Source organism: Arvicola amphibius, chromosome 1, assembly GCF_903992535.2.
Source record: "Arvicola amphibius chromosome 1, mArvAmp1.2, whole genome shotgun sequence".
Taxonomy (NCBI): domain Eukaryota; kingdom Metazoa; phylum Chordata; class Mammalia; order Rodentia; family Cricetidae; genus Arvicola; species Arvicola amphibius.
The window spans coordinates 179,696,805-179,839,937 of record NC_052047.1 but is presented as its reverse complement, the minus strand read 5'-3'; the positions used below and the strand labels follow the sequence as shown (position 1 = coordinate 179,839,937).

The following is a 143,133-nucleotide window of genomic DNA, read 5'->3' as shown; positions in this document are numbered from 1 at the left end:
TCAGACCAGAGTCAGTGAGCTCCCATTAGCTCAGGTAAGCTGTTTCAGTGGGTATCCCATCATGGTCTTGACCCCTTTGCCATATTATCGCTCCTCCCTCTCTTCAACTGGACTTTGGGAGCTCAGCCCAGTGCTCCACATCTGTTTTCATCAGTTGCTGGATGAAGATTCTATGATGTGACAACTGAGGTAGTAATCAATCTGACTACAGGGCAAGGCCAGTTCAGGCACCCTCTCCACACTTGCTTAAGGTCTTAGCTGTGGTCATCCTTGTGGATTCCTCAGAATCTCCCTGTGCCAGGTTTCTTGCTATCCTCATAATGGCTCCCTCAATCAAGATATCTCTTTCTTTGCTCTCCATCTCTGTCCTTTCCCCATTTCGACCTTCCTAGCCCCTCAAGTTCTTCTCCTCCTCCCCCTTTTCCCTCCTCCTCTTCCACCGTCCCTTCTTTCCCTGCCTTCCTGATCTCAATTTTCTCAGGAGATCTTGTCTATTTCCCCTTCCCAGGGAATTCATTTATGTTTTTCTTAGGGTTCTCCCTGTTACTTAGCTTCTCTGGGGTTGTGGACCATAGGCTCATTATTCATTTCCTTATGTCTAATATCCACTTATGAGTGAGTACATATGATGTTTGTCTTCCTGGGTCTGGGTTACTTTATTCAGAATGTTTTGTTTTTTCTACTTCCATCCATTTGCCTGCAAATTTCAAGATGTCATTGTTTTTTTTACTGTCAAGTAGTACCCTGTGTAAATGTACCATATTTTCTGTATCCATTCTTTGGCTGAGGGAAATTTAGGTTGTTTCCAGGTTCTGGCTTGCCTGCTACCTGACTAGTGAAGATAAATTAGGATAAGTTAGGTGGGGGAGGAGCCTGCAGTTGTGCCCCAGGACCTAGGGCCTAGTGACTGGACTGCCCTGCTCCAGAGCTGATCACTCAGCTCTTGGTCTGGTGTGTGCTGTCACAACCTGTACTTCAGAGTTCCTCTGAGGTTGCAGGTGATGGGTGGTTTTGGGGGTGGAGTGGAACTTGTAGCTTACAGGGTCCAATTGATAGGGGTGAGTGGAACAGCCTACCTGCCAAAGACTTGCTTGCTGGCTGGCTAGCTAGGGAACCAGAGGCAAGTGGGTGGTGCCCAAGGTTTTTACCCAGGACCTAGGGCCTAGAGATTGGGTTGTCCAGTTGGGGAGTTGGTCACTCTCCTCTTGGTCTGTGCTGTGCTACCACATTTTCTTCATCCATTTTTTGGTTGAGGGGCATCTAGGTTGTTTCCATGTTCTGGCTTTATGAATAAAGCTACTATGAACACAGTTGAGCAAGGGTCTCTGTGGTATGATTGGGCATGTTTTGAGTCTATTCTATGCCCAAGAGTGGTTGGTAATGCTGGGTCTTGAGGTAGATTGATTTTCAATTTTCTTAGAAACCACTATATTGATTTCCAAAATGATTGTACAAGCTTGCACTCCCACTAACAGTGGAGGATTGTCCCTTTATGACACATCTTCTCCAGCATTGGCTGTCATCAGTGTCTTTTTTTTTTTATTTTTTTTTATTTTTTTTTATTTTTTTTCCCCTCATGGTTTATTTTTTTCACATTTAAAAATTTCCATCTCCTTCCCTCCTCCTCCCCCTTCCCTCCCCTCCTCCTCCCCCTTCCCTCCCCCCCTTCTCCCCCTTCCCTCCCCTCCCCTCCACCCATACCTCCCCTCCCTCCCTCTCAAGGCCAAGGAGCCATCAGAGTTCCCCACTCTATGCTAAGACCAAGGTTCTCCCAACTCCCCCCCGGTCCAGGAAGGTGATCGACCAAGCTGAGAAGGCTCCCACAGAGCCCGTCCATGCAGAAGAACCAGAGCCCAGCACCATTGTCTTTTGCTTCTCAGTCAGCCCCCATTGTTGGCCACATTCAGAGAGACGGGTTTGGTCGCATGATCCATCAGTCCAATTCCAACTGGGGTTGGTGATCTCCCATTAGTTCTGTCCCACCGTCTCCATGAGTGAACGCACCCCTCTAGTTCCTGACTTTCTCCTTCATGTTCTCGCTCCTTCTGCTGCTCATCAGGTCCTTGGGAGCTCAGTCCAGTGCTCCAATGTGGGGCTCAGTCACCTTCCCCATCTGTCGCCAGATGGAGGTTCCCTCACGGTCCTGACTTTCTTTCTCATGTTCTCTCTCCTTCTGCTCCTCATCAGGACCTTGGGAGCTCAATCCGGTGCTCCAATGTGGGGCTCTGTCATTTTCTTCATCTATCGTCAGGTGGAGGTTCTATGGTGATATGCAAGAAATTCATCAGTATGGCTATAGGAACTGGCCTTTTCAGGCTCCCTCTCCTCAGCTGCCCAAGGAACTAACTGGGGGCGTCTCCCTGAAAACCTGGGAACCCCTCTAGGGTCAAGTCTCTTGACAACCCTCAGGTAGCTCCTTAAATTAAGATATATGCTTCCCTGCTCCCATATCCACCCTTCCTATATCCCAAGCACCCCATTCTTCCGAGCTCCCCCCATTCTCCCCTTCACACTTTTCTTTCCCCATCTTCCCTTGGCCCAGTCTCGCCCAACCCTCAAGTTCCCAATTTTGCCTGGCGATCGTGTCTACTTCCAATATCCAGGAGGATTACTATATCTTTTTTTGGGTGTTCACCTTCTTATTATCTTCTCAAGGATCCCAAATTTATAGGTTCGATGTTCTTTAATTATGGCTAGAAACCGATTATGAGTGAGTACATCCCATGTTCATCTTTTTGGGTCTGGGTTATCTCACTCAGAATAGTGTTTTCTATTTCCATCCATTTGCCTGCAAAATTCAAGATGTCATTGTTTTTTACCGCTGAGTAGTATTCTAGCATGTATATATTCCACAGTTTCTTCATCCATTCTTCCACTGAAGGGCATCTAGGTTGTTTCCAGGATCTGGCTATTACAAATAATGCTGCTATGAACATAGATGAGCATATGCTTTTGTTGTATGATTGGGCATCTCTTGGGTAGATTCCCAATAGTGGAATTGCTGGGTCCTGGGGTAGGTTGATCCCGAATTTCCTGAGAAACCGCCACACTGCTTTCCAAAGTGGTTGCACAAGTGTGCATTCCCACCAGCAATGGATGAGTGTACCCCTTACCCCACAACCTCTCCAGCAAAGGTTATTATTGGTGTTTTGGATTTTAGCCAATCTGACAGGTGTAAGATGATATCTCAAAGTTGTTTTGATTTGCATTTCCCTGATAGCTAGGGAGGTTGAGCATGACCTTAAGTGTCTTTTGGCCATTCGAACTTCTTCTGTTGAGAATTCTCTGTTCAGTTCAGCGCCCCATTTTTTAATTGGGTTAATTGGCATTTTACCGTCTAGTCTCTTGAGTTCCTTATATATTTTAGAGATCAGACCTTTGTCAGTTGCAGGGTTGGTAAAGATCTTTTCCCAGTCAGTAGGCTGCCTTTGTGTCTTAGTGACAATGTCCTTTGCTTTACAGAAGCTGCTCAACTTCAGGAGGTCCCATTTATTCAATGTTGCCCTTAATGTCTGTGCAGCTGGGGTTATGCGCAGGAAACGATTCCCTGTGCCCATTTGTTGTAGAGTACTTCCCACTTTCTCCTCTATCAAGCTCAATGTATTCAAATTAATATTGAGGTCTTTAATCCATTTGGACTTGAGTTTTGTGCATGGTGATAGATATGGATCCACTTTCATTCTTCTACAGGTTGACATCCAGTTATGCCAGCACCATTTGTTGAAGATGCCCTCTTTCTTCCATTGTGTACTTTTGGCTCCTTTATCAAAGATCAGGTGTTCATAGGTTTGTGGTTTAAGATCCGGGTCTTCTATACGATTCCATTGGTCAACTTCTCTGTTTTTATGCCAGTACCAAGCTGTTTTCAATACTGTAGCTTTGTAATAGAGTTTTAAGTCAGGGATGGTAATGCCTCCAGAAGAACCTTTATTGTATAAGATTTTTTTGGCTATCCTGGGTTTCTTGTTTTTCCATATAAAGTTGATTATTGTCCTCTCAATCTCTGTGAAGAATTTTAATAGGACCTTGATTGGGATTGCATTGAATCTATAGATTGCTTTTGGTAGAATTGCCATTTTTACTATGTTGATCCTCCCAATCCACGAGCAGGGGAGATCCTTCCATTTTCTGGTATCCTCTTCAATTTCTTTCTTCAAAGACTTAAAGTTCTTGTCAAATAAATCCTTCACTTCCTTGGTTAGAGATACTCCCAGATATCTTATGCTATTTGTGGCTATTGTGAAAGGTGATACTTCTCTGATTTCCCTCTCTGCTTCCTTATCCTTTGTGTATAGGAGGGCAACTGATTTTTTGGAGTTGATCTTGTAACCTGCCACGTTACTGAAGGAGTTTATCAGCTGTAGGAGTTCTTTGGTGGAGTTTTTGGGGTCGCTTATGTATACTATCATATCATCTGCAAATAATGAAAGTTTAACTTCTTCCTTTCCAAATTGAATCCCCTTGATTCCCTTATGTTGTCTTATTGCTATTGCTAGAACTTCAAGCACTATATTGAAGAGATAAGGAGAGAGTGGACAGCCTTGTCGTGTTCCTGAATTTAGTGGGATAGCCTTGAGTTTCTCTCCGTTTAATTTGATGTTAGCTGTCGGCTTGCTGTAAATAGCTTTTATTATATTTAGGAATGACCCTTGTATCCCTAATCTCTCCAAGACCTTTATCATAAAAGGGTGCTGAATTTTAGCCATTTTGACAGGTGTAAGATGGTATCTCAGAGTCATTTTGATTTGCATTTCCCTGATGACCTGGGATGTTAAGCAGTTCCTTAAGTGTCTTTCAGCCATTTGAGATTCTTTTGTTGAGAATTCTGTTTAGATCTGTAACCTATCTTCTAATTGGATTATTTGGTATTTTGATGTCTAGTTTTTTGAATTCTTGATATATTTTGGAGATCAATCCTCTGTGAGATGTGGGGTTTGTGAGGATCTTTTCTGATTCTGTAGGCTAGTGTTTTGTCTTTTTGACCATGTCTTTTACCTTATGGGAGCTTTTCAGTTTCAGGAGGTCTCATTTATTAATAATCACTCTTAGTGTCTGTGCTACTGGTGCTATATTTAGCACTGGAGAGAGAGAGAGCTGAACTGTTAAAGGCTAGGCTCACAACCAAAAATAAACTTTTAACCTTGACCGTTATAACCTGCCTAAGCCAGGGCTCAGTGAGGCATCATGTTGGTTGGGTACCATAGAACCTTAAATTCCTGTTTCCCCGAGTAAATAGAATCTGTCCAAGGGCTCTACTCCTTTTATAGCTATTGTTGCCTCTTGACAACCCTGAGACCTCTTACTTGAAGATAATACATGTCCACTTGGGTTTGGTCTCCACCCTATTAGGACAACATATAAGAACAAATTAATATAATAGCCCAGCCAGGGACACATTAGACTTGATCGGAGAAACAGCCTATACCCGTAAGTTATTATAGGATCAAACAACATACACTGGTTACAAAGGAAACATGGATCTGAATCTGAAGTTGCTGTATTAATGAGAACCAAACAAAAATGTTGGGCTCTTAGGAGATAGTACAGACATGGAGATAAGCATGGCTCTTAGGACAATGGAAAGAGAAATGACCCAGACCATATAAGACAGATAGAAATCCATATTTGACGTGGCAGAAGTAGAAGCAGGGATTACATGTTTCAGAGATTAGGTGTACTGAGAGGGATGTGGTAGGTAGGAGAAACTCCCTAATGACTGTTCTGTGGGAGGGATGGGAGGATGTGCCACTTCTCATAATGGCACACTGTGGTGCAATATCAGGGCAAGTATTTTTATGGCTTTTGTTTTGCTTATTTTTCTGTCCTCTGAATACAATTGGCCTAAGCATCCCAGGTGACGGACACAGCATCTACTTAATCTCTTGGCCAATGTGGCTTACTGCTTCTTGGCAAGAAGGACGAGTAAAGAAACTGTTCAGAGTTGACCTTCCTCTGCAGCTTGAGCTGATGGTTTAAGCTGCAAATACAGAAGCAGGCTCTCTGATGGCATCAGGCATGTTGATGCCTGGAATAATAAAGGACCAGGGATGCTTTGGGTACCAGAAGAAGGTTTGTGCAGTAGTTAGAAGAAAGGGAAAGGTTAGATTGACTGTTGGAGCCACCTGTGCTGGTTGAGAAGCTATGGATGGCTAACAAGACAAGGCAAAACTCTCAGCAAATGGATGAAACCCACAAAGGTACTGTGCAAAGCGAATAGCCAATGAAAGCAAGAGTGAGTCATTAGGGAAGCAAGGACTCTCCACAGCAAAAACTGTGGACCAAAAACAAAGGTCCACTGTCCAGTCTCCATATCTCTCAGTTATTAGAACTGAAACTCAGCACTGAACAACAGTTCAAATTTCTTATTTATTTATTTGAAATTTTTTTTATTATTTTTTATAATTATTTTTATTTATTTTATTTATAATTATTTTTATTATTTTTTATAATAATTATTTTTTATTTTGCTTCAATATCAGGTAAGTGGTTTTGTTTTGTTTCCTTTGTCATATGTGTGTGCATGTTTTGTCTGTATGTACATGCGCCAAAGAACATACAGTGACTGCAGAGGTTAGAAGAGGGCATCAGATCTCCTGGGGCTGGAGCTGCAGATGGTTGTGAGCAGCCATGTGGATTCTGGGAACTGAACCCAGGTCCTCTGGAAGAACAGCAAGTGCTTATAGCTGCTGAGCCACCTCTTCAAGCCCAAGGCAAGTGTTTATATCAAGAAGTCCCCTGCCTTTCTCCAAAGAGATCTGCGTTAGTTAGGGTTTCTCTTGCTGTGATAAAACACCATGGTGAAAATTGGCTTGGGGAAGAAAGAGTTTATTTCACTTCCACTTCCACATCACAGTTCATCATGGAAGGCAGTGGGACAGGAATTTCAACAAGGCAGGAACCTGGAGGCAGGTGCCGATGTAGGGGTCACGGAGGAGTGCTGCTTACAGGATTGCTTGCTGTCTTGTTGTTACCAGGACTTGTAGCCAAGGTTGTCTCCACCCTTATGGGCTGATTACTTCTACATTAATCAACAACTAATAAAGAAATACAGTGAAGACTTGCCATGAGGTTAATTTTATGGAGGCATAGTCTCCATTGTGATTCCCTCTTCCCGTATAATTCTAGCTTGTGTTGAGTTGACAAGACTAGCACTAGCCAGTACAGGATCCTTAGCCATTTTCTCAGACAATCATATAGTTGAGGCAGGGGGAGTCAGAAAGACATTTCTGAAGACTGTTGTTGGATTCAGGTTGACAGATGTTCATATTCATTGATTCAAAACATCAGCATGGCTTCTGTGTTATACTGAGGGAGAACAGGGACCAGTATAATTGGCATTTGCATACTTGGTGAGGGACACAGAATCTACTCAGTTCTTTGACCAATGAGGCAAGTACTGTGCTGTTAGTAAGCAAGTTTTAAATTTCTCATCTTCCCTTGTATAATAAAATGTCCCCCCCCAGCCAATCCCTTCAAATAAAGAAATGGTCTCCAAAATCCTTAAGGATCACAGTTTCCAAAACGCCTTGCATCTCAGGGAAGGGGTTGGATTGGAATGCCATAATTATTACCACTCTTAGAAAATTCAAGGTTCTGGAGGTAATAGTCTTCAATAATAAATTTATTTATTTTTAGTGTTTGGGTTAAACTCAGGGCTTCGTGCTTGTTAGGCAAGTGCACAATCACTAGTCTCTACTCCCAGACAACATTTCCTTCTAATTCATTTAATTAGTCTGATCCATGTGACTGTCCCAGACAGGTCCTGGAAAATGACAGTGAACTCCTGAGAAATCCACCGAGAGCTTGCAGCAGTTGTAGCTTCGGGATCAGATGTTGTGTCCCTGCAGACAGATGATCAAGATAATCTCAGAGTATGTGAGTACTTGGTTTGAGAAATGAAGAGGATCCCTAAAGGGAAAAATAATTGCATCTTTTAATTATTGCATCTTATCCCACAGGGAAGGCCTTATTGGGTTGTGGGCTTGTAATATTCCTACCTTGGAACACTGTCAATATTCACACACTGGGGTGTTGTAGAACATTCTAGGCAAAGATGTGTTACATTTGTGTGTGCTGCAGAAAATTACTTTAACTGTGTAAAGATGTGTTACATTTGTTTAACAGTGTAAGGATGCTGACTTTAATTATTTAAAGATGTGTTGCCTCTCTTTCACCTGGGCTTTCTAAGGCACCCAATTACCATAATAAAAAGCTAAACAGACAGCAACTACGAGAGGAATAGGTGGGGCTGTCAGGAAGATGTAGTAAACAGGAGGAGAAATCTGGCCTTGAGAAGGAGAAGAGAGAAGAGAATTAGGAACACACCTGGGGTTAGCCCCAGGCCACTGCCAGCCTGCCAGACACAGATGGAAAGAAAGAAAAAGTAAAGGGAACCGAGGTAAAACATAGACAAAGAGAAACAGTTTACGTTAAAAGAGCTAGGCAGAAATGATCCTAAGCTAGGATGAATATTCAAAACTAATAATAATAGTTCTCTGTGACTTGATCTGGGAGCTGGTCGATGGTCCTAAAAGAGAAAACCCTGGTACACTGGGGTGACAACTTGGATGAGACCCAGTGTGGGAAAGTATGCTTAAGCAGGTTCAGGCTGTGCTGCTACTGCCCAGCTGCTTGTGACACATGCCCTCACATACCCTCCTGCCTCAGAGTTTCGAGGATAGGATAACAATGGGAGAATCGAAAGGCAGCTTCCTTGGATCCCTGACCAAGGAAATTCAATACTTTATACTTTTTGTAAGACAGCTCCTGGCAAGACTCAACACAGTGACTGGAGACACAGACCCTGACTGAGATACGGCAAATGTCAGAATGGTCAGTTATGACCTGGATTCTGTTATCTCTTCAGTCAAGCCAGGCATCTACAAGATCAATCCTTCATGAGGTGGAAGGGCTGAGGATATATGCAACTAACTTAGCCCAAGCCCTTCTGTCACTACGGATCTGTGCCTTCATCTTGGCTCTTTTCCGTGTCTGCTAAGCATCTTTTGTGACCTTATGGAGTTGAAGAAAGCAGAACAAACTTGACTCATGGATGACACTTAGTTTGGTATTTGGGTACGTGGTGTAACGGTGGCTGCTTGCAAGTCAGTCGGGTTAACCCTGAAGGGTAAATCTTCCTACTTGCCAGAGCTTTCAGTGGTGCACTAATGTGACTGCTCTACCTTGTGTGGGAACAGGAACAGCTCTCATTTAACTGTGTCTGGACTTGTAGATGTTGGTAAACACATTTTCTATTAAATGTCTAAAAAGTTCAAAGTAATAGAAGTGTGCAGTAGAGAAATAGGAGTAGACATTTGGTAATACTCTTTTTGAGGGAATCAGTGGACAAGAGGGTTGAATGACCAGGTTGACCAGATGAACCCGGTATCAACCTTATCTATAATGACAAAGAGTTTGCAGTGTTGAAATCCCGGTAAATGAAAGTTCTAGGAATGCAAAATCATTTGGTGGTATTTTCAGGGAAACGGCTGCGAATACAAAGCCACTTACTCACTGTTTGCAAACAACAAACCAAAGTTCAGCTTTAGACTATAGCAGAAAGTTTGTCAGGATAAAATTTGATCCCATAAGCCATTTAAAATCACATCTGTGTATTTCTCTTTCTTGCGTATACCCCCGGGAAAGCACAAATGCCTGCCATGCAGGGAACCACAAGCAACAGGAGAGTGATTACATCCTTCTGCTTTTAGCACAACAGGCAGAACCCAAGGCAGCGAACTGAGGATGAGGAGCAATGAGCTGAGGTGGTGTTTCTTGTTGGAGGAGAGAGTTGCTTTTTCTTCCTGGCTGACTGGCTAGCTTAGCCCTGAAATAATCACACAGAAACTGTATTAGTTAAATCACTGCTTTGTAGAAGGAAGCGGCGGGGCTGCGTCCCGCCACCCAGCCGCCGGCTAGCTTTACACCCAAAATAATTACACGGAAACTGTATTCTTTTAAAACACTGCCTGGCCCATAGTTTTAGCCTCTTATTGGCTAATTCTCACATCTTCCTTTAGCCCATATTTAGTAATCTGTGTAGCACCATGAGGTGTGGCTTACCAGGAGAGATCTTAACCTGCGTCCATCTCGGAGAGGAGAAGCATGGAGACTCACTATGGCGACTGCCTGAAGCATCTCCCCAACTCCTGCTTCCCAGCATTCTGTTCTGTCTACTCCGCCTACCTAATTTTCTGTTCTCTTAAAGGGCCAAGGCAGTTTTCTTTATTAATAATGAAAGTAACACATAGACACTCCTCCATCACTGCTTGCTTGGCCCATTAGCTCTAACTTCTTATTGGCTAACTCTTACATCTTAGTTTAACCCATTTCTAGTAATCTGTATGTCACCATGAGGTTGTGGCCTACCAGCAAAGCATGGCTATCTTAGGCGGCTCCATGGCATTCCTCTGACTCCATCCTTCTTCCTCCCAGCATTCAGCCTAACTTTTCCTGCCTACCTAAGTTCTGCCTTGCTATATGTCCAAAGCAGTTTCTTTATTCATTAATGGTAATCACAGCACACAGAGGGGACTCACACATCAGTTTCTGGGATCTTTTTCTTTGTTTTGTTTTATATTTTTTGAGACATGTTCTTACTATATAGTTCTGTCTCAGAACTAATTACGTAGAGAAGGCTGGTATGAAACTCAGAAAGATTCACCTGCCTTTGCCTCCCTAGAGCAGGGACTAAAGTCATGTGCCTCTACAAATCAAAACCAATGTAGACCATTGCCATTGCCTTGGATACCTCTTAATTTTGAAGGTAAGATTCTTTTGAAGACACTACTCGCCTTGGATGCAGGACTTAGAGGAATCATGATGGGCCTGACCTGGAAGCCTCATCCTTGAGGACCAGCTCCTTTCCAGAGGGTGTAGGCTTGTAAGGGCATTTGTCTTTGGACTCCATTCACTCGAACATGTCTATGACTGGAGCTGTGACAGCAACTGCCACAGTTCCTAGTGCCCTTCAAGAAAGTGATACCAATGGTCATGTGAGGAAGAAATTCCCCACAATTCTCAGAATGGGCATGTGAGATAACTGGGCCTATGGTACCAGAACACACAGTCTGGAACCACAGATCTGTCTAGGATACTTTCCAAGCCCCATTATATAATGACAGATACTTTTGGCATCTGTGGCACCAATAACTGATGACTTGAAATTTTGGGATGAAAAGGATGCATTCCCTACATCTATTAGGGACTGGTTATAGTGGTTCCTAAGGCTTGCAGAATAGAGAATTGCTTTTGTGGACCCTAAGGACTCAGAAGGTACATATTCTAGGTGCCAGGGAAAGAGACAATGGCGCAAGGTTTTTGGAATTGGTATCTGTAGTCCAAAATTGTTAAGCTATGTGGATATTGTGCAGGTCATTCAGGGGATGTGAAAGTAATGTTTGGGCTTGTGCCTGGATACAACCGTGAGGGGTAGAAGAGGGAGACAGACCTTCACTAGGTCAGCCACACTGAGCATAGGTGATTCTGGGGAATATGAGATTGCTATCTGAGTGCCAGGGTTTAAGGACTTGAGAAGGGGTGTCCTTAGGTTAGTAGAGAAATGCTTTGGTGACATGAGGCCCTAGTCATTCTGGGCCTGAGGAATATGAAGGGACTTCCCTCTGATTCCAGGGAGAAGCCTGGGTGGTCCTAGGCTTTTGGCACCAGCAGCTGTAGTCACAAAGTTGTGGGCAGAGAAAAATTTTGCTGTGTGTCATGGAATATTCCTTATGCTTTGTGAAGATGTGTCACTGTGATTGGTTTAATAAAGGGCTAAATGGCTAACAACCAGACAGATGAGGTTAGTTTGAACAACTGGGGACAGAGAGCTCTCGGGGAAGAAGAAAGGGGGAGTCTCTAGCTGGATACAGAGGGAGGAAGTCGTGCAGGAGGAGAGGTAAAAGCCACAAGTCATGTGGCAATTCAAGTGGGTTAATTTAAGTAATAGGAATTAGTGGAATAAACCTAAGCTACATGCTAAGCTTTATAACTAATAATAAGTCTGTGTTGTTTTTGTGATCTGTCAGTCCAAAGGAAAATCCACCTACAGCTAGATCTTGCTGTTCACATGAGAGTGCTTTGCTGTGGGGCTGGGGAGTGGGTCAAATGCATTCCTGGAGCTAGAGGACTCAGCTGAAACACAGAATTGGTTGAAACTGGAATTTTGTGAGTGTAGAATCCTAAGGTGGGAAGCTGGAAAAGGGATCTCTTGATCTTTCTGCATCAATGTAGGTGTTTGCTAGAGTTGGGGCTACTGAAGGCATTTCTGGTGACACAAGGCTCAAGTGGGAGCTTTCTCAGCTCTTGATCAGAACCAGGAGTGAAAGTAGGGTTTTGTCACTGTGGTTCATGATTCCAGGGTTTGTGAGCAAGGAGAGAGCCTCCTTTAGACTAGGGGAAAGTGCAAGTGTTAACAGAGGCTGGGAGAATTTGAGCTGCTTCCTGGAGGTGGGGAGAGGGGCTTGGTTTAGTCTTCCCAGTTCTTGAAGCACAGCCACATGAAGCTGGCTTTTCCAACAGAGGCTGCAATAGGAAAGCTGTGGTTCAGAGAGGAGCTCCTTCCCATTTCTTCAGGTGAGGGTAAGGGTGAGGGCAGTCCTTAGACTTGCAGCTATGGCAGCTTTGGATTCTACAGATGCAGGATGCTAGGTGGTTGTCTTCTGCCCAATAGGTTGTGCACCTTCTAAGTCTCCTGGCATGGTTGTCAATTCAGCTGCCCTCTCTATGCCAAGAGGGCATAGAACAGGGCTTTTGTGGTAATATAAATTTTGGGGGTTGTGGGAATTCCAAAGCAAGCCTCCCTCCTGCAACTGAATTTAAAGCTTGGGAGCTTTCCACACTCAGGAGCGCTGCTCTGCTGCTGTAATGTGGACTGCTTGCTTCTTTTATGCCCTCAGTGTGTGCTTCCCTGCTCTGGCAAGAGAGTGGATGCTGAAGTTGTTAATGGCTTTCTTTTCTCTAAGCTTAGTTTCTAGACTCTCCAGTTCTGTGTACTGTTTAGTGCTTCTGTCATATCTCAGGAAATTTGAATTGTTATCCCCACCTTTTATTATATTACTGTTTTTTTTCTTAAGGTCCCAACTCCTTTCTGTGTTCGGAGTTGTCCAAAGAGTTCTACTCAGCCTTTTGACTTCTTCCACATCTTTTCCAGTTTTGGAGTTTTATTCATCTTAGAGAGTTTCTAGACAGTTTTACACATCCACAGTGTTTCATGCTGGCTGTGAAGGGGCAGCACAGGACCCTCACCGGAACCATGTGCAAGAGGGGCAGCAAGCACAAAGCCAAGGGATTTATTCTTTTGGGTCTCACTAGAGTTTTTGACATGGTGGGATCCTGTCAGTTGTCCATTGGCCTTGAATTCCCTTTGGGAACATTTATTTATTTTTTATTTCCTTTTGATGTAATGAGGCCCTTTGAAGAGAGTTGGGACACTTCTAAGACAAGTCAGACTCCTATCCCTAGTCCTTTTGTCCTGGTCTTTTCCCTGGTACCTGCTTATGTGATAGTCAATCCCCCATGCCCCACCCCCCAAGGAATGTTCTTTCTAATCAGTTGTTAAGATCATGGAGCTCAGCTATCCCATTGAAAACTGGATAGTTTTCAACTTTACTGTTCAAATATTGTCTCACTGTCTCTGAAGAAGAGACAATCACATGTTAACTCCCGCTCCAGCTAAGAGAATTTATTGGTAAAAAGACACAACATTTGTTCAGCAGACCAAAGTGTACTGATGATAAATATTTGTTTTTTTAACTCAAAGTTCCTAGACTTTGTACTTCTTTGAGGCTGCATGTATAGACTTTTGGAGTGTAAGCTTCACAGTTCACTTGCACAACATGGATGGCTTTTTTCATCATCCTGGGGATTTGTTTTTCTTGTTTGATTCTTCTTTCCTTATGAAATCAGTGCCATGACAAATAAAAGCTCTCACCTGGACCACTCCCTTACCAATTGTTGGAAATACAGATACTAAGCAAATACTATGTATCCACTAGCAAGTTGTTATGAGAATATCACCAAGTGTTTGGGCAATTGTTTTTGGTGAATGAATAAGACAACCCTAGAGTTGTATAAAATATACTTTTGGATATTACATCTTAAAGATAAGTGTTCTTAGGCCACTGAAACTTGATGGTAAAATATAACAATATGAACGGAATGTGACTTCTAAGATGATTGTTGAAATGATCAAAAGCAGAAATTCTCTCTCCACCTTATAGCATTTTATAGGGTATTAATTATTCTTGATAATCTCTAATGGACATGAAACCTTTAGTAAAAACAATTATTGTTTAACATGTCATGACACTAATTTTTATGAAGCACACATTGTTGTGATGTCAAGGACAAAACAATATTTAGGATTTTATTTTTTAGTTCTTATATTTTCTGAATGAATGAATCAGTATCCGTTCTTCTCTATTTATGCACATGACAGTCATTCTCTGTGTCCTGAAGGAATGACCAGAAATCTCTCTTTTTCCTGGGACAGTCAGTCAGTCTGTCACCAGAGCTTTCACTAACCCTAGGAGCCTCTTTTCTCTGATCATCGAGCTCTGAGCTAACCCACAGCTACCAGTAAGCTCCAAAGTCTCCCCAGGCTTCAATTTCTGTTTTTTTTTTTTTCATGCTGTTAAGATTGTCCACAGGTTGTTTGAATGTGTTTACATTTCAATAGCATGAATGGCTGCTTGGCATCAGTGCACACAGCCATTTTTTTTTTTTTTTTTGGTTTTTCGAGACAGGGTTTCTCTGTAGCTTTGGAGCCTGTCCTGGAACTAGCTCTTGTAGACCAGGCTGGTCTCGGTGGTGGCACACAGCCAATTTTAACAGTGATTGGATTGTGTAAAGACAGTAGACTTATAAAAGATACACCTTGTAAGCATGTAAGAGTAAGCATGTACTGTGTCCGTCCTGCTGTGTTCTCAGTACTGCTAGGTCAGAGTCCTCAGTGTGAAGGACAATATGGAGAATGGGCAATGGGTGATGACTCTTAGGGTACAGGTGGTGTGACTGGGAGAAATATCCCTTAATTAAGAGGAGAAACACACTGCAAGAATAGGAAGGGGAAATCTGATACAATTACAAGTTTGATAAGACCGGTTCCTTAATCCCTAGATTTCCTGTTAACGTTAATAAAAGCATGTGTAAAAATACACAATATAATTCACTATAACTTAAGAGCAGAATAAAAATGCTAGTGATGGCAACTTACTAATGTTTTAATTATAATTACCATTTAAATGTAGTTTCTTAAAATTACTGGTTCTAAATGTTGTTTTTTTTTTATAATTAATGGCTAAGTACTAAAATATCTCTTCAGAATAAATGAAAATCTTCCCCTCCTTTACCACCATCTGAGTTTTGATGTTCAAACTTTTTTTTTTCCATTTTCTGTTCCATTTCCAGCTATCAAGATAGTACGTTCTTGTGTTTACTTTGTATTTTGGCATGAAGCCTACTGTGGTGCTACGTGGATATGAATGTAGGAGGAGGGCCACTTGTTTAACCTGGCTGCCCAGAGCCAAAATAACCACACAGAAACTGTATTAATTAAAGCATTGCTTGACCCATTAGCTCTAGCTTCTTATCGGCTAACTCTTACATCTTAATTTAACCCATTTCTATTAATCTGCATATCGCCACTTGGCTGTGGTTTACCAGCTAAAGCTTCAGCACATCTATCTCTGGTGGCGGCTCCATGGCATCTCTCTCTATGCCTCCCTTCTTCTAGCATTTAGTCCAGTTTTCCCCGCCTACCTAAGTTCTGCCCTATCAACAGGACAAGGCAATTTCTTTATTCATTAACCAATTAAAGCAACACATAGACAGAAAGTCCTCCCACACCATATGAAACAGTGTAAGAAGCTCTGACTGACCTGGGAGAAGAGTTTCCTGGCAGAGAGATATGCTCTGTAATGAATGAAGTAATCCGAGGCTTAGTTTTGGCTCTGGTTTGAGGAAATAGCCATTGATTTACAGGATGCAAAGAATATGATAGGCCCAGAAATTGAGAAAGATCTAGAGAATCAAATCAAACACACTAGAATAAGCCCAAAAACTTATTGAAAAACTAACAAAGAAACTTTTAATGTCTTAAAGAAAAAATGGTTGGGTTACTGGTCTATTCTGGAACCATTTGGCAGACTTTTGATATCAACCCAAGGCCGTTCACTCTCTAAATGTTGTCCAGTTATGAGTCTCTGTGTTAATTTCTGATGGAGGATTCTCATTGGCTAATAAACAAACTGCCTTGGCCAGCCCTTAGGTGGGTGGAGTAGACAGAACAGGAAAAAGGAAGTGAGGTAGATGGCTCAGACAATTGCCCTGCCTTCCTCTCTGAGCCAGTGCTATGAAGCCAGCCACCAGGTCAGACATGCTGAATCTTTCCTGGTAAGACACCACTTTGTGGTGTTACACAGATTATTCGATATGGGTTAGTCAAGATGTGAGTAAGAGGCTGAAAATAATGGGCCTGGCAGTGTTTAAAAGAATACAGTTTCTGTGTAATTATTTTGGGGCCTAAGCTAGCCCATGGCCGGGCGGCGGGAAGCTGGCCCGCAGCTCATCACTACAAATTTCCATCTATTTCAAAAAGAAGCTTCACTGACAAGAGTTCAGAGATATACTGATCTATAGATATAGCAATATGTCCCTAGGAGTAATTTTATCTCTATATTAACTTAGCATAGTTATAGGAGGTTTTCCCTTATGGTCCACAACCTTTCTAGTTTCAGGTTCTTGGCCTTCACTAATTGTGTCAGATAGGGTTTCACCACACAGAATCAGCCTTAAATACACTGAAAATGTGGTTGGTTACTCCAATAACATTTGTGTCACTTCAAAGCAAGTTGTTATTGTAGGTCTCAGGGTTTGTAGATGGGTGAGATTAATGATTACTCTTTCTTTTTAAAATTTCTTCTTTTTCCTCTTATTCTTATCTTATACATTATATCCTGAAGGTAGTCCTTTCCTCCTCAAAGTCCCCACATCCCAACACCCCTCTTCCCCAGATCCACTCCTCCTACTTTCACTTTCAAATAAAAGAGCAACTCTCCCAGGGATACCCACTGAACATGGCCTAACAAGTTACAAAAAGACTACGCACAACCACTCATATAAAGGCTGAATAAGGCAATCCAGAAGGAGGAAAAGGGTCCCAAATCCAGGCAAAGCAGTTAGAGACACCCATTGTTGGGAGTCCCACAAGAATACCAAGCTACATAATAAAAGATATATGCAAGTAGTCCTGGAAGATATATATATATATATCTCAAACTGAGAGAGCCATGGGGAACAAACCAGGAAGCAGCATTGCTCCATGGCCTGTGTTTTAGTTCCTGCTTCCAGGTTCCTGTCTTGGCTCCCTTCTCTAACTTCTTTAAGAGATGGAATGTGACTTGAGAATTGTGAGATATGATAAACTATTTTCTTCCCAAGTTGTTTTTGGTCAGTTTTTTTTTTATCATAGCAGTAGAAAACAAACTAATTCAGTTATCTACTATAAAAAGAAACTTCTCAGATGAGGCTTGGCAGGTGTATTAATCTATCCTTGGGCAGCTGAGGAGAGGGAGCCTGAAATGGCCCGATCCTATAGCCATACTGATGAATATCTTGCATATCACCATAGAACCTTCATCTGGCGATGGATGGAGATAGAGACAGAGCTCCATATTAGAGCATTGGACTGAGCTCCCAAGGTCCAAATGAGGAACAGAAGGAGGGAGAACATGAGCAAGGAAGTCAGGACCACAAGGAGTGCACCCACCCACTGAGATGGTGGGGCTGATCTAATGGGAACTCACCAAGGCCAGCTGGACTGGGACTGAAAAAGCATGGGATAAAACTGGACTCCCAGAACATGGTGGACAATGAGGGCTGCTGAGAAGCCAAGGACAATGGCACTGGGTTTTGATCCTACTGTATGTACTGGCTTTGGAGGGGCCTAGTCTGTTTGGATCCTCACCTTCCTAGACCTGGATGGAGAGGGGAGGACCTTGGACTTCCCACAGGGCAGGGAACCCTTACTGCTCTTCGGACTGGAGAGGGAGGGGAAGGGGAGTGGGGGGTGTGGGTGGAGGGGGAGGGAAATGGGAGGCGGGGATGAGGCGGGGATGAGGCAGAAATTTTTAATAATAATAATAATAATAATAATGATAAGAACTTAGGGAAAAGTTTATTATTACATCCAGTTAGCAGCATAGTAATAACAAATTTTCACATAGGGCTTATGGCATTGTCACTCATAGGTTTTATGTCCATTCAGAAGGTGGTTCATACTCGTATAACATTTATACCAGTATTGTGCCAGTAGGCATATCTTGCCAGGCACATTGTTAGTATAGCTTTCAGAATTTGTTAGTATAGCTTGTAGAATTCACAACTGTGTTGCCGGGGTTTTCTGTCCAGCATGGTTCCTGCAGTAGTTAAGTCCCAAAGAAATCACACAGAAGTATACATTTGTTATAAACTGATTGGCCCATTAGCTCAGGCTTCTCATTTACTAATTCTTTTAACTTATATTAGTCCATGATTCTTGTCTGAGTTAGCCACGTGGTTCAGTACCTTTTTCAACAAGGCAGTCACATCTTGCTTCTTCTGTGACTGGGGCAGGACTGCAGACTAGGATGTCCTTCCCAGAATTCTCCTGTTCTCATTGACCTGCCTCTACTTCCTGTCTGGTTGTCCCACCTATACTTTCTGCCTTGCTACTGGCCAATCAGTGTATTAATAAAATACAGGGTACAAACCATTGTCCCACAGCACAGCTGGATAAAACTGCTGATGATTTTTCTCTTTCAGTAGCTTGTTCTGTAGAACCTTCTAGAACTCTGAAAACTAGTCACTAAAGATGAAGCTTTTAGGTCAGTATCAGCTTCATTTCTTCAATGTTTTATGACTCAATTGTTTGGTCATAATTCAATTCAACAATAGGGCTTACAGTCAAGTTCTTGAGGGTAAGCAAGAGCAATGGAAATAACCTGCAATGTGTGTGATCTAGGGTCATGGGCTTATCTTTTAAAAACTGTTCAAGAGTCTCATATTACAATGTACATTTCTACCTCTGATTAAGATACTTATACATTGTTTACATTTTGATGTCATTGTCCTCATTTGTTGCACAGTTATTTATTGTATAATCTTCTAATATGAAGTCTTAGTCTTTATATAGGTATTAAGAATTATAGATCAATAGCCATCTATGTTTGTCATACTTATAGTTAAACTAATCAGGTTCTTTAGATACACAGAGATTATATTCTGCATAGATAGGTAGTCTTCAATCACTTAAAAGAGCTGTAGAACATGGCATTTAAATAACTTAGGGTTCTGTTGAAGTGAGACACGATTGCTCCTGGCATCACCAATCTATTCCCAAGAGAATCTTGAGCACCAAAGACACTACACTTGGATCTTGTTTTCTTCTTGGCAAAACTGGCCTTTGAGCAAAGAAATGCCCATTCCTCAACCACTGACAAGATACATGGTATCTGAAAATGAATACACAGGACTATCAAATCTTGCCAAGACAGGGTAAGATGGTTCTGAAAAAATTTCCTGCCTCTGAAAATAATCTGTCAGTTATTCTTAACCAAAGTTGGTCGCTTCAATGTTGCAAATGAGACTAGTTGATTGCCCAGGTAGCCAGTTGTCTCTGTCATTTGTTGCACATTTTGGAAGTTGCTTGATTGCACTTCCTACTTAATATTATTTCCCTTCTCAGATCTTCAATGGTGTTGAAATCTAGATAGTTATATTTACTTTGTTCTCATGACTTGGCCAAGTTATTCATTATACAAGACTTAAACTAGTTAGGATAGGATAATTATTAAATATATTTGTTCTTATTATATATAATTTTGTATTAGGCTTAGAACTCTCTTATTTAAACAAAAGGGGAGGTGCTGTAGGAAGTCTTACAGCCAGTGGTTACCCACCCACTGTGGTGTGGCCTCTTATACTATATAAGCCGAGCATGCGTCTGCTCTCTTTTTCCGGCTGCAGAACTCAGCTTCTGGTCTCCGTTCAATCAGAGGATTCTGATTTGTGAGTCTACCCCTAAATAAATAACCATCTATTTCTCAATTCTGAGCTAGTATGGGATTTCTTTTAAGTACCTTTCTTCATTCTTCAATTCCTTTCTTCAAAGACTTATTTGTTATACAAATCTTTCACTTGGTTAAAGTTACTTCAAGGTATTTTATATTATTTGTGGCTATTGTGAAGGGTGCTATTTTTTGATTTCTTTATCAGCCTGTTTGTCATTTGTGTATAAGAGGGTTACTTTTGCCGGGCGGTGGTGGCGCACGCCTTTAATCCCAGCACTCGGGAGGCAGAGGCAGGCGGATCTCTGTGAGTTCGAGGCCAGCCTGGTCTACAAGAGCTAGTTCCAGGACAGGCTCCAAAGCCACAGAGAAACCCTGTCTCGAAAAACCAAAAAAAAAAAAAAAAAAAAAAAAAAAAAAGAGGGTTACTTTTTAAAATTTATTTTTTCTTACATGAAATTCCTTTTTTAAGTTTCTTGTTTTTTTTTTTAAAGGAAACAAACTACCTTTTTTTTTTTTTATCATTTTACACACCAATCCCAGCTCCCATTCCCTCTCCTCTTCTCATCCCCTCCAACTAGCCACCCCACTCCCCATTCACTCCTCAGAGAGGTTAAGGCACATAATTCTGGGGAAGGTCCAAGGCACTCCCTACTATATGTGGGCCGAGCAAGGTATCCATCCAAAGAGAATAGGTTCCCAAAAAGCCAGTATATGAAATAGCCTCTTGGGGCCATTCTCATTCAAATCACCACTTGGAGTGTGCCTCAATAATCCATTTCCAATCAAGTAGAAAGTCAGAGATCCAGCCTGCTAAAAGATTAAAAAAAAGCAGAGAGTGAGGTTTTAAGCCACTGAATTATAAGGATAACACCTAAAATGGTCTAATTCAGTGTTTATTCTAACAGTATTGAGATGAATTTTTCCACACATGTTTAGACCTTTAAACCAGATCTGTTTTTTTTAAGGTTTGTAAAAGGCAAGGAACTATAAAATGTTGTAGTTCTAGGAAGTCTATATAAGAAATACTGAATTTGATTCATTTATAAACATGGAAACATGTCACCTGAGTTAATGATTAGAAGGGGGAATCAATGAAGTTTCTCTTTTTTATTTTATTTTTATTTTTAAATAAGAAAAAACTATCTTTTTCAAAATTTTTAACTACCTTTTAAATTTATTTTACATACCAACCACAGTTACCCCTCCCTCCCCTCCTCCTATTCCTTCCTGCACCCACTTCCCCCATCAAACTTACCCCCATCCACTCCTCAGAAATGATAAGGCTTCCCAAACAAACAAAGCCTGGCACATAAAGTTGAGGCAGGACCAAGACCCTCTTCATTGCATCAAGGCTGAGCAAGGCATCCCACCATAGGGAATGGGCTCCAAAAAGTATGCTGATGCATCAAGGATAGAGCCTGGTCCCACTGCCAGGAGTCCTACAAACAGACCAAGCTATACAACTATCCCCACATGCTGAGGCCTATTTAGGTCCTATGCAGGCTCTCCAGCAGTTGGTCTATAGTCCCTGAGCTCCCAGGAGCTGTGGTCAACTCTCTGTGGATTTTCCCATCATAAACTTGACCCCTTGCTCATATTATGTATATTATTGTGTTTTCTTTAATTTTTTTGACTGTGAAGGAGCTAAACACAGAGAGACATTTCATTGTATGGGCTGCTAAGCTAAACTGACATGTTTATTTTAAAGATATCTTGACTTCAAAATTTGGGTCTAAGGATATGTTGCTTTGGAAAAGAGGTTCTGCTTTTGTTTCCACAGAAGATGAGAACCTGTGGATTAATTCCAGACTAATGTGATTTGATAAGCCATGACCTCCTGAAAGGTCACTGAAAAATTACTTTGCCCAACAAAAAGCAGGAAGCAATTTGAAGAGAACTATGTCCATATTTGTAAATGTTGTTTATAGATGTTTGTTTACATTTAAAGGGGGGATATGCTATAGAGATTTGCATTGGTATGGACCTTGGTTTATACAAACTTAAGGCCAATTTTATTATATTTATATTTTTGCTCTTGAGTAAGATATTGTGTTTGTGTAGCTCATTTAAAAATGTATTGTATAATTAAGAAATATTAGTTAATAGATAACCATCTATAATAGTCAAGTTTGTAGTCATGTTAGTTAGGTTTTCTAGATATATAGAGATATATTTCAGTTCGATAGATATTCTTCAAATCTTTCAGAGACCTTCAGAATATGGCATTTAAAATGTTTTAAGAGCTTAGGATTTTTCATGAAGTGAGACATATCTGCTCCTGGCAGCACCAATCTGAAATAGGAAACAACCTAGATGTCCCTCAACAGAGGAATGGATAAAGATAATCTGGTACATTTAAACAGTGGAGTATTACTCAGCCATTAAAAATTACATCATGAAAAGCATTTGTTCAACTATGTTTATAACAGCATTATTTGTAATAGCCAGAACCTGGACACAACCTAGATGCCCTTCAGTGGAAGAATGGATGAAGAAAGTGTGGAATATATACATATTAGAGTACTACTCGGCAGTAAAAAACAATGACATCTTGAATTTTGCATGCAAATGGATGGAAATAGAAAACACCATCCTGAGTGAGGTAACCCAGGCCCAAAAAGATGAACATGGGATGTACTCACTCATAATTGGGTTCTAGCCATAAATAAAGGACATCGAGCCTATAATTCGTAAAAAATCCTAGAGAAGCTAAATAAGAAGGTGAATCCAAAGAAAAACATATAGTTATCCTCCTGGATACTGGAAGTAGACAAGATTGCCGGACAAAAAATGGGAACTTGGGAGTGGGGTGGAATGGGGGGATGGGGGAATGGGGAGAGAAAAGTGTGAAGTGGAGGATGGGAAGAGCTTGGGGGAAGAGGATGGTTGGGATATAGGAAGGGTGGATATGGGAACAAGGAATTATATATCTTAGTTAAGGGAGCCATTCTAGGGTTGGCAGAGACTTGACTCTAGAGGGGTTCCCAGGTGTCCAGGAAGACGCCTCCAGCTAGTTCCTTGGGCAGCTGAGGAGAGGGTGCCAGAAATGTCTAGATCCTATTGCCATACTCATGAATATCTTGCATATCACCATAGAACCTTCACCTGGCGTTAGATGGAGAAAATGACAGAGCCCCACATAGGAGCACCGGACTGAGCTCCCAAGGCCCTGATGAGGAGCAAAAGGAGGGAGATCATGAGCAAGAAAGTCAGGACCGTGAGGGGTGCGTTCACCCATTGAGACTGTGGGACAGATCTAACGGGAGACCACCAAGTCCAGTTGGAATGGGACTGATGGAACATGGGACCAAACGGAACTCTCTGAATGTGGCTGACGGTGGAGACTGACTGAGAAACCAAGGACAACGGCGATGGGCTTGAACTCTACAGCATGGACGGGCTCACTGTGAGCCTTGTCAGTTTGGTTGCTCACCTTCCTGGACTTAGGGGGAGTTGGGAGGACCTTGGACTTAACATAGTGAAGGGAACCCTGATGGCTCTTTGGCTTGGAGAGGGGCGGAGTGGGGGTATGGGTGGAAGGGATGGGAGGGAAGGGGGAGGAGGAGGGGAGGAGATGGAAATGTTTAATAAAAAAATGAGAAAAAATTACATCATGAAATTTGTAGGCAATTGATGTAGTTAGAAAAAAATCATCCTAAGTTCAGTCTCCCTGGCCCAAAAAACAAATATGGTATGTATTTGTTTATATGTGAATATTAGTTCTTAAGTCTATAATAATAAAGCTATAATACCTAGAACCATAGAACGTAGGTACAGAGCAAGGGACTAGAGGGTACCTATAGATTTCGCTAGAAAAGGGAAATAAAATAAATGATTGTGGTATGTTGGTGAGTGCTGTAACAGGAGGATAAAGTGGGAGAGGGGAGAGGGTTGAGGAAGAGAATAGGGGGATAAACAGCTAAACTTGTAGGGTATTTGAATGGTAGTATGGAAACCTAATACAGCAGAAACTTCCTAAAACATATACATTTATGATGGCAATCTAAATGAAATCACCTAATAGTGGGGGAGTCAGAGTTTCAATTGGTAATTTCTTGTCACCAAATGAAGTTTCTAGTACTGGGATTGGGTTGTTGACCAAAGGAGTGGAGAGAGATAAATGCACAGAGAGTTTGAGAAAGGTCAATTTCTGAAGTCTAATTTTAGTTTTCACATAATTGCTAATATTTTATACTAATTTATCCCTCAATATCTTTCTTTAATTGTGATACTTATTCAAAACTGATTTTGAGTTAGGAATTGTGAGTTAGGAATTTTATCACTTCTTTTTCTGAGATGCCTCTAAATTCCACTTAAAATAGGATGCCCACTTGCTTTTATTTGCTTTATTCTATAGGACTTCCAGGCTTGCAAACAAAAATATCAATTTTGGAACATCAAATATTCCTCACAGAGGGAACAGTAAGGCCATTATCTTTGGTTACAACTTTCTATTTTTATATACTTATAAGATGAAAATCCATAGTCATGACACATGCCACAGGTTGGAGTTCCTGATGGTGGTTATATGTAAACACTCTTTCTTCTTCAAATATGTGTCTCCCATTTTCTCCTAGAAAACTTCAAGCTTTTCTATGCCAAATAGGAAATGCGTATTATGGATCAGGCTAATGTGATTGGCCTTTGGGACTGACTGTCTCAGGTATTATGCCAAGATCATTCCCCCCTGTAGTGCCGTTGGTTATCCTACCTGTTTTGCAGGGACATGAGCATGACCAAACTTTTCTATGCTCTGGGACAAAACATTGAAGTTCTTTCTAGGCTAAGAACAGGGTCTGCTTTGTTGGATTCACTATCAGGATTTTGTACATCTGAAGTTTGCCCTGCTGCTATTACCCTGTTGGATTGGTACCTCTTATTTTAGGGGTGCTTCTCATCAGATGCTTAAGAAATTCCTAAGTGGAAAAGAACACGGTTTCAAGAAGTCATGGACAGGAATACAGAAATAATTATTTGAAGAGTGTCTGGAGACAAAGGGCAATGACCAAATCAAACACTCTGAACACACGAAACCAAGACAAACCAAACAAAAACCAAAATGTCTTCAAAATTCCAATGACACTGAAAACAAACAGAACACTCAGACACCAAAATGTCCCTGGCGCACACAAAGCAGATGCTTTAAAACAATCACGCTGAAAGTACAGCAAGCATCCCAATCAATAGTATTCTGGAAAATCACAGTTCAAAAACACAATGATCAAATCTAAGGAGGAACCAGATCCCAGAAAGTACTCACAAACTTCTTTTTTTTTTCATGGTTTATTTTTTTATATTTAAAAATTTCCATCTCCTCCCCTCTTCCTCTCCCTTCCCAGAAGATAAGACTACATAACTGGCAACAGGGGATCCCTTGTAATGGTGTCTGGTGCCAGTGCAGTTGAGTCCTTTGGGGAAGAATGGGCCATTCTTTTTGGGTCTCACATTGATCACCAGGAAAGATACAGCTCTTTACTCTTAATCTTCCAAGGAAAAAAAAAGATATATTATTCTAGTATCAAGTATGAGTGACAGTGACCTGGGAAAAGATTTAAGTTTATCAAAACAGCAAGTCCCAGTGTGGTTCTAGTTCCAAGAAATTTTTAAAGTAACAGAACAAAGAAAATCATGAATCAAGACATTTTTCAAGTACATTGCTGAGTGCATCAAATAGATGAGCTGCAGAAAAATGGGGAAATCTTAACCTAAATAGGTTTCAGACACAGTTTGATGACATTCTTGACCCAATGAGTAGTAGAAGTTAGAGTATATGTTTTTACATCCAAAGGATTTACCTAATAATCACAAAATACAGGTCTCATATAGAGGAAGGGAGAAAATGTCTATTAAAGGGGTTATAGGAGTCCCAAGGTAATATGGTTCTGATTTGCAACATCGTTATATCCCCACACCATTAAAGTTCTAATCTGTTGATCAGCTTTTATAATTCAATAATCTTTATAAGAGTTTTTATTCATCTAGACAAGCTCTTGGAAGACAAATTTTGCATTCAGAACTTCATCTTTTCCCTTCCCCAAAGCTGAAGTTCCTTGTGATATTCAAATACTTTGCAGATCATGGCTTTGATAGTTTGTTGGCCAAAGGGAGGGCAACATACATCTCTGTTTAGAATATCTTCACTCTTGCCCAGAAAGTAACAAATAGTATTTAACTTTATTTTTTTAAAGCCATCTATACGGTTAGGTGGGGGAGGGAAGGATGGGGGAGAGTATGAGGAGATATGACTGGAGTTGGGGGTTATTTAAGGGGTGATATGGAACCCTAGTAAGTGGAGAGTTTCTAAAATCTATGAGGTGACTATAGCAAGGACTCCTAGTAGTGGAGGATATGGACCAGCCATCTTCAAGGCAAGGCTTCAAGTGGTGGGATTGGAACATTAACCCAGCCTCACAATCTTCAACCTACAATCTGTCTTACCTGCAAGATACCCTGGAGCAATGGTGGCTCAAAGTTTGTGTGAATGGCCAACCACTGACTAGTTTAACTAGATACCCACACCAGGAGAGGGAGTCCTTGTCTGACACTGCTTGGATGGTCAGGAACTGGAAGCTGGACAGCCCAGAGTCTTAGGTAAGAAACAAATACAACTGGCCAAAAAAATAGTCAATGAAATGATTCTTGATGATACTCATAGATTGGTGCCTAGCCCAATAATCATCCGAGGGGCTTTCTCCAGCTAATAGTTGGAGCAAAGGTGTAGACCCACAGTCAAACCTTAGGTGGAGTTTTGGGAAACCTGAGGGAAAATGGGAAGGAAGTATTGTAGGAGAACAGGGGTCAAAGACACAGGGAGAACAAGGCTTACAGAACCAACTAAGCAGGACTCATAGGGACTGAAGTATGATTGCTTTGCCTGCTCGTAGGACCCTTTTTCTCCTGCTGGGCTGCCCTTTCCAGTGTTGATATGAGGGTTTGTGCCTAGTCTTATTGCATCTTGTTACTCCATATAAGGTTGCTATCCCTGGGAGGCCTGTTCTGTTCTGACAGGAAAAGGAGGAGCAGTGAATCTGGGGGCAAGTGTACTAGGAGAAGTGGAGGGAGGGGACGTTGTGGTCAGAATGTATTGCATGAGAATTGAATGGATAAAAAGAAAAAAGAAAAAAAAAACCCAACCATTTCTACGATACTTTAAAGAAGGTATTGTTGTGTTAAAATGAAATGGTAAACACAGAAAAGTGTTAGGAAATGGGCGGTTTTATTTATACAGACCAAAGTGTACTAAAGAGAGAGGCCCCACCCCCAGTGCAAATCCTGTGTACTTTTTGGAGCTGCATTTATAGACTCTTGGAGAGCAAACTTTCCTGTGCATTTGTTCAAAGTGAGTCAATGGCTTTCTTTGTCATTTGGGGAATCTGCCTGTCTTGTTTGATCTTGTTTTCCTTATGGAATCAGCACCACAGCAAAGGGAAGCTTCCACCTGGACCCACTCCTCTTCCATTTGTTGGAAATATTTTGCAGGTGGATGTTAAAAATATCAACGAATCTCTGAGCATGGTAAGTGTGATTAGTCTCCTTTCAGTAGTTTTTAATGAGCGAATTATACATCCTCAGCACAAATAAAATGTGATCCTAGACTCCATGGAGATGCTGCCAGGGTTAAAGAAGAAAACCCTGACACTTGAGGTCCCAACTTAGTAGTCTTAGCCACTTGTCTTAACAGAAGTTAACTGCACAGCAAGGAAAGGTATTTTACTATTACTGCGGCCACTCTGAAAGAGAGAAATCCAGAGGCTTTCTTTGTGTTGACAATCCTGAGGTTGTTTACATGTGATAAAGCAAAGACAAGACTTGAGGAGTTTGCATACCACAGTCTTATTTGTCAGTGTTGAAGAATTTTCTGGTTCTTGAGGGTAGAGGACAATGCTCATTTGGTGCCGAGGAAGCTGATTTCATTTTTGTGTTCAGGAGGTTGCTAAAGTGGTCACGGGCAATCTCCTGGGATTCTGGAAGAAGTACTATAGTTCCCATGACATAACTGCCCCTTTGGGGGTATCTCCTTCAGAGTGAGCTGCCTACAGAGCTCTGCTGCTTTTAGTGGTTTAGGGTTATTATGGATGGCTTCTAGGGCACTATAGAGGCTCTGTAACGGAATCTGTGAGGTTGAAAAGACTTCAGTCGTTCAGACACTGAAACAGAAGGATTAGTCACTTCATATAAACACTTGAGTGCTTACCTAGCCTACACTCAGAATCCAACAGGAATTGAACCACAATTTAAGGTCATGGAAACAGGTATGAGCTGAAGGCAGAGATGTTAAGATTTATCTTGGTTTTAGTTACCCATCAGGTACCTGAAAGCCCAAGTGAATAGTGAATGTGTGTATGATGTGTATACATGTATATGTGTGTGTGCATATGTGTGTTTGAGTGTGAGCACATATGTACCACAGTGATCATGTGGCAGTCAGAGGACAATCTTGAGTGTCTGCCCTGCTTGCCACGTTATTTGAGACAGTGCCTTTGCCAGTCACTACTATGGATCTCAGGCTGGAAATCTAATGCAAATACAGATTTGACAGGAAAGCACAAAAATAAATTTTGAGCAAATACGTATCACAATCTCTATTGTATAGAAGATGATTAGTAACAGCAATAGCGATAATGGCTATTAAATGTCATTTGTTATTAAATTATTGGGTCTAAAGTCAATGAATATGTGAATATTAAAACGTCTCTTCAGTATGAATGAAAATATTTCCCTCACTGACCACCTATGCTCTGTTTCCAGCTAGCAAAAGAATATGGCTCTGTGTTCACCGTGTATCTGGGCATGAAACCCACGGTGGTGCTGTATGGATACGAACCACTGAAGGAAGCTCTGATCGACCGGGGAGATGAGTTTTCTGGCAAAACACAATCGTCATTACTCAGTCAAGTCAACCAAGGGTTAGGTATGTCTCTGTGTTGGGGAACATTCAGAGCTACACATGTGTCAATGAAGTTACATAGGCAAGGAAACCGAGAAGCCAGAAGTATTTATAAGTTCATGAGTTATTTGTAAAAATTGAAAACAATTTAAATATAGCATAGGAAAAGCATTTCCTTATGTCATATTTGTGAAACCTCTGTTTTTTTCTAATTTGTCATCTGCCCACTGCTCTCCCCCTTCTTCTCTGTGTCACTGATTCGGCCCTTTTCCTCCCCAATAGCCCATCTCTGCTTTCACACATTAGCCTCTCTTTTTATCCCCTCCCCCCTCTCTCTCACACACACGTGTGCACACATGCACCCTCTAGATTCTCTACAACAGAAAACTTTGTTTTCTTAGAGTTTGGTTTCCTTTATTAAAACAAATAATTTATAGTTTCATTCATTTCCTCATGTCTTAGCGTTTCTATTGCTACAATATGACCAAAAGCAAGTTACAGAGGAAAGGATTTATCTGACTTACACTTCCAATTTCCTATTCATTATTGAATAAAGTCAGGATATAAACTCAAATAGGGCAGGATCCTTGAAGCAGGATGCAGACACTATGGCAGGGAATTGGGGATGGTGGTGCTGCTTACTGGCTTGCTTTTTATGGCTTGCTCATCCTGCTTTCTTATATAACCCAGAACCACCAGCCCAGGGACGACACCACCCACCATGGACTGGGCCTTCCTGCACTGATTGCTAATTGAGAAAATGCCTTACAGCTGGATCTCATTGAGACATTTCCTCAAATGAGTTTCCTCCTCTGATAACTCTAGCTTGTGTCAAGCTGACACACTAAACAACTGACTACACCCTGTAAATGTGTTTAGTATTTGAATCACTGCTTGGCCAATCACTTAAGCATATTGCTAGCTATCTGTTATAACTATGGTTAACCCATTTTTATTATTTTATATTTTACCATGAGCCTTGTGGCCTATTGGCAAGGTTCCAGCTGGCAGCTTGCATCCTTTTACTCTGGTGGCTCCATGGCATCTCCTTGACTCCACCTTCTTTCTCCCAGAATTCAGTTTAATTTTCCCTGCCTAGCTCAGTTCTGCCCTGCTATAGCCGTAAAAACAGTTTATTTATTAATCAATGGTAATCACAGCATACAGAGCAGAATCCCATATCAATAGTTAACCTAACAAACACCATGACCTCACATGGACAATTATTGAATATGGGTTACTGTTTTCCATGGTTGTGTGGTTGATTAGGAGGTCTAGCTTGCAGCAGATTAGGGGAGCATATTATAATAGAATATAATAACCAAAGAAAGAGAGCAATCTATCTTCACATTACAGTTTACACTGATCATGTAACTATTTTCTATTAATTCAGAGGTTGAAACTGATATTTGAAAACCAGATGTATATCAGTTATTGATTTTGAGTCCGGCATAAAGCTGTCCAGTCTTCTGTTGGAGCATTGAGTGCTGGCAAAAGTGACAAGGGATCTTTGGCTCCTCTGTAGTGTTGTCTAAAACTTCCTTGACAATTTTCTTTTTATGGGCTTACCTTTTGCCTTGATCACGTTTTGAATTAAGAGAATTTATGTTGAACTTCTAGATGCACAGATCACACAATACATGCAAGAATTTAAGCAAGCTCAAGAATCAATATCATTTCCTGTGATGAATACTCTTCACTAGAATTCATGATGATTTTTCCCAACAGGCATCACTTTTAGCAATGGAGAAATATGGAAGCAAACGCGGCGTTTCTCCCTCATGGTCTTACGGTCAATGGGAATGGGAAAGAAAACTATTGAAGACCGAATTCAGGAGGAAGTCTCTTATCTATTGGAAGCACTGAGAAAAACCAATGGTATGTATCTATTTCTAGAATTACTAGATGAGCAAGGCTTTTTATAAATGTCATGGAGTCAGAAGTATAACTGAAGGTTACTCTGATCACATAAGAACAGTAAGAAATGATGCTGCCTGCCTTCCTAAGACCCAGACTTACCAGCTTTTGCCCAATTAACTTTCAGTATTATCCATGGTTCCTGGTTTCATGTGATTTTGGAAGGAGAGAAAGTTACAGGAACAGGAAATACTTTCTAGATTAAATATGAAAGCAGCACTGAGAATTCCCCTTACATTGGCAGGCTCAGTCTAGCACAGGGCCACACTGACCTGAGCTAGGAGGGCAAAAACATGACTAGTTGTGCACCTGGAAGGAAAAGAAGTAAGAAAGGTGGTCAACAACTTTTTGAGAAATGTTACAGGGTGACCAAATCATCTAGTGTGTCAGGAACAATGATTCACATGGGAAAATATGAAAAGATGGCGCTGCCTCAGAAGAAATCTCAGTGCGTAAGTGGGTGTGCACATGTAGGTGTTGGGCATGGGGCAGGAGAGCAGGTAGAAGGGGATGGAGTCAGGGTCGCAAGATATATATGGCTTTAGAACTTCAGTATCTAAATGTTTTGAAGAAAACCACTAACACTGGATGGTGATGGACCATGCCTTTAATCCCAGCACTGGGGAGCCAAAAGCAGGCAGATCTCTGTGAGTTTGAAGTTAGCCTGGTCTACAAAATGAGTTTCAGAACAGGCAGGGCTACACATAAAAACCCTGGCTTAAAACAAAACAAAACAAAACAAAAAAAAAAACAAAACCCCACATCATCAACACAATGTTACTTCATTTTCTGTGGTGAATTATTATGTTTTGAACCAATATTCTATAATTTTTAAATGCATACTTAGCATTTTGAGGAGTGCATATAGTGCAATTATTACAGACAGTGTTTGTATAATCTGGTTTATCTGAGGACACATATGTGGAAATGAAGGAAGTGTGTCAATGAAACTAATTTGGATGATACTTAGAAACATGTTATGCACCAGACATGTGAAACAATGACAAATGAAATACTGTTTGCATGGTGTATATTATTTTTGTGAGTTCATTTTCAAATGGAATGTGTTGATTATCCTCATGTGTTTAATTTTTGATGGATTCTGGAGTGTTAGTAGCTATAGAATACAGCACTGTGCTGATTTAGATGCAGTATAGTTTATTTAATTGCTCTACTTCTGGTTAATGGATTTATTTCAGCTTTCGATGTTAGTAACATAAAATTTACAGGGCCTGAAAGTTATTGCAGATCTTAAAGTTTTCTGTCAATATCTTAGAGTTGTATGAGGTACATATTTAACATATCAAAGCAGACCTGACTGCCAGCTTCTCCCAGCACACTTCAACCTCTACCTGTTGAATCGTATAACTGGCATATGCTTGAACTTACCCTAAATTTCTCCAGTCCATGGGCTAGGATGCTCTTGCTCTAGACGTCCTTTCCTATATAATTCATCCATTTTGATTACCTGGCTCCTGTTTTGCCTATTTCTTACTCTTCTGTCTCTCCGATTTCTCTTCATCACTGTCCTCACATGACCTGTCTCAGGGTCTTCCCAGCCTTGGCAAGCATCCCTGCTTTCTTGGGTCCCCAGCAAAGAAACACCAATGTCAGCAGGAAGTAGTCACAGAAAAAAATTATATCTTCCCTTATCTCTTAGGTTGTAGGATGGTTGATATCACACAGGGGCACTGTGCAGGTGCCACAGACTTGACAGCATATAAATGGTTTCGTTAGTCATGTAATAGTACTTTCCGGAGATCCGGGTGATGCTCTTTCGAACGAGGACTTTAGAATTAGGCGCCTGGTGAAAAGAAGAGAATATTTGTAAACTGCAAATTAGATGAAGCACATCAGACAGTTTCTTTGGGGGACAGAGAATAAAATGTCTCTCAGGTTTACAGAAGTCACAGTGATGATTACTCTCTAGTAGCTTACACTCACAACTATTTTAATTTCAAAGTTCTAGGTCTGTCTGAGGATTGCATATTAACTTCTAACTTCCTTTGTTCTAGGATCCCCCTGTGACCCCAGCTACCTTCTGGCCTGTGTTCCCTGCAATGTGATCTCTGCTGTCATTTTTCAGCATCGTTTTGACTACAGTGATGAGATATTCCGAGAGTTCATGGAACATTTTTATAAAACTCTTAAAATTTTAGCCTCACCTTGGGTTCAGGTGAGATCCAGTTGTATTTATATGTGAAAACGTTATGTGACCCAAATCTGTACCATCACCATCTAAAAGCTATCACTCCAGTTATTAGTTTTTTGTGTCTGTTATCAGGTTCATTGGAGAGCTGTTATTCTGAGAAGATGTGGGTAGTTTTCAGCTTCAAAAAGAGGCCCTATGTGTGAATCTGGGAAAATGAAAGGCTTTTGCAGGTGTAGAGTGCAATAAGAAGGGCTGCCCTGAATTTTGCACTCTGCTTTCTTGCTGTACTGATTTCTTGGGAATCTTTTCTTCTCTTCATTGAGTCTTTTCTTCCATTGCTCCTTCCTTTCTTTCTTTTCCTTCCTTCCTTCCTTCCTCTCTCTCTCTCTCTCTCTCTCTCTCTCTCTCTCTCTCTCTCTCTCTCTCTCTCTCTCATTATATAAGACAGGCTAACATTATAGATCCCAAGTAACATGTTATTGAAACCTGCCAATTACTAACAGTGTGAAGCAAACAATTTACCTGCATTTAATTTCATGGAAAAATATTTTTTGTAGGCTCTTTATCAGTAAGAGATCATTTTTATGAGCTCTCACCTTAGAATATTTAACTGAGAGTTCCCAGAAAGTAACTATAAGAACAGAGCCAGATCCTCAGTATGATGAACAGAGGGAACATACCTAATGATATAGTTCAAAATTATGAATTGTTCTCTTTCATTTTATCTACTACGGTGATTACCCATTTATTTAGGCATTAATTAGATGAGCCAGAGAAATGAGCCTCCATATAATGAATGGCTAATACTACTGAAAATTTAAACAGCATTGGCTTAGAACTTTATGCCCTAATTCCAATTGTTTTTGTACTAGAAGTTGAACTTATCTTACATTTTTCTCCCATGAAGGGACCATAGTTATTGAGTTAGCCATGCTATTAGAGAAAAACAAAAAATACTTCCTATGAAGGAATCTTTAATATTGAGTTATTCCCTTAGAATAAAAAAAATGAAAAAATTTATTAAACAATAATCAAGCAAACAAAAAGAAAATTCTAAGTTCTGGGCTGGCTGTGTTGGCTTCAACTACAGCAGTAGAGCCCATCCTGCCATTCTTTGGAATTCTTGTGTTGCTCGTCTGCACTGGTGAGCCCTTGCCTGGTAGAGCTGATAGGCAGAGTCCAGCCACGGAGCTCTGAGTTCCAGGTGATGTTAATTACTTCCAATCTTTTAGAATAATTCTCTTCTCAGTAGCCCAGTTATTTAAAATCTGTCTCACACAGGGTGAATGCATTTCATATGCTACCACTAGTTCTTTAAACTGCTTTAGATCTGTCATCTCTGTAGGATTCCAACTAATAACTACTTTATTTTTTTTTCAGGAAGGCCCTTTTTTCTTCCTTGAATTTTTGTCTCTTGAGTCTTTGTATTTGCATGCCTTGAATAAGCATTTCCCCTTCTTCTATTGGGAAAATCATCTTTCTTAATTAAACACTTCCTCCTTTTCCCCCAAGAAGGGTCTTTTCCTTGACTTATTCTTTGTCTCAAGAGCCATTCTATTTGTATCTGTAATGTTTGCAAATGTGCAGTAAATGGCTCTCCTTTCAATAACTGTACATATTGCCACTTCTGAGATGGGGGAATTCCCCAAATCCCTGCCAAATCCTGGAGTCCCTCTTATCTGAGCATAGGGCACCTCCAGTCCTGAGTGTCCAGAAGGCTCTTTCCTCCCTGTCCCACAACGTTGGGTGTCATATGTATGTGTTCTTATGACTTGAATAGGTCAAAGAAAGGGACTCACTCCAAATTGTAATTCAGCTTTGCTAGCAACAGGGGAATCAGCTTCTCATGAACTGAAGGCCTAGCAGCTTCACATAGCCTCTTTATTGTTACATAAAGGCACTTTTAGCACACAATTCCCCATTCTAAAACTGCTTATCTGGTCCAGGAGTTGTCTGAAGGAACCATTGCCTAAGAAATTACAGTCATACAAGACTTCCTGGTTTTCCAGGCATGTCTGGAGGCTAAGCTATGCACAGGCTCTGAAATTCCTTCAGGAAGAGCAACTCAGATAACCACTGACTATTTAAAAAATGTTATTCGAAGCCTAGGTTCCATCACTCTGGAATTTATGTCAGATACAAAGGATTGCTATAACTCTCATTTATAATAAGATAGTAGTTGAATATAGAACATCCCTATGTCATACTTTTCCCCAAAAATAAAAAAATAAAAAAGTAATAGATTTTAAACAGCTAACCACAAGTTATACTTTATATTTTTTACATAAATATATACATACTTATATATAATAATATATATTCACATCATTTGAAAATTAGGCATTCATTTTAATATTAATTATGTGATCAAGAGAAGAAATCATATCATATCATTTCCCCTTTCCCTTTCTCCTCTCCAGCTCCTCCCATGTACCTGTTCTCTCTTGCTGTCATTCAAATTCAATGTGTCTTTTTCTTTAAGAACACACACACACACACACACACACGCACATCAATATATAAGTATAGACCCTTGATTTACTTAGTGTTGCTTGTATAGATATAATTTCAGGCTAACAACTTGGTATTAGGAGACATCCCCAGAGACCACATGTTCTCCCTCTCCCAGCAGTCCTGACTCATCCCTGAGTTGAACCTCATGAGATGTCCCCGTTCCACTTTCTCATGTCTGTTGGAGTTGCAGTTCTCAGGTGACTGGAGAAACATGTGGAGGATAAACTGGGAAAAAGACTGCTTCTATTCTGCTATCCCTGATATGTGGTCTCATAATTTTTTGAGTCATTGTGCATCTCAGTGTTCTCAGCAGAACAGAGAGGATATTGGGATTAGCTTACACATTACATTGGTGATCTGCTGTAGTAACATTTTATTTGTATTTAAATAAATTAAGTGTGCCTGAAGATCAGAGAGCAAAGCTAAGCCACTAAAGGCCAGGCAGTGATGGTGCACATCTTTAATCCCATGACTTAGGAGACAGAGGCAGACACATCTCTGTGAGTTTAAGGCCACCCTAGGCTGCACAAAATCGATCCAGAAACTGATCTAGGTGGCTCACACCATTAATATCAGTGTATGGGAGTCACACACTTTTAATTCCAGCACTAGGGAGGTGGAGACAGGAGCGATATGGTTGGGAGGAGAGAGGAATGTAAAGGGGAAGAGACAGGAACTCACCATAGAGTGGAGTATTAGGATTCATGGAGATATATGATCTCACCCTTTCAGTCTGAAGATTTAATAGAGTTAACACGTCATAGCTGTATTTCCAGGCAGTGGATGCCACTTTTATAAAGTGTTGGAAATGTAACTATGACCTGGAAGGTGTGTTGTTTACACTAATGTAAGTTTCTTTCTCTTCCAGCTGTGCAATGCCTACCCTGTTTTATACTCTCTCCCAGGAAGCCATAAAACATTCTTTAATCATGTGACTGAACAGAAAGAGTTTATTTTGAAGGAAATAAAAAGGCATCAAGAGTCTCTGAACCTCAGTAGCCCTCAAGACTTTATTGACCATTTTCTGATTAGAATGGAAAAGGTACAAGGGATCCTGACTTGCTACATCATATTTGTGGGAGTTCTGACTCAGTTTTCTTTTTCTTTGTAAAAGCGGGATGTTCAAACCAATTTTTCTTCTAGTGATACATTCACTGCCTGCTGAATCAATTTCTTAAGGTAACTCATTCAGAATATATTGGGATCATTAAGATTCTCAGTTATTTAGAATTAGGAAGCCTACCTTTACCGTGTTCTAGGTTTGTTCTTTACTCTGAAGCAAATGAAAACACGTACACACCCATTCAAAAGTGATGAGAACTTGCCCGATATATGTAAACAAACCTTCATGAGCAGCAGGTGTGAAGACTTAGGGAACATAGGACCTTCTTTAAAGAGACTCTAGGAAACCTTTGCAGTGGTGCTCGGCTTTGAGGAAGCTCCAGTTTAGTCTAACGGGAGGATAAGCTAGAGGGTGGTAACTGTAGTCTTCAGCTGAGCTATCTTTGAGAAGGTGACATTGATTTGAATTATGATGGTAGGTGTAGGGGCCGAATTGGTTAAAAATAGTAGTGGAGATTGTATATGTATAGTACCAGAGACTTTAAATGTAATAGAGTTTCATGGGGACTAGAACTGATGGTAGACACATTTTCCTTGGGCAGAATTAAACAAGCCCCTCAGGGTACAAAAGAGATTGTACAATAAGTGAAGGAAAAGAATTCTCTACTATATATTTTTCTGCTTTCTTTATTCTTCTGCCCTCCTCCAAAGTTTCCAGTTTATATACATATATAGACACAATCAACAGTTCTCTGGCAATAGCAAGGATACCAGGCATGCATTTCTTGGGGCCATGAAAACAGATACGGGCTAGCAATGTGGTACCTGTATCTTACTTATTGGCTCAGGGGTGCATGACTTATAAAATGCTGGGCATATCTGAAAAAGGTCAATGAAGGAAGCGCCTATGATTTCATTTTTTTTCCAAGACAAGGTTTCTCTTTGTATCTCTGGCACTCTGTATATCAGGTTAGCCTTGAATTCACAGAGATCTTCCTGCCTCTGCTTCCCTGAGTGCTGGAATTAAAGGCATGCACCACTAAATCCCAGCTGGTGTTATGAATTTGAAGAGGGAAGAAGGGGTATTTATGTGTAATTACATTTGTGTGGATAGTTAATCTAGAAGTTTATGCTTCAATAAATTTAGAGAAAGGGAAGAAAATGCAGCAGTGCTGTGCACTTTCATTTCCAAGGTGGGTGGGAACACAACAATGTGGTAACTATGGTAACCAGGTGTAAACAGCGGGAGGAAGGAGGATGGCCTTTGGTTCACATTAACATTTTCATCACATTATGGCTGATTAAAGTGGACTTCTCAGTCCTAGAGATTACATCTACAGTGGCTAGATAAAAGGGAAAAATTTATGGTTATGTAGTGTAAAATCCAGAGGCTCATGCTTCCAGCCTTTGGCTAGGTGGCACAGGTGCTTGTTCCAATAGATGCTGGAGTGAGAAGGGATTCTTTTATCTGGGACTGGTTAATTGATCCACAGCTTTCCCCTGTATCTTTAGGAGTAAAGGCACAAACAGTTAATTTCCTAGACTAAGATCTTGTATCAATAAAACTGAGGTGAAGGTAAGTACAGACTATTAATAGCTTGGTAGGTTAGAGCAGGGCTAGTAGGTTGTGCTCTCCTAAGTCGACTGTTAGAGAACTCAGGGTGTGCAGATGAACTGTATCCTTATCAGTGCCTGTTCTTTGAGCTCCAGCTAATCACAAGGCTCCTCTCTTGGTTGGATGTCCTGCCATAAAAGATAATTGTGGGAAGCTAATTTCTAAGTTTGTATCAGGGAATGGGCATAGAGTTAACTGTGAAAACAAAGGTTTCTAGACTGTGTGAATACTATTACACCGGTACTACCATGGTATGAATGAAGGTCATCCAATATAGCCATACACAAGGGAGTTATGCCCAATAACTCATTAACACATTGCTGTTTTTTTTAAAAATTGGGACGTGTCCCAATATGTAAAAGGGAGTGCTATGACTTTACAGAAGTTTTACAGAAATGGCAGTGACTATTCAAAAGTCAAATATTGGCAGTACCCTGCAATTTAGGTGTTCCCCATTGAAATGTGTGGTCCCTGTGGGTCAGCCTAGTGATTCTGTCAGTTGTATTCTCACTGTATAATCCTACGGACCACAGCACGCGCTATATTTGATAAAAGTCACTGCAGAAGTGATTTTTTCCTCTGTGGGTGAGAAGTGAGGAACAAGAAAAACTTGGAATTTTGTATCTTCAATTATGTTTTAACGTTGTGAAGGAATTCTAAGGGTCACTTTATTTTTTCATCTTTAGGTAGAACACTTTCTATTGTCTAGTTTACAAACAAAATGCTTTTTTCATAATGAATTATTTTATTGCCTGTAAGCCTTTAAAGCACACAAACATACAAACAAGCAAAAACTAATTCCTATAACATATTGTTAGGAAAAAGAGAATAAAAAGTCAGAATTTACCATGGAAAACCTGGTCATCACCATATCGGATCTTTTTGGTGCGGGCACAGAGACAACAAGTTCCACAGTGAAATATGGGCTTTTACTCCTGCTGAAGCACCCAGAGGTCACAGGTATGATCATAGACGGGCAGGTGATTGTCCAGGTAGATAGCACTAGACACTGCCTCACTATTTCCTACAATAGACATTATTTTAGCAACATTTGTATAATTACTGCATTTACCTCCCATTGAATGAATTGAATTCAACTAGGCCATAATAAATAAAAAATATAATATTTAAGCTACAGCAGGGAATGGAAGGGCAGTGACCACAATTCTCCCTGCTATGATTCAGAATTCTTGATTGGGTTGGGACAAATACATAGCAGCTTTCTTAGCATTCAAATAGAACTAGCCTTTCCTCACAATTTCCCTACATCATAATAAATAGTTTATTTTCCCAAAAGTATATATCATTTAAACTAATGATGTGTTTCATTACAACATTTTCATACATATATAATTATTTGATTGTATCCCCCTGCTTTCTCTTTCTCCCCCTCTCTTCCAGTAATTCCATTCCTTTTCCCAACCAGTCTCAGTTTTACTTTCATGTCTGACTGTTTCCTTTTTCAATAAACCAATTAAGTTTATTAACCTGATCATTGGTGAGATGTTATTTTCTGGATTATCAACAATTGACCAATGGCTACATTACTCAAGAGAATCTTTCTTTATATTCCAGGAAATATCACCTCCCCATAGATCCTCAGGAAGGTTTTAGGTCTTGTGAACCCTTCGTCTCGCAATGAGGGACCAGTCTTGTATAGATATTTTGTGGGTTATTGTATCTGTTGAAAGTTCAAAGGTGAAATGGCCGTGTGTCAAGGGTTTCTATCGCTGTGAAAAGACACCATGACCACAGCAACTCTTATAAAGGAAAACATTTAATGGGGGTTGGCTTACAGTTCTGCAGATTAGCCCATTATCATCATTGCAGAAAATATGGTGGCACACAGGCAGACATGGTCCTGGAGAGGTTTCTGAGATCTATATCTGGATGTCAGGCAACAGGAAAAAAATAACGATCCACTGACCCTGGCTTGAGTCTCTGAATCTTCCAAGCCCACCCACTACGGCAAACTTCCCCCAGTAAGACCATACCTTCTTCAACAAGGTTACACCTCCAATAATGCCACTCCATATGAGTCTGTGGGAGCCATTTTCATACAAATCACTGTACCATACTTTTTAAAATGTTAACAAGCCACTTGTGCTTCATTTTTTTCAGAACTGTTTTCAGAACTCTAGCCTATGTTTTGATTTTGTTACTTGTTTCCTGTTTAGAGTTTCATGTTCATTGTGTTTTCTAGATGTCAATCTTGCATCAGATGTGTAGGTGAAAGGGATTTTCTCTTATCCTGTCAACTTCCTCTTCATTTGATTGACCACTTCCTTTGCTATAAAGAGTTTTTTGGGGTTTTATGATGTTCTTATCAATTGCTGACTTTATTTCATTAGCAACTAGAGTCCTATGTATTAAGTCATTTGTTCCCTCATTGTAGCCTTATCCAAGCCTCTTTTCTTCCCTCATGCTCATGTGTTCTTTTTACCAATATTCCATTTTCTTCATCACCTAATAATATCTGTTTTGTCTCCACATGTCACAACTGTTTACATGCATACACATAGACACAATAGGTTAGTGTCCTCCTGTGAGGGAGAATATGCAGTTTCTCATTTCTGAGTTTAGTCTACTTCAATATTATATTCTCCTTATCCATTTATTTTACTGAACAATTTTATGTTGTCTTTTTTTATAGCTGAAAAACTTCCATTCTGTATATGTAGACATTTTCATCATCCATTCATTGATTGATGGGCATCTAGGCTATCTCCATTTTTTTGTTATCAATAAACAAGGATGTAAAGTGTGTCTGTGGTAACATATGGGGTTCTTGAATAAATTTCTGGGAGCATTTATGTAATAGATTTCTCTTTAGCTTATTGAGGAACTGCCATAATATTTTCCATAATGGCTGTACTAATTTGCATTTCTGTCAGGAGCACAAAGAGTCCCTTTTCCCACATCCAGAACTGCATTGTTGTCAGATTCCTTAATGATAGCCATTCTGACTTGGGTAAGATGTTATCTCAAAGCAATTTTAATTTGCATTTTTCTGGTGACTAGGAATGTTGATCATCTGAACAAATACTTTTAGCCAGTTGTGTTTCCTCTCATGATATTATACTTTATATTATTCATTTCATCTGTCCTTTTACTGATGGGCAGAATTTTTTTTTTGTGTGTGTGATATTTATAGTTCTTTGTAATTTCTGAATTTTTGAATGTTGGTCTGAAAGTCATTTGGCTATGAGTTGTTACTATTCTGAGAATTCTGTCTAAAACCTCCTGATAGTTTTTTTTAATTTTTTTTTTGCTATGCAAAATCTTTTGATTTCTTTTGGTCCCATCTGTTAATTCTTGAGGTCAATGCCTTGCTTTCAGAACTCTGTTCACAGAGTTCTTTCCTATACCTCTTTCTTTAAGTTCGTCTTTGATGTTCTCCCTAGAAGTCTCAACATTTCAGGCTTTAATTAAAGGCTTTGATCTACTTTGAATTGATTTTTGCATAGTGTAAAAGATATGAATGTAATTTTATTCTTCTACATATAGATATCCATTTTAACCAATATTTATAGGAAAGACTGTCTTATTTTTCCCACAGCATGTCTTTGTGTGTGTGTGTGTGTGTGTGTGTGTATGAGGCTACTGTGAATGTGTTTATTATGCTAATTATTTCTCAGTATTTTTTTTACTGTTATATGGGAAAGATATTGATTTTATACTTTAATTTTATACTCTGATGCTTTACTGAAAGTGTTTATAGTCTTAAGCATTTTATGTTATATACACTAGCGTCTCATACGTAGAATCTTGTCATCTGTGTATTAAGTTTTCTACTGTGTAGAAATGGTGGAATTTGTTTTCCTTAACTCTCAACTTTCTACTACAACTTGAAAATGATCAAGAATTATATAAAAGATAATTCTTTTCCATTTTATAAAAAACTATGATTTCTGCCCTGGTAGCTAAAATGCAGGAAGAAATTACACATGTGATTGGCAGACATCGAAGGCCCTGCATGCAGGACAGGAACCACATGCCCTACACAGATGCTGTGCTGCATGAGATCCAGAGATACATTGATTTTGTTCCCATTCCCTTGCCTCGTAAAACAACACAGGACGTGAAATTCAGAGGATACCACATTCCCAAGGTGAGATCTGTTTCATCTGTGTCCCTTACCATGCATCTTTCCCTGTCAACAATTAAATAATGTGATTACATAAAGCCTGGCCTTCCACAAAGATGCCAGAAGCACACACTGTTATCTCAGCCTCCTCGTGATTTGCTCTTTTGTTTGTTGATTTGATTTCTAAAATGATTGGGTTCTCACAAGCTTTTCAGTCCATTGATATGCCCACATGCTTCCCGTCAGTTAAGCCAATCTGCTGTCCACATTATTGCTTTCCAGTGGGTTTTACTATTCTTGTCACAATTCTATAGTCCCTCCTCCCTCCATGCTTTCTGTTTGACTGACTTAGAAGAAACCCAGTCGAACAATGTCTTTACTTTTGCTTGGTTTAGTGGAACTCATCTATGTAGTTCAGTAAATTGGTATCATACCAAACACATTGGTCTTGTTTTTATATACATAATTTTTTGAGACTTCATTTTATTCTGGAATTAAAAATAACCTCCTGAGCACTGGCATTTGTAGGGTTAAGCCACCATTTCCTACTTAGTTTTAAACAACACTGAGTGTTTTGTTTATCAATAAATTCATTTTATTTCCATTAACTCACAAATTAGAAATATCATATAGCTAGTTTAAGAAATCCATTCAAACATATGCCCTGTCTTTACACTTGCTTGGCAATTACCTTCTCCACTGTGCCATCTCCCTGATCTCTATATTATATTATTGGTTATTAATTAATATTAGTTAGTATTAAGTTTGCTGTAGATAAAAACACAATTTCCCTCTATCTGGGACTGTTTTTTCTATTAGCTAGAAGTATCAGTGTATGTTTTGAATAACTCATTACAGGTTTTAATATTTGGCCCAAATATGCTTATTTCATGAAGTCTCCAGATACATTATTGATCTCATCCTCAAAATTTAGGGCTCTCCTACTCTGACCTTTTTGTTTCTGTACTCTTTTTCTTTTTTTGTTTTTCTGTGGGCTTATAGGAAAATCTTGACACTGTTTATTTAAACAGGGAAAATAAAGCTGGATACCTGAGATAAAGTCATTAAATCCTTTCCCCTGGAACCTGCCCTCTGGATAATACCAACAGAGTTGAAAGCATACTCTGTATCATTTTCATTTTTCAAAAACCTATCATGTTTTTCCCAGTTCCACTCTTAGCACATGTGTGTGTGTATTTAGAATGTGGACAGTCATGTGTAATGTCTCACCTGACTCCCCATTTACATATTTATAAGTTTACTAATATTTTTAATTTCTGTCTTCTCATGCTTTCAATTTTATCTAGGAAATTTTCAAATATGCTCATCCTAATTCTAGAATTTATGTCTTTATAGCTTCTATTTACAATGTTTGATACTTTATAATACTTGGGTATACTAATGACAGTTTCTTTCAGTTGGAAATGTAGTGCCTCCCATTATTCTTTCTAGTGCTCAAATATATTCATAATAGCTGTATTGCAAAGTTTTGTATGACCACTCTAAATTTAGGCAATCATACTGATATGTATGTAGTACGAGGCTGCTTGTTTGTTCCCAATTGCTCAGCCCTGAAATAATTGCACAGAAATCATATTATTTGCAATACCATTTGGCCAATAGCTTAAGCATATTTCTGGCTAACTCATATCTTAAATTAACCCATCTCCATTAGTCTGTGTATTGTCATAAGGTTGTGGCTTACCGGATAAAGTTCTGACATCTGTCTCAGGTGAGGGTTCCATGGTTTCTCCTGACCCTGCCTTCTTTCTCCCAGCATTCAGTTTAGTTTTCCCCACCTAGTTCTACTCTGCCCTACCAACTGGCCAAGGCTGTTTCTTTATTCATTAATCAATAAAAGCAACACATATACAGAAGGACCTCACACACTAATAGTTTTTGACTTGTTATGACTTGCATTTCTCTTTCCCATGCTTAAAAATGGGACGTTCTTAATACTTCCTTGGCTTATGTAAAATTCAAAGCTGTTGAAGAAAATATAGATAAGATTTTGAAAAATGACTCTCATTTCATTCTAGAGTCAATGAGATGAATTTACTATTTTAAAATTAGAATCATTTTTTCTTATAATGTATTTTAATTATGTTTTACCCTCCCTTAACTCCTCACAGATATCTCCACCTCCCTACCCACCTAAATCTATATCCGTTCTTTTTCTCTCTCATTAGAAAGCAAACTTATTAGATAAAAACAAAAACAAAACAAAACAAAACAAAACAACTACAAAAATCCAAACAGTAATGACAAAAATAAACAAACCAGAATAGAACAAAACAGGAAAAAGTGCCAAAGAAAAAGCACTTGAATGACATAGATTTGGAGAGACACACAAATTCACTTACATAGAAATTACTTAAAAACAAAATTAGAAACCATAGCATATAAGCCAAAGACCTGAAAGAAAAAAAAATTCCCAGAGAAAGCACCAAGAAACAAACAAAAAAAAATCTTCAAACAATTGAGTTCTTTTTGTATTGGGCATCTACTGTTTGACATTGTTCCTGCCTGAAGTGTGGTTTGTTTCCCTACTGACACTATCAGGAGAAAAGTGATTTTTCCTAAGTTAGTTTTGTTGATTTGAGATAGTTTCTAGGTTAGGGAATGGGGCTTATGTCTATTTAGCCTCTCAGCACTGAGAATTCATTTGGCTTAGACCTGTTAAGGTCCATGCTGCTATGGTCTCGTGACTTCATATAACATGCCAGCCCTGTTGTGTCTAGAAGGCCTTGCTTCCTCGGTGTCCTCCGTCACTGCTGACTTTTACAATCTTTATATCTCCTCTTTCACCATGTTGAGATGAAATTTTGATGGCATTGTCCTGTGGGATGACACTATTGAAGGTGTATCAAGACTGATCCACTCTAGGGATCGTCTTCAATTCTGTAAGATCCTGGCATCAGACCACAAAATAGCGGTGGTGACTGTGAGGCCAATGCACAGAGATCCTGAATGAGATTATAGGATATAAAACCTGTGAGATCTGGTATGGATGTGTTTACATGGAACAAATGACATTTCTTTCTTTCTTCTTCCTCTCCCTCCCTTTTTTTGCTTCAATCTGGTCATCCACAGAGCAAAGAGATCAAAAATGAAAGACAACTAATTTTTTTTCAGGTTTCATGACCTCCTTTATAAATGGCTTTTGTTTATTTTCTTTCAGGGCACAAGTGTAATGACATGTCTGACTTCTGTCCTACATGATGACAAAGAATTTCCCCACCCGGAGAAGTTTGACCCTAGTCACTTTCTGGATGAGAGAGGCAACTTCAAGAAGAGTGACTACTTCATGGCTTTCTCAGCAGGCAAGCGAGCTTTGTTTCCATGTGTGTTAGGACCCATGTGAGGGGAGAAGGGTTAGGCATGGAGGCTCCCATGGGTGACATGACGAGCCATTTCCATGAGGTCAGAGGCAGCAACCCCAAGACCAAGGTTGCTTTCCATTGGATTAGAGGCTTCACCATTGTTCCTGCTTTCTGACCGGGAGCTGAGCTTCTCAAGAGCTCTTTCTGAAAGAAATCCTATTCTTCTGAGGCATTTCTCTCTACCCAGAGGAGTCAGGCCACTGTGGACCGAAGAAACACTTTACATGTAGCAACTCAGTGCTCAGATCTAGGGGTACAGTGTGTGAAAGAAACAAAGAGGATAAACAAATAGGAGAAGTGAAAATGTGCTTTTCTCAAGGCCTCCAGGGGAGTCCAGGGAGGGTAGTTTGGGTGTTTTTGAAGGACACCATGCTGAATGGTCAGACTGCAGAAGTTGTTCACAGGAAGTACCATTTAAGTGTCTTCTCAATTTGAAAGGGTCTAAAAAAAAAGAAAAATTGATCCACTCTAAGGTATGATTAAAATGTTAAAATGATGATTAAAGTTATTAAAAAGGAAGAGACTGTTCCCTTGGGAACAGAGAAAGTGACAAATTCCTTAAGTCTGACAGAAGCAAGGAGGCTGCAGTGGACTAGGAACCAGGTGGGACTGGAACCTGTCTTGCTGAGGCAGAATTTCCTCCATTGGAAATTCATGCTTCAGGAGAGCAAGGGCTATTACATAGAGACATTGTCTCAGAAAAAAAAGGAATAATTAAAGTAGTCATGGGTTTGAGAGTGGGTGGGGTATGGCACAGAAAAATTTGGAGTGGGGAGAGGGAGGGTTAAAAATGATATGAATATATTACTAATATATGAAAAATAAGAATGTAAAATACCCCTCCTCCAAATGGTTGAAAAGAAATTTGTCCCGAGGAATGGAAGGACAGGAAGGAAATCAGGACAGCACAAAAATACAGTCAGTTGTTGGGTAATTAGTCTGGGTTAATTAGTCATTCATTAATAACTATTCTATGTGTGTTAACTCAGAATTAAATGACTTAGCAGTTGCAATGTCTTTTTTAGGAAAAAGAGCTTGTATTGGAGAAGGTCTGGCCCGCATGGAGATGTTTTTAATCCTGACTAGCATTTTACAGAATTTTACTTTAAAATCTCTCCTCAATCCAGAGGACATCGACACCACCCCAGTTCAAACTGGCTTATTGTCTTTGCCTCCATCTTACGAGCTCTGTTTTATTCCAATCTGAAGTGGGTGGTCTTTGTCATTGATGACTGAGACCCTGCTTTTACTTGTCAGCAAACAGGGGTTTTTGTGTCCTATGTGCCTGCCTCCTGAACTAAGCTAAAATTTCCTCAAGTCTTTACGAACCAGTTCCAACTTCCACATATGAAAAACGTCTCACTGTTTCAGCACAAATAAAATTTTTGTTGTACTGTGTGTCAGATCATTAGTTACATTTTCATTTGAGTATATTCCAGACAGAAAGTGTATTCTCAAATCATGTCTTGTTTTAGTAAGAGTTAGTAAGCAGACTTATTCTGTGATTTTCAAGAAAACTAATCAACAATGAAACTGAACCATCATTCATTCCTGTGTTATTATCTAAGAGAATAATCTCTTGACAGTGTGTTCTGTATACATTTTGTCTTTTTTGACAAATATTAAAAGTATGATTATTTGTAAATATGTTCATAAGTGACATGCATGCTTATGTATGCAAATGCACAGGCAGATGTACGTGTATGTGTTCAGGGAGATAACAATGGAAGATCATGCCTACCATGGGGAATAACAAGAGGTAAACTTGAATTTTCCAGTTTCCAAGGATACCCTTTCCATATCTTCTTCAAGGGCTACCTCTACACAGTCCACATATGATACCATATAATCTCATATACACAAACAGAAATATCTGCATATGTGGGTTTACAGTTAACTATGATTTGGAAGTGATATTTATATAACAACATACCATAGACCTTTTTAATAAACACATAAACATAACTTATAATTCTTTTATTTGACTGTTACATAACTTTCAAATTTATTTCCTATTTAAATACATATGCCTATTTAATGATTTTTAGATCAGTTTTGAAATATTACCTTCATATGTTACAATAGCCACATATCTTTAATGACTCCATACTGTTTCCTTAAGTGGCTTGCTAGCTTTGCAATGGCCACTCATCAGTAAATATAAACTGTTACATGTGCATGTACACACATCCTTCTCCTCATACATCCCTATATACCTCCACCCCACACCATTGCTTATGCATATTTATCAATGATAAATGCTTTAAGTCCTTGAGAAGACAAAGAGAACAGTGTAATTGGGAAATTCTTTTGGGGAAGCCTAATTTTTGATCTATTTTTTTTTTTGGTTTTTCGAGACAGGGTTTCTCTGTAGCTTTGGAGCCTGTCCTGGAACTAGCTCTTGTAGACCAGGCTGGTCTCAAACTCACAGAGATCCGCCTGCCTCTGCCTCCCGAGTGCTGGGATTAAAGGCATGTGCCACCACCACCCAGCCTAATTTTAGTCATGAAATGACTAATAATTTGAAATCAGGAGCTGAGAAGCTGAAAAGATGATTGCAAAATGTCATTTTGGAGTGTTAAGACAGAAATAATGTTTATCAATGTGGTAGTTTGAATGTAATTAGCCCTCATCATCTCATGGGGATTAGGAGTTGTGGCTTTGTAATTTTATGGCTCTATAGAAGGAAGTGTGTCACTGCTGGGGTGGGCTTTGAAATTTCTTGTGCTCAGGATACCACCTAGTGCCAGTTGTCATCCTGTTGCCTACAAGATGTAAGGCTCTAACCTATAATTCCGGCACCAAGTGTGTCTGCATGCTGCCCTGCTCCTCACCATGATGACAAGGGACTGAACCTCTGAAACTATAAAACAGCCATCCCAATTAGAAGAGTTGCATTAGTCATGATGTTTTTTTCCCAGGAGTAGAAACCTTAACTAAGACAGAAGTTAGTACCAGGAACCGTGTTATTGCTGTAATAGGCCTGACCATGCTTTTTTTTGAAGGATTATGAACTTTGGGACTATGTATTAGAAATGTAGTTGAACACTTTAAGTGCTGCTTAGTGGGGCATACTAGTAGGAGCATGGAAATCAGCTGAGTTGAATGTGGTTTGATAAACTGTGGGGGCTTATTCAAGAGGTTGCAGAGAGGGGAAGAATTTGAGTACATTGCTTAGAGATCATTCTTGTGATATTTTGATGAATGCCGTGTTGTGGAATAGATTATTTGTTTAACTATATAAAGCTTTGTTGCTTTTGTTTATGCTGCACTTTGTTTAACTCTGTAAATATGTGTTGCTGTGCCTGCCTAAGGCTCCCAGTTGGTCTTAATCAAAAGCTGAACAGCCAATATCTAGGCAGAGGAGAGATAGGCAGGGCTGGCAGGCAGAAGGAAAAGAGAAGGGGAGAAAGAGTGAGATCGATGCCAGGGGCCAGCCAGCCAGACATGGAAGAAGCAGGAAAGTAGGACATACGGAATGAAAGGCAGGTGGAAAGCACTGAAGCAAAGCACAGATGAAGAGAAACATGTTAAATTAAGTTGTAAGAGCTAGTGGGAGATGCGTAACACAAGGCTAAGCATTCACAACTAATAATAATTTGGGATAATAATAATAATAATAATAATTTGGGTATTATTTATTGGGTAATGGTGGTCTTAAAAAGCCTGCTCCATTTTGTAACATGGTGAATACATTTCTACACAGGGACTGAGAAAGCTGGATGAAACCCAACAGGGCTTCCTAGTATGCTTTCTGTATGCTCATAGCATACAGAGGCACAGCTCTGCAATACGGTGAGCGTCTGAGCAGCTGGCACTGTTAAGTAGAAACAACAAGCCAGGTAAAAATACCTGCTGTAGTGGGGACACCAATTTCCTAGAGCTGAGAAAGTTAAGTGCAGCTCCCAATTAAAGCAGTTCCCAGTTAAATGCAGTTCTCAGCCATGCCTGCAGGGTGTAAAGCTCAGCTCTCTTGGACCTGGGTGGGGTTGAGTCAGCCACAAGTGCAAAGCCACATGGCAAGTTTAAGGCTTGACTCATGCAATCAGAGAATGAATGCTACAGATGCACAGTAAAACAGGTCCAGATCAAAAAACACTTCTAAAGAGGTCACAGTTTGTTTAAAAATGTGCATAGGTGCTTAAGAAAGAAAAGAAAATAGGTATAGATAGTCATAGAAAAATATCAATAGGTAAAAAATAACAGCCTCTAAAGAGAGATTAAAGTGATATAAATGGAAAAGCTATATAAAGATGAGAAATACGCATGGAGTTTGGATCTTTTGTGGGTTTGTGTTGACTTTGAATTTTTCGGATGCTGATGAGTGGACAAGAGCTGCAGAGAGATATTGGGTTGTAAAAGAGACGGCTGAATAAAACCATCCAAGAAAATGAGGGATTTTTAAATTTTAAAATGGAAATCAGAAAATGTATTGTGTTAGGTTGGGGGCAGAAGTTAGGTTTTGTTTCCTGTGGAAACAAAAGGTTGTGGATTCCTTCAAGTTGAATAGAAATCAGGTTTGATCAGGGGAGACCTCCTGAAAGTCTTGGCTATAGACATAAAGAAATAAACCAAGAAAAACTACAAGACAAGTGATGAACATTCTGATCCTTCTGCATGGGAACAGTTCTAAGACTGGACAGCAAAAGTTACAACTAGTTTTCCCAAGACTTGACCATTGTCTGAGTTTTCTCAGGGTTCCCTGCAGATGTCACTTCAAGACAACAAGAATCAACATAAAGAACACAATGCCAAAATTCCTAAGAAGTGGAGTGGTTCATTTGTGTTCATTAAGTGGGCAATAGATGGTTGCCATTTTAAAGGGGGGTTATATGAATGTAGGATAAAAAGACAACTATTAAACTCAAATGTTTTACATTGGTCTATCTTTTGGGATGTGGATACAAATAAAAGTTATTTTTGTTATACTTTATGTGTATTTCTATTCATATTTGGTGTATTTTCCTTAGGCAATTCATTAAAAATGTAATGTATAAATAAGAAATGCAAGTTAGTAGTTAGTAGTCTATAATAATAAAACTTCTAGTCATATTTGGTATGTTTTCAAGGTTAAGCAGATATATTTTAGATAGATAGGTGATCTTCAAATTCTTCAGAGGCCTATAGAATATAGGATTTAAAATGTTTAGTAACCTAAGATTTTTCATGTCAGTGAGACACATCTGCTCTTGGCAGCACCAAGCTATTTCCTAAATGTATGATGGGAATCAAAGCACCTCCATATGATTTTTGCTTCCATTTTGGCAAAGCTAACAATTTGGGCAAGAAATTGCCCTTGTCTTGACTGCTGACAGTATACTACTATCCAAACTTGATATGCAGGACACAAAGAAACATGACTTCTAAACTTTGCCAAGACAAGACAGCATAGTACTTCAAAATTCTCTTGCTAGAAAACAATACAAAGAATCAAAGAGACAAAGAGTGGGTTCTTTGAAAAAATCAACAAAATAGACAAACCTTTATCTAAACTATCCAAAAGGCAGAGAAAAAAATATCCAAATTAACAAAATCAGAAATGAAAAGGGGTACATAACAACAGACATGGAGGAAATACACAGAATCATCAGGTCATATTTCAAAAACCTGTATTCCACAAAATTGGAAAACTTAAAGGAAATGGACAACTTTCTGGATAAATATCACTTACCAAAATTAAATCAAGACCAGATAAACAAATTAAACAGACTTATAACTGCTGAAGAAGTAGAAACAGTCATCAAAAGTCTCCTAATCAAAAATGCTCAGGACCAGATGGTTTAAGCTCAGAATTCTACAAGATTTTCAAAGAAGAACTAACAGCAATACTCCTCAAATTATTTCACACAGTAGAAACAGAAGGAACAATGCTAAACTCTTTTTGTAAGGCTAAAATGACCCTGATACCCAAACCATAGAAAGACATTACTAAGAAAGAGAATTACAGACCAATCTCACTCATGGACATTGATGCAAAAATACTCAATAAAATACTGGCAAATCAAATTCAAGAACATATCAGAACCATCATCCACCATGACCAAGTTGGCTTCATCCCACAGATGCAGGGATGGTTCAACATCCGAAAATCGGTCAATGTAATCCTCCATATCAACAAACTGAAAAATAAAAATGATATAATCATCTCATTAGATGCCAAATTTTTTTTTGACAAAATAAAACATTCCTTCATGGTAAAGGTCTTGGAGAGAGCAGGGATACAAGGAACATACCTAAACATAGTAAAGGCAATATACAGCAAGCCAACAGCCAACATCAAAATAAATGGAGAGAAACTCTCAGCGATTCCACTGAAATCAGGAACAAGACAAGGTTGTTCACTGTTGCCATATCTATTCAATATAGTTCCTGAGGTCTTAGCTAGAGCAATAAGACACCAAAGGAGATCAAGGGATACAAATCAGAAAAGAAGAAGTCAAACTCTCACTATTTGCTGATGACATGATAGTTTACATGAGCGACCCCAAAAATTCTACCAAGGAACTTCTACAACTCATAAACACTTTCAGTAATGTAGCAGGATACAAGACTAACTAAAAAAAAGATCAGTAGCCCTCCGGCACGCATATGATAAAAGGGCTGAGAAAGAAATCAGAAAAACATCACTCTTCACAGTAGCCACAAATAGGATAAAGTGTCTCAGAGTAACTCTTACCAAACAAGTGGAAGATTTATATGACAAGAACTTTAAATCTTTAAGAAAGAAATTGAAGAAAACACCAAAAAGTGAAAAGATCTCCCATGCTTTTGGGTAGGTAGAATTAACATAGTGATAATGTCAATCTTACCAAAAGCAATCCACAGACTCAATGTAATGCCTACCAAAATCCTAGCAAAATGCTTCACAGACCTTGAAAGAATGGTACTCTACTTCACATGGAAAAGCAAAAAATTCAGAATAGCCAAAACAATCCTGTACAATAAAAGAACTTCTGGAGGCATCGCAATTCCTGACTTCAAACTCTACTACAGAGCTACAGTACTGAAAACAGCCTGGTATTGGTATAAGAACAGAGAGGAGGACCAATGGAACCTAATCGAGGACCTGGATAGTAATTCTCACTCCTGGTCTGTAAAGCTGATCAATGTAGCTGTTTTACTTTCTGAACTTCAGGCAATCTTTATTTATTAAAATACAAATGAAATATCCCAATAGGGTGCTTGAATTTGCTATCTCCTGTAATCAGATTGATGACTACCATATTTGCCATCAGAGAATCTTCAGACTGTTGGAAACGAATACAGCGATCCATAGTCAAGTATTGGGCTAAGCTCCAGAAATCCTGTTAAAGAGAGGGAGGAAGAACTGTATAAGCCCTGGGGGGGGGGGTGGTGTTCAATGTGGGCTCATAAGAGATAATAGAATCTGGACTGATAACTAGGAAGCCTGAATGAACCTACCTAGACTCTTTACATATGTGTGACAGTTGCATGGCTTGGTCTATTTGTGGGACTCCTAGCAGTGAGATTAGGACATGTCTCTAACACTTGAACTGGCTTCTCAGAACTATTTTTCACACTGGACTTCCTTGCTCAGCCGTAATACAATGGAGGATCTTAATCCTTCCTCAACTTGATATGCCATGATTTGTTGACACCCATGGGAGGCCTGCCCCTTTCTGAACAGAAACAGAGAAGGAGTTTATGTGTGTCAGGGAGAATGGGGGAGAAGAAAATCAGAGGGAGGGAAAGGGAGGAGATGAGGGAGGAGAAACTGCCATTGGGATGCATAATAAATAAAAAAAGAAAAAATCACTATCAATGAGCAAGGACTACAGACTTGTTATTGCTTTTGTCCTTATGAACAGAATCATCTGTTAGCTTCAATATGTGAAGTCATTTAGGTTTGTGCTTCCATAGTGACTGATAATGATGAGAACCTTATATGGGTTGGCATAGGCATCTCTTCCTGGAGAAACTTGGGTTCATGATCTTTTCCCACTTTTTCTAATATTTGTTTTTTGTTATAGATTGGTTCTCTTAATATCTGAATGTTAAAGTCTTATCATCTATAAGTACTTATTATTCTGGAGATTGTCTTTTGTGTTTTTTGATAATACCTTTAAATACAAATAATGGTGTAATTAAAAATTTTTGTTTTTTTGACACAAGGTCTTTCTATGTAACTTGTCTGGCCTGAAACTTCCTATATATACCTTGCTGGCTTCAAACTCGCAGAGATCCCTTGCCTTTGTCTCTGGAATGATGAGATTAAGGTGTGTGGCACCACATCAAGTGAAATAGTGATTTAAATTTTATAAAGTCCAATTTTCTTTATTCATTTTTGCTGTTGTTATTAAGTCTAAGAAAGTTCCTGACAAATACAAAAGAACTAGCATAGGAATGATGCCTTCTTCTAATATCTTTATAGTTTTTGATTTTATATTTAAGCTCTTGTGCCAATAAATTTACCTTTATACAAAAAAGTAGGAAAAACAGTCTCTTGATGTGTATTCAAGTGTTCCTGAACCAATGGTAAAGAACTGTACCCACTACAACTGTGGTGGTCAACCTGTGGGTCATAACCTTTCTGGGTTGCAAATCAGATTTTAACAGTAGAAAAATCACAATTATAAATGAGATACAAAATAATTTTATTATTGCAGTTACCACAGATGAGAAACTCTGTTAAAGGGTCACAGCATTAGGAAGATTGACAACCTCTGCAACTGATTATCTTGGGGTGTTTGTGGAGAAATCAATTGTTCATTGGATTTTTGCATTATTTCTTGACCTTGATTGAATTCTGTCCCACTGGTCTATAATTGTATGTGTAGGTCAATTCTATAATATATAAAATATGTATTATGTATATCATATGTACATATTGTACTGCTTAAGTTTTTTTGGTCACTTTGACTCAAGCTGAGTTATCTGGGAATAGGGAATCTCAGTTGAGGGATTCTGTCTATCCGATGGCCGGTAGGCAAGTCTGTGGGGCATTTTCTCAATTAATGATTGATATAAGTGGACCCAGGTAGTACCATGCCCCAACAGGTGATTCTGGTGTGTATAAGAAAGCAATCTGAGCAAGCCTTTGGGAGCAAGCTAGCAATAAGCATTCCTCCATGGCTTCCACTTCAGTTCCTGCCTTCTTTTAAATGAAAAGAAAATTTGTTTAGCTCACAGTTTGAGAAGCTAGGAATCCAAACAGTATGCCAAAGTGTCATACCTTAATGGGATGCCTTGCCTCTCTGCACATAGACTCTTTTCCCTCCCCTAACAATGTCACTAGATTACATTATTAGGGATCCACTCTAATGATCTTAATCACTTCCAAAAGGTCCATTTCTATGTTTCTACCCTTTTACTACCATTAGTGCAAACTTTAGAGAAAGAAAGGCCTGCATGAGTTTAGGGAACAAACAGCAGTTTTCCATGCTTGGTTCTTACTGGCTCCTGAAACTCGTGCCCTTTTCACAGAGAAAGAAAAAACCATTAAGTAGTCCCAAAGTCTTAACTCATCCCGCATTAGTTTACAGGCTCATCAGAGGCAACTGTAAACCTCTTTGAGCAGAGTATCAAAGTTTGAAGTATCAAAGCAAGTTATGATACAGAACGTGTCGAATGGGTTTTTCTGATGTTCTTCTTTGGAGTTCTGGCCAGCACATTGTAAGAAGGTACAGCATTTCAGCCAGCCTCATTGGAACCACCTTGAGCAGCTGGTGCCCCAGTCTTATAGTAGTGCTGTCAGCATCATGATGTCATATCTACCAGGTGGAGGTTGTTGTTGTGGGGCCCCATCGTCTTACTGGAAACTTCAAAGATTACTACAGGAAAAATCTATTGGTCAATGTGGAAAACTTAAGCATTATTCATATAGACAAATATTCAATGAAAGATACAATAAAAAAGATATGGAGAAAAAGTAAAACTTTTCCTAAATTCTTTCTTCTGTCCCATACCCCATGGCTCCTGACATGAGACAGGAACCGTGAATTTTTCTTTTAACAATATTCTTGAATTTAAGGAATGGCAGCTGTTGTCCAGCTCCAAAGCCAGCTTTGGTTTTTAAGTGGTTTCATAACTCTGTAGGCTTTGTTCTGCCTTACTTAATTCCTCTGTTTTGTAACCTGATTTATGTGCAACAGTATAAAATAAACGGGCTCCAGTTATTGGTACTTCACGCACAATTTGGGGAAGAATCCAAGTAGTTCTCTTTATAAGGTTAATTCTATTGGTTTTGGTATAATTGCTATCAATTTCTCCCCCCACCCCAAATTAGCACAAGCTCCCTAACAAATGGTGAATTCAGGTCAGAAGATATTATTTATTGCTTATTTTTTAAAATTGTTCATATCTATAGGTTGCCATGGGTATTGTTGACTACCTTAGGGAATTTTGTGCCAGATGGCTTCTCAGAGAAAATTACCTAATAGGCAGCTAAAACTCTGGGTAAGTCATCCTGGAGTCTGGGCACGTACTGGCGAGGCTAAATCCTGTCCTTGAATCTTCTGTCCCTGCTCATCAGTTTTGATAATTTCCTCAATCTTTTCAAATCTTTCACCACTGCCTTTTGTAAAGTCTGAATCTCCTGTCGAGTGTTCCATTCTAATGTCCTCATTGATGATTCCAGTGTATGAAATTTGTTCAGTAAAGATAATTTCTCATCCTTGGACATAATATTGATAGTGTGCATATGCATATTACCTTCCTTATTTGTTAACCTATCATAACTTTTCAACAGATTTTGATTATTAAATTCAGCAGTGTGAATTTTTTCAGGTAAGAATTCAATATTGATTGGATTTTGTCTGTCAAATAATGTTTTCCTGTTCCATAATATTAATTTCTTCAACTAGCTATTCATTATTAGTCTGTAAAGACTGTATCATTTATAAAAATTCTTCATTCTTGGCTCTGTTATCAAACCATTTTCTTATGATAAAATATGAAAAAAAAACCCAATTCCCAAAATCAAATAAATGGATGTATAAAGAAAATCACAAAAGCCTTGCAGAATACCATCTATTGCATAAGCAAAATGGCTATTAAATTCGTGAATGGTAATATTATTAGTCATCATCTATTTTTTTTTCAAATCTTATCTGTTATAAGGCAATTACAATTAGTTGGAATCTGTGTAATAATATGTATTGGCCAGCAGGTGTCATGGTTGCTCTGCATGGCGGAGAGATGCAAGCAGTGGCGAAGTCCTGGTTTGGTTTTGTGTGTGGAACCTACTTAGATACTGACAAATATACTTTGTTTAGCAAATTAAAAGCAGTTGTTAAGGACAATTAAAACGATTATGTACAGGGAGGAAGTTTTATGTTGGCTTTCCCTCAGTTGTGAGCCACCGTGAAATGGTGGACTGCAGGGAAAATTGGAGTCCTAGGCAGCAGCTGGAGCCATGGGCCGGGAGAGTCAGAGTCCTAAGCAGCTGCAGGTGAGCTGTGTGTGGGCAAGAAATGTGCCCCGGCTGGCAAACCAGGAATGCCGCAGGGGGTGGGAGGTTCTGATAAGCATGGACCTTTCCCCACATTGGGTGGCCGGATGATGCAAAATGTGCCAAATTGGGAGGGGGGGCGGGACGGGACATGAGTCAAATAATACCAAGCTAACTCCGAATAGAGTATTCTCAGGTTTTTTTCTTTATTAAAAGGGAACTCACACATCACAACGAGGAAATCGGAATGGGGTCTGACATCCAGGTGTGGCTCATGGGAAGAAGAGACTGAGCAGAATGGACCTCAGCTTTTTGGTACCTAAAGTCACACTCCAACCTGATCCAGCCTCTTAAAGGCCATTGGTGGAAGGAAGTTCTCCATCAAAGTTTCATTCTTCTAAGATAGAGGTGGGGTTGTAGGGGTCGAACTAACACAGTATAAACAAAGTTACTAAAGGAAGGAATGGACTAACAATGAATAATAAGCTCAAGTCAGAAGCAAAGTCAATGGGGCAAACATCTAATTCCAAACCTCCAAGTCTGAAGATCTGAGAGTAAAACAGTCCCACTGGCCAGCCTTACAGACTGGATTATGGCAACACACACCTTTAATCCCACTAGTCAGACTTATTGCCATAGAAATCGGGTGGTGCATGCCTTTAATCCCAGTGGTGCATGCCTTTAACCCCAGCCTTAGAGAAGGCATAGTAGATGGCGGAAGACAGCTCTCAGACACAGCCTCATTCTGAGATTCCTGAAGGTAGGACCGCCGTTTCAGACTGAGGTTGAGGTAAGAGCCAGTGGCTGGCTGTTTTGCTTTTCAGATCTTACGGTTGAGCCCCAATTTCTGACTCTGAGTTTTTATTAATTGTCCTTCACACTTCTCTTTCTCTTTCATGTCTACACAACACACTTGCTCATCATAGTGGTATACCTACATTGGGACAGGTCTGTGGGTTCTGGCTATCTGTCTTCTGCCCACCATGCCCAGAAAGCGTTTTCAACAAAATCATAGAAGAAAATTTTCTAACCTAAAGATAAAAGAAGGGTAAAGGATAGCATATTGATTGGACCAGAAAAGAAAAATCCCCTAGCCATATAATAATCAAACACTAACAATACAGAACAAAGAAAGAACAGTTTTTCTCTTTTATGATGGATTTATTTGCTCAGTAAAACATGTGGCACACACCAGAATGCATTTCCTTAAAATTTTTTTTATCACATTTATTTCTTTGTTACTTTACCCACTTATTTATTGTGTGTGTGTGTGTGTGTGTGTGTGTGTGTGTGTGTCTATGTGCCACAGTGGGTACATGGAAGTTAGATGACAACTTCTGAGAGTTGTTTCTCCCCTTCCACCATGTGGGTCCTGGGGTTGTTCTCAGGCTTGCTCCCTGAACCATCATGTTGGCTCCTTCTTGTCCTTAAAAATAAAATCACATTCCATTGTCTGTGTGTATCTTGTTTTGTTTGTTCATTCCTCTGCCAGTGGGATATCATTAAGGAGTGGAGGTATGGAAGGAGATAACACACACTGAGGAAGTAGTGGTGGCTGCAGGCTCCTTCAGATGAAGCTGGAGATGCAGTCAGCAGACTCCTAGGTTCATGCTGGCTGCTGCCAGAGCTTCCTGGACCCTCAGGTGACCTGGAGTCAAGTTCTAGAGAACTGACATTGTTAGGATCATGGACTTTATTCTGTAAGGATTGTGGAACCATGGAAGATTATTCGTAGCATGCAGAAGGGTTTTCCTACAGCATTGTACAGACTCTCATCACAGGACAAGAAGACAGTGAGCAGGGACAACTATTTCGCCCGGTATAAAATGAGACTGCTTTTAAAAGACATATTGAACTTATTTTGCCCTTAAGACACTTTGTGAATTTGTGGAGTTTCAAAGCAATGTGAGTCAGCCAACAAATTACTGTTGACTTTGCAGTAGATAATGGAGCTCTCTAAGAATCTGAGTCATTAAGGTTTACAGATTTCAGAAGCAAAATTTCCTAAGCTCTATATAATAATTATCTATGGCAATATTATTGGCTAGATCTATGCTTATTTATTGCCACTGATTATGGTGCATATTGAACTATAAGGCAGAGTTGGTAAGTATTGGTGAATATAATTGAATGCAATATTTTTATCCAGGGCAAGAGGTGAGACACAAGTGGTGTGACCTCCAGCCCTTCTCCATACCTTGCAATCTCTCTTTTTGTCGTCAAGTCCTGAATTTACAAGGCCCACCTTCTCATCTCCAAATAGAATTAATTTGTCCTCAGACATATCAAGTGAAACAAACGTAAAGAAAGGAGAAGGTCAAACTGTATAGAGCCCCTTTAAGCATAAATAATAAACTGTGACATGACTGAGTATTTTGAGAGTTTTGCATATACCATAGACTATGGAGAACCAGTTCCTAAACAGTGCCCACAGCATTGAAAGAAATCCACGGGGTTGGTGGAAGCAAAACTTTTCTGAGGGTATTTAGTAAAAAGAAAGGCACGTGCCCACTTTCCTGATGGTTTCTCCCTTTATCCTCTCATGTTGAATTCTCTCAAGATATTTCTCTGTATCTTTTCTGCTATCTCTATTTTATCTCTCATTCTGAATCTATTTTTACTCTTGATGATTCACTTCTGATTCTCTAGCCATTCTAGCCCATTCTGACTCTCTCTTTCATGATATTTTCTTGTGATAGTCTGAAGTTTCTCTGTTCTTTATAACTTAAATAATTATTCAACATTTAAGCAACATAGAAGATACATTTGAAGGACATTTTCCACTTCTAAGTAAATGATAAGGGACAGAGTCTTCCTAACAGCTCTCCTGCAATAAATCTAAATGACTTTTTTACAGAACAAGAGAAAAGAGCACTTTCTCTCAGTCAACTCACTTGGTGGTGTATAGCCTACAGATGTAAAGAAAGTATTTTAATGGAGTTATAAAACTAAACTACTAAGGTATCTAAGGAAATAAGGAAATTGTGTGCTATGTGTTATACTTCTAAGTATATAGACTTTTAAAACTAACCTTTTGTGGTATTGGTCATAAAAGCTGGACTTTGTCAACTCAGAGATTGTTTGTTTACAAAGAGCAAATGTGTCATGAATTGAGCCTGATTACTATACATTTTTAAATATCTGTTCAAACAGGCACTTCCCAAGACAAGGTACTTTAGATCTCAGAAAGTACTTCTTCCCTGTGTGTAACCATTGACCATAAAGAAGAAAACTTGTAACTCTTTCTCGAGGCTATGAAGTCTGATTAATTTTGTAGCCCTGGACAGTTTTAGAATCTTCTCCCATGGTGTACCTGAACAAAAGCCATAAAACTGAGGTTAGGAATTCGTGGAAAGCATTAATCATTACCATATGTTGTCACCTGGCAAAGCAATTAAGTTGCTTCACACTTGCTACCTTGGTTCAACAGAACAGTTTGTTGTATGTCCTTGTAAATAAGATTATTTTTTTCTGTAAATAGTTTATTTTAGAAACGACTAACAAGGCACCTGCTCTGATCTAAAGCTACCTTGAAGGTTTATATCAGTTGATAGTATAGGGCTATTTTGGCAGTTGGGGTAATACAGCTGATGTGGAGGGTCTTCTGTTTGAGTTGATTTCATTGGTTAATAAAGAAACTGCCTGGCTCATTTGATAGGCCAGCCCTTAGGTGGGTGGAGTAGGCAGAACAGAATGCTGGGAAGGGAAGTTAATAAATCGCCACGCCTCACCTCTCTGAGGCAGATGCCATGCCTCTCCTCTCTGAGCCAGACGCGATGAAGCTCCGGCCCAAGATGGACGTACGCTAGAATCTTCCCGGTAAGGCACCACATTGTGGTGCTACACAGATTATTAGATATGGGTTAATCAAGATGTGAGTAAGAGGCTGGAACTAATGGGCCAGGCAGTGTTTAAATGAATACAGTTTATGTGTTCTTATTTCAGGTCATAAGCTAGCCAAGTGGCTGGGAACCGGGCGGGACGAAAAGCAGACCTGCTCGCCTCCCCACTGCATACAGCTATTTTCTTAAGCTGAATTCGAAGACAACTCTTCAGGGGAACTTATAATTCCTGACTTGAGTAGCCTCTCTTTGTATTCATTTTAGTCATCAAAAGTCTGTATAGTCTAACATTATTAATGACAATTGGACAATACAACTAAGGAGGATCCATCTTCTCGACAATCCACAGATAAAAATGATCAGGAAATCAGGATGTGTTCATGAGATACACACATACTGTATACAGGCAGTGGAGGATTTCCCATAGCTTCTAAGGAAAGAATGCAATAGCATACCTGAAGTTACAGTCAGAAGCAAAAGGTATTCCTGGGTCTGTATTCTCATAACCTTAGTTACATGAGATTTCTACATCAGAGAGTTTGTTTTCAGTGGGTTGACACCTGAATATTAATTACCATCTGCTATATTAAGTGATACTGGGCTGTGGCATTCAGACTAATGAATTTTATGAGTCTCTGCTAAGTCAAAATAGAACAAAGATAAGGACATATTTATAGAAGTAGCCTATGCTTGAGAAATCTCATTAACACTCAAATAGTGCCATTCTTCTGATATTCAATTCTCTTTGATATCTGTTTTCACCTATTCAGGTCTTCACACTTTAGTCACTTTATAGTAAGATTTTAATATCCATAACTGAAGAACTGCCAGTCTCTAGAACTCTATTATTTTATGGCTATTCAGGCCATAAAATAATGAAGGAAACAGAAAAATAAAAGAACAAAACACCCATCTAACAGAGATAAATATAGTAATAAACACGCAGACCTATAATCATCTCAAGTTCAGAGTCATAAATGCCAGTGTAAGCATACTTTAAATAACTGAACGGGGAATATGGCACCACTAGAACCCAGTGATTCTACGACAAGACCTGAACATTCCAATGCAGATGAAGCACAAGAAGTCAATCTTAAAAAGTAACATTATGGGCTGGAGAGATAGCTCAGTGGTTAAGAGCATTGACTGTTCTTCCAGAGGACCTGAGTTCAATTCCCAGCAACCACATGGTGGCTCACAACCATCTGTAATGAGATCTGGCGCCCTCTTCTGGCTTGCAGGCATACATGGAGGCAGAATGTTGTATACATTAATAAATAAATAAAATCTTAAAAAAAACATTTAAAAAAAAGTAACATTATGAAGATGATAGAGGCTCTTAAAAAGGAAACAAAAAATCCCTTAAAGAAATTGAGGAAAAAACAAACAACAAAATGGAAGAAATAAATAAAACCCTGGATTTGGACCCTACTACATATACTGGCTTTGGGGGTCCTGGCCTGTTTGGATGCTCACCTTCCTAGACCTGGATCGATTGGGGAGGAACTTTGACTTCCCACAGGGCAGGGAACCCTTACTGCTCATTTGTGAGGGAATCAATGCACATGGGGTTTGAATGACCAGGTTGACCAATTGAGCCCAGTGCCAGCCTTATCTGTAATGACGAAGAATCTGCAGTGTTGAAATCCTGGTAGCTAAAAGTTCCAGGAATGCAAAATCATGGAAATCACAATGTTGGAAGGTTTAAATCTCAAATGTTGAAATTTTGAAAGTCTGCATCTCCCAACTCTAATTTGTAGGTGTATCAAAGATTGTTTGAAAGGAATAGAAAGCTGAGTTTTGACGAATAGATTAGCCACGCTGAAGTTCACAAAACTTCTGATTCAGGGTGTTGGAGAGATGGCTCAGTTGCTATGAGCATTTGATATACTTCTAGAGGACCTGGGTTCAGTTCCTCACACCCATATGGCAGCTAAGAACAATCTGTAAGTCTAGTTCTAGAGCATCTGTTGCTCAATTTGGCCTTCACTGGCACTGCATTAATATGGTTCAGAGGTATGGATGCAGGAACAACACATACACATGGAAAATATGTCTTTAAAATAAAGTAGTAGTAGGATAAGGAGAAGGAAAAGATGAGGATGGTGATGATGAAGAAGTAGAAGACCAAAACAATTTAGTTTCAAAATGTGTCATATGCTTTCACATTATTACCAGCTAGTGAAATTCAAAAAGCTTCTAATAAGTTAACTGTGTGTTTGTATGAAGGGACCAGCAGGGTTACTGATTGCTTTAGAAGTAATTATGGGACAGACATAGCAGGATGATGAAGCACATGAAGGTGTTGCTGTGATATTGATAACTGGAATAATAATGATCTGGGGATGCTTTAAATACCAGAAGAAGGTAGTGCAATAATCAGAAGGAATGGAAAGGTTAGATCAGACTGATTGTTAGAGGCACCTATGCTGGAGAGGTAATGCATATTGCAAATACAAGGAAAAGCTAACAGCAAATAGGTGGAACTAGAAAGTGTACTGTCCAACATAAATAGTCAATTAAAGCAAGAGTGAATCATTAGGAAAGTGGTGTAGGAAGTCATTCTGTATATGTGTTGCTTTTATTGGCTAATGAATAAAGTAGCTGTTTGGGCCTATGACAGGGCAGAATCCTGAATGATCATAGTCCTCAAAGAAATACATAAATAAATAAAGCCTTGCATCTCAGGGAAGGGGATAGGATTGGAATGGCATAATTATTGTCATTTTTAGGAGAGTCAAAGTTCTGGAGGTAATAATTTTCAATAATATGTTTATTTATTTCCAAGTGTTTGGGTTAAACTTAGGGTTTTGTGCCTGTCAGGTAAATGCACTACCACTAACCTCTACACCAAGTCAACATCTTCATTTAATTCATGAATCTGATCCATGTGACTATCCAAGACAGGTCCTGGAGAATGACAGTGAACTCCTAAGAACTCCATCAAGAGCTTACAGCAATTGTAGCTTCTGTACTAGACATGGTGACAGTGCAGATAGCTGATCAAGATCATTTCATGTACAGAGTATGCGAGTACTTGGTTTGAGAAATAAAGAGGATCCCTAAAAGAGAAATGATTGCATCTTTTAACTATTGCATCTTATCACGGGGAAGGCGTCATTGAGTGGTGGGCATGACATATTCCCACCTTGGAATACTGTCAATATTCACATAATGGGGTGTTGTAGAACCTTCTAGGTGAAGATATATTACATTTGCGTATGCTGCAGAATATTACTTTAACTGTGTGTTCCTTTTGTTTATGCTGCATTTGTTTAATGATATAAGGATGTGTGTTTCATTATGTGAAGATATGTTGCATCTGTGACACCTTGACTTTCTAAAGCACCCAGTTGGTCTAATAACAAATTAAAGATCTAATAGATAATCAGGAGAGGTAAGGATCCCAGGGAGAGATAATAAATAGGAAGAGAAATCTAGGCTTGAGAAGAGAACAGGTGAAAGAGAAGAGAGGAGAGAGTGAGGGACACTCCTGAGGCCAGAAGTCAGTCAGACACTAATCTGCCAGACAAAGACAAAAGAAAGAAAAAGTAAAAGGGATGATCCCCTTTAAGATCCTAAGCAGTAGTGGAGAGGGGGCCCAAACTGGCTCTGCCCTGTAGTGAGATTGATGACTATATTAAATGTCATCATAGAACCTTCTTCCAGCAACTGATGCAAACAGAGGCAGAGACCTGCAACAGAACACTGGGCTGAGCTAACAAACTCCAGTTGAAGAAGGGGAGGAGTGCGAACATGAGCAAGGAGGTCAAGACTATGAAGGGGACAGCCACTGAAACAACTTACCTGAGATGACAAGAGCTCACTAACTCAAGCTGGACGAGGAAGATACCAGCATAGGACCAAACTACACCCTCTGAATGTGGGTGACAGTTGTATAGCTGGGGAAGACTGTGGGGCCTCTGGTAGTTGCACCAGGTTTTATCCCTACTGCCTGTAATGGCTTTTTGGAATCCATTTTCTTTGGATGGATATCTTGCTCCATATATATATAGTAGTGAGGGCCTAGGTCCTTCCTCAAAACAATGTGCCTTACTCTTCCTGAAGAGTGGATGGGGGGGAGTCTGAGTGGGGAGGATGGAGGAAGGAGTGGAAGGAGGGGAATGAGTGGGAACTGGCATTGGAATGTAAAATGAGAAAAGATAGCTTGTTTTCTTTTTTTCCTCATTTTTTTAATTAAAGATTTCCATCTCCTTCCCTCCTCCTCCCCCTTCCATCCCCTCCCTTCCACCCATACCCCCACTCCACCCCTCTCCAAGACAAAGAGCCGTCAGGGTTCCCTTCACTATGTTAAGTCCAAGGTCCTCCCAGCTCTCCCTAAGTCCAGGAAGGTGAGCAACCAAACTGACAAGGCTCACAGTGAGCCCGTCCATGTTGTAGAGTTCATGTTCATTGCCATTGTCCTTGGTTTCTCAGTCCTCCTCCACCGTCAGCCACATTCAGAGAGTCCGGTTTGGTCCTCTGTTCCATCAGTCCCATTCCAACTGGACTTGGTGGTCTCCCGTTAGATCTGTCCCACCGTCTCAATGGGTAAATGCACTCCTCACAGTCCTGACTTCCTTGCTCATGATCTCCCTCCTTTTGCTCCACATCGGGATCTTGGGAGCTCAGTCCGGTGCTCCTATGTGGGGCTCTGTCATTTTCTCCATCCAATGCCAGGTGAAGGTTCTATGGTGATATGCAAGATATTCATGAGTATGGCAATAGGATCTGTACATTTCTGGCACCCTCTCCTCAGCTGCCCAAGGACCTAGCTGGGGGCGTCTTCCTGGACACCTGGGAACCCCTCTAGAGTCAAGTCTCTGCCAACCCTAGAATGGCTCCCTTAATTAAGATATATAATTCCTTGTTCCCATATCCCCCTTTCCTATATCCCAACCATCCTATTCCCCCAAGCTCTTCCCATCCTCCACTTCACACTTTTCTCACCCCATCACCCCCTCCCCTCATCCCACTCTATCCCCATGTTCCCATTTTTTGTCCGGCAATCTTGTCTACTTCCAGTATCCAGGAGGATAACTATATGTTTTTCTTTGGGTTCACCTTCTTATATAGCTTCTCTAGGATTTTTTTATGAATTATAGGCTCGATGTCCTTTATTTATGGCTAGAACCCAATTATGAGTGAGTACATCCCATGTTCATCTTTTTGGGCCTGGGTTACCTCACTCAGGATGGTGTTTTCTATTTCCTTCCACTTGCATGCAAAATTCAAGATGTCATTGTTTTTTACTGCCGAGTAGTACTCTAATATGTATATATTCCACACTTTCTTCATCCATTCTTCCACTGAAAATAATACAAAGGTAAGAAGAACAGAGATGAAATGTAGATAAAGAAAAATAGGTTAAGTTAAAAGGGATAGGCAGATATGATCCTGAGCTAGGATGAGCATTCAAAACTAATAACTCTCTGTGTCATGATTTGAGAGCTGGTTTGTGGCCCTAAGAGAAAAAAACCAGGTCCACTGGGGTGAGAAAAAGACTACCAACCGAGTGAGGTCCACTGTGGGAAAGTCTGCCTCAGTAGGTTTCAGGCTGTGTTGCAACTGCCCAGCTGCTTTTGCCACATGACTTACCATACACTCCGACCTCACATACTCTTTGACCTCAAAATGTTGAGGATAAGATACCAATGACGAATCAGAAGGCAGCTTCCTTGCCTTCCTGACCAAGGTGATTCAAAGAATTTTATACCTTTGTAAAACAACTCCTGGCATACCTCTACAATGTGTCTGGGGACATAGGCCCTGGGTGAGATACAATAAATGTCAGAACTGACGATTATGACCTGGATTCTGTTATCTCACCAGTTAAGCTAGGCACCTGCAAGATCAATTGTTCATGAGGTGGAAAGGCTGAGGGTATATGCAGCCTGCCATAGCCTAAGCCTGTCTGCCACCTACTCCTACTGGACCCATGCCCACTCCTTGGCACTTTCCTGTGTCTGCTAAGCATCTATTGTGACTTTAAGGAGATGAAGAATCAGACCAAACTTGACTCATGGATGAGTTAGTTTGGTATTTGGGAGCATGGTGTAACAGTGGCTGCTTGCATCTCAATTGGGTTGACACTGTAAAGACAAATCTTCCCACTTTACAGAGCTTCTAGTGGTGTACACTGTGAATGTTCTACCTTGTGTGGGAAGAGGAACAGTTCAAGTTTAATTGTGCCTGGACTTGCAGACACTGGCAAATACATTGCCTATTAAATGTCTAAAAAGTTCAAAGTAATAAATGAAATGTGAGGTAAAGAAATATGAGTAGACATTTGGTAACACTTATTTGTGAGGGAATCAATGGACAGGTGTAGTGAGGAGCTACAGGCCGGCTTCCTTCCACCCGGCTTCCAGCCACCCGGCTAGCTTTACCCGAAATAACATCACACAAATTGTATTCTTTTAAACACTGCCTGGCCCACTTTCTGCCTCTTATCACATCTTGACTAACCCATATCTAATAATCTATGTAACACCATGAATGGTGTCCTATTGCCGGAAAGATTCAGCATGTCTGACCTGGTGGCTCGCTTCATCGCAACTCTCTCCCTGAGCAGAGGCATGGTGGTCTGACTAACTTAGGAGAGGCGTGGCATCTGACTGAGCCATCTACCTCACTTCCTTCTTCCTGTTCTGTCTACTGCACCCACCTAAGGGCTGGCCAAGGCAGTTTCTTTATTAGCGGATGAAATCAACACAAACAGAACACTGTCCCACATCAGACAGGGACATTGAATAACCAGGCTGACCAAATGAACCCAACTTTATCTGTAATGACAAACAATCTGCAGTGTTGAAATCCTGGTAGATAAAAGTTCCAGGAATTCAAAATCATGGAAATCACAATGTTGGAAGGTTTAAATCTCAAATGTTGAAATTTTGAAAGTCTGCATCTCCCAGATAGAATTTATATGTGTATCAAAGGCTACCTGAAAGGGATAGGTATCTCAGTTTCGAAGAATAAATTAGCAATGCTACAGTATGCAAAACTTCAGTTTCAAGGGGCTTGAGAGATGGCTCAGTGGCTAAGAACATTTTATGTACTTTCAGAGGACCTGGGTTCAGTTCCTGGAAGCCTTATGGTGTCTAATAACAATATGAAAGCCCAGTTACAGAAGACCTGAAGCCCACTTTTGCCTTCTTTGGCACTGTATTAATATGGTTCAGAGACATGTTGGCAGGCCTAACACTTACATATTGAAAAATATGTCTTTAAAATGAAGTAATAGTAGAAGAAGAAAAAGAATAAGAAGACCAAAAACAGTTTAGTTTCAAAATGTGTCATTTGCTTTTACATTTTTACCAGCTAATGAAATTCAACAAACTTCTAATAAGTTAAATGTGTGTTTCTGTGAAGAAGCCAGCAGGGTTACTGATTGCTTTCAAAGTAATTATGGATGGACATTACATGATAAGCAAGCATGTGAAGGTGTTGCTGTGAAATCACCAGTATTGTGTGTGTCATCTCTGCTGAACGTGTAGATCAAGGACATTCAGAATGTGTTGCAGGAGGGCTGCTTGTTTGTCCCAGCTGCCCAGAACCAAAATAATCATACAGAAACTATATTAAATATCTGCTTGGCCTATTAGTTCTAACTTCTTATTGGTCAACATTTACATCTAAATTTAACCCATTATTTTATATTTTACCAAAAGGCTCGTGACCTATTGGCAATGTTCCGGCATCTGTCTCCGACAGGGCTATGTGGCTTCTCCCTGACTCCTCCTTCTTTCTTCCAGCATTCGGTTAATTTCCCCCACCTACCTAAGTTCTGCCCTATCAACAGGCCAAGGCAGTTTCTTTACTCACCAATGCTATTCACAGCATACTGAGGGAAAGCTCACATCATGAATGGGTTCCCAAACTCCATTTCATTTTGTTGTACATTTTAACAGCATTTTTTTTTTGCTATTTTTCAATCATGTAGTTAATTTTCATAACATTTCCATTACTAGGGCCACAAATTGTATGGATTCCAATTATTTATTTTTTATTATTTTTTATTGATTTTGCCAATTTGACCCACCAAAAGTGTGTTATTACTGCGGAATAGTTCTGGAATACATAAAACACCAGAGTTGAGTTCTATAGTTATCATAGTCACAATCTCAAGATTTTAAATTTCCTTTAATTATTTGCTAAGGTTAGACTTAAAATTGATTTTCATGGCTCTTAAAGCATCTTTATCTCATCTATATGTCTGTCCCTCTGGAATGAGTGTTAATGCTTTTAACCCAGAATCATTTTTTTTGTCACCCAAAACCTTCAAAATGAATCAAGAGACTCATGAGCATGAGTCGCCTTTTTTATAATGTGTATTCATTACAGATTACAAACAGTGGTAATAATAACATAACTAAAAATTTTAACTTTTTTGTAAACTTAAAAAAATTCTTGCAAGCTTCAGGGAATCAACTTTAATCCATCTCTCACAGGTCAAATGGCCTTCAGATAAAAATTCCTGAAAACCAACAGCCTAGCTTTCCACAGTTATTGTCTATTCTTGAGAGTGGGCTCTGAAGGTGCGTGGTTGATCGGCAGTTATGATTCACCAGACAAGCTTTAATATATATATAAGTCAGTTTTAATAAAGGAAAGGAAAGGGAACTTACAAATCCAAGGTTCCAGCGAGGAGGGCAGGAAAACAAAGAGCCGGCAGGCCGCAGGCCCGCAAGATTTTATAAGTCAATATTAGCCTAAGGGGGACACGCCTAAGAGGGACACGCCTTTAGACCAAGGGGGACACGCCTTTAAACCAAGGGGGACACGCCTTACAAAACAAGGTTTTGGGCTAGGCTTCCCCTTCAGGGCTCTCTCCCTCTTCCTCTGGTTTTGGAATTACCCTTCTCTAAGTACTAAAACCCTGAGCTTAGAAATTTCAAATGTACATCTAAAATAAAAATTTTCTTTCATCTATGCTTGGTTTGCCAAGCAACCATTTCCCAACTTCATCCCTTCTGTCCCAGGAGGAGCCTGCACTCTAAGCCAGTTCTGTGTCTCCACAAGTCACCCTTCCTATATACTTTCCTTTTATAATAAAAAAGAAATGAATGTGTTTCAACCAAGAACTACCCACATTCCAGAACCATGTGCTCCCCATCACTCACCGGGCCTCCAATCATTGTCAGCACTAAAGGCCAATGTGACATGTCATTACCAAAGTCCAATGGTACACGAAATACCTAAAGGCCAATGTGACATGTCATTACCAAAGTCCAATGGGACACGAAATACCTAAAGGCCAATGGGACCCAAAATAAATATATGCCAAATTTACAAGATTCCACCCACACCAGTGTTTTGTATTTTCTTCTGTGTGTGTTCCATATTGTTCTTTAAAGCATGTGCTACCACAGCCTGCTCTCTCTCCATCGCTCTCTAGATAGATAACAAAATGCTGCTTCTTTCCTTGCATCTGTAAGGTACAGCTCACCAATTAGGGAGTTGACTGAGAAAAAAAATGTTCCTTCCTTGCTATGTGACAAGTTTTTTTTTGATATTTATTTCATGTGAGTTTTGGGATGGCTCTCTTTTTATCACTTACTTAAGAATTCAAATGATGCTCCTGGATTACCTGAAAGATTCTGTTGAGTAAATATGGCTGTGAAGAAAAACGAACTGAGGAACTGAACATGAGAGAGGAAAAGAAATGATCCTCATACATCAAGAGAATTAATGAGTATCTTCCCCCAAACGCTCAGATAAAGTCTTAGTGGATTTCATTCATACCCTGGGCAGTCTAGAGTTGGCTCTCTCTAGGTTTTGGTAGTTATTCTCATTTAATAACTTCCAGTGCTGTGGAGAGAGAATATAGCAACTAACGTAATTGAGAACCGATGCTTCCTCTGACTTACTCTTGTTGGAGAGAAGAGAGTAGCATAGAGATATGGTAAGCAATGTGAAATTGAAATATATGCCCGAGATTAAGCATGAAGAAATAAGTCAAAGGCAATTTTAAAATGTTTACATTTTGTTTACTCTCCCTGTATATTCCACCTATTTCTCTACAGCTGGCTGCTGCTCCTGTTACTGTGTATCTCTTTAAAATGCAAGTGCTTGCAGTAACTTTAAGGGATCCCTAGCCAAAGAGTGTTCTCATACCATCCTCTTCAATAACTTCTTTTGCGTTTGTGTGTTCCAGGAAAGAGTATAGGCCTGTGTGTGACAAACTACTTGTATAATAGTGAGTATCTGCCACTTTGTGTGTTGTGTGTGTAAGTGTGTGTATCTGCATGATCATATGGAGCTCCGAGTTCAGTTTGGTGTTGTTCCTTTGGAGCTCCCTACCTTGGTTTTGGAACAGAGTATCCCAGTGGGACTCAGAGCTTGGCAGTTTTACTGGATGAGTTGGCTCCATCCAGGGATGCTATTGGCTCAGACTCCCACTGAGGTGTAAATAGTAATTATCACCAGGTGTGACCTTTAAGCTGTGCTTTAAATATAGACTTATGTACTTAAGCCCTATATGGCAAGAACACTGCTCTCTGAGCTGTCTCAACAGTATTCCTACTTTACATTCAGTAAGCTTCTTGTTATACAGTACAGCAGGACCTTTGGGAACTTCTTTTTCTTTCATTCCTTATGAAAATTGATGGAAATCAGAAATACAAATTTAATATGTTATTGTCAAGGACATACAGGAGACACAAACATGACTGTGAATTATTATATAGTTGGACATTTTCCATTTTATGTGGGAGCCATGTTAACTACAGGTTTAGCTACATGTGAGCACAAGGGATAGTAACAGTGCAATGGAGAATGGCAAATGTCTTTGGCGATGACTTCAGAGACTGTAAAATGGAGAACTGATGATGTCCGTGGGAAATTAGAGAACAGAAGCTGTGAGAATGTGGAAGGACACTGTATGCCTTCTGGGAAAGTGTTAAATACAAGCTTTGAGGGTGATTTCAGAGAAGAACCCAGCAGGAACCAGGCATCTGATCTTCATTAGATGGGAATGAAGCAGAGCTGGAAAGGGGGAGGTGATACAACAAATCCATTGACCAGTGGGGCATCATTGATATCATTCGGGGGAACCAGAGATTTCAGCTTGAAGTTCTGTAAAATGGTGGTCAGGAACAGAAACAGCTCCATGCGGGCCAGACCTTCTCCTAAACACACTCGTTTTCCTGTGGGGGAAAAAGTGCGGAAGAAGGTAACTATGCCTTGTATGTGAGTGAGTGTGGGATGCACTATGTTTATAACTAGTACAAGAGAATAAGGTAAGTGCTGAGTTATTGGATGTGTGGTTAGTTGTATTGGTGGGTTAGAGAACAATTGCTTAAGCAAATAAATAAAGGTGGGGTGTCAGGAGCTGTGTAATCCAGACTCAGATCAGTCTATAAAAGCAAGTCCTATGGGTCTCTGCAAGGGAAGTCCAGTGGAGATTGTATGTCACTTGTCAGGAAACAGTAGATCTGGGCACACAGAAGGATAGTGACGTATTTGCTAAGCTTGTGTGCACTGTTCTCTTTCATTATATTGGTGAATCTTTTGGTGATTTTTAGTTTTACTTTGGCAGTCACATGTGCCACAGCTCCAATGTTCCCAGGAAACTCCATTCTTTCTCAAATGCTTTCCCCTAAGATTCAGCAGGGGGCTATTTGCTTCTCAAATTTCTTATCTGTAAGTATTAACTGAAATGCCTAATTTGGAAACTTTTCTGACTTAGTAGAGGCATTTAAAATTAACTTGACATGCTTTCTTAATTGTTTTCAGGAAAGGTAGATAGCAGTACCTTGTGGAGAAAGGGACTTCAAATGGTAGTGGCAGGAAACAATTAGTTCATGTGAGGAAACAATACCTGGAACATTAACCATATCTCACAGTTCTGGGAAGGAGATTGAGGTAAACAATACACAGAAAAGGGGAAAAGTATCAAGGGAAGACACAGTAGCAACAGTTGAGAGTAAGTTCCTTGGATACCAAGCATTAATGGTAGGATACGGTATACTACAAGAGGACAAAATGCAATGCAAAGTCTGGGATGGATAAATAATTTTTTTTACCACACACAGGAGCAATTAGTTGGTGGAAGAAGAAAGGTACAGTGGAATGGGAGAAGAGTGTGTTGACAAAGTTTGTCTTTTATAGAGTGAATGAGAGCAACATCACCGCCTTGAAGGCCAGGAAATATATAAAAGCGTCTCCTACAGACACAAAAGAATTGCCCAGGTTCAAATATTGCTGTCCTTAGAGCAATGTACCCATGTCTACAACCTTTAACTTTTAAACTGCAAGTAGCTGCCAGCTTACATATGTGCAGCAAGAACAGGATGCTGGCTAGATAGTTAAAGTTACAAAAATGCCAGACTCTATGCCTAGACTGAGGTTGTGTAAGGGATGGGAAAAAATGTTTGGGGAAGCAGATAAGGGATAAAGGAGGTTTTTATGATGGCTATGATGTAATTCTTAGAAGTTAATCATAGAAACCAATAATAAAACTATTAATGGAATCCTGGTAGAACAAGCTCTGTTAATGTATAAATAAAGATGGCTCATGTTATTTGGTGCTAATTGTGTGCAACTATGAGGTAGTCATTAGATGGCCCTGCAGGATGCTGGCATTGGAGTATATATTTTTCTCAGATAACATATGATCTTAAGAAATATATTGTTAAAGACAAGTTATCCTGAAAAAATCAGAGAAATGCTTGAGCTATATAATTATATAGCAACATAAATCAAATTGGCCTAGCAGATATTTATTGACCATTTCACTTAAATCAGTGTTGATCTACCTAATTCTGAGCAGTTCATGAAACTTTCTCTTAAACTGAATACATACTTGGACACAAGGTGTTTCTCAACAGAAGCAAGAAAATTGAAACAAGACCTTGCAAAAAATCTGATTGCTATGGATAAATATAGATACTACTACCAACAGAAACTATAGAAGGTTTAAAAATTCAAGAAACTGAACACAACACTACTGAATGAAAAATTGGTTAAAAGAGAAATCAAAAGGTTTTTAAGTTGAATAAAAGTGAACACTGAAAACTATGGCACACAGTAAGTTCTTCCTAAGAGGCAAGGTCATAGACTTAAAAATTATCTAACAAAACCAAAGCAAGGGAGGGAATGAAAGGGTGTGAAAGAGAAAGAGGAACAGAGATACAGAGAGAACTCACATTACTAAATGGCACACCTGAAAGCTCTAGAAGAAAATGAAAAAAAATAATACCCAGAAGTTGAAGATGGCAAGAAATAATCAAACCGAAGGCTAAAATCAATAAATATAAACAAAACAACAAGACAGTACAAAGAATCAATGAAAGTTAGAGTTGACTCTTTGGGAAAAAACAATACAGTTGATAAACCTTTAACAAATATATGAAAAAGTGAAGAGAATCAACCTAATTTATTAAAAGTCGATTTGAAAATGTTATAAGAGAAAAGAGACTGAGGAAGCCAGACAACAATAAGGGAACAGTACAAAAATATGTACCCAACGAAATTGGAAAACCTGAAAGACAGATAAATTTTTGATATATACAAGTTATGAAAGTTAAATCCTATTTAAGATAAGAAATTTAAATAAACTTATGACCCACAGTGAGCTCAGTGAAGAAATTTACTTCAAAGAACAATAAATACAATAAAAACTTCAAAGAATGTTTCAAAGAACAGTAAATACAATTGACTCCAAACTATTCAGCAAAATAGAAACAAAAGGAACATTGCCTATTTTTATGAGGTCACAATTACCCTGAAGTGGAAACACATAAAGACCTAACTGCAAAAGGGAATTAAAGCCAGATAGGGGTGGTGAGGGCTTTTTCTCAGCACTGTCAGTCAGAGGCAGCAGTATTTCTATACATTCAAGGCCAGTCTGGTCTACAGAGAAAGTTCCAGTACAACCAGTGTCTTTACACAGAGAAACCCTGTCTCAAAAACAAAAGTAAACAAACCAAGTCAAAATGAGGAGGGAGGGTGATATAGAGAAAGTATTACAGAATTATTTACCTTATGAATATACATACCATATGAAAGTACATGTAAAAATTCTCAATAAAATACTGGAAAACCAAATACAGGAACACTTCAAAAAGATTATATACAATGTTAAAATAGGCTTCATTTCAGAGATGAAGGAATGGTTCAATATTCATATATAAATAATTTGATTCACCATATAAACAAACTAAAAGATAATAACACAATGATCTTTTCATTAGTAAACACAGTATTCCTTCCTATGAAATGTCCTGAAAGAGACTAGGAATATTAGGAACTGAGGACAACATAATAAAAGTGACTTAGAGTTAGCCCATAGACAAAGTCAACCTAAAAGAAAATCTCAAACCATTTCTACTAAAATCAGGAACAAAATAGGAATGTCCATTTTCTCCATATAGCATTTGAAGTATTAGTTAAGGTTCTAAGACAACTGAAAGAAGTCAAGGTAATGAAAATAGGAAAGGAAGAATTAAAAATAATCCTTATTTGTGGATGATATGATTACATCTATAAAACACTAAAAAACTACACCACTACCATAAAAGCTGAAACACTCTTTTAGCAAAGTGTCAGAATACAAAATTAACACACAAAAATCAGCAGGTTTTCTGTGTAGAGTTGAGAACTGTACTTAGAGAGAAATCAAAGAAAAAATGCTTTTTACAACATTATAAAACAGCAAGAACAAGAATAACAAAAATAAAAAACTCAAACTAACCAAACAAAAAACCCAAATAACCAAGCAAACATATCTTAGGGTATTTTTAACAAATAAAAGTGAAAGATTTTTAAGATAAAAACCTCAAAAAATTGAAGAAACAGACGGAGATATCAGAAGATGGAAAGTTCCCCTGTGCTCATGGATCAGTAGGAGTAATATAGTGAATTGGTCACCATGTCAAAACAGTCCAGGATTCAATGCCATCTGCATAAAAATTCCAACATAATTGTTCATGAAAATTGAGAGGAGAATTTTCAGCTTCACATAGAAACACAAAAGAGCCAGGATAACTAAAAGTATCCTGAATGATCAAAGAATGACTACAGGTAACAGTATCTCTGATTTCAAATTATACTACAGAGCTATAGCAATAAAAATCAGCATGATATTGGCACAAAAAGAAAGAGGTTGAAGGGATCATGTTATGAGTTTGTTGTCAAATTCACTTGATCAATAAAGGAACATCCATGCCAAACACCATATGAGAACAGACTCTCTAGCTGTGAAGATGTGACCAGCATCCTGACTGGCAGAGGAGCAGGGACCCTTAAGATTCCATTATGGTCTGCCACAACTACAAGGATTCCATGACCTCATGGTGACTTGTAAGTTTCTTACATTTAGACCTAGAAAACATCATATATATGTGATTCAATATTTTCTTCTAAACAATTAAACACGAGAATAGTGTTTGAATGTGTGGGTGAATAAATATGTCAAAGTTACTTGTTTAGGTAGTTCAAAGGATGGCTTCAGGTCTCCTAGAGTAGGGAATACAGGTGGTTTTGAGCTACCCAAGATTAGTGCTGGGCATTTGATTCAGGTTTATGGCAAGTTCTCTTAACTGCTGATTCATCTAGCCAGCCCTTTATCACCTTTGCAAAAATGGCTAACATGAGCCAAAATTCCAGCCAGGACTGGAAATAATCTCAAAAAGTCTCTCCTCTAATGAAGAGATATGGGCAGCTAAAGGCAACTCAAAGAGTAGATCCAGTTTTCAATCATGAATTTGGCCAATTGTAGGTTATTCATGCTTCAGAGCATGTCACTAAACTTGAAGCACACTAGCAGGACATAGTGCACTCGGTGATTTAAGAACATTTATGAAGTTGTAACATAGAATTGTGCAGTGCGAGAATTAAAGGTGTTTGACGATTAGGTTGAAATATAGGTGTGGTTTTGACGAGAAGTCATTGTATACATATATAAAACTCATCAATAAGAATGAGATTTAAAAATGACATTCATTTTTTGTTTTGTCTTTCATTTATGTCCTTTGTGCCTGATAGAAAGTCATAAATAAAAATATTGATTCACATTTGTGTTTATATTTGAAGTATTAGAGAGAAAAAATTGTGCATATTTCTCCCTAGCAACTGTCTTGGTCAGGGATGGGTGATTCTCTCTAATCACAAGTCCAAGCACATCAACCTCTTTTTCATCTGCTTCCCTGAGTGGGCTTCATGGCATTGGAAATTTACTGTATTTTTGGATGTGTTTCTGTATAGCTGAGCATGGAGAAGTATGAAACAACAAAGAAATAAAGTCAAATTATGGCAGTCTTTATTTAATGGTGATTGTTCAAAGGCTAAGTGACGTTTATTCTCTATGATGATGTCTTTTGCATCCCTGAGAGGTACATGTAATAGAAGCCTACAAATGGTATAACCACTAGCATTTACATACTTGATTGAAATATGTAAAGTAAGTATAATCTCCAAATTTGATTCCAGCATGGAAGTGTCAAGGACAATGTATAAGTACTAATCATGCACAAAATGCAAGTCTATGAGTTCCTTAGGTGTCACTGTAAAAGTCCCCACACATCCTCACATCCCCAAAGTCATGACAATGAGGTTATATTACCTGTTGAGAAAGGTATAAAGTAGTCACTTTTCTTAAAGTTTCCATTTGCATCCAGAAAATGACCAGGATCAAACGTTTCTGGATTGGGGAATTCGTTGCTGTTATACAACGCTGATGATAATGATGTTAATATGGTCGTTCCCTGCAAACAACTCACACAAAAGCACCAAGTTATAAAGATATCATGGTTCTAAAAGACATAAGGGAGACAACATTTTCATCTTTTCTCTGTAAAGTAGGTACAAAGAAGATCAGGGACATTTCAACAGACAGAACATGCAGGGAACAGGGAAGAGACTGAGTCAAGCCACAGTGCTATGGCTAATGTGCCTCTACTGAATTTGATGTCAGCACTTAGGTTTTGGTAGTAATCCTTCTGAGACTGTTCCCTTTCCCTGCACACTTGGACATGGGTGTTTCAACACCTGCTGCTCTAGTTTATCAGTTGCTTTATATAAGTCACATGGGTCAGATATCATGTGGAGAGCTGTACTGTATGTAAATAGCATAGGAACTCATTCATGATGGAACACAAACAGAGTCTAAACACACAAACAGCACTTGGTTTCTCTCATGGACAGAATTCAGATATAGATGCATTCCTACAAGTCAATGAAGGAATGGCCTCTTCTCACATATACTGTCTATGTATATAAACACACATATGCAAGCAGGAGGGATGCTGTTTTAAAGGGGACCAGAACTAATGGAACACAAAAAGAAGCAATGATATTCTCATTTTAAATTTATTCTTCTCTCATATTCTGCATTGTCCTCTCCTTCCAATCCTTTTAGTCTCCCAAACTACCCTCTCTTTCAGATACACTGCCACTCTGTTCCCCTTCAGAAAAGTCAGGCCTCCCAGGGATGTCAACTAAGCAAAGAATAAAATATGCAATACAGCTACCCAAAAATCCCCATATCAAGACATAAAGATAAAACATAATAGGAGGAAAAGTGTACAACGAACAAGAAAAAGTGCCAGAGATAACTGCACTGCCAATGTTTGGAGCTCCACTAGAAACCCAAGATGAACAACCAAAGCATAGTTTCATAGAACATATTGCAGATCCATGCAGGCATCATGATGGCTGCTTCAGTCTCTGTGAGCCCCTTTGAGCCCTCTTTAGTTAATTCTGTGGGCTGTGTTCTTCTGGCATCTGTGACTCCTCGGACTCCTACCATCCTCACTCCTTGTCTTCCACAAGATTTGCAAAACTCTGCCTAAGGTTTCACTGTCAGTCTGCATCTGTTCACATCACCTGCTAGAGGAAGCCTCTCTGACGACAACTGATCTATGTAGCAGAATATCATTAAAAATAATCTCTTATTATTTTTATTTTTTGCCAGTTCTTTTTCATTCTTCCTTAGGTCTCTGGGTCATTTGACTGTTGTTTCCTGTGCATTCATCCAGGCAGTATTTGACTTGGTTCTCCTATCCTGGCATGGGCCTCAATTAGACAAGTCATTGGTTGGCCACTCCCACAAGTTCAGAGCTATCATTACCCGAGAACATCTTGTAGGCAGGACAAATGGTTGGTCAAAGGATTTGTAGCCAAATTAGTATTCTAGTCCCTCACTGGAAGCTTTGTCTGCTAACAGAAGATGCTTGCTTTAGGCTCCTTAGCCCCTATGATTAGGGCTCCTAAAAATACACCTATAGATTCCAGGGATTTTCCCATGTACTAGGTTTTCACTATGATCCCCAAAATACCACAAAATTTCAGCCATCTTGCCCCATACACTCTCCTTCCATTACCCTCACACACATGATCCCTCCTTTCCCCATTCCAATGGCCTTCTGTACCCACCAAATCTATTCTACCTCTCTTCCCAGTCTGATCCGTGTATTCCCCCTTAACCCCTCCTTGTTATTTGCCTCTCTGGGTCTGTGGATTAACAGTTACCCATTAATTAATAGCTAATATCAATTTATAAGTGTGTAAATATCATGTTTGTCTTTTCTGAGACTGGGAATGATTTTTTTCTAGTTGCATCCATTTGCCTGCAAATTTTATGCTATAATATTCAGAGACCACAATTTTTCTTAGGGGCAATCTATTGTTTCCTGCTCATGGATCTTATAAACAAAACTGCTATGAACATAGTTGTGCAAATGTGGTTTTGGTAGGATGAATCATCTTTTTGAATATATGCCCATCAGAGGAAAATTAGATTCTTGAGGTAGATTGATTAACAATATTCACAGCAATGTGCATATTAATTTCTATAGTGGATTTAAAAGTTTGTACTCCCACCAGCAATGTTGGAGCGTCCAGCTTGCTCAAATTCTTGCCAACATGAACTGTCACTTGTGTTATTGATCAGACATTCTAACAGGTATAGGATGGAATCTCAAAATACTTATGGTTTATATTTCCCTGATGGTGAAGGATCTTGAAAATTTAAGGTTTGCTCAGTCACTGTGATTCCTCTATTGAGAATTCTATTTTACATATGTACCCTATTTTTAAGTGGGTTATTTTTGCTGATTTCTAGCTTTTAAAATTATATATATATATATATATATATATATGATTTTAGCTATATCAGATATTGAATTGGTAAAAATCTTTTTTCCATTCTGTAAGCTTCTGTTTTTTCCTATTGAGCGTGTCCTTTGCCTTACAGAAGTTTTTCAGTTTCATAAGGTCCCATTTACTAATTCCTCTTAGTGCCTGTGCTATTGTGTTCTGTTTAGGAAATTGTCTCTTGCGCCAATATGTTCAAGGCTATTACTTATTTTCTCTTGTATCAGTTTTAGTGTGTCTGCTTTTCTCTTGAAGTCTGATCCACTTGTTTTGGTAGTTAGCCATTCCTGTCACATTTTCAGTCTATTTACCTTTTAGTTATATATAAATTATAAGTAAAGTGTTGTTATACTGTGCTAGACCTCAGTACTAAAAACCACAATTCATATCTCAGGAATATCCTTTTGCCACAACTTAATTAGTTAAAAATACTTCCCAAATTATCCAAAGACATTGGTTTGACAGGTGGCTATTGCAGTTCCATTGATCAGAAATGAAATGTTTGCACCCATTCACCAATTCAACTTTATCACATATTTATGTCAACTTCATCTGTGATCTAAATGAATCATGAATTGAAAGCATAATTTACATTTTGAGTTTTCCTTAACGCCCTTCTACTCTCTGATTGCTCACACATTCTAAGTGTACTGATAAAACTTTAAAAACATTTTATTTCAGTGAGGTTAGAAATTAAAACCCAGTTTTATTTCATGCTATCTGAAATTCATCAATTACTTCAATAATAACATAAGCCACAGTGAAGCAAAACGGATAACAGTAAGAGTATTTATAAAATATTACATGGAAAAATAAGTAGAATTTAAATTCTATATACATTTCCAGATAAAACATTTGCTGAAGCTAATAAAATATATAAATTCAAGTAAATTAAGATCAATATAATGATTAAATCATTTTTTTCTTTCAACCTTATCTAAAATACAATATCAAGAATATTCATTATTTATTGAAACTCAAAGAAAGTATTTTCAAACTACATCAGTGAAAACAAATCATTATGGAGAAAAACAAAGCACAGGTAAATGTATAATATATTCTTTTTTATTAATTGAATAATGAAGGATGTAACCTCCTTCAAAGTATTTAGTAATTTTTTTCTCTATGATAAAAATCACAAAATGTCCTTAGATGAATTTGATAAAAAATTGGAAAATACACATGGAAATATAAAGTCCAAGTCTTCTTCCAAGCAAAATGTGGAAGGCTGAGCAAAGTGGATTTATTACTATTGTGTCCCTGCCTGCTGTAGGACTGCCTTCTTGATTATGAAGCATCATAAGGAACCCAAAAAACAGCGTGACTCAGAGGACTGGAACCACACTGTGAACCTAGGAGCATCATTAGCACAGAAGTAGAGTAGAGAAGAAACAAGCTTACCTTGGGGATGAGGTAGTTCCTGAATTTAACATCGCAGGTCACTTCATGGGGTAGGTTGTTGGGGGCTATATCAATGAATCTCTGAACCTCATGAATCACGGCATCTGTGTAGGGCATTTGCTTCCTGTCCTGCAAGCAGGGGCTGCGTTGTCTGCCAACCACACAGTCAATCTCTTCCTGGATTTTAGCTGGTTAGGAGCAATGACAAATGTTGAAATAGGAGAAAAGTAGCAGGGTATGTGTGGGTCTTTGTTTGTACAATTTTACTCCAGTTATCTTATTAACCATCAGTGGGCAGGTTCAATACCAAACACTACTTGGAAATATATTTGTATTTTAACAACTGTTTTTTATATGCATAATATTGAGTTATTGGTATGGAAAAAGAAAACGTCAATTAAACCCACATCCTATTTATAAATGCATATCTGTTAGTAATGAACACAAACACATATCACACACATGTCAGTTCACATGTACACATGCATCCTTTCATTTCTCTATAATAAACTTAGATTACCATACTTAGCAATATGAATACTCGTTGTGAAAAGAATTTCAGATACATAAATCTCATTTCCTATGACAAATATCAGAGTTAGGTTTCATTTTTGATACATATTTTGATTAATGCATGTCTTTTCACTTTAATTTGTACTTTCCCCCTTTGTCAGTTACAATTACTTAAAGGCATGTGCCAGCACCACCAGACAGGAAAATCTTTGTTATGTTTGAAAAAATATTGCTCAACAGAACTTTAATGGACTCAAAGAATTCTAAATATTGATTTGAAATCATAATTTCAATGTCAATGAAATATATTTCTAAAGGACCAAACAGTGTTGAATTCTTCATAGGATGGAAACTTTCACAGGATAAAGCATTAATACTAGGGTTATTTATCAACTTTTGTGAGGTGAGTTCTCTTTTATCCTCCCTACCACATAACTAAATTTATCAGAATGAAGAAAGTGACCACAAGAATTCTTTTCAAAAAGCCTGAATTTGGGGAAGAAGTCAATAGGCAGCCATGGCACTGTATATATGTTAGGTGCCTAGAACAGTACACCTGCCAGGGAGCTCAGATAAAGGACAATCGTTGATGGATACTCTTCAGCTATGGTTTCTTCATTTTTCTCAGTTATGCTCCCCATCGTAGCCAGTAAGCTTCAAGTTAAATATTGAGATTTTGAATAATAACAGCACACAGGGTACTGGCAGCCTCTTCCCACCACCTTTCCAGAATGCTATGATTTACCACATGTGAACTCACCTGTGACATGTGGGTGCTTCAGTAGGAGCAGAAGAGCAAATCTCAGTGTTGACCTTATTGTATCTGTTCCACCAACAAACATATCAGTCAACAATCCTATCAGGTTTTCACGTGTATATATCGATTGTGGATTGCGATTTTCCTAGAGATGATTTGATACCGTTATCTTATAAATTTTCTCCTGCCACATCTAAGCTACAATTGAATATACAATATTGTACAATTCTAGATTGTTGATAGTACAGAATCTAGAAGGTACATCAGTGGATGAAACTATTATAGCATTTCAGAGACTGTGGTATAGATGCCTAAACTTCATTTTTCATACTTATATTTCCTGTTTGCCAAAATTGCACTCCTAAGATTATTTACCCCCTCACCCCTCTCTCTCTCTCTCTCTCTCTCTCTCTCTCTCTCTCTCTCTCTCTCTCTCTGTCTGTCTCTCTCTGTGTGTGTGTGTATGTGTGTTTTTCTGGTGTGTGTACAATGATTAACTGTAAGACTGTAGAATAAGACTGTAGAAAATATGAATAGAATATATGATTTCATTTGTTGTCTATTTTCTCTTATTAAAACACTTGTGTTTGAAGAATTTATGTTTACTCTTATATGGACATAAGAAGACTCATTAGTAAAAGGAAAGCCTATATGCTAAACATAGTAAGAACCTTGACAGGCACTTGACTCTAATGCTTCATGTCTACTGTATGACAGCAACACGAGGGTTACAAGTCTCTTCATACCTGAGTTTAGTAGACACTTGATTTGAGGAACTCATAACTAGTTTTTCCCTTAAATAAGGAAGCACAATTAGAATTAGAATAAATAGGAAAATCGGGGACATAATGCTCTATCAAGAACTTTAAAAATATTCTCAAGGAATTTTATGGACTAAGTATAGCTGTACACTTATTATTGAGTTCAAATTGTTTAAAAGAGATGAAGCACAGCTAGCAAGATTAGGTTCCCAGTCAAGATGACTTATCTCCATTCCATTAGGGAGTCAAATAGCATCATGATCTATGAATTAAGGAAGAGTGAATAACATGTACACATGACATACTAAGTCATGAAGATGGAACATGACCCACTCATGGCCTATATGGGATAAAGCAGAAAGGATGAATAATGCATTTGACCAAGCTGTAAAGATGCTGTGCTACAGGATTGTCAACAATGTTACATCTTGAAATGTTGAGGCAAGTTCAGAAATAAACCATCATTATTTTATAATTAGCAAACTGATAACATTTTCATGACTACTAGATAGTCTCCTGTTTATTAATATTGCATTACTAACAATATTAAAGTTATTTACTTTTCCTTTAATGAAACCTGCCAGATAAAGAAGCTCATCTATTTCCCTTTGTATTACCACTTCATGCGATTTTCTAACCATAAACTTGACATTGCTTGTGTCCAAATTTAACTTAATTAACTCTAAAGAATTACACTTTACGCCTTTCCCAAAGGACTGATCTCTGCCAGCTGATTGCATGGTCACGTAAGGCTGTGTGAGGATGCTGCAGTGGTCAGCAGGTTGGCCAAATAGTCCAGGTCTGCAGGGAGAAATGTGCTGTCTAAGAGTGCAGCGGGGAAAGGTTAAAGGCTGCACACGTGGGCGCTCACCCCAGCAAGGTGACTCTCATCCAGCTGAGACTGGACAAGGATCAGAGGAAGAACCTGGGGAGATCTCAGGTCACCAGGGAGAGGGGAAGCTATGAGGAAGGAAGAGCTGAGAAGATGCAGGAACAGAATTGTCTCATATACAACGGTAAGTGATATTAGGGTCTTTGAAAGAAGAAATGCACACACAAAGAAAAATACATAATCTCCCTGCCGATGCCGGCAGGTGGTTTGGGATGGTTCTGAGACTCCTGGTTTTGGTCAGCAAGGCAACAGATGTCACTGCGGATGCTGCTACCTCATTAGTAGTCACAAAAGAGAGGGAAGGTCTATACCAGGTTTCCAGTTCTGAAAAAAAAAGAATTTCTTCAAAAAGAATGATTTGTGTGTGTGTGCACATGTGCATGCCTATACATGCATACCAGTGTGTGCATGCTACAGCACACACATGGATGTCAGAGGTGAGGTTTCAGGAGTTGGCTCTCAACTTTCATCATGTGAGTTCTGCAGATTGAACATGTCATCAGACCCGGTCCTCTGCACTTGAACTGAGAACCGTCTCACCAGCAACAAACTCAAGGATCTTTTATACCCTTTAAGCAAAATAGATAAATCCATCAATAAAATCATGATATAGCAAAAAAAAGAATTACACTTTAAAAACTACCAATTATATCTTTATATACATATGTGCATTTGGATACACATCAACGCAATTTTGGCTCATATCTTGTCAGTAAACACTACTTGTTGAGCATAAGAATTGCTCAACAGGGAACACATGCATACTATGCAACCCTAGCCTCTCTTCTAGTGAGGTACTAGCTGTAAGAGAAAACTCCCTACTTGCAGTTTAACAAACTGGTAAATTTCTTAACTGTATTAAAAGTATTTGTCCTAATACCCACATAGTAGTGATATGAAATGCCCTTCTGTATATTTGTTGGTTTTATTGGTTAATAAATAAAGCTGCTTTGGACTATGGCAGGGCAGAATTCTCTAGGTTGGAAGAGATACATACAGAGCCAGAGAGTAGGCAGAGTCAGGGAGACACCATGTAGCTGCCTAAGGAGAGGATGTCAGGACCTTACTGGTAGATCACAACCTCATGATTAATAGACATGGGTTAATTAAGATGTAAGAGTTAGTTAATTAGAATCCTGAGCTAACAGGCCAAACAGTGTTGTAATTAATATAGTTTCTGAATGATTATTTGGGTGTGTGTGGCTGAAAAATAAATGTGTAGTCCCTGTTTACAAAACGGTGCCCACTATCTGGGCATGGATCCACATAAGACCTACAAGAGCTTTAAAAAATAGGGTTTCTAGACCCACATAAATGGGAGCCAAGAACAGTTTCTTGGTAGCCACATTTTTTTTTTCAGATTTTCTCTGCTTTCTGTTTGTAAGCATAGGCAGGGCTCTTTTAAGAAAAGACTTCCTGGAGGCTGAGGCAGGCTGATCTCTTTGAGTTCAAGGCCAGCCTGGTATACATAAGCTAATTCTAGGACAGGCTCCAAAGCTACAGAGAAACCCTGTCAAAAAAAAAACCCCACCAAAAACAAAAGAAAAGGCATGGCTTTCTTTTAAGAGCCAGCTTTCTGTTTCATGCTGGCAGCAAAAATGGCTCTGGCTTTTTGGGGAGGTCTTCTTATAGAGCATATAAATGGGGTTTGTGATCAGAGTGCTTAAAATTGCTTAATGGTGACTTAGACCCACTGTTTCCCTGGAGCTGGGTCAGTGAGCATGACTTGCAGAGGCCATGAACATGCCTCTGTCATGTTAGACTGGACAGAACACACAGGCAGGGCTGTGGAGTTGGACCTCGCCATGCCCACTTAGCATTTTTTAAAAAAGCACTTCTGATCAGCAAATGATTACAGATACACACTAAAGACAGATTCAGACCAAAATAAGCCTCTGAATGGGTCATAATATATTTAAAAATATACAGAGGCTTGGGAGAGAGAAGAAAAAAGAGTATAGAGAGTTACAAAAAGAAATAGTTTTATAAATAAAAGTCTTTAAAGAGACAACAAGAGTAATATAAAAGAGTATGGAGAGCTGTAGATTAAAGGAGTAAAGTAAAATAAGACATATAAAGATGGAATATACACATTCTGGATTATGTATATTATTGTGTTTTCTTTGATTCTGGGGGCTTCTAAGTTAAACCAACATAAAGATATCTTGACTTGAAAATTTGTGTCTTAAGGATATGTTGCTTTAGAAAGAGGTTCTGCTTTTGTTTCCACAGAATATGACAACCTTCATATTCTTTTTAGGCTAATGTGTTTTGATGGGACAAGCCCCCAGCTAGTTCCTTGGGCAGCTGAGGAGAGGGAGCCTGAAAAGGCCAGTTCCTATAGCCATACTGATGAATTTCTTGCATATCACCATAGAACCTCCACCTGGCGATAGATGAAGAAAATGACTGAGCCCCACATTGGAGCACCGGACTGAGCTCCCAAGGTCCTGATGAGGAGCAGAAGGAGGGAGAACATGAGAAAGAAAGTCAGGACCGTGAGGGGTGCGTTCACCCATGGAGACGGTGGGACAGAACTAACGGGAGATCACCAACTCCAGTTGGAATGGGACTGAAGGAACGTGAGACCAAACTGGACTCTCTGAATGTGGCCGACGGTGGAGGCTGACTGAGAAGCCAAGGACAATGGTGCTGGGCTCTGTGGAAGCCTTCTCAGCTTGGTTGATCACCTTCCTGGACCTGGGGGGAGTTGGGAGGACCTTGGTCTTAACATAGATTAGGGAACCCCGATGGCTCCTTGGCCTGGAGAGGGAGGGAGGAGGGTATGGGTGGAGGGGAGGGGAGGGAAGAGGGAGGAGGAGGGGAGAAGATGGAAATTTTTAAATATAAAAAATAAACCATTAAAAAAAAGATTCCCTGAAAGATTTCTGTGAATCCAAAAATACTTTGCCCAGTCAACCTTAAGAAGAAGTTTGGAGAAAACTATGCCCAAATTCCCAAAAATGTTTATTTATAAATGTTTATTTTCATTTAAAGGTGGATATAATATAAGGGTGAATACTTTGCATTGGTAGTCTATAGATACAAATTTAAGGTTGATTTTGTTACACTTTGTATATGTATTTCAGCTCTTGTTTAATTTATTGTGTATTGTATAATTAAGAAATACAGGTTAATAGATTGTCATCTATAATAATCAAACTTTCAATTTGTTAGTTAAGTTTTCTAGATATATAGAAATATATTTCAGTTAGATAAATAGTCTTCATTATTTAAAGTATCTATAGATTATAGAATTTAAAATGTTTTAAGAACTTAGAATTTTCTTGACAATGAGACATTTCTGCTTGGGGTGGCACCAATCTACTTAAAGAGGTTGAAGAAACTTGTTATGAAATTTGCCTTCAATGTGACAAGGCTGGGGATTTGGGCAAGAAACTGCACTTGCCTGGACTTCTTGATGGTAGCTATATGAACTGTACATGCAGTACCCACTAAAAAAATGACTGCTAAACTTGCTAAAAGGAGAGACAGCACTTCAGTGTTCCTGCTCCACCAAAGAAAATGCCAGACATTCTGAAGGTCACAGAAGAAAGTGACTGACAAACTACCAATATAGACTAAACAGCCTTTCAAATTTTTTGCTTCATGGAAAAGTTTGCTAGATACAATGAACCTGTGGACTGAAGATGGATGCCTCAACATTACAGAGAAACTTTGGGTGACTGTCCAGGCACCAAGATGTCTGTGTAAATTCTAGAACTTTGGAAGTGGTTTACAATGCACTTTCTATTTACTTAGGTACATTATATCCTTCTAGAGTCTTTGAGGAGTTGAAGACAGATAGTTACAGTTATAGTTTTCCTTAGTTATGATAAAGGATAAATTAGATACTAAAATTTTGGACTCAGAAAGATAGGATAGATGATAAAGTATTTTCCTTAATTTGCCAAATGTAAATTAACTAAATATCATTAACTGTAATTCTTGCTTGATAACTGTTTTGTTTTTTGTTTTACTATGTTAAAATTAAAACCGTCCTTTTTATTTAGACGGAAAAGGGGAGATGATGTTGGATGTTCTCTTGTATATGTGTTTCTTTTATTGGTTAATGAAAAAGTTGCTTTGGCCTCTGGCAAGGCAGAATATAACCAGGCTGGAAGAGACATATAGAGAAAATAGGCAGAGTCAGGGAGACACCACGTAGTTGCTGAAGGAGAAGAATGCCAGATCCTTAGTAATAGGCCACGACCTTGTGCTGACACACAGATTAATAGAAATGTGTTAATTTAAGATGTAAAACATAGTTAATAAGAAGCCTGAGCTAATAGGCCAATCTGTGTTGTAATTAATAAAGTTCCTGTTTGATTATTTGGGTCTGGGCAACCAGGAAACAAATGAGCAGTCTCCATATACATAGTACTATAGGATTCACATCTAACCAGTGATGTTTCTTTTTACAGCAGAAGGAGAAATCATCACCTTTTAAATTGTGTAGAGCAATTGTCTATGGGATGTTCAGCCCCAGTTATAACATTCATGATACATCTATTATACTTGAGGCTCAGGGTACATCTTAGAATATGAGGAAGAAAGATAATGATAATCAGATGTCAAGGAACTATGCTGCAAGATGACTTTTTAAAGATACGACAGGGAAGCTACTCTCATGAAATTGCTAAAATATGGCTGCTGAATATGACCTAAATAATTATAACATCAAGTGTATGATGTTGTTTCTGAGAAGAGTTACATTAGAGTACAAGCCTACGTGATGAGTTGCAGGCAATCAGAAACTGTGGAGAAAGAGAGATGCAGTCTTTCTCAGAGTTGAGCACTAGAAAAGGTTATCAGTTGTCAAGTGGTCAGTCCTAAAATATACAGATAGTCAATATTAAATGTGATCACACTGTTGAATTTATATACTTATCCTTATGCACTTACACATGTAGCAATAATTATTAAAGGACAACAGACATTGAATATCAAAAGAAAGCTTTGTGCATGATAGGTGTAGGTAGAAGGAAAGGGCTGGAAGAAGTGGTGTAATTATATGATATTTAAACATACTAAAAATAACACTGACATTCTTTAGATAGTTCAGTTAAAAATAAAGAACAAAAAGGAGTAGAGGAGTTAGATATCTCTGTAAAGGTCTATGATAATCTTAAGAAAATATATAAAGAGAAATTAGGAGAGCACTTGAGCAATGGAAAAAGACCCAACCTTCATAAAGTGTATATAGAAAGAGACTAACACAGCATAGATCATGTTCTTTAGAATATCTTGGTAGAAAATTTCAAAAAACTAGAGAAGGAGATTAATATCTAGGTATAAGATGTGTACAGATATAGAAATACACGGACCACAACAAGATCTGGTATAATAATATACTCAAAATATTATCATAAAAATATCATAAACAAAATCAGAAAATAAAGGAAACTAAAAGTTGTAAGAGAGAAAGATAAAATTACTCTTAAAGGCAGGGCTATCAGAATTACACCAGGGTTTTCAACACAAACATTTAAAACCAGAGGGGTCCAGAATGATGTGTTTCAGATTCTGAATGACAGTTCTCAACCCAGAATAATATTCCCAGCAACATGTTTCATTAATATTAAGGAAACATATATATGAAACTTTGGTGAAAGATGTGAACCCCCTAAATGGAAACCTACAGCAATGCATGCAGTGTGGGTTTGGCACACACAGATCAACATCAAGATCCAAAACACTTTGATATCCAAATGTACCCAGAATAATACGTAGGTAAGGATAAAAGCAAAAATGCCTTACACATAAAAGAAAACTTTAAAAAAAGGGTTCTGGAAGCTATGAATCCTAAACTGTTGGTTGAAATTTTTGTGTGTTCTTCACAAAGGTAAATATGAAATGAGTTCAAATAAGAAATTCCACACCAGGGGTATGTCCAAAGAAAATGAAAACCTGCCATCAATAAACACATGTACACGTGTTTCTAAATGAATATCTCAGAAGAGTCAGAGGTAGAAATAATGCAAAGACAAAGAATGATGAATGAATGTGTTGTTCTCATGCTTGTAAATGAAGGTTGCAATAACAGGTGACCACAGTACAGAAATAAGCTGAAATTTTAGGAGCATCCAAGATTTTATGCACGTGCAAGAAGAGAGAAAATAAAGCCCCTTCTACTGAGAACTGGTTTAGATGTCAGTATACTCTGTCAGAGAGATAGAGGAAAGTACATAAAGCGAAAAATTACACTCACAGTTACCAATAATGCCATGAAGTTTGGAGAGAAATTGTTAATGGCTTGGTGTGTTTGGTAGAGTGACGCAACATTTTGAAACTAGAAGATCGTCAGTGTTCCAAACTGGTGACTGCAACATATGTTAATAGTACCTCTGTTTTGTAAATTGCTCAGCCCCCTTAATGATAGACATTTTAAGTCTCTGTGAATTTCCACTGGCCTCTTTGCAAATATTGACAACATATCTTAAATTCATATGGAAATTTAAAGGATTCAGAATGGTAAAGCAGTCTGGCAGAAGCAAGTAGCAAAGTTGAGAGACTCACAATTCTGGATTTTAAATACTGAAAAAATGTTTCAATAATAAAGACTTCAGACACTGAACCACTAATAAAATATACAAACCAAGATAATGGTAGCACAACTGACTCCCATTACACCAGAATATTTATCATTACTTTTGTTTAAAACAAGATTGCCAAATAAATTGTGAGGGAAACTCTTTCTGAAATTGCACAATATCAGCAGTTAATCCTGACAGTACACCCACTTCTAACCTCACTGGTATTAACTCATTAATTCATTAGAAATTATATTCAAAGCTTTACTTTTTCATCCACCTAATTTTTCCCATGGTACACATCATTCATCCTTTAGAAGTCATATGTAATGTGTCTATCAGTGCAAATATGTACAGATCTCTTTTAATATATGATATGCAAGTGATAAAAACACAATCATTGATGGTATTCATGCTCAAGATAAGACAGAAAGTTTGTGACTTATGACTATATTGAAATTTGTTTCTTTTTGTTTGCCTTTTGTGCTGTCTTTCTACTAAGCTAGATTTTTTTTTTTTTTTTGGTTTTTTGAGACAGGGTTTCTCTGTAGCTTTGGAGCCTGTCCTGGAATTAGCTCTTGTAGACCAGGCTGGTCTCGAACTCACAGAGATCCGCCTGCCTCTGCCTCCCGAGTGCTGGGATTAAAGGCGTGCGCCACCACCGCCCGGCTTAAGCTAGATTTTTTGAGCTTTTCTTTTTTTTAGTTTTAATTAAAAGAACAGGGTCAATGGGCTCTTATTAACAAATTCAACCATATTCCCAGGCTGACAGTCACTTAAAAATACTAAATTGCAGGCAGATCTCTGAGTTTGAGGCCAGCCTGGTCTACAAGAGCTAGTTCCAGGACAGGCTCTAGAAACTACAGGGAAACCCTGTCTCGAAAAAAACCAAAAAGAAATACTAAATTGCTTATCAAATGATACTAACATGTCTTTAAACATCACTTCAATGAAGAATAAAATACTTGAACAATTCAATAATTGAACAAATGGATATTAAAAATTTACCTGCATTTCTTTAATTAGAAAATAATCAATAAAGTCCCGTGGGTTGGTAACATCCAAGGATTCCTCGTGTTCTTTTATTTTTGTCAAAAGGTAACTCTGAATATAAGTAAAATTTTTATACCATGTGTTATGATTTCCTGGACAATAATCAATCAGAACAGGGAAAATATTGCAAACCTGCAAGGAAATGCAAGAATTTAATAAAAATAGAGACTATATTAACCTAAGTAAGATATATTCATAATGTGTCACATGACTAATTTGAATTGATAGATAGAGAAATGATTCATATTCATCATAAGAAGGTACATTATTTACATTCTTTATTCTAATAGAAAGATTTGAAGAAGAAATTTCTCCCCAAATAGTAAATGATCTTAGTAAAATTTTCATATTTGCCTATCTTTTAGAATAAATCATGTTCATATAAATTCATTGAAGGTTCAAATAAATTTTATCCTACACTTTGAAATACATGTGATTTAAATACTCACACACTTTCAATGTGACAACAGAAGTTAAAATTTTGGGGTGACATTTACAGAAAAATCTAGTACCCAAGATCCAATTTCTATCAACCATTTTCTGAAATGCAATGACTATTTAGTGGTGGGTGTGACTCCAAAAAGAAGTGGTTGGGTGGTGAAATCAATTGCACCACTTTAGAGGTTTCTCTTTGATCACACAATCATTTTGTACCAGAGAGCAAGAAATTCCAGTTTATACTAGTACAATTCTGTGAGGATATTTATGGTCCACACAGCATTAAAACATACATCTTTCCATTTTTAACTGACACCCTATAAACTAGAATCCAAATGACCCATTAAATGACTGAAATACTCAGTGTTTACTGACAGCTTTCTTTACCTTTAGTATTCTTCCTCCATTGAGAGAATATTCTGTCTATACTGCAATAAAGCTCCCTAGTAATATTCTCGGAAAGTGTTTAATGAAAAGTAGATACAGCATTTGATTAGTAAAATATTCTGTGAATGACTGATCATTCTTACTTATAGAAATGAATGCAGTATTTTAAGAAATAATTCTTAGTAGTCAACAGGAAGATTCATAGATAAGAAGTGATCAGGCTTGAGTCATTTGACATCTGCCTCTAATTTTTGCTATTTGTACAGTTATAGGTTTAGTCCTCCATTACAAGTATTATTTCCATAATACATTAGCCCTTGTCAGCTGGTCACCTCCTTCTTTCATGATCCATATTGAATTTGAGCTATAAGAAAGAAAGACCATAAGTATGTTCTCAGAAGGAAATTATATTGGCTTTACCTGCACCCAGAGAGAGCTCAGAATCTTAGAGTTTGCATTCAGTTTTTCCATCAAGCTAACAAAAACCTGATCTTTATATTCAAAACGACTTTGGAAAATAATGGAACAGATGACATTGCAGGGAACACAGGCCAAGATGAAGGTGGGATCATAGGGTGAGCCTGAAGAGTTGGAAACAAATGCCAAATGTTACTAAAATATATGAAGAAGAAATTTTGCTTTTGTTAACTACTTAAAGTAATTTAAACATTTTAAACAGTATTATAATTTTTAATATACTTAACCACTATATATTTACCTGGTGAATAATACACAATTATATTAACCTTATATCTCAGTTAATCTTCACAAATAAGAATAGTTCACATCTATTTTACTGACTGCTTAACTTCAAGTATATGCTATTATCTTAGAAAAAAATTTATTTACTTATTCAATTCTGACTATGGTTTTCTCTTTAAATAAGATAATTAGGGGTCATAGAGTACACAGCACTCAGTAACAATTATTTTGACAAGATTGTAACCCAAACCTGAAGTAAGGCTATTATATATAAATATAAAAGACATTAAATGTAAGTTATTCTATGGTGTAAATGGGGAGCATATCATACAAAACATACAATATGTCTAAACACATTGAAATTCTATTATGAGGTTAAAATGTGAAAAACTCTACTCACTTCTGCTAGAGAGTAAATAAACTTTTTTTTAATTCTTGAAGTAGTATCAGAGTTTATATTTAATCACACATCAAAGCTTTACTCCGAGGACAAAGCAACCACAGGACACATGAAGAACACTTATTGGTTCATAATTTCCTGGATCATCCAATGTGCAATGAACACAGTTACAAGCTTACTTTGGGGTGGCCATATACCAACTGAAAAGTCACAGCTCCCTGACCGAAAACTTTGTATTAAATAAGCAGGCCATTTTCACTTCTCGTGAGGATGTCATACTGTCATTTGATTATCTGTGTCTCTTAAAGTGACAGGAATTACCAGTTGCCCATCTGAAGGGATACTGATAAAACGTTTAGAGCACTCTGTATCCTAATAGGTAAGGTCACTAAAAAGTTTTTGTTTGTATTTTGCAAACTTTGTAGCAGTACAATCTACCAAGCTCAAGGATCTTACTGTAAATGGTATAACATCCTAAAAATTAGCCAATTACTTCAGCATAGGCCATTCAGAGTCCAAAGTTTGAAGAATGACCTATATCAATTATTTATTTTTGTAGCTGTATATATGTGGTCTTATGAATTCAACACTAGAGTTCTAAAACATTTATCAAATAAGCAAACTTCCATTACTCGGTGATATGTAAGGACTCTCCAGCTATCTTGTTGGGCTTAATCATAGACCATTCACAGTAACAGCATTTTGATATGAATTGTAGTATGACATTAAACGATTTCAGCTCTTGCACATACACGGTGCACTTCTGGCTGATGATAGAAAAAGTTTCCCAGTAGCACATTCGTGAGTTATGTTGCTTTCATACATTTATGTGTCATCAACATCAATTATCCTCAACTCATCCGTGGCAGATATCAGCGTTTTAAGCTTCGGTACACTAACAGTTTTTGAATATACCACTTAAATACTTTCACCTTCAACTATTCTTTTATCATGAGAAGATACTTCCTCCACTTATACATTTTATAACTAATTCTATTTGGACACAAATCACTTTGGCAAGTTCTTTTGAGACATACATTTTAGAGACTATTTTCATCCATCCGGGGAAGATGTGTACCACTTAAAGGTCTGTATCACACATCTCCTTTAAGGTATGTCAAATCCTTGCCTTTTTTTAAATTTTTCTTTCACTTTTTGCATTGCTGCCACCATTCTAACTTGAGTTTTTGATAATTATATCCAGATTTTATGATGTTTGTGAAACAAGCCTTGATACCCACAAACATTATAAGAATTACCTATTGTTTGTTCCTTTTGTTTGACATGCAGAACTGTATAAGGATTCTCACACTCAAAACAGAGAAAAAAAACCTTTTTGAATACATCAAAGAGTTTCTGCAGCTTATTTGTTTCTTGGGTTCCATTGAAAATGTAGTAGTCATTTTTGATTCAAAATGGGTCTGTGCTCCAAGGTTACAACAAAAATATTTAGGTGGAACTACTAGAGGCCTTTGAAATATTATTCATGTTGTTTATAACTCTTTTGATTCCAGTCTTATGCCCCCACCCTTGGCAATCAAATTGGGTAAGTCATTGTAATAGAAGAGTTTGACACAATGTGATTGACAGATATTCTGGCATTATCAGTTGCTTTAACAATCAGGTGAATGGATCTTTCATTGTCATTTTTTTTTGGTCTGAAGTATAAGGACTGACATAATTTACTGCAAGAGTTCTTGCTTACTTACGTGAAAACATTTTTACCACTAAATTTTAATCTTTTTGCTTCTGTGAAATGTTTTCTGAGAATAGGTACCAGTGGCTACTCAACACCTCTTTTCTCAAATAAAGATATAAGCCCTCGGGCTCATCATTGATAGGGAAAAGAGTCCCTGAAATCTGTCTGGATTGGCAGGGTTTCTGTGCTTGTGTGTGCAGGGCTGAGAAGCCTATGGGCCAATCCCAGCAATGCTCCCATCTGAGTCAGTAGTGCCTAATCCTGGAGAACTGGAGAGGACAATTCCGTGAGTCATGGGTGGATCTGAGTTCCAGGCCAGCCTTGTCTACAGATCTACTTCCAGGCCATTCAGCTCTACACAGAGAAATCCTATTCCAATAAACAAACTTGAAAAACAAAACAAAATCAAAAATAATAATCCATTGTGCTAGTAATGTGGAATATACGGAATCATGTAGAAACATCAAAGAATTAGGAGGAAAATTAGAAAAACAGGGAACATCAGAGATCTATGGGAAGAAAGTGTAAAAGCAACAACTTTAACTATGACACAAACTATTTACATAACTAAATTATATGAGAGCCTATATTTCCAAAGTCCATTACAGGTAAAGCAAAAATCACAAGAAAACTCCTGAAGACTCCCCTTTTCACATATTCATGATTAAAACAGTGACTTTTGCTGTTTACAAAAGAATTATTTCATGTTAACACCTGTAGGGAAAGTATGGTAAAAGCAAAAGTGAATGGTTGGTGGAGATAATGGAAGAAAAAGGAGGAGAAAAAAATCAGTGTGACTTAAAACAAAGTTCATGATTGTCCTTAGAAACTTGTCTCCACGGTCTCATCCCAGAATCCAGTGCAGTTTCAACAATGCTGTTTTCTGGAAAGAAAATAATATTTATCATGGCCAAACTTCACATCCAATACATTAGAGCAAAACTTACAGTTGTGGATATTTTCATTGCTACTTTAGAGTAAATATCAAGATAGTATATGACAGAAATGATTAAAATGTATATATTACATAGATCATGTAACCTCACAAGTATAGAAAATGAGTAATCAGGTTCTGTGTTGATTAGTTTTAGTCACGTTGACACAAACTACAGTTAGCACAAAAGAAAAAATTTCGGGTGAGTAAATGCTCTGAGTTCTTAGCTCTTCATGCTCTTCCTTCATTTCTGATGCTGTGGGAGGACTCAACATACTACGAGTGATATCACACACATGGGTGGATTATTTTTATGACAACACAGAAAAGAATAACAAGACAGGAGAAAATTATTATTTCCTTTTATTCCTTTCATTGGTGAATTTTCTGTGACCAAGAGACCAATATTCTTTGTATTAAAGTTGATCCTAATTTATGTAGACTCAGATAAGGAGCACTTGATTTAACAAACTTGGGCTAATGAGCATAAGAAATTCCTTGACCTGACTGATATTTTACTAGACAATTAACAAAATACATTACTTTAAGAAATACCAAGTGTTTAAGCAAAGCATATAGAAAGTAAGACTTTGAGATTGTTATTATATGTGTGCATGCCACTCATATTTAAAATTTGATAACCAGTCTTTTATTATATTTGTAAAGAATGCTAAAAATATTCACTAAGGAATGCACAGAGATAATAAGATTCTTCCTTTACAAGCAACAGGCGAGTGGCATCCAGAGTATTAGCAAAGTACCAGCTATTGCTTTTCTAATACAAAAACCTAAAGGGGAAAATGACATGCAAGACTGAAGACACACAGGGAAATGCTAGAGTGCCAACAAAACCATACTGCTTTAGTAAAATTAATCATCTTAGTAATTTCATGTGTATATTTATTTTGAATATTTCTGTTGAATCATGTTTTATTAATCATAAATCAAAACACTAAGTGCTGTGCAAGAAGAAAAAACAATATTTTGAAACCATGCAAAAAGTAGAGATGCATTAATAAAAAAATTCTACTACACTCAAATGAGAAATAAATTATACATCACACCACAGTTACCAAGAACTACAAACATAATACAAGAAGGACCCTTAGACACTTCAAAGAAGCAGTCTAGACCATAGCTGTTTAAGAAATAAAGGAAAAAAGAAGGAAAGAAAGGTAAGGAAAAGAAAGTTAATACAGTCTTTTCTAGGGTTCTTACATTTTGTAGTAACTATTACCATTGGAAATTGTTATCTGGTGAGATGATATGCAAAGGAAAACAGTATTTTTGATCAGGGGAATGCATGGCTCCATAATGCCATAGAAAATTAACATGAGACCAATACCAATGACATCTCTTTAGAAAACAATGCTTTGAATAGAATGGGAACAAACTGACTAATGCAGACATACATAGAACAAGATGTAAAAGTCCAATTATCAACCTGCACTTACCATTGGTTTTCTTCAGCTCCTCTACAAGGAACTGTGCTTCCTCTTGAATACGGTTCTCAATACTCCTTTGCCCCATGCCCAGTTTCCTCAGGGTTAAGAGTGAGAAGTGCCTTGATTCTTTCCACATATCTCCATTGCTAAAAGCAACGCCTAAAGAAATTGGAATAGAAGACCAGGGAGTATGTCTGAGAGATAGATAAAAACAGACTGGTCGCAGGTAGAGTCCCAAACTTATTCATGAAGAGCAAACATAACTTCTGCTTTCCACCCTCCATCTCTCTATATATACTACCCAGTATACACAGAAGCAATGCATACTTACCCAAGCCTTTTAAAACCATATCAAAAATTGGGACTCTTCCTCTTCCACTAAACTCCTCCCCATGACCTATGAGAGCTTCTTTTATTGTCTCATAGCCATGCAATACCACAGTGGGTTTCATGCCCAAATACAAAGTGAACACAGGGCCATAGACTTTAGAGAACTGGAATGATAATAGAAAAAACAAATATTTGAAATATGTCACTGTCGTTTACCTATTCAGATTAGTAACAGAACTGTGTTAAAATATTTTTATGCAGAAAAACTAAGTTTGAAGTTTGCATATATCTTTCAATATGATGATTGCTACATATAGATGACCTATTGTGTTACAGGCAATATCCCAGATCATTTATAGACTAAATAGAAGGAATCACCTTACTACGATATTCATCAGGTCACTTTGTCCTATTTCACAAAGTACCTGAAGTCAAAATTCCACACACATTTCCTGGGTTCTAATGCAATGGAGTAGAGCCTTCAAATCCACACTATGTTTATCCATTTTTGCATAATGCATATCATTCTCACACTAACTACATACCAAAATAGACATCAACAGTCATATAACTGCTGGGGATGCAGGTGCAAAATACTTCCTGTTGAAAATTAGAGAACCTGTGTTGAAGGATAAACATCTAAACTCTTGGGTCACCACAAGTGTTCAAATTCAGTCCTCATCTATTGTTACAAAAGTACAGAGCAAGCGTCACAGAAGCTGCACCACAATATACAGCACCTGTAGAAAAAATATTCTCATCATACACTATCTTTGGTCCTAGGCATAGGCTTTGTATGGAATCAAAGGAGATCGGGAAACCACAGTATAAGCTAAGCCACACTGTTTATGGTTTCCTTTCCTGTGTGATGCTATGCCCATTGCTTTTCTTTAAATCAGGATCCAATTAATTCTACAGAGTAAGGCATGAACGAATAATCCAAGAACAATGTATCTCTACAATTATGACTCATTTAAATAAATATTCATTGTAATGCTAATTACAATTGGTCTTAAATATAAACACCTAGAGTCAGATATTAGGGAGTGAAAGCTGAGAGATCAGAGAAACAGTGCAGCCAGTCACTAGAGAGGCTTTTACCTCTACAGAATGCTAAATCCCAAAGAGGTGATCCTGTCTTTATAAATCCTCAAACTGCATCTCCAGATTGAATCCTAAGACTGAATGTTCAGACTGTATCCTCAGAAGGCCTGCTCAGAGCACATCTGAGTTCTTGTCTCCTCCCGCCTTGTGTCCTCTCTCTGCCCAACCATATCACTTCCCTTCTTTACCTTTCTGGTACTGGAATTAAGGGTTTGAGTGGCTACCACCTGGCTCCATTTCTTTTTGAGACTGGACCAGTATAGTGTAGCCTAGGGTGGCTTTAAACTCACAGGGGTCTGTCTGCTTTTCTCTTCCAAGTCCTGGAATTAAAGGTATATGCCACCACTAAACATACCTTTAATTAGTTCTCATTTAATTAGCACATACCTAAAATTAGTTCTGCACTCTGATCTTCAGGCAAAATTTATTTGTTAGATTAAAAACAAATTATCACTGCAATCTCTTACTCTTCACCATCAGTAAAATAATAGAAAATGTTTATAAAAGGAGGATTTGAAAAAGTAGATAAAACTTTTAATTCTGTAATTATATTATAAAATGTAGTGTCCTAAATATTCTGTAACCTGAAATCTTGCTTATTACTAATTCCAACTGCATTGAATCTATAGATTGCTTTTGGTAGATTTCCCATTTTTACTATGTTAATCCTCCCAATCCACGAGCACTACAGGCAAGTCTCAGAAAACATAAAAACAACTTTACTGTTTTTCACTTTACACCCGTTTAAAAATATTTTCTCTAGTACTAGAGTTTCTTTGAAAACACCATCACTTATAGCTCTCTTTACAAAGTGCCAGACAAGCATAAAGTATACTTACATTGGTAAAGGCTTGGTGAACATTTTTTACATCTATCTGGTGGATATTGCCAATAATCGGCAGAGGAGTAGGTCCAGGAGGTAGCTGCCCTCTCTTAGAACTCCGTTTCCAGTGTGAGAAGAGAAGCAGACATGTCAGGATGAGCACCAAGACAATGACTAGATCCATGGTTCACCTTCCCACTGGCACAAGTGTGATCAGGTAGTACAGAGCTTTTAAAATGCGGCCATAGAACTGTCCTGTTGTACTTTGGAGCATCATTGAGTAACCAACTAGGCACTGTTTGAGCTCTCTTTCAAGTAGACTTTGTCCCTGTGATAACAAAAACTAAACAGCTATTTAAGTTTGTCCTTTACAGGGTTCCTCTCATTGATTTTTGACCTAATTTTACAGAGTTATGACCTAATATTGGTGATAAATATGAATAATGTATTTGATATTTTTAATGTATGTCTTTCTTTGAAAATAATTAATTTTAAAAAGTATTTTATTCTGAAAATAATACTATAATTATGTCATTTTACATTTTCCTTTTTTCAGCCAAAAATTTCCATATTTGCATTTTCTTGTTATCTTTCTACTGTGTGTCCTCTTTTGTTTTCTTGTTTTTTTAATGATGTGTTTATTCATTCATTATGTATACAGTGTTCTTCCAGCATGTATGTCTGCAGGTGAAAAGAGGATCTCATTACAGATGGTTGTGCGCCACCATATATTTGTTGGGAATTGAACTCAGGACCTCTGGAAGAGCAGTCAGTGCTTTTAACCTCTGAGCCATCTCTCCACCTGTTTTGTTTTTCATGCTTATTTTATACATATATATGTACATATTGCTTACATTCATAAAATATCACATATATGTATATGTATATTCCTAAAGATACAAATACAGACTACTCAATATATATAAACTTGATAGTAAACATGTTTTCAGCACTGGCCATTTCAAATTATATAACTAAGCATTGTTCTCTTCCTCGTGGAATCCTATTTCCCCTCGGTCACTATACCTAATTATTGGTATTTGCTTGTTTAAGGCTGAGATCCTCTTAGATTTTCCCATCCATGTAAACCTGTCTATTTGTATTGCCCCTCAGATGTCTGAGTAAGATTTTATGGGTGTACCTGCTGACATTTCTAGGAGACATAATCACTTGTGTTAACTTTTAGATGAAAGAAAGTCTCTCATGTATATTCATTCTAAGTTTATTGTTCATGTAGGTACATATATTTTATGGATATTTTGCGTATTTTATGATATGTGCTTATTTAATAAAGTCTTACTATTTTCTTTCCTCATTTGGTTTCAAAATAGCATCTCTGTTTGTGCTTGCTCCCATGGCTATATATATATATATATATATATATATATATATATATATATATACACACACACACACACAGGACTGTATGTATATTTGATGGGATTTTAAAAATGGTTGTTGTTAAATTAAAACTATAGACACATATTCTAAATAATTGACCCTAACAAGTACATAACATTACTTTGAACAGAATAACTAAGACAAAAATACCTTATATTAGTCCAAAAATTTTAATAAGAAAAACACTAAGTTGTTACTTAGAGAAAGTTATATAGATTTTTACCATTGTGGAACTCAACAATGGAAAATCCAAGTTATTCTGTTTTCTTTTTTCTGTTGTGACAGTGTAACAGAAGGTCTGCCAATGTTTCACAGTTCATAGCTAGAAGAACTGAGAATTCAATGTGATTGTCTTGTGGCTTCAGGTATTCCCTCTGTTTTCCACACAGTTCACATGTATTAGATTTCTCTATATCCCATCATGTCCAAATTGATCCTGGCTCCGCATAACGAACAGAATAACCATGTACAAGCACTTGAAGAAGTGTAACTGGTAGTGTTTTAATTCCTCCTAGAGCTACTACCTGTGTTCTTTTTGTTCTCCTATTGATAAGAATTATGAAGAAATGCTGTACAATAATGAGTGTTTGCTAAATATGGATAGCTTCCAGGGGTATAAGAGAATATGGGTATTAGTTTAAAAATTACTATAAAAGGACCAAAGTATGAAGAAGTGAATGGGTAGAGAAATTATTGAAGAGAATGGTATACCAGAACAACATTGATTATTTGAGTGGTACTGACATTGGTCAAGCAAACACTCCCTCTCTTAAGAAGTTATCATGCTTTCTTTCTCATGATCTCTCTCCATCCGCTCCTCATCAGAACTTTGGGAGCTCAGTCCGGTGCTCCAATGTGGGGCTCTGTCTCTATCTCCTTCCATCGCCAGGTGAAGGTTAAGGCTCACAGTGAGCCCGTCCATGCTGTAGAGTTCACATTCATTGCCGTTGTCCTTGGTTTCTCAGTCCTACTCCACCGTCAGCCACATTCAGAGAGCCCGGTTTGGTCCCCTGTTCCATCAGTTCCATTCCAACTGGACTTGGAATGGGTCTGATGGAACATGCGACCAAATCGGACTCTCTGAGGGTGGCTGATGGTGGAGGCTGACAGAGGAGCCAAGGACAATGGCGATGGGCTTGGTCTCTATGACATGGACGGGCTCTGTGTGAGCCTTGTCAGTTTGGTTGCTCACCTTCCTGGACCTGGGGGGAGTTGGGAGGACCTTGGACTCAACATAGTGTAGAGAACCCTGATGGCTGTTTGGCCTCAAGAGGGAGGGAGTGGGGGTGTGGGTGGAGGGGAGGGGAGGGAAGGGGGAGGAGGAGGGGAGGAGATGGCAATTTTTAATAAAAAAAAAGAAAAAAAAGGAGTTATCATGCTTGTTATGATTAAGCAGTATCTCATAAACTTCTTCAGTATGGGAAACTAACTATCTTCTTGATACTTGCTAACATCACATTTTATTAGTCATTCTTAAAGTGGTTCTGTCAATTCCCACTCTCTCATTTGTTTGCACTTGGGTTTTACTTAGTTTACTTACCTCTTTACTGAGGCAAAATTATTCCAATTTGTGGATGAGAACCTGGGCAGTGCAGATTCAGAACCCTGATAAAATTAGAGATGAAGATTTTAAGTAGAGTGGAACTTGAGAGTCTACCACCAGAGCCTCACCGAGTTCCCTGCACAGAAAATCAATTCTTAAAGACTTTGTCCTAAGGTTCAATAGTGAACTTACTCAGTGGCAATGGAAATAAGCAAGGATCTAGTAAATAATGCCATAATTTTTGCTACATGGATTTCAGAACAATTTGCTTTTTGTTATACATAGAACATTAGTGACTTAAACTCTTGGCTATTTCCACAATCTATAACACAGTAAGCACTAGTTTCTATCTGCCTCTCATTACTATAAAATTCCCCAAATAGCACACTACATTTTGGACAAAACAAGCTCACTAAATTTCTTTAAAAACAGCATCATTTACTACCTGCAAAAATGTTTTTTTCTTTCTCAGTTCATCCATTTTTCCCCTGTGATCAGGATTTATACAGTGTTTTCCTCTAGTGTGCAAACAATAACTCCCTTTTAAAGAGGTGACAGCCTTTAAAAATATGTTATTACATCCATGAATTTTATACATTGCATTTAGTTTATATTCATCCCTGCCCAATCCTCATAGATTCAACTTTCATTCCATACCCACCAACTTTGTGTCCTTATTTTTTAACCAACCAAGTCTAGTACATACTTCTTGGTTTGTTATGTTTCACCTAATAGTGGACATACTCTTAAGAAAACCAATCCCCCTATTTCTGGCAGCTTTCAATCACTAGGTACCTTTTCATCTAGTGGTGGTGCATCGAGATCAATGCCATCAAACACATACTTGATATCAGTTTGGCTTGGACTTCTATATGCTGTGTTTGCTGTCTCAACTGTTTGAGTTCATGTATGCTGTTACCCATTTTGTCTGGAAAGAACTTATTCATTGTATTTATCCATGATCTCTGCCGCTTAAAACACTCTGGCCCCAGTTCTGTAGTAATCTTGAGTCTAGGAATGTGATGATGTGTAAAAAAAAAGTCACACTCAGTACTGAGCACTCTGCAGTCTCTTATTCTCTGCATCTTTAATATGTGTGAGTCTTGTTAATTGTCATTTAATGTTTGTAGAAAAAAACCAAAATGTACCACTAGGGTTCAGTTAAGTACTATATACCTTTAAAGTGTGGTTGACTTTGCCCTAGCATCTATAACATATCTAGCTAAGATTCTTGGCCCTGATAATGGCATCAGATTTGGGTGCTATCTTGTGGAATCTTACTTAAGTCCACTCAGAAATTGGCTGGCAATTGCCACTATATTCATGTCATTATAGCATTTGGGCCCCAGTCTTGTCATACTCTTTGCCACAGGGTTCACAGCTGGACCATTGTGGTGAACACAATTCTTTTCTATTAGTCTGTATAGCAGCTTAGAGTTCTATCAAATTTAGTAAGTATAGATGTATCTTCCACATCATATGCATATATAAAAAGAGTTCAAATGAGTTGCTCAAAATTGTGGTAACAAGACCTCTATTAGTTAGCATTGGATAGCAAATAAAAAGCTTCTTGCCAGGCACAAGTTATTTTTACTTGAGGTTTTGTCAAGTCCCATAGATCCACAAATATTACAGATTATTGCCATGTCCTAAGTTATTCTTTAAAACTCAGTGGTAAGCCTAAATGCTACCCTACCAAAGAATGGACAAGGAAAATATGGTACATTTACACAGTGGAGTACTACACAGCAGAAAAAATTATAATGACAGCTTGAAATTTGCAGACAAATTGATGGATCTAGGTAATATCATATTGATTGAGGACTAGACACACATTATATCTTTAAACAGGTCATAATTATGCCTAGAACGATATAACTCTTCAATGTACAGTTGAAATGCATTATGAATATAGAATAGGTGGCAATGTCCCTCGAGGGACATTTATGTAATATCTCAAACTGAATAATGGAAATTATATTATATATATTTGTTTAAATTCATAAACACACACATATATGTATTTATGTGTAGATATAATCATTTGCACACATACACACTTCAAAAAGTATGGCAGGTATTAAAGTGTGTCTTACTGTCTCAATATCCAGATTAAAGACATGCAACTTACTGACTCAATATAAAGATTATAAAAATATCTTTTTGTTTTAAATTAGGAAAAATCTCTCACTTTCATGCTCTCTATTTTTGGAATATAATTTAATTCTAGATGTAGTCAAGTTGACAACTAAAAATAATATCACACCTGCTTCCTTTTTATAAATGTTATACATATACCATATTTATATTTGCATGTTTTAGGTTATATATATGAGTGGGACAACATAATACTTGCCTTTTCAGGTTTTGAGAACTTCATTTTGCATGATGATCTTTAGTTCCATGTACTGTTCACAACTTACATGATTCCATTCTTCATTATAGGTACATATAAAGTCCCATTGGAAACATAGTGATGCCTTCCAAATTTGTATCTTTTTTCTTCATTAATAATCGTGACACCCATATTTGTATATAATATGTATTTCTAAAAATATAAAAACCACACAATAACTTTGTTAAATGTTATTTTTATGTATGTTTGTGGGACTAAATATTTGGTATTTGCTACACCAATATGTAAACCTTTCCCTGGAGAAGAAATAGTTATTTCTCACACCCTCAACATTCTTTTTTAATTTTAATTAATTAAGTTAAATAACTGTCTTTTCTCATTTAACTACCAATCCTAATTCCTGCTCCCTACCGTCCTTCAGCTCACTCTACCTTTCTCCTACCCCACTCCCTATCCATTCCTCAGAGAGGGTAAGGGTTCCCATGGGAAGCCAACAAAGTCTAGCACATTGCTTTGAGACCAGACCAAGTTCCTCCCCACTATATCTAGGCTTAGTAAGATATCCCTCCGAAAAGAGTGGGTACCAAAATGCCAGTACAAGCAGTAGGGATGAATCCTGGTCTCACTGCCAGTAGCCCCACAGTCTGCCCCAGCCATACAACTGCCACCCACATTCACAAGATCTAGTTTGGTCTTTTGCTGGTACCTTTGGTGTCAGGCCAGAGTCGGTGAGCTGCTATTAACTCAGGTAAGTTATTTCAGTGGATATCCCCATCATGGTCTTGATGCCTTTGTTCATAAAATTGCTGCTCCTTCTCTTCAACTTATCTTTGGGAGCTCTGCCCACTGTTATGCTATAATCTGCATCTGCTTCCATTAGTTGCACATGAAGATTTTATGATGACATTAAAGATAGTCTTCAACTTGACTACAGGACAAGGCTAGTTCAGGCTCCCTCTCCACAATTACTTAGGATCTTAGCTGGGGTCATCCTCTTAGATTCCTGGGAATTTTTCTGGTGCCAGGATTCTTGATAGCCCCATAATGGCTCCCTCAATCAACAATCCTCTGTCTTTGTTCTCCCTCTCTGTTATTTTCCCATCTCGACCCTCCTGTTTCCTCAAGTTCTCCTTTCCTCTTTTCTTCTCCCCTCCTTTTTCCCTTCTGCCCTCCCTTCTCCCCGCACCACCCAATGCTCCCAATTTTTCTCAGGAGATCGTTTCTATTTTCCCTTCACAGAGTGATCTATGTGTTTTCTCTTAGGGTTCTCCCTGATACCTAGCTTCTTTGGTGTGCTGAACTATAGGCTTGTCATCTTTTGCTTTACATCTAATATCCACTTATGAGTGAGTACATACCATGTTCATCTTTCTGGGTCTGAGTTACCTCACTGAGGAAAATTTTCTCTAGTTCTATCCATTTTCTTGTAAATTTCAAGATGTCATTGGTTTTTACCACTGAGTAGTACTCCATTGTGTAAATGTGCCACATTTTCTTTATCCATTCTTTGATTTAGGGGCATGTAGGTTGTTTCCAGGTTTTGCATATAACCTGCTTACATTGATGTTTTTTTCTGGCACCTTTATGTATGTCTGTATTTGGAGACAGATGATTTTAATTTGCCTTTACCATAGCATATCTTACTTTCTCCATATATTGTGATTGATAATTTTTCTGAGTATAGTAGTCAGGTCTGGCATTTTTGGACTCTTGAGTGTCTGTAACATATCATGCCAGGCTTGTTCTGTTTTAAGAGACTCCAGTGAGAATCCATTGTTATTCTACTAGAACTGTCTTTATGTAGTTTTTGTGCCTTTTCTATTCCATATTTTAATATTCTTTCTTGGTTCTATAGTTTTGAGGTTTATTACTATTATTATTATTATTATTTATTTTTATTATGTGGTAAAGGGATTTTCTTTTCTGTTAGAATCTATTTGTTGTTCTATATGACTTTGTACCTTGTAAATATCTCTTTCTTTGGGTTAGGAAAATATTCTTATATAATTTTGTTGGAAACATTTTCTAGGCTTTTGAGGTAAGTTTCTTCTCCCTCCTCTATACTTATTATTCTTAGGTTTGGTTTTTTCACAGTAATCATATTTTCCTAGATCATTTGTTTTAGGAAGTTTTTAGATACAAAGTTTTCTTTGACAGTTCCATATCTTCTAATATATCTTCAATGCCTGAGGATCTCTTTCCATTCTCTTGTATTCTGTTAGTGAAGATTACCTCTGTAGTTCCTGTTCAACCTCTATTTTTTTTCTTTTTTTAGAATTTCCTCTGTTTTGTTTTCATTATTGATTCTATTTTCATTTTCAAGTTGTGAACTGTTTTATGCATTTCCTTCCTCTGTATGTTTATGCTTTTTTCATTTTGTTAAGGGATTTATTATTCTTTTCCTCCAATTATTTATTTGTGTTTTCTGGATTTATTCATTCCTCACCATGTTTGTTTTCCTGGATTCCTGTAAGGAACTTATTAATTTCTTACTTTAAATAACTAACATTATCTTCTAGTTGTTTTATGGTATTCTTCTTGTGTTACAGTTATGTTGGAATAGTCAGGACCTGCTGTGGCTCTATAACTGGGTTCTAGAGCAGTCACCTTGTTCTGTCTGATATTGTGTTCTTAAGCTAAGAACATTTGGGGGTGATTATAGGTTTAGATACTAGTTTCTGGATTTGTCTTTTGGGGGTAGGTGTTTAAATACTTGATTAATATTTTCTCTCTGTATTTTCAGAGACTGTAGACTGTATTGGTTATACATAGTTGATTTTGTTATTTGATCAGCTGGAACATTCACAGGAAATCTTCTTGACTTGGTGTTGTTTCCCTGTCCTGCTCAGCTGGAGTATTCTCAATGAATGTCTACTAGTGGTTGGAGGCTAGGACGATGGGATGAACTTAGTGAAAGAAGGTTGAGAAAGAAAATCTTTGTGATTCACTGGGGGTGGGATTATGAAGGAAAGGGAAACATCAGGAATTTTCTTGCTACACAGCTGGGTCTGAGTCTGAGATATTTTACCCCAGGAGCAGAAATAATGGTATAAGTCTCCTTTCAGTCTACTTGTTGCCCTGTGGAGCAAGGCCCTTGGAATATCAGGGAGTACCTGGTAGGGCTGGGAGCTGGGATAAAGCAAGGACAGTGAAGGAGATTAGAATGGGAAAACTGGAAACAATGTAAGCCAGAAGGTCCCGGTCGAGCCTTATGCAAACATTAAGAGGCCATGGATGCCAGCTAGATTATACAGGAAAATTTTAATTTACCATAGATGGAGAAAAGAAAGGAACAGATTTACATGATACATAGCTACAAATTTATACCAATGGAAAGTACTAGAAGTAAAATTTCAACCCAAGGAAGTCAGCTACATTCACAAAATCACAGAAAGTAGATGATCTCACAGTAGTAAATCCCAAATAAAAGAAAAGCAAAGACAATAATATCACCACGAACAAAAAGTAAAATAAGAACCATGTCCATGGCAAATCATCCCAAAAGACATTGGCCAAACAGATCAAGCTCCATTACATTTCTCCTTTTTTTGCTAATTAAGAGGGTTCTAAGTCAACATAAATTATATGCAGCAAGAATTATCAAGTATTATCCAAATGAAAGAACAAAATGAGCAAAAGTGAAACTACGATGAACAAGAACATCATCAAGCAAGAAACACATTCTAAATATTCACCCCATAGGTAATACTCCAATGGCTGTCCTATTCTGAAGAGTCCAAGTTTGTACCTAATATGCCTTTAGCTAAGGTACAAGAGGTTTGTAACTATAACTATCTAGTCTTCAACCCCAACAAAGCCCTGAGAAGGAAAATAATATTACCTGAATAGGCAGAAAGTCCAAGCAAGTGACATCCAATAAAAAAGTAAGAAATAACAAAGTGCAGGCCGCCTGGACAGACAGCCAATGTTTCTCTGTAACGTTGGGGCATATAACTTAGGCTATAGGCCTAGAATATTATCATTATTATATTCAGCATCACCAGTGTGCTGTGCAAGTGCTTCCAGTAACTGTAGGGGATCCACAGGCAAAGAGCTTTCTCACACCATCCTCTTCAATAATTTCTTTTGCATATGTGTTCTGGGGAAGAGTATAGGCCTATGTGTGTACATGATAACAGACTGCTTATACAAGAGTGAGTATTTGCCTCTTTGTGTGTTGTGTGTGTATGTGTGTGCACCTGCATGATCATGTGGAGGTCTGAATTCAGTCTTTGGTGTTGTTACAGGGTATCCCAGTGTGACTCAGTGCTTGGCAATGATACTGGATGTTTTGGCTCGATCGAGGGATGCTTTTGACTCAGTCTCCCACTGTGGTATAAATAGTAATCACCACCAGGTCTGACCTTTAGGTTTTGTTTTGAATATAAATGTATGTACTTGAGCCCTGTATGAAAAGAACATTGCTGTCTGAGCTGTCTCAATAGTATTCCCACTTTACATTCTGAAAGTTTCTTGTTATACAGTCTAGCAGGACCTTTGGGAACTCCTTTTTCTTTCATCTCTTATGAAAACTGATGGAAAGTCTGTTGAAATCAGAAATACAAATTTAATATGTTATTTTCAAGGACATACAGGAGACACAAACATGACTGTGAATTATTATATAGTTGGACACTATACATTTTATGTGGGAGCCATGTTAACAACAGGTTTAGCTACATGTGAGTTCAAGGGATAGTAACAGTGCTATGGAGAATGGCAAATGTCTTTGACGATGACTTCAGAGACTGTAAAATGGAGAACTGATGATGTCCGTGGGAAATTAGAGAACAGAAGCTGTGAGAATGTGGAAGGACACTGTATGCCTTCTGGGAAAGTGTTAAATACAAGCTTTGAGGGTGATTTCAGAGAAGAACACAGCAGGAACCAGGCATCTGATCTTCATTAGATGGGAATGAAGCAGAGCTTGAAAGGAGGAGGTAATACAGCAAATCCATTGTACACTGGGGCAGCATTGATATCATTCGGGGGAACCAGAGATTTCAGCTTGAAGTTCTGTAAAATGGTGGTCAGGAACAGAAACAGCTCCATGCGGGCCAGACCTTCTCCTAAACACACTCGTTTTCCTGTGGGGGGAAAAAAGTCAAAAAAAGGTAACTATGCCTTGTATGTGAGTGAGTGTAGGATGCAGTATGTTTGTAACTAGCACAAGAGAATAAGGTAAGTGCTGAGTTATTGGATGTGTGGTTAGTTGTATGGGTGGGTTAGAGGACAATTGCTTAAGCAAATAAATAAAGGTGGCGAGTCAGGAGCTGTGTAATCCAGTCTCAGATCAGCATATTAAAAACAAGTTCTATGTGTCTCTGCAAGGGAAGTACAGTGGAGATGGTTTGTCACTTGTCAGGAAACAGTGGACCTTGACACATAGAAGGATAGTGACATATTTGCTAGGCTTGTGTGCACTTCTCTCTTTCATTATATTGGTGAATCTTTTGGTGATTTTTAATTTCACTTTGGCAGTCACACGTGCCACAGCTATAATATTTCTCTAGAAACTCCATTCTTTTTCAAATGGTTTCCCCTAAGATTCAGCAGGGGGTTAACACTTCTCAACTGCAATGCCTTATTCTGGAAACTTTGCTGACTCAGTAGAGGCAGTAAAAATTAACTAGATATGCTTTCTTATTTATTTTCAGGAAAAGGTAGATAGTAATATGATGTGGAATGGTTTTCTGTTTTAATAAAGAAACTGCATTGGCCAGCCCTTAGTTGGGTGGAGTAGACTGAACAGGAAGAAGGAAGTGAGGTAGATGGCTCAGTCAGATGCCACGCCTCTCCTAAGTGAGATAAATCGCCATGCCTCGCCTCTCTGGGGCAGACTGCCATGCCTCTCCTCAGGGAGCCAGACACGATGGAGCCAGCCACCAGGTCAGACATGCTAAATCTTTCCCGGTAAGACACCACTCGTGGTGTTACACAGATTGTTAGATATGGGTTAGTCAAGATATGAGTAAAAGGCTGAAACTAATGGGTCAGGCAGTGTTTAAAAGAATACAATTGGTGTGTTGTTATTTCGGGGCATAAGCTAGCAGGCGGCCAGGGGCAGGGTGACGGGAAGCCGGTCCACAGCTCCTCACTACAGTAATACACTGTGAAGAAAGGAACTCAGAACGGTAATGGCTGGAAAGAATGGGTTCATGTGAGGAAACAACACCTGGAACATTAACCATACCTCACAGTTCTGGGAAGGAGATTGATGTAATCAATACATAAAAAAGGGAATTACACAGTACCAACAGTTGAGAATAAGTTCCCTAGATAGCAAGCATTAATGGTAGGATACGGTATACTACAAGAGGACAAAATATAATGCAAAGTCTGGTATGGATAAATCATTTTTTACCACACCCAGGAGCAATTAGTTGGTGGAAGAAGAAAGGTACAGTGGAATGGGAGAAGAGTGTGTTGACAAAGTTTGTCTTTTATAGAGCGAATGAGAGCAATAGAACCGTCTTGAAGGCCAGGAAAATATATAAAAGCATTTCCTACAGACACAAAAGAATTGCCCAGGTTCAAATATTGCTGTCCTTAGAGCAATGTACCCATGTCTATAACCTTTAACTTTTAAACTGTGACTAGCTGCATATTTGCTGCAAGAACAGTATGTGCTTGGCTAAATAATTAGTTAAACTTGCAAAAGTGCCAGACTCTATGCCTAGACTGAGGTTGTATAAGGGATGAGGGAATGTGTTTGGGCAGTAGATACAGGGATAAAAGAGGTTTTTATGATGACTATGATGTGATTCTTAGAAGTCAATAATAGAAACCATTAATAAAATTATTCATGGAATCCTGGTAGAACAACCTCTGATAATGTGTAAATAAAGATGGCTTGTGTTATTTGGTGCTACTTGTGCGTAATCATTAGCTAGTCAATAAGTGGCTCTGAACTTGGGGCTTGATGCTGGCACTGGAGTACATGTTTTTCCCAAATAACATACGATCTTAAGAAGTATATTGTTGAAGACAGGTTATCCAGAAAGAAAAACAAACCAGAGGAATGCATGAGCTATGTAATTATATAGCAACATAAATCAAATTAGCATAGCAGATATTTTCTGATCATTTCACATAATCATTGATAATCCACCTTATTCTGAGCAGTTCGTGAACCTTTCTCTAAAACTGAATACATACATGGACACAAAGCATTTCTCAACAGATGCAAGAAAGTTAAAAGCAGACCTTGCAAACCATCTGATTGTCATGGACTAAAGATAAATACCACCACCTAAAGAAATGATTGAAAGTTTAAAAACTCATGGAAACTGAACAAATCTCTACGGAATGAAAAATGGGTCAAAGGAGAAATAAAACGGTTTTAAAGTTGAATAAAAGTGAACACTGAAAACTAAGACCCACGATGAAGTCCCTCCTACGAGGTTAAGTCATAGACCTAATTGTCCAACAAAAGAAAAACAAGGGAGAAAAAGAAAGGTTGGGAAAGAGAAAGAGATACAGAGAGAATGCACATTAACTAAATGGCACACCTGAAAGCTCTAGAAGAAAATGAAAAAAATAATATCCAGGAAGTAATGATGGAAATAATCAAACTGAAGGCTAAAATGAGTAAATATAAAAAATAACAATACAAAGAATCTGTGAAAGTTAGAGTTGACTCGTTGAGAAAAACTATACAGTTGATAAACCTTTAACAAATATATTAAATGGTGAAAAGAACCAACCTAATTTACTAAAAGTAGATTTGAAAATGGTATCAGAAAAAAAACACTGAAGAAAGTCAGACAACAATAAGGGCACAGTGCAAAAATATGTATCCAACTAAATTGGAAAACCTAAAAGGCAGATACAAATTTTTGATATATACAACTTACAACAGTTAAATATGGTTTAAGATAAGAAATTTAAATAATCTTATGACTCATAGTGGAAAAGAAATAGTAATTAAAAGTTATCAACCAAAACAAGCCCAGGGTCAGATAGACTCGGTGAAGAAATTTATCAGTTTCAAAGAATAGTAAATAAAATTGACTCCAAACTATTTTGCAAAATAGAAACAAAAGGAAAATTGCCTAATTATTTTTTATGAAGTCACGATTACCCTGATATGGAAACCACATGAAGAGCTAACTGAAAAAGGGAGTTACAGCCTGGGAGGGGTGGTGAGGGCTTTTGCTCAGCACTCGGTAGGCAGAGGTAACAATGTTTTTATACATTCAAGGCCAGCCTTGTCTACAGAGCAAGTTCCAGGAGAACCAGTGCCTTTATAAAGAGAAACCCTGTCTCAAAAAACAAACAAAACAAAACAAGGAGGAGGAAGGGTGACCTAGAGAAAGTATTATAGAATTATTTATCAATTTGCCTCATGACCATAAATGTAAAAATTCTCAATAAAATACTGGCACATCAAATACAAGAACACCGGCCGTACGCGGCTGGTGCTGCAAGTGTGCCCGGCCGCCCGGTCGTCATGGAGGAGGTCGGCCGAGGAGCTGGACGATGAGGAGCAGCTGCTGCGAAGGCATCGCAAGGAGAAGAAGGAGCTGCAAGCCAAGATTCAGGGAATGAAGAACGCTGTTCCCAAAAACGACAAAAAGAGGCGCAAGCAGCTCGTTGAAGATGTAGCTAAGTTGGAGAGAGAAATGGAGCAGAGACACAGGGAAGAGCTTGAGCAGTTGAAACTGGCTTTGGCGGAGAGTAAGATAGATTCTGTCGCTGTTAACACTTCAGACTTGGTACTTGAGAACCAGCCACCTCGGATTTCAAAAGCACAAAAGAGACGGGAAAAAAAGGCTGCACTGGAAAAGGAGCGGGAAGAAAGGATAGCTGAGGCTGAAATTGAGAACCTAGCTGGAGCAAGGCACATAGAGAGCGAAAAACTCGCTCAGATACTGGCTGCCAGAGAACTGGAAATCAAGCATATTCCATCTGACGGCCATTGCATGTACGGAGCGCTGGAGGATCAACTGAGAGAGCAGGACTGTGCCCTGACTGTGGCTGCCCTCCGGAAGCGCACTGCCGAGTACATGCAGAGCCATTCAGAAGACTTCCTGTCCTTTTTAACAAACCCCAGTACCGGGGGCGTGTACACTCCAGAGGAGTTCGGAAAGTACTGTGATGACATTGTGAACACAGCCGCCTGGGGCGGGCAGCTTGAGTTAAGAGCTCTGTCTCACATTCTACAAACACCAATCGAGATACTACAAGCAGACGCTCCTCCTATTGTAATTGGTGAAGAATATTCGAGGAATCCTTTAGTACTAGTATACATGAGACATGCATATGGCTTAGGAGAACATTATAATTCTGTCACACGGTTGGTGAACTCGACTACTGAAAATTGCAACTAGTTTACAAAATGTAACACTGTTTTATAGAGTGTGCCAGTCTGCATATTCCTGTCAAGTGCTAGATTGTTGAAATGCCTCTGAAAACACAGCTACCCTAAGTCAGTTTTATGAATGAATAAGCTTGCCAACAGGCTTTTTAGAAATCCGTTGGATTGACTTTAACCAGTGCCCTCTTAGTGGCATTCCTAGAACTTAAAGTAAATCTTGGAGAACATCATTCATAGAACAAGGTGTTAACCTTCTCACTGGGGAGTTTTAATTATTCAGGACGTTCTGATTTTGAATAATTTTTTTTTAAATTTTGACCCTACAAACATATTTCCAAAGTGAGTATTTGATATAATTTTTCTTAAAGTATGGAGATGCCTTCTCTGTCATGGTAGGGCTGTATTGTGATGTCAGCAAGTTTATTAAGGCTTGTGAATGAGCGTGATCATAGTAATTTTGGTATCCTAGATAAGCAAGGAGAAGCTTGTTACCTAGCACATCTCTGCAGCTAAGGAGGAACGACTTTTAGGGATCAGCTGAGTTCAAAGGGATTAGAGAAAATTAGTTGTAAATAGGTGTTCACTGTGTCCATTTTCAATCTTTTTTTTTTTTTTTTTTTTTTAGACAGGGTTTCTCTGTAGCTTTGGAGCCTATTCTGGGACTTCTTTTTAACAAATAAGAGATTTTCCTTTTCTATGTGTATAGCTTTAAAAACAATGACTTCTACGTTGTGTTTTTTCAGCTTGAGGCTGGAGTTATTCATACCTTCATTCTCTTCATAACTGATAATTTTTACAGTTTCTCCTTCTCAGTGGCTCTGCTTTTCCTAGAGCCCTTTCCCACTGAGAAGTACCCAGTGGCCTCTCCTTGCTCACTGTGCAGAAGGGTCACAGTCACATTCTTCTCCTGTTGTCCCTGCCCCAGTTTGTCCTAACAAGATCTCTGCTGTGCTCGCCTTCTAGGGATCAGAGAAAGCCTTGGCTGTAGGTTTTCTTGCTCCAGGTTGTGGCACTTTCCTTCACTCAAATATGTAATTATTATATTGTGTGTGTAGGTAAAGTTGAAGGCCACTGTTGAGGAGCCGAGCTGAAAACCAGTCCAGAACAGCTCTCTGTGGACTGACTTAGGTAACTAGGATTCCAGCTCTCTTCTAACAGAGTTCTTTGTGCGAGAGTTGTACCCACACTCGTGTGTCTGCTGTTCTGTAGCACAGTGCCATGGCTTGGGGACATAGCTCCAGGAGAGCCCTTGCTTATCGTGCATGAGGCTCAAGGCTCAATTTTTTGCACCAACAAACAAATTTATGAAAATGAAACTTTTTGGTTTCATCTGTTTTGTTCCAAGTTAGAACTATAATAAGATTGAGCATCACGTTTATAATATTTGGGCTTTTGATCAGTGAATACTGTCTATGAGTAAATAATGGGCTTATGATGTTAATAGCAGGCAACACTGGCAGGCTGGTTAGCAGGTGAGTCAGGAGTACTCTGAGCTCACTCCAGAAGACAAGACATCCTCTGCCTCCTGCACAATGTATTCTAAAGGTTGCCTGCTTTGTAACTGCTGATCTGTTTTTTTTCCTCTGAAATTTACAAAAGAATAAAGTTGTAAATTGAATGCTTTGAGTTTATTTGAAATAATATCTTCATGCTAAAATATCAGCATTGAGAATTAACAAAGCAAAATAAATATTGTGAAACTTAGTTACAGCAAATTCCTTTTTCAACAAAGTCTAAAATAACTCATTGTTTTGTTGTTTTGACAAGAATTTAAATGTACTTAATTATGTATTTCTGGTTTTTGTGTATATGTTTTATTTTAAAATGGCCAATGTATTTATGAATAAAGTGTATGGCCACCTTCTACCATTGTAGCTTTAAATAAAAAAAGTCTTTTAAGAATGGCAGATGCTAATGTAAAAGCAATGTGAGAATTAAATTTGCTGCTGCTGCTGGTGGTCTAATGGGAATCCCACGAGCTTTCTTTAGTCCGCATTGGAAACGTGTATGTCAAAATTCTGGAATTTGTCTTCAGCCAAGAATTTTGCCCACTTAAATATGTTTACAGACTATAAAAATAAAACAAAGAATGTGTAACTGTTATGAGCAAGGTTGCTTTGCTCATGTTATCTGATATTTGCCAAAAGAATAAATGATAAAGGAGTTGAATCAAAAAAAAAAACAAATACAAGAACACCTCAAAAAATTATGTACAATGTTAAAATAGGCTTTGTTTCAGAGATGAAAGAATGATTCAACATACATATATAAAAATTTGATTAACCATATAAACAAACTAAAACATAGCACAATGATCATTTCATTAGTGAAGGCTTTTTCCCAAAGAGAACATTCCTTCCTGTGAAATGTCCTGAACGAGATTAGCGATATTAGGAACTGAAGTGAACATAATATAGATGACTTAGAGTTAGTTCATAGACAAAGTCAGCCTAAACAGAAAATCTCAATGCATTTCTACTAAAATCAAGAACAAGAGAGGAATGTCCATTTTCTCCATATCTTTTCAATATAACATTTGAAGTATTAGTTAAAGTTTTAAGACAATGGAAAGAAAACAATGGAATGTAAATAGGAAAGAAAGAATTAAAAATAGTCCTTACATGTAGATGATATGATTATATCTATAAAACCCTAAAATCTACACCAGGACCAACAACAGCTGAAAGGCTCTTTCAGCAAAGTGACAGGATAAAAAATTAACACAGAAAAATCAGCCAGTTTTCGATGTACAACTGAGAATTGTACTTAGAGAAAAATTAATGAAAAAATGCTTTTCTCAATATTCTAAAACCATGAGAACAAGAACAACAAACATAAAAAACCCCAAACTAACCAAGCCAAAAAACATACAAGTAAGCAAACAAACAAACAATTTTAGGATATTTCTAACAAAATAAGTGAAAGATTTGTAAGCTAAAAACTTCAAGACATTGGAGAAATAGACAAAGATATCAGAAGATGGAAAGTTCTCCTTTGCTTAAGGGTCAGCATGATTAATACAATAAAATTGAGCACCATATCAAAACAATCTACAGATTCAATGCCATCCTCATAAAAATGCCAACACAATTGTTTATGAAAATTGAGAGGAGGATTTTTAGCTTTACATAGAATCACAAAAGAGCCAGAATAACTAAAAGTATACTGAATGATAAAAGAATGGCAACAAGAATCACTATCTCTAATTAAAAAATTATACTATAGAGCTATAGCAATAAAAATTAGCATGTTATTGGCACAAAAAGAAAGAGATTGAAGGGATCATGTTATGAGTTTGTTTTCAAAATCACTTGATCCATGAAGGATCATCCATGTCAAGCTATATATCAGAACATGCTCTGTATGTGTGAAGATGCAATATTTGTGACCAGCAACCTTCTTGGTGGAGTAGCAGGGATCCCAAAGATTCCAATAGAGACTGCTTCCACAACTACATGATTCCATAATATCATGGTGACCTGGAAATTTCTTACACCTAGACCTAGGAAACATCACATATATATATATATATATATATATATGCGCGCGCGCGTGCACACACACACACACACACACACACACACACACACATTATTCACTCTTTTCTTATAAACAATTAAACATGTTTGAATGTGTAGGAGAACGAATATGTCAAAGTTACTTGTTTAGGAAGTTCAGAGGATGGCTCCAGGTCTCCTAGAGTAGGGAATACAGGTGGTTCTGAGCTTTCCAGGGTTAGTGCTTGGCATTTGATTCAGGTTTATGGCAAAGGAAGCAAGTTCTTTTAATTGCTGATTCATTTACCCAGCCCTTTATCACTTTTGCAAAAATGTCTAACATTAGCCAAAATCCCAGCCAGGACTGGGAATATGCTAAAAAAGTCTACCCTCTAATGAAGAGATACGGGCAACTAGAGGCTACTCAAAGAGTTGATCCAGTATTCAATCATGAATTCGGCCACCTGTGGGTTATTCATGCTTCAGAGTATTTCAGTAAACTTGAAGCACACCAGCAGGACATAGTGCAATCAGTGCTTTAAGAACATGTTGCATGGCTGGGGCAGACTGAGGGGTTACTGGCAGTGGCACCAAGATTTATCCCTACTACATGTACTGGCTTTTTGGGATCCTATTCTCTTTGGATGTATACATTGCTCAGGCTAAATATAGTAAGGAGGGCCTTTGACCTTCCACAAGGCAATGTGCCTTGCCCTTTCTGAAGTTTGGTTGGGGGTGAGGTGATAGGGTTTGTGAGGGGAATGGAGGAGGGGAGAGAGTGGGAACTTGAATTGGTATTTTTTTTTTATTTTTTAAAATCTAATGAATTAAAAAAGAATGAGAAAAGGGGTGGAAAAAGGAAGAGGAATAAAAGCAATGTATAAAAAAAGAGCGTGTATGAAGTTGTAGTAAGGAGAATCGTGCAGTGCAAGAGTTAAAGGCACTTGACGATTGGTTGAAATATAGGTGTGTCATTGTATGCATATATAAAACTCACTAAGAATGAGATTGTAAAATGATAATAATTTTTGGTTTTGTCTTTCATTTATGTCCTTTGTGTCAGATAGAATGTCGTAAATTACAATGTTGATTCATATTTGTGTTTTATATTTGAAGTCTTAGAGAGAAAACTCTTGCATATTTCTCGCTAGCAACTGTCTTGGTCAGGGATGGGTGATTCTCTCTAACCACAAGACCGAACACATCAACCTCTTTTTCATCTGCTTCCCTGAGTGGGCTTCATGCCACCGGAGCTTTTCTGTATTTTTTTTAAATGTGTTACTACTTAGCTGAGCCGGGAGAAGTATGAAACAACAAAAAAGTAAAATTATGGCAGTCTTTATTTAATGGTGATTGTTCAAAGGCTAAGTGACATTTATTCTCTATGATGATGACTTTTGCATCCCTGAGATGTACATGTAATAGAAGCCTACAAATGGTATAACCACTAGCATTCTTTATTGTGTGTGAAGTGTAACCTCCAAATTTGATTCCAGCAGGGAAGAGTGTCAATGACAGTGCATAGGTTCTAATCACACACAAAATACAATTCTATGAGTCCCTTAGGTGTCACTGCAAAATTTCTCACAGCTTTTTGTGTCACCAAAGTCATGAAAATGAGGTTACATTACCTGCTGAGAAAGGCATAAAGTAGTCACTTTTCTTAAAGTTTCCTTTTGCATCCAGAAAATGACCAGGATCAAAGGTCTCTGGATTGGGGAATTCGTTGCTGTCATACAACACTGATGATAATGATGTTAATATGGTCGTTCCCTGCAAACAATCACACAAAGACATCAAGTTACAAAAATATCATGGTTCTAAGAGACATAAGGGAAACAATTTTCATCTTTTCTCCATAAAGTAGGTACAAAGAAGATCAGGGACATTTCAACAGACAGAACATGCAGGGAACAGGGAAGAGACTGAGTCAAGCCACAGTGATGTGGCTAATGTGCCTCTACTGAATTTGAAGTCAGCACTTAGGTTTTGGTAGTAATCCTTCTGAGTCTGTTCCCTTTCCCTGCACACTTGGACATGGGTGTTTCAACACCTGCTGCTCTAGTTTATCAGTTGCTTTATATAAGTACATGGGTCATGATATCATGTGGAGAGCTGTACTGTATGTAAATAGCATAGGAACTCATTCATGATGGAACACAAACAGAGTCTAAACACACAAACAGCACTTGGTTTCTCTCATGGACAGAATTCAGATATAGATGCATTCCTACAAGTCAGCGAAGGAATGGTCTGTTCTCACATATACTGTCTATGTATATAAACACACATATGTAAGCAGGAGAGATGCTGCTTTAAAAGGGACCAGAACTAATAGAACATAAAAGGAAACAATGTAATTCTTTTTAATTTATTCTTTCATATTTTGTATCCTCATCTCCTTCCAATCCCCCCAGTCCCACAATCAACCCCCTCTTTCAGATCCACTGCCACTCTGTTCCCCTTCAGAAAAGGCGGGCCTCACAGAAATGTCAACTGAGAAGGGATAATAATATGCAATACAGCTATGCAAATATATCCATATCAAGGCAGGGCGATAAAACATAATGGGAGGAAAAGGGTACCAAGAACAAGAAAAACTGCCAAAGATACCTGCAGCACCAGTGTTTGGTGTTTCTTTAGAAATCCAAGATAAACAACCAAAGCATACTTTCAGAGGACACAGTGCCGATCCATACAGGCTCCATGATGGCTGCTTCAGTCTCTGTGAGCTCCTGTCAGCCCTCCTGAGCTAATTCTGTGGGCTGTATTCTCCTGGCCTCCGTGACTCCTTGGACTCCTACCATCCTCCCTCCTCCAACTCCTACCATCCTCCCTCCTCCTCTTCCACAAGAATTCCAAAACTCTGCCTAAGGTTTCGCTGTGAGTTTGTATCTGTTCACATCAACTGCCAGAGGAAGTCTCCTAGATGACAACTGACCTATACAGTAGATTATCTTTAAAAAGCATTATTATTTTTTTGCCAGTTCATTTTCATTCTACCCTAGGTCTCTGGGTCATTTAATTGTTTCCTGTGCATCCATTCAGGCAGCATTTGACTTGGGTCTCCTCTCCTGGCATGGGACTCAATTAGACTTGTCATCGGTTGGCCACTCCCACAACTTCAAAGCTATCATTACCCCATAACATCTTGTAGGCAGGACAAATTGTTGGTCAAAGGCTTTGTGGCTGAGTTTGTATTCCAGCCCCTCACTGGAAGCTTTGCCTGCTAACAGAAGGTGGATGGTTTAGGCTCCATAGCCCCTGTTAATAAGAGTCCTAAAAACACACTTACAGATTCCAGGGATTTTCCCCTGAACTAGGTTTCCACCATGAACCACAAATGCCACCAAATTTTAGCCATCTTGTCCCTCGAACTCTTCTTCCATTACCCCACACACATGATCCCTCCTTTTCCCATTCCCAATAGCCTTCAGAACCCACCAAATCTATTCTACTTTTCTTCCCAGGTTGATTCATGTATTGCCCCTTGAGCCCTTCTTGTTATTTGCCTCTCTGGGTCTGTGGATTAACAGTTATCTGTTAACTAATAGCTACTATCAATTTATAAGTGAGCAAATACCATGTTTGTCTTCTCTGAGCCTGGGTTACCTTACTTGGGATGATTTTTTTAGTTGCATCCTTTTGTTTGAAAATTTTATGATATAATATTTATAGTAACTTATAATACTCTACTGGGTAAACAAATCACACTTTTTCTATGGATTCTTAAATTAAGGACAACTTATATTTTTTTCCTGTTAATGGATCATATAAACAAAACTTCTATGAACATATTTGTGCAAGTGTAGTTTTGGTAGGATCTATCATCTTTGAATATTTGCCCATCAAGTGGAAAATTTGGTTCTTGAGGTAGACTGATTAACAATATTCACAACAACATGCATATTAATTTCTGTAGTGTATTTAAAAGTTTGTACTCCCAATAACAATGTAGAAGCGTCCCTATTGCTCCACATTCTTGCCAACATGAGTTGTCTCTTGTGCTATTGATCTGACATTCTGACAGGTATAAGATGAAATCTCAAAATCCTTTTGGTTTACATTTCCCTGATGGGCAGGGATCTTGAAAATTTATGGTTTGCTCAGTCACTCAGTGATCCTCCACTGAGAATTCTATATTTACTCGTGTATCCTATACTTAAGTGAACTTTTTTTATTTCTTATTTATAGCTTTTTGAATTCTTTATATATCTTGGATTTTGGCTATCTGTTAGATGTGGAATAAGTGAAAATCTATTTCCATTCTGGAAGCTTCTGTTTTCTCCTATTGAGGGTGTCCTTTGCCTTAGAGAAGTTTTTCAGTTTCATGAGGTCCCATTTATTAATTGTTAATCTTAGTGACTGAGCTATCAGTGTCCTGTTTAGAAAATTGTCTCTTGTGCCAGTATAGTCAAGGCAAATACGTATTTCCTCTTGTATCAGGTTTAGTGTGTCTGGTTTTATCTTGAATTCTTCACCACCACTTGTTTTGGTAATCAGTCATCGCTGCTTCACTTTTTAGTCTATTTACTCTTTAGTTATATAGAGAGTCATAAACTGAGTGTTGTTAGATTGTGCTAGACCTCAGTACTACAAGCCACAATTCATATCTCAGGAATATCCTTTTGCCACAACTTAATTAGATAAAAATACTTCCTTAATTATCCAAAGACATTGGTTTGACAGCTGGATATTACAGTTACATTAATCAGAAATGAAATGTTCCCTTAGATCAGTCGTACCTATTAACTCACTCAACTTTATCACATATTTATGTCAACTTCATCTGTGCTCTAAATGAATCATGAATTGAAAGCATAATTTACATTTTGAGTTTCCCTACTCCCTTCTAGTCTCTAATTGCTCACACATTCTAAGTGTACTGATAAAATTTTAAAAACACTGTATTTCAGTGAGGTTAGAAATTGAAACCCAGTTTTATTTCATGCAATCTGAAATTCATCAATTAGTTCAATAATAACATAAGCAATAGTGAATAAAAAAGGATTAAAAATAAAAGTATACATAAAATATGTGGAAAAATTAAGTATAATTTACCTTCTACATACATTTTCAGATAAAGCATTTGTTCAACTAGGAAAATATATGAGTGTTGTAAAGAAAGATCATTATAAGCATTATATCAATTTTTACAACCTTATCTAAAAATACAATATCAAGAATATTTACTATTCATTGGAACTCAAAGAAAATATCTCCAAACTCAGCAGTGAAAACAAATCATTATGGAGAAAAATCAAAGCACAGGTAAAATATAATATATTTTTTCTACTGTTTGAATAATGCAGGATATAATCTCCTTCAACATTTTCATTAATTTTTTCTTCATGAGAAAAACCACAAAATTTTCTTGGGTGAATTTGAAAGAAAATTGGAAAATACATGTGGAAATTTAAAATCCCAATCTTCGTCCAAGCAAAATATGAAAGGCTGATGGAGGAGAGTTATCTGTCTATGTTTCTTTCATTTAACCAATAGAGGCTGAAACTATGGGCCAGGCAGTGTTTAAAAGAATACAGTTTCCGTGTAATTATTTTGGGTAAAGCTAGCTGGGTGGCGGGACACAGCCCTGCCGTTTCTTTCTACAAAAGGCAGAGAAAAAGTAGAATTTTCACTACTGTGTCCCTGCCTGCTGTAGGACTGCCTTCTTTATTATGAAGCAGCATAAGGAACCCAATAAAACAGTGTGACTCAGAGGACTGGAACCACACTGTGAACCTCGGAGCATCATTAGCACAGAAGTAGAGTAAGGAAAAAACAAGCTTACCTTGGGGATGAGGTAGTTCCTGAATTTAACATCACAGGTCACTTCATGGGGTAGGTTGTTGGGGGCGATATCAATGAATCTCTGAATCTCATGAATCACGGCATCTGTGTAGGGCATTTGCTTCCTGTCCTGCAAGCAGGGACTGCGTTGTCTGCCAATCACGCAGTCAATCTCTTCCTGGACTTTAGCTGGTTAGGAGCAATGACAAATGTTGAAATAGAGAAAAGCAGCAGGGTATGTGTGGGTCTTTGTACAGTTTTCCTCCAGTTATCTTCTTATTAACCATCAGTGGGCAGGTTCAACACAAAACACTACTAAGAAATACATTTGTATTTTAACAACAACTGTTTTTTTATATACTCAAGTATAAATAATATTGAGTTATTGGTATGGAAAAAGAAAACATCAATTAAACCCACATCCTATTTATAAATGCACATCTACTAATAATGAACACAAACATATCACACACATGTCAGTACACATGTACACATGCATCCTTTCACTTCTCTATATCTTAGATTATCATACTTAGTAATATGGATACTCATTGTAGAAAGAATTGCAGGTACATAAATAACATTCCCTATAACAAATATTGGAGTTAGGTTTTATTTTGATTCATATTTTCATTAATGCATGTCTGGCATTTTTCCTTTTGTCAGTTACAATTACTTAAAGGCATGTGCCAGCACCACCAGACAGGAAAACATATGTTATGAATGAAAGAAAATATTGTTCAGCAGAACTTTTATGAACTCTGGTAAAACTTCCAAATACTGATTTGAAATCATAATTTCAACATCGTTGAAAATGTATTTCTAAATGTCCAAACAGTCTTGATTTCTTCACAGAATGTAAAATTTTACAGGAAAAATCATAAAATACTCTGATTACTTATTAACTTTTGTGAGGTGAGTTATATTTTTTTACCACATAACTAAATTTATCAGAATAAAGAAAGTAACTATAAGAATTCATCTTTTCAGAAGCCTGAATTTGGTGAAAAAGTCAATATTCAGCCACAGCTCCATATATACGTTAGGTGCCTAGCACAGACTGCCTGCCAGGGAGCTCAGATGAAGGACAGTCTTTGATGGACATTTCTTCAGCTACAGTTTCTTCATTTTTCTCAGTTATGCTCCCCTTTGCAGCCAGTGGAACTGCAAGTTAAATACTGAGATTTTTGAATAACAGCACACAAGGTACTGGCAGCATCTTGCCAGCATCTTCCCAGAATGCTTTGATTTACCACACACAACCTCACCTGTGACATGTGGGTGCTTCAGCAGGAGCAGGAGAGCAAATCCCATTGTTGTCTTTAAAGTATCTGTTCCACCATGAATCATATTACTCAACGTGGCTGTCAGGTTTTTATGTGTATATATTGATTGCTGATTGTGATTCTCCTAAGAATGATTTGATACTGTTATCTAACAAATTCTCTCCTGCCATATCTAAGCTACAATAGAATATACAGTATTGTACAATTGTTGATAGCACAGATTCTAGAAGGTACAGCAGTGACTTTTCAGAATAAATGGCATTTTGGAGACTGTGGTATAGATATCTAAACTTCATTATTCATACATAATTCCTGTTTCTTAAAATTGCACTTCTAAGATTATATACCTGTGTGTGTGTGTGTATGTGTGTGTTTGTGTGGTGTATGTACAATGTTGAACTGTAAGACTATAGAAAATATTAAGAGAAGCTGATTTTGTTTGTTGTTTATTTTCTCAAATTAAAACATGTGTTTGAAGAATTTATGTTTCATTTTATATGGACATAATAAGACTCATTTATAAAAGGAAAGCTTATATACTAAACATGGTAAGAACATTGACAAGTTGACTCTAATGCTTCATGTCTACTGTTTGACAACAACATGAGGTTTACAAGTCTCTTCATACCTGAGTTCATAAGATTTTATTTAAGGCATTCATAACTAGTTTTTCCCTTAAACAAGAAAGCACAATTTGAATTAGAATAAATAGGAGAATTGGGGACATAATGCTACCTTTTCAAAGCTCTACCAAGAACTTCCTTTTCAAATATTCTCAAAGATTTTTATGAACTAAGTATAGCTGTACACTCATTACTGAGTTCAAATTTTTTAAAAGAGATGAAGCACAGCTAGCAAGATTAGGTTCCCAGTCAAGATGATCTATGTCCATTCCATTAGGGAGTCAAATAGCAACATGATCTATGAATTAAGGAAGGGGGAATGATACATGTACAAATGAGATACTAAGTCATGAAGATAGAACATAACCCAGTCATGGCCTGTATGGAATAAAGCAGAAAGATTGAATAATGCATTTGACTAAGCTGTAAAGATGCTGTGCTACAGAATTGTCAACAATGTTACGTCTTGAAATGTTGAGGCAAGTCCAGAAATAAATCATCATTATTTTAGAATTATCAAACTGATAACATTTTCATGATTACTAGATTATCTCCAGTGTATTAATATTGTATTGCTAACACTATTAAAATAGTTTACCTTCCCTTTATTGCAACTGCCAAAGAAGCTCATCTATTTCCCTTCATAATAGAGTTCCATGTGATTTTCTAACCATAAATTGACATTGCTTATGTCAAAATTAACTTTAATTAACTCTAGAGGATTATACTTAAAAACTAACAATTATATTTATATATACTTAAATGCATTTGGAGATATACAGTGGTGCAATTTTGGTTCATATCTCGTTAGTAAAACCACTTGTTGAGTGTAAGGATTGCTCAACAAAGGGAACACATGCATGCTAGTGGAACCCTAGCTTCCTACTTTAGTGAGGAAATAGTTCTAAGAGAACAGCACCCTAAGTGCACGTTGACACACTAGTAAATTTCTTAACTGTGTTAAAAATATTTATCCTAATACCCACATAGTAGTGATGTGGGATATTCTTCTGTATATGTGTTGGTTTTATTGGGTAATGAATAAAGCTACTCTGGCCCATGGCAGGGCAAGTATAGCCAGGGTTGAAGAGCTACAGACACACACATACACACACACACACACACACACACACACACACACACACGGAGAGAGGGAGAGGGAAAGGGAGAGGGAGAGGGAGAGAGAGAGAGAGAGACAGAGAGAGAGAGGGTAGAGTCAGGGAGACACCATGTAGCTGCAGAAGGAGAGGATGCCACAAACTTACTGGCAGATTACAGTCTCATAATGATACACAGATTAATACAAATGGGTTAATTTAAGATGTAAAAGTTAGCTAATAAGAATCTTGAGATAGCCGGGCAGTGGTGGTACATGCCTTTAATCTCAGCACTCAGAAATAAGAGGCAGGTGGATCTCTGTGTGCTTGAGGCCAGCCTGGTCTGCAAGAGTGAGTTCCAGGACATGCTCTAAAACTACAGAGAAACCCTGTCTCAAAAGGAAAATAAAAAGAAAAGAAAAGAAAAGAAACAGAAAAAAGAATCCTGAGTTAATGGGCCAAACTGTGATACAATTACTGTAATTAATATAGTTACAGTGTGGTTATTAGGGTGTATGCAGCCAGAAAACAAATATACAGTCCCTGTTTACCAAATGGCACCCACTCTCTGGGGCATGGATACATATAAGTTCTAAAAAACTTAAAGAAAAATAGGGCTTCTAGACCTACAAAAATGGGAGCCAAGCACAGCTTCTGGGTAGTCATTTTTTTTTTCAGATTTTTTTCTGCTTGCTGGTGATGAGCAGAGGCATGGCTAGGCTGTTGCAATAGAAGGCTTCCTGAGAAACATTAGCAGCAAAAACTGCAGGGCTCTTTTAAGAGCCAGCATCCTGGTTCATACTGGCAGCACAAGTAGCTCTGTTTTTGATGAAAGGTCTTGTTATGGAGCATTTAAATGGGGTTTGTAAGCAGAGTGCTTCAAATTGCTTAATGGTAACATCGACCCACTGTTTCCATAGAGCTGGGGTGGTAAACATGACTGGCAGAGCCTGTGAACATGATTCCACCATGTTGGACTTGGCAGAGCAAATAGGCAGGGGCATGAAATTGGTCCTAGCCATGCCTGAATATCATTTTAAAAGTACTTCTGGTTAGAAAATGATCACGGATACACACTAAAGATAGATACAGACAGAAATAAAACTCTGAATGGATCATGGTGCATTTTAAAAACGTATGTAGGTTTGAAAGAGAGAAGGAAAAGAGTGTAGAGAATTATAAAAAGAAATAGTTTCAAAAATAAAACAAGATCTATAGAGAGACAGTAAAAGTAATATAAAAGAATATAGACAGTTGTAGATTAAAGAAGTAAAGAAAAATAAAATAATCCACATAACGATGGAATATACATAGGCAATCTAGATAATATATATTATTGTGTTTTCCTTGGAATTTTTGACTGAAGAGAAACATTTGATTCTGGAGGCTTCTAAATTAAACCAACATAAAGTATCTTGAATTGAAAATTTGGGTCTAAGATTATGTTGCTTTAGAAAGAGGTTTTGCTTTTGTTTACACACAAGATGGGAGCCTGTGGATTCATTTCAGGCTAATGGGTTTTGATGGGACAAGATTCCCTGAAAGGTCTCTGTGAACCCTAAATATACATTTCCAAATGAATAGTAGGAAGCAGTTTGGAGAAAACTATGCCCAAATTTCCAAAATGATTGTTTATAAGTGTTTGTTTTCATTTAAAGGGGGATATAATATAAAGATGAACACTTTGCATTGGTATGGATCTTGGTCTATTGATACAAATTTAATTTTGATTTTGTTACACTTTGTACATGTATTTCTGCTCTTGTTTAAGATAATGTATTTGTGCAGCTAATTGAAAAATATATTGTATAATTAAGAAATAAAAGTTAATAGATTGTCACCTATAATAATCAAACTTCAGTCTTATTAGTTAGTTTTCTAGATATATAGAAATATATTTCATTTAGCTAGATAATCTTCAACACTTTAAAGACCTACAGAATATGGAATTTAAAATGTTTGAAGTACTTAAACTTTTCTTGATAATGATATGTGTCTGTTTGGGGCAGCAACAATCTACTTAAAGAGGTTGATGCCCTTCAGTGTGACAAGGCTAGCACTTTGGGTAAAAAACTGCTCTTGCCTGATCTTCGTGATAGCTATATAATCTGTACATTCAGGACCCAGAGAAAAATGATTGCCGATCTTGCTAAAAGAAGATAAGACAGTACTTCAGTGTTCCTGCTTCACCAAAGAAAATCCCAGACATTCTGATGGACACAAAAGAAAGTGACTGACGAAAAGACTAAACAGTCTTTCAAATTTCCTCTTTCATGGAAGAGTCCTTGGATACTATGGATCTATAAGCTGATGGTGGATGCCTCAACATTACAGAAGAACTCTGGGTGATTGTCCAGGCAGCAAGATGTCTCTGTCCTTTATAGAAGTTTGGAAGTTACTTACAATGCAATTCCTGCTTACTTAGGCAAAATTATATCCTTCTGGGGTCTTTGAAAAGTTGAAGACAGATAGTTACAGTTATGGTTATAATACAGGATAAATTAGCTATAAAACTTTTTAGACTCACAAAGATAGGTTAGATAATGGAGTATTTCTGTTAATTTGCCAAATGTAAATGGACTAAATATTGTAACTATAATTCTTGCTTGATAAATGTTTTGTACATTTTTTTTTACTATGTTAAAATTAAAACTTTCCTTGTTATTTAGACAGAAAAGGGGAGATGATGTGGGGTGTCTTCCTGTATATGTGTTTCTTTTATTGGTTAATGAATAAAGCTGCTTTAGCTTGTTGCAAGGCAGAATATAACAAGGCTGGAAAAGAAATAGAGAGAGAATAGTCAGAGTAAGGGAGACATCATGTAGTTGCTGAATAAGGATACCAGAAACATAGCAGTAGGCAACAGACTTGTGGTAATACACAGATTAATAGAAACAGGTTAATTTAAGATATTAGAGTTTATTAATAAAAATCTGGAGCTAATAGGCCAAATTATTTTCTAATTAATATAGTTTCTGTGTGATCATTTGTATCTGCGCAGCTAGGAAACAAATGAATAGTCTCCATTACACAGTAGTATAGAATTCACATCTCACAAGTAATGTATTTCTATACAGCAGCAGAAGAAATTATCACCTATTAGCTTGTGGAGAACAACTGTCTATGGGATGTTCAGCCCCAGTTATAACATTCATGATACACCCATTATACTTGAGGCTCAGTGTGTATCTTAGAATATGAGGGAGAATGATAGCAATAATCAGATGATAAGGAACTTTTCTGAAAGATGGCTTTTCTTGATATGACAGGGAAGCTACATTCATGAAATCTCTAAAATATGGCTGTTGAATATAACCTAAATAGTTATAACATCAAGTGAATTATGATGTTGCTCAGAAGAGTTACTTGGGACAATGAGCCTAGATAATGAGTTGCAATCAAAAACTGTAGAGAAAGAAAGATGCAGTCTTTCTCAAAGTTGAACACCAGAAAAGGTTATCCAATGTTAAGTGGTCAGTCCTAAAATATACAGATTGTCAATACTGAATGTTCTCACATTGTTGAATTTATGTACTTATCCTTATGCACTTACACATGTAGCAATAATCATTAAAGAATATTGGACCATCAATATCAAGGGAAGCTTGGTTCATGGTAGGTGTAGGTAGAAGGAAAGGGCAGGAAGAAGTGGTGTAATTATATTATACTTAAATAACATACTAAAAATAACACTGACATTCTTTAGATAGTTCAGTTAAAAATAAAGAAGAAAAAGGAATAGAGGAGTTAGATAACTCTCTAAAGGCCTATGATAAATTTAGAAAGATATATAAAGATAAAACAGGATAATCACTTGAGCAATGGGAAGAGACCCAACCTTCAGAAAGTATATATAGAAAAAGACTAACACAGCATAGATTACATTCTTTAGAATATCTTGGTAGAAAATTTCCAAAAACTAGAGAAGGATATTAACATCTATGTATAATAGGTGAACAGATATGGAAATACAGAGACAAGAACAGGATCTGGCATGAAAATATACTCAAAATATTACCCTTTAGGAGGAGTGGATGGTTGTGGGTTAGTGGGTAGTGGGGGAACAGAAGGATGGAAGGGCGGGGGAACTGTGGTTGGTATATAAAATTAATAAAAAATAAATAGAAAAAGATAAAATTACCAAAGCTAACAAATTACATCAGTGCAATTTTAAGTAAAAAATTAAACTTAATATGACTCTGTACAACAGAAATTAGTAAACAAAAATGAAATCAAATAAATAATCACATTTAAATTGTCAGAAAAGGTTTAATATTGCATAATTACAGGCATGAAAGATTGACACACTTAGAACCATTTCTGGATCTAAGAAGCAGAAAATAAGTGGAAAACCAATTCCCACACAAGCCCTGAAATTTAAAATAGCTTTAAAATGGAGGTATTATGTAGAAAGAGGAGAGTGGGTCGTGTCCAGCTGCCCAGCTAGCTTAATCCCTGAAATAACCACACAGAAATTGTATTAATTAAAACACTGCTTTGCCCATAATTCTATCCTCTTACTGGCTAACTCTCACATCTTGATCAAACCATTTCTAATAATCTGTATGTTACCATGAGGTCATGGCTTACCAGGAAAGATTCAGCATGTCTGGCCTGGCAGCTGCATGGTGGCTTGACTCTGTCTGCTGCTTTCTTCCTCCCAGAATACAGTTCTGTCTTCTCTGCCTATCTAAGTTCTGCCCTATGAGGCCAAGCAGTTTCTTTATTGATTAACCAATGAAAGCAATACAAATACAGAAGGACCTCCTACAACATTATTATTTCTCAAAGTAATCTAATGAGTCACTTCTATCTGTACTAAAAATAAATTGGAAAACAAGTTCACAGATTCAAATGAAACTATAGAGAAAGATCTGAACCCTCAAAATGAAAACCTATAGCAATGAATGCAGTGTGGTGTTGGCACACACATCACAATGCAAAATACTTTGATATCCAGATATACAGAATAATATGTAGGCAAGGAAAAAGGCAAAAATCCCTTACACATGAAAGAAAACTCAAAGAATAAAGATTCTGAAAGCTATGAATCTTAAACTGTTAGTTGAAAATTTTATGTGTTCTTCATAAAGGTAAATATGAAAAGAGTTTGAAACAGAAACTCCATGCTGGGGATATGCACAAAGAAAATGAAAACCTGCCATCAAGAAACAGATGTCCACATGTTTTTAAATGAAGTTCAGAAGAGTCAGAGGTAGAAATAATGCAAAGACACAGAATTGTTAATGAGTGTATTGTTATCATTTTTGTAAATGAAGGTTGCAGTGACAGGTGACCACAGTACAGAAACAAGCTGAACTTGAGGAAGCATCCAAGATTTTATGCACTTGCAGGGAGAGAAAAGTAAACCCCTTCTACTGAGAACTGGTTTAGGTGTCAGTATACTCTGTCAGAGAGATATAAGAAAGTCCATAAGGAGAAAAATTACACTCACAGTTGATGGAGGATTCCCATTGGCTAATAAAGAAACTGCCTGGCCCATTTGATTGGCCAGCTCTTAGGTGGGCGGAGTAGACAGAACAGGAAGAAGGAAGTGAGGTAGATGACTCAGTCAGATGCCACGCCTCTCCTAAGTTAGTCAGACTGCCGTGCCTCTTCTCCAGGAGAGAGATGTGATGGAGCAAGCCACCAGGTCAGACATGCTGAATTTTCCCCGGTAAGACACCACTCATGGTGTTACAAAGATTATTAGTTATGGGTTAGTCAAGATGTGAGAAAGAGGCTGAAAATAATGGGCCAGGCAGTGTTTAAAAGAATACAGTTTCAGTGTAAAGCTAGCCGGTGGCTGGGAGCCGGGCGGCGGGAAGCCGGCCCACAGCTCCACACTACACACAGTTACCAAATGCCATGGTTTTTGGAGAGAAATTGTTAATGGCTTGGTGTGTTTGATAGAGTTATGCAACATTTTGAAACTAGAAGATCGTCAGTGTTTCAAATTGGTGACTGGCAACATATGTTAATAGTACCTCTGTTTTAAATGATTGACATTTTAAATGCAGTCTTTGTGTGAATTTCCACTGGCCTCTCTACAAATATTGACAACATATCTTAAATTCATATGGAAATTTAAAGGATTCAGAATGGTAAAGCAGCCTGTCAGAAACATGTAGCAAAGTTCAGGGACTCCCAATTCTGGATTTTAAATACTGATATAATATTTCAATAACAAAGACCTCAGACACTGAACTGATGGAGGACTCCCATTGGCTAATAAAGAAACTGCCTGGCCCATTTGATTGGCCAGCCCTTAGGTGGGCGGAGTAGACAGAACAGGATGAGGTAGATGGCTCAGTCAGATGCTACGCCTCTCCTAAGTTAGACAGACTGCCATGCCTCTCCACAGAAAGAGAGATGCGATGAAGCCAGCCGCCAGGTCAGACATGCTGAATCTTTCCTGGTAAGACAACACTCGTGGTGTTACACAGATTATTAGATATGGGTTAGTTAAGATATGAGTAAGAGGCTGAAAATAATGGGCCAGGCAGTATTTAAAAGAATACAATTTGTGTGTTATTTCGGGGCATAAGCTAACCATGTGGGATCCGGGCAGGACGAAAAGCAGGCCCACAGCTCCCCACTACACTGAACTACTAATAAAATATACAAACCAAGAAAATGGAAGCACAACTGACTCCCATCACACCAGAATATTTACCAGTAGTTTTTTTCTTAGCAAGAGTGCAAATAAATTGTGGAGAAACTCTTTCTGAAATTACACAATGCCAACAGTTAATCCTGACAGCAAACCCAATCTCTAACCGCACTGGAATTATTAATTCATTAACTCATGAGAAATTATACTCAAAGCTTTACTCTTTCATCTGCATACTCTTTCCCATGGTGCACATCATTCATTCTTTAGAAGTCATATGTAGAGTCCATCAGTGCAAATATGTACAGATCTCTTTTAATCTGTATGATATGCAAGTGATCAAAACACAGTCATTGATGATATTCATGCTCAAGTTAAGACAGAAAAGTTTGTGATTTATGACTATATTGAAATTTGTTTCCTTTTGTTTGCCTTTTGTGCTGTCTTTCTACTATGCTACACTTTTTTGAGTTTTTTGGTTTTAATTAAAAGAACAGGGTCAATGTGCTCTTATTAACAACTTTAACCATTTTTTTCAGGCTTTTACACACATAAACAATACTAAATTGTTTTTCAAATGATACTGACATGGTTTTAAACATCACTTCAATGAAGTATAAAATACTTTAGCTATTTAATAATTGAATAAATGAATATTAACACTTTACCTGCCTTCCTTTAATTAGGAAATAATCAATAAAGTCCCGAGGGTTGGTAGCATCCAAGGATTCCTCGTGTTCTTTTATTTTTGCTGAAAGGTAACTCTGAATAGAAGTCAAGTTTTTATAATATGTATTATGATTTCCAGGACAATAATCAATCAGAACAGGGAACATATTGCAAATCTGCAAGGAAATGCAAGAATTTACTAAAAATAGACACTGTATTGACCTAAGTAAGATATATTAGTAATGTGTCAAATGAATGATTTCAATTGCTAGATAGAGAAATGATTCATATTCATCATAAGAAGGTACATTATTTACATTCTTTATTCTAATAGAGATTTTTGAGGAAGAAATTTCTCCCATAATTGTTAATGATCTTAGTAAAGTTTCCATATTCACTTATCTTTTATCATAAATTTTGTTCATGTAAACTCATTGAAGGCTCAAATAAATTCTGTCCTACAGATTGAAATACATGTGATTTAAATACTCACACACTTTCAATGTGATAATAGTATTTTTAATTTTGGGGGTGAAATTTACAGAAAAATCTAGTGCCCCAGGTTCAATAGCTATCAACCATTTTCTGAAATGCAATAACTATTTAGTGTTGGGTTTGGCTCAGAGAAATGGGTGCGTGGTAAAAATCAATTGCACCACATAGGCCTTAGGGTTTTCTCATTGATCAAACAATCATTTTGTCTACAGAGAGCAAGAAATTTTTTTTTAGACTAGAAAAATTCTGTGAGGATATCTATGGTCCACATACCATTAAAACATACATCTTTCCATTTTTAACTGACACCCTGAAAACTAGAATCCCAACTGACCCATTAAATGATAGGAGTACTCAGTGTTTACTGACTGCTTTCTTTGCCATTAGTATTCTTCCTTTTTTGAGAGAATATTCTGTCTATACTGAAATAAGTTTCAGAATGTGCTTGATGAAAAATAGATACAGTATTTGATTAGTAAAACATTCTGTGAATGAATGATCACTCTTATAGAAACAGATGCAGTATTTTAACAATTCTAGTAATTGACGGGAAGATTCATTGATAAGAAACTATCAGACTTGAGTCAGTTGGCATCTGCCTCTAAGTATTTTTTTTACACTTTGTACACTTATGGGTTTAGTCCTCCCTCCCAAGAATTACTTCCTTAATACATTAGCCCTTGTCAGCTGGTCACCTCCCTCCTTCCTGATCCATATTGAATTTGAGCTTTAGAAAAGAAAGACCATAAGTATGTTCTCAGAAGGAAAGGATATTGGCTTTACCTGCACCCAGCGAGAGCTCAGAATCTTAAAGTTTGCATTCAGTTTTTCTATCAAGCTAACCAAAACTTGATCTTTATATTCAAAACGATTTTGGAAAATAATCGAGCAAATGACATTGCAGGGAGCACAGGCCAAGATGAAGGAGGGATCATAGGGTGAGCCTGAAGAGTTGGAAACAAATGCCAAATGTTACTAAAATACATGAAGAAGAAATTTTGCTTTTGTTAACTAGTTAAAGTAATTTAAACATTTTTAATGGAATTATAATTTTGAATATTCTTAACCACTATATATTTATCCGGTGAATAATACACAGCCATATTGACATTACACTTCAGTTAATCTTCAAACTCACTAGTTAAATAAGAAGAGATTACATCTATTTTACTGACTGGTTTAACCTGAAGCACGTGCTATTATCTGAAAAAAGATTTTTATTTACTTATTTAATTTTGACTTTGGTTTTCCCTTTAAATAAGACAATGGATGGTTGTGGAGTACATAGTACTCAGTAACAATTATTTATGCATTATTGTAACCCAAACCTGAAGTACAGGCTATTATATATAAATATAAAAGGCATTAAATTGTAAGTTATTCTATGGAGTAAAGGGGGAGCATACCATACACAACATACAGCATGTCTAAACATACTGAAATTCTATTATGAGATTAAAAGGTGAAAAACTACTCACTTCTGCTAGAGAGTAAATGCTCCTTTTTCTGGATTCCCCTAAGTAGTAGTATCACAGTTTATGTTTAATCACACATCAAAGCTTTACTCTCAGGACAAAGCAACCAAAGAACACATGCAAAATGCTTGTTGGTTTATAATTCCCCTGGATCATCTAATGTGCAATGAACACAGTTACAAGCCTACTTTGGGGTGGCCATATACCAACTGAAAAGTCACAGCTCCCTGACTGAATATTTTGTATTAAATAAGCAGGTCATTTTTACTTCTCGTGAGGTTGTCATACTGCCATTTGATCATCTGATTCCCTTAGACTGACAGGAATTACCAGTTGCCCATACTGATGACAATGAGCAGCTTCTGTAAAGCAAAGGACACTGTCACTAAGACAAAAAGGCAGCCTTCTGACTGGGAAAAGATCTTCACCAACCCCACAACAGACAAAGGTCTGATCTCTAAAATATATAAGGAACTCAAGAGACTAGACTTTAAAATGCTAATTAACCCATTTAAAAAATGGGGCCCTGAACTGAACAGAGAATTCTCAACAGAAGTTCAAATGGCCAAAAGACACTTAAGGTCATGCTCAACCTCCTTAGCTATCAGGGAAATGCAAATCAAAACAACTTTGAGATACCATCTTACACCTGTCAGATTGGCTAAAATCAAAAACACCAATGATAGCCTTTGATGGAGAGGATGTGGAGTAAGGGGTACACTCATCCATTGCTGGTGGGAATGCAAACTTGTGCAGCCACTTTGGAAAGCACTGTGGCAATTTCTCAGGAAATTCGGGATCAACTTACCCAGGACCCAGCAATTCCACTTTTGGGAATTTACCCAAGAGATGCCCAAACATACTACAAAAGCATTTGTTCAACTATGTTCATAGTAGTTATTTATAATTATTTGTAATAGCCAGAACCTGGAAACAACCTAGATGCCCTTCAGTGGAAGAATGGATGAAGAAACTATATATATATTAGAATACTACTCAGTGATAAAAAACAATGACATCTTGAATTTTGCATGCAAATGGATGGAAATAGAAAACACTATTCTAAGTGAGGTAACCTGGACCCAAAAAGATGAACATGGGATGTACTCACTCATAATCGGTTTCTAGCCATAATTAAAGGACATTGAGCCTATAATTCGTGATCCTTGAGAAGATAATAAGAAGGTGAACCCAAAGAAAAACATAGTAATGCTCCTGGATATTGGAAGTAGCCAAGATTGCCGGGCAAAAATTGGGAACTTCAGGTGGGATGGGACGAAGGCAAGGGGAGATGGGGAGAGAAAAGCATGAAGGTGATAATAGATAATTTTTCCCATAAAATGTCCTCTAAAAAAGGACATTATTATAGAGAAAAATCTTTGAGGTTCATTGTAAGTCTGTGCTAATGAGTTGTATGCTATTATTTGTAAAATAATAAAAAATGATTCTATTTATTGAATTGTTAAGAAAATGATCTAAAAAAAACAAAGTTCATGATCTGTCATTAGAAACTTGTCTCCTCGGTCTCATCGCAGAATCCAGTGGATTTTTAACAATGCTATTTTCTGGAAAGAAAATAATATTTATCATGGGAAAACTTCACATTCAATACATTTGAGCAAAACTTATAGTTTTGGATATTTTCATTGCAACTTTAGAGTAAGTATCAAGATAGTATATGACAGAAATGATTAAAATGTATGTATTACATAGATCATGTGATTGATTTCACAAGTAAAAAAATGAGTAATCAGGTTCTGTGTTGATTAGTTTTAGTCAAGTTGACACAAACCACAGTTAGCACAAAAGAAGAAAACTCAGAAGAGTAAATGTGCCATCAACCTAAACTGAGTTCTTATCTCTTCACACTCTTCCTTCATTTCTGATGTTGTGGAAGGACTCAACATACTATGGGTGATATGACTCACTTGGGTGGATTATATTTATGACAACAGGGAAAAAAATAAAAAGATAGGAGAAAATTATTATTTCCTTTTATTCCTTTCAGTGGTGAATTTGCTGTGACCAAGAGACCAATATTGTTTGTATTGAAGTTGGCCCTAATTTATGTAGACTCAAATAAGGGCAAATAATTTAACAAATTTGGACTACTGAGCATAAGCAATTCCTTGAACTTACCGATATTTTACCATACAATTAACATAATGCAGTACTCTAAGCAATACCAAGTGTTTAAACAAAGCATCGGTAGGTAAGACTTTGAGATTGTTATTGTATGTGTGCATGCCATTCATATATGAAATCTGATAGCCAGTCTTTTATCATAATTGTCAAGAATGCTAAAAAATTTACTTAGCAATGCACAGACATAATAAGATTCTTCATTCATAAGCAACATGCAAGTAGCATCCAGAGTGTTGGCACAGTAACAACCATCACTTTTCTAACACAAAAACTTAGAGGGGAAAATGACATGAAGACTAAAGACACACAGGGAAATGTTCGAGAGCCAGCAAAGACACCTTTTTAAGTAAAATTACTAAGTTTAGTTATTTCCAAATGTACATCTATTTTGAATATTTGTGTTGAAACATGTTTTATTAAGGCCATAAATCAAACCACTAAATCTTATGCGAGAAGATATAACAATATCATTTTGACACCATGCAAACAGCTGAGATGCACTAATCAAAAATAATTCGGGTACACTCAATGAGAAATAAAATTATTAAATGACACCACAGTTGCCAAAACTAGAAACACAACACAAGAAGGACCCTTAGACACTTTAGAGAAGCAGTCTAGACCATTGCTGCTCAAGAAAGAAAAGAAAAGGGAAGAAAAGAAAGGTGATGAAAAGAAAGCTAATTCAATCTTTTCTAGGGTTCTTATGTTGCCTTAGTAACTATTGCTGTTGGAAATGGTATCGTGGTGAGATGATATGCAAAGGAAAACAGTATTTTTGATGAGGGAATGTATGGCTCCATAATGCTATAGAAAATTAGCATGAGACCCATACCCAATACATCTCTTTAGAAAACAATGCTTTGATAAGATGGGAAAAGTTGACTAATGCAGACATACATAGAACAAGACGTAAACGTCAGATTTTAAACCTGTACTTACCGTTGGTTTTCTTCAGTTCCTCCACAAGGAACTGTGCTTCCTCTTGAATACGGTTCTCAATACTCCTTTGCCCCACGCCCAGTTTCTTCAGGGTTATGAGTGAGAAGTGCCTTGTTTGTTTCCATGAATCTCCATTGGTAAAAGAAATGCCTAAAGAAATTTGAATAGAAGATTAGGGAGTATGTCTAAGAGACAGATAAAGGAACAGACTGGTCGCAGACAGAGTCCCAAACTTATTCCTGAAGAGCAAACATGACCTCTGCTTCCACCCTCCACCTCAATACTACCCAGTATACACAGAAGCAATGCATACTTACCAAAGCCTTTTAAAACCATCTGAAGTATTGGGACTCTTCCTCTCCCACTAAACTCCTCCCCATGACCTATGAGAGCTTCTTTTATTGCCTCATAACCATGCAACACCACAGTGGGTCTCATGCCAAAATACAGAGTGAACACAGGGCCATAGATTTTAGAGAACTGGAATGATAATAGAAAACACAAATATTCTAAAAATGTCACTATAGTTGACCTCTTCATTCTGGCAATAGAACTGTGTTAAAATATTTTTATGGGTCCTGATGAGGAGCAGAAGGAGAGAGAACATGAGAAAGAAAGTCAGGACCGTGAGGGGACCTCCAGCTGGCGACAGATGGGGAAGGTGACTGAGCCCCACATTGGAGCACTGGACTGAGCTCCCAAGGTCCTGATGAGGAGCAGAAGGAGCGAGAACATGAGGGAGAAAGTCAGGAACGAGAGGGGTGCGTTCACTCATGGAGACGGTGGGACAGAACTAATGGGAGATCACCAACTCCAGTTGGAATGGGACTGATGGATCATGCGACCAAACCCGTCTCTCTGAATGTGGCCAACAGCGGGGGCTGGCTGAGAAGCAAAGGACAATGTCTCTGGGCTCTGATTCTTCTGCATGGACGGGCTCTGTGGGAGCCTTCTCAGCTTGGTCGATCACCTTCCTGGACCTGGGGGGAGTTGGGAGGACCTTGGTCTTAGCATAGAGTGGGGAACCCTGATGGCTCCTTGGCCTTGAGAGGGAGGGAGGGGAGGTATGGGTGGAGGGGAGGGGAGGGAAGGGGGAGAAGAAGGGGAGGGAAGAGGGAGGAGGAGGGGAGGGAGGGGGGAGGAGGAGGGAAGGAGATGGAAATTTTTAAATATAAAAAAAATAAACCATGAGAAAAAAAATATTTTTATGCAGAAAAACTAAGTTTGAAGTTTGCATATATCTTTCAATATAATGATTGCTACATATAGATGACCTTCTGGGTGCCAGGCAATATCCCAGGCCGTTTATAGTCTAAAGAGAAGGAATCACCTTACTATGATATTCAACAGATCACTTTCTCATATTTCACAAAGCACCTGAAGTCAAAATTTCACACACATCTCCTGGGTTCTAATGCAAAGGAGTAAAGCCTTCAAATCCACACTATGCTTGTCCATTTTTTGGATAATGCAGATCATTCTCACGCTAACTGCATACAGATATAGACATCAATAGTCACATGACTTTTGTGGACCCAGCTGTGAAATACTTCCTGTTGAAAATTACAAAACCTGTGATGAAGGGAAAACATCTAAACTCTTGGGTCACCACAAGTGTTTAAATTCAGTCCTCATCTATTGTTACAATAGTACAGAGTAAGCATCACAGAAGCTGCACCACAAGATACAGCACCTGTAGAAAAAATATTCTCATCATGCACTATTTTTGGTCCCAGGCATAGGCTTTGTATGGAATGAAAGGAGATCGGGAAACCACAGTATAAGCTAAGCCACACTGTTTATGGTTTCCTGTCTTGTGTGATGCTATGCCCATTGCTTTTCTTTAAATCAGGATCCAATTAATTCTACAGAGTAAGGCATGAATGAATAATCCAAGAACAATGTATCGCTACAATTATGACTCATTTAAATAATATTCATTGTGATGCTAATTCCAATTGGTTTTAATAGTAAACACCTAGAGTCAGATATTAGGGAGTGAAAGCTGAGAGATCATAGAAGCAGTGCAGCCAGCCACTAGAGGGACTTTTACCTCTACAGAATCCTCAGATTCAAAGGAGGTGACCCTGTCTTTATGAATCCTCAAACTGCATCTCCAGAATTAATCCTCAGACTGTATGCTCAGACTGTATCCTCAGAAGGTATGCTCAGAGCACATCTGAGCTCTTGTCTCCTCCCGCCTTGTGTCCTCTCTTTGCCCAACCATCTCACTTCCCTTCTCTAATTCTCTGGTACTTGATTTAAAGGTGTGAGCTGCTACCACATGGCTCTGTTTCCTTTGAGACTGGACCAGTATAGTGTAGCCTAGGGTGGCTTTAAACTCACAGAGGCCTGTCTGCCTTTGTCTTCCAAGTCCTGGAATTAAAGTTATGTGCTACCACTGCACATATCTTTAATTAGTTCTAATTTAATTAACACATACATGAAATTAGCCTGCACTTTGATCTTTTGGAAAGATTTATCAGTTAGATCACAAAATATCACTATAATCCCTCACTCTTCACCATTAGTCAAAATAATAGAAAATGTTTTTGAAAGGAGGATTTTAAAAAGTAGATAAAACTTTTAATTCTGTGATTATATTATAAAATGCAGTGTCCTAAATATTCTATAACCTGATATCTTGTTTATTACTACTTTCAACAGTAGTACTACAGGCAAGTCTCAGAAAACACAAAAACAACTTTACTGTTTTTCACTTTACATGCATTTAAAAATATTTCTCTAGTACTAGAGTTTCTTTGAAAACACCATCACTTATAGCTCTCTTTACAAAGTGCCAGACAAGCATAAAGTATACTTACATTGGTAAAAGCTTGGTGAACATTTTTTACATCTATCTGGTGGATATTGCCAATAATCGGCAGAGGAGTAGGTCCAGGAGGTAGCTGCCCTCTCTTAGAACTCCGTTTCCAGTGTGAGAAGAGAAGCAGACATGTCAGGATGAGCACCAAGACAATGACTAGATCCATGGTTCACCTTCCCACTGGCACAAGTGTGATCAGGTAGTACAGAGCTTTTATAATGCGGTCATAGAACTGACCTCTTGTACTTTGGAGCATCGTTGAGTAACCAACTAGTTACTGTTTGACCTCTTTTCCAAGTAGACTCTGTCCCTGTGATAACAAAAACTAAAAATGAACAGTTATTTAACCTTGTCTTTCTTAGGGTGCCCTTTAGTGATTTTGACCTAATTTTACAGATTTATGATGAAATATTGGTGATAACTATGAACAATGAATTTGATATTTTGAAAGTCTGTCTTTATTTGAAAATAGTTGATTTTAGAAAGTATTTTATACAGAAATTATAGAATAATTTTGTCATTTTACAGTTTCTACTTTATGCTTCTTTTATGATTATTTAAAATAGTTAATGGATATGTAATTAGCATATGTTCATTTCACAAACTAATAGGATTCAAAATGATATTTTCATTCAAGTGTATTATGTACTTTGACAGTTTCTTCTTCTACATTGTCCAGTTCTTCATCATTTTTTCTGTAGTCAGCTTCTCTTTCCAAATATTCCCCTATAGTATTAGCAAAGCTACTCTAGAATAACATAAAATATAGACTTAAGAAAAACTTATGCTGGAGAGGATGTGGGGTAAAGGGAACACTCCTGCATTGCTAGTGGGTTTGCAAGCTCGTATATCACCTTTGAAAGTCAGT

The 143,133-nt window shown here is 38.0% G+C and overlaps 4 protein-coding genes and 1 long non-coding RNA gene across 11 annotated transcripts; 2 read left to right on the top strand and 3 right to left on the bottom strand.

Moving 5' to 3' along the window:
* Positions 1-6,804: 6,804 nt before the first annotated feature.
* Positions 6,805-10,122, bottom strand: LOC119821494. The gene is made up of 2 exons (XR_005286628.1): positions 10,063-10,122; positions 6,805-7,908 (listed from the first exon to the last, which is right to left on the bottom strand). It is a non-coding gene; the product is annotated as an uncharacterized LOC119821494 (long non-coding RNA).
* Positions 10,123-27,386: 17,264 nt separating this feature from the next.
* Positions 27,387-47,058, top strand: LOC119811688 (cytochrome P450 2C70-like). The gene is made up of 9 exons (XM_038325621.2): positions 27,387-27,563; positions 28,797-28,959; positions 30,664-30,813; positions 32,868-33,028; positions 36,387-36,560; positions 39,014-39,155; positions 42,119-42,306; positions 45,464-45,605; positions 46,691-47,058. The coding sequence occupies exons 1-9, from the start codon at positions 27,396-27,398 to the stop codon at positions 46,870-46,872; spliced, it is 1,470 nt and encodes a 489-aa protein (XP_038181549.1). The 5' UTR covers positions 27,387-27,395; the 3' UTR covers positions 46,873-47,058.
* Positions 47,059-66,198: 19,140 nt separating this feature from the next.
* On the bottom strand, positions 66,199-100,706 carry LOC119808480 (cytochrome P450 2C26-like). 6 transcript variants are annotated; one of them, XM_042054648.1, is made up of 10 exons: positions 100,204-100,706; positions 98,262-98,424; positions 97,940-98,089; positions 93,171-93,331; positions 91,881-92,057; positions 82,690-82,831; positions 81,417-81,604; positions 77,485-77,626; positions 70,043-70,117; positions 66,199-66,226 (listed from the first exon to the last, which is right to left on the bottom strand). In XM_042054648.1, the coding sequence occupies exons 1-9, from the start codon at positions 100,369-100,371 to the stop codon at positions 70,089-70,091; spliced, it is 1,320 nt and encodes a 439-aa protein (XP_041910582.1). In that variant the 5' UTR covers positions 100,372-100,706; the 3' UTR covers positions 66,199-66,226; positions 70,043-70,088. The 6 variants fall into 6 exon arrangements, 5 of the variants coding, with proteins under 5 accessions (XP_041910582.1, XP_041910580.1, XP_038176962.1 ...); XM_042054646.1 differs by lacking the exon at positions 66,199-66,226 and adding an exon at positions 68,918-68,990; XM_038321034.1 differs by lacking the exons at positions 66,199-66,226; positions 70,043-70,117 and adding an exon at positions 71,528-72,067 and having other exon boundaries at positions 100,204-100,701.
* Positions 100,707-105,529: 4,823 nt separating this feature from the next.
* LOC119808461 (cytochrome P450 2C26-like) lies at positions 105,530-142,548 on the bottom strand. Of its 2 annotated transcripts, none has more exons than XM_038321009.1 (9): positions 142,264-142,548; positions 139,756-139,918; positions 139,439-139,588; positions 135,660-135,820; positions 134,381-134,557; positions 125,362-125,503; positions 124,095-124,282; positions 119,935-120,076; positions 105,530-105,679 (listed from the first exon to the last, which is right to left on the bottom strand). In XM_038321009.1, exons 1-9 carry the CDS (start codon positions 142,429-142,431, stop codon positions 105,639-105,641), a joined length of 1,332 nt encoding a protein of 443 aa, XP_038176937.1. In that variant the 5' UTR covers positions 142,432-142,548; the 3' UTR covers positions 105,530-105,638. The 2 variants fall into 2 exon arrangements, with proteins under 2 accessions (XP_038176937.1, XP_038176929.1); XM_038321001.1 differs by lacking the exon at positions 105,530-105,679 and adding an exon at positions 110,035-110,574 and having other exon boundaries at positions 142,264-142,541.
* Positions 113,835-116,282, top strand: LOC119819766 (deubiquitinase OTUD6B-like). Its single transcript, XM_038338083.1, is given in 2 exon segments — positions 113,835-113,950; positions 113,952-116,282. Coding segments are annotated over 2 exon segments (984 nt in total). The 3' UTR covers positions 114,820-116,282.
* Positions 142,549-143,133: the final 585 nt, after the last annotated feature.

Coding starts and splice junctions, on each gene's coding strand:
- LOC119811688 (XM_038325621.2), top strand. CDS start 27,396: ATGGCTTTCTTTGTCATTTGGGGAATCTGCCTGTCTTGTTTGATCTTG. Junction 28,960..30,663: donor TCAAGTCAACCAAGGGTTAG/GTATGTCTCTGT, acceptor TTTTCCCAACAG/GCATCACTTTTAGCAATGGA. Junction 45,606..46,690: donor CTTCATGGCTTTCTCAGCAG/GCAAGCGAGCTT, acceptor TGTCTTTTTTAG/GAAAAAGAGCTTGTATTGGA.
- LOC119808480 (XM_038321034.1), bottom strand. CDS start 100,371: ATGGATCTAGTCATTGTCTTGGTGCTCATCCTGACATGTCTGCTTCTC. Junction 81,605..82,689: donor GAAGCACCCACATGTCACAG/GTGAGTTCACAT, acceptor GCTCCTAACCAG/CTAAAATCCAGGAAGAGATT. Junction 77,627..81,416: donor GGAACTACCTCATCCCCAAG/GTAAGCTTGTTT, acceptor AGTTGTTTGCAG/GGAACGACCATATTAACATC.
- LOC119808461 (XM_038321001.1), bottom strand. CDS start 142,431: ATGGATCTAGTCATTGTCTTGGTGCTCATCCTGACATGTCTGCTTCTC. Junction 124,283..125,361: donor GAAGCACCCACATGTCACAG/GTGAGGTTGTGT, acceptor GCTCCTAACCAG/CTAAAGTCCAGGAAGAGATT. Junction 120,077..124,094: donor GGAACTACCTCATCCCCAAG/GTAAGCTTGTTT, acceptor GATTGTTTGCAG/GGAACGACCATATTAACATC.